Below are 144,179 nucleotides of genomic sequence, written 5' to 3' on the forward strand. Positions count from 1 at the left end.
TAAAATACTTATTTAAAACAATATGTCTTGATTGTATTCATGCATCTCCCTAAACTGTGAAACATTTTCTTCCTTGCCTCCTATGTTGTCTATGGCTTACTTCTTTTTCCTCTCAGAAGTATGCTAAATTTAGTGCAAATATTTGTACTTTTATACAAATTATATCAAATAACATAATTAAGATAATCATAAGAAACAAAAGTCAAAACTTTTATCTTGAACACCCTTTATTTTAACTCATAACCACATGTTCATTTCCATTTTCTTGATTGGGATAGAAGAAGGAAGAGAAGGGGACAGTAGAGGTTAAGACAGTTGGATGGCATTACCGACTCAATGGACATGAATTTGAGCAATCTTGGGGAGTTGGTGATGGACAGGGAAGCCTGGAGTGATGCAGTTCATGGGGTCACAAAGAGTTGGACATGACTAAGAGACTGAACTGAACTGACTAGGACAATCTTATATAAATAATTAAAGACATTGACTTGAGTTAACTTATTTAAATTAGTGTGTAAGTCACTGAGAATTTACTTGTCCTTTAAAAAATTATTTTTCTGAGATATAAGTGGCATAAGGTATTGTATAAGTTGAAAATATATGACATGTATTACTAAAACTCCAGGATTTATTTATCTATTTGTTCCACGTTCATACTCTTACACAACATTAACCCAAATCCCCCATACCCCAAACTCTGGTAACCACCATTCTACTATCAGTTTTCATGAATCTGGCTTTTTCCACTGTCACATGTAAGTGATACCAAACAGTAATTATCTTTCTGTCTCTGACTAATCTCATGTAGCATAATGCCTTCAAGATTCATCCATCTTGTCACAAGTGACAAGATTTCTTTCTTTCTCATGGCATAAAAATATTCTGTTTTGAGTATATATAAATTGAAACAATAAACGAAAAATACCTGTGATCCTGATATATTTTTTAAATTACATATACACGAAGGTAAAGAGACACAAAATCCTAATAGCCATCATTTTCTTACTGTTGGTAGTATGTGCTATTTAAAAGTGATTTTATTGCTGCGTTTTTCTCTTTTTAAATTGAGTATAATATTTTAGAATTCAGAATAAAAGCAACTAAGCACATTATAAAATCACACACATATATATTTTTATTTATTTTAAATTGCCTTAGGTAAGAATTTCCAACTTGTAATCCTAAACGCTGGATATTGGTACCATAGGAATTACTTTCTGGACTTCTCTCATTCTGGAACCAGCTGGTTGGGGTTTATTTTTTCCAAATATCTGAAGCTTTGTATCATGCCCTCCCTTAGGGCTCTATAGTCTTTGGGGATTTAAGCCCTGTTTCACATTGAGACTTGGGAGTCCTAAGGATGTGAGATTAAACCTGTTTCCCGTGAGAAGTCTGCTAGACTAAGCACTTCAGATCTGTGTGTTATAAGGTGAAACCAGGGTGCTACCATCATGTACATTCCTGAGCCCTTTCCCTTGCATGAGCACCTTTCACATTCCTCTTAGTCTGGATCTACTGTGTGGGTAAGGTAATGTCTTTCAGATTCTAGGCTTATGACAAAACATTGTCTTGTTTCATTCTACTGTGTCATCACAGGCATAGAGGGCTTTGCTCTACAGAGTAGGTTATTTGGTTATTTCTTGGTCAGGGAAAATTTAGGAAGAACATAATCCACCTTCAAAAGAGAGATAGTATTAACAAGGAATGTGTGCTTTTTTGTGGGCAGGAGTAAGACTGCTGCTGCTGCTGCTGCTAAGTCACTTCAGTCGTGTCCGACTCTGTGTGATCCCATAGACGGCAGCCCATCAAGCTTCTCAGTCCTGGGATTCTCCAGGCAAGAATGCTGGAGTGGGTCACCATTTCCTTCTCCAATTCATGAAAGTGAAAAGTGAAAGAGAAGTCGCTCAGTCATGTCCGACTCTTAGCGACCCCATGGACTGCAGCCTACCAGGCTCCTCTGTACATGGGATTTTCCAGGCAAGAGTACTAGAGTGGGTTGCCATTTCCTTCTCTCTCAAAACCTTTAGAGTATAGAGAGAATTATTATTATTTTTTTTTAATATTCACATTTATAAAGTATGGCATAATGGCAGAGACAGAGAATTAGACACTAATAAGTTTAAGATGACTTATATCAGGAAAGATAAATAGGTACATACCTTTCCCTTGAAGTCACTAGCTCAAGCTTCCCCATCACCTTTCCTTTCTTCAGTTCAGTCATACAACTTGCAGTCATCCAATCGCTTCAGTTGTGTCTGACTCTGTGTGACCCCATAGTCAGCAGCCCACCAGGCTCTCCTGTCCCTGGGATTCTCCAGGCAAGAACACTGGAGTGGGTTGCCATTTCCTTCTCCAATGCATGAAAGTGAAAAGTGAAAGTGAAGTCGCTCAGTTGTGTCCGACTCTTAGCGACACCATGGACTGCAGCCCACCAGGCTCCTCTGTCCATGGGACTCTCCAGGCAAAAATACTGAAGTGGGGTGCCATTGCCTTCTCCAATCTGATTTCAATTTGCTTATTTTTTAAAATCCAGGTACTATCTTCATTCATGGGTAACATAGCACACAGGTCAGTAAAGGTATATAATAAACATGCAAGACCTTCTGGTACAGGTCTGCAAGTTATCATCATCTTGAAAAAAGGGGGGAAATGTGAGGGTAGCAGAGAGAAAGAAGGGTGACTTTCAAGTAAAGAGTCTGTTCTGAATAAAGAAAGAAGGAGCTGTACTTCATCAGCATTTAGGATAGAGAGCACAAAATTCTGTATCTTTTGGGCAAATTTTAAACATATTGTATCTCAGTTAGATAGAGTGGCTATCATTGCACTCATTCAGTTCAGTTAATTTCAGTCGCTCAGTCGTGTCCGACTTTTTGTGACCCCATGAATCACAGCACGCCAGGCCTCCCTGTCTATCACCAACTCCCGGAGTTCACTCAGACTCACACTCATTAAAGGAATCTAATTGAATTCAAAGATGAATTTAAATAATAAATAAGTAAATATATTTAAATAGGTAACTAGCACTGCTGCTTCTTGTTTCTGTAGACGTAGATAAATACTTGAGCTGGTATGCAAACTGGCTGTTTATGCACAAGGTAAACCTAAAATAGCCTGAGGAGGCACAGAAGACCCTTATGCTAAATGCTGAAGGTGCGTTGCCTAGCACGTGGTGGATGCTTAATGAAATTTCTAAAAAATTTAACAAATGGAAGTGCTTAATTTAGATTCCATATGCTTGAAATATTCAGTGTCAATGATAGCATTGTGTATCACTAAAAAAGTAAATTTGATATTTCAAGAAAAACATTTAGAATAACAATAACAAAAAGTGAAACTATCTCAGAGAACTTAGAACTTTCTTTTCAGGATTCAGCGTTTTCTCTCACATTCCTCTCCAAAGGATCATGGAAAGGATTATTCATATGCCTGACAGAATTTTAGTCTGTGTCTCAGAGTCTAAATTCCTAAAAATCGCTGTCCTGGGCCATCTCTAGAGAAACAGCATAAAGGTTTTTTAAAAACTGAGAAGCATGCTTTCTTAGGGCCTAAGCAGTACCTGATTCATTCTGATTTTGAGGGAATGGATGCTGAGGTCAAACAATAATCTAAATATGCCTGTTTTCCATTATAAACAGCCACAGGCAGCAATGGGTGCTGCATACTATTTTCAACAAATAATGGCTGCCTAGTGCGGGATGAGGGAACAGGAGAAGAAGCAGCAATAGCATTAGTCCCTGTACTTCCCATTAGGTCCTTCAGGCTTAGACTCTGGATCAGGTAATGGCATGTATTATCACCAAGGAGAGAACGTGAGCTGGTAGTGTATAGCACAGCACAATGTGGGATGCTTTTTGTAGTACTGTGTGCTGCCTTGCCTCTTTCATTGAAAAAAGCTCAGTGCAAGATCAAAAATACACTTTGAGGTGGATCTCTCTTCCTGTGATTTAGTTATTGTACTTCCAATACTTTTCTCTATTCTGTCTCCTTAATACTTTCCTAGAATCACAGGCAAAAATAAGGAAGTGGGAAAGATTCCAAGTAAGTCTGAATAGTATTTACCTTCACCTTTGAAAGAGAAAGTATGGATCATCCCACAATCATCCCACAACACAATCCTCTTGTTCTTTGCGTAGAAGATGACTGGGAAACTGGGCAAGGAGAAATTTTAAGAAGCAGGAGACATAGAGATCCCTAGTTTGAAACACGGAGGCTCATATTCCTCCAGAGATAACAAGCCAGTAAACAAACACAAAAACAAATAAATGAGATTGATTCACAACCTGTTAGTTTTTGTAAAGGATTTAGTTTAGTGAAACAGATGTGAAGTCTGAGATAGAAAAACCTAGATTTCACTTTGAATTAATCACTATTATCTTTCAGTTCAGTTCAGTTGCTCAGTCGTGTCTGACTCTTTGCAACCCCATGGACTGCAGCATGCCAGGTCTCCCTGTCCATCACCAACTCGCGGAGTTCACCCAAACTCATGTCCATTGAGTCAGTGATGCCATCCAATCATCCCATCCTCTGTTGTCCCCTTCTTCTCCTGCCTTCAATCTTTCCCAGCATCAGGGTCTTTTCAAATGAGTCAGTTCTTCGCATGAGGTGGCCAAAGTAATGGAGTTTCAGCTTCAGCATCAGTCCTTCCAGTGAACACTCAGGACTGATCTCCTTTAGGATGGACTGGTTGGATCTCCTTGCAGTCCACGGGACTCTCCTGAGTCTTCTCCAACACCACAGTTCAAAAGCATAAATTCTTTCGTGCTCAGCTTTCTTTATAGTCCAACTCTTGCACCCGTACACGACTACTGGAAAAACCATAACCTTGACTAGATGGACCTTTGTCGGCAAAGTAATGTCTCTGCTTTTTAATATGCTGTCTAGGTTGATCATAACTTTCCTTCCAAGGAGTAAGCATCTTCTAATTTCATGGCTGAAGTCACCATCTGCAATGTTTTGGAGCCCTTCAAAATATAGTCAGCCACTGTTTCCACTGTTTCCCCATTTATTTGCCATGATGTGATGGGACCAGATGTCATGGTCTTAGTTTTCTGAATGTTGAACTTTAAGCCAACTTTTTCACTCTCCTCTTTCACTTTCATCAACAGGCCCTTTAGTTCTTCTTCACTTTCTGCCATAAGGGTGGTATCATCTGCGTATCTGAGGTATTTGATATTTCCCCCGGCAATCTTAATTCCAGCTTGTGCTTCATGCAGACCAGCCTTTCTCATGAGGCAGGGAAATTAAACATCCTGGCCCTGTCCCTGGGTCAGGGAACTTAATGACAGTAACTTACCCTGGAGTCTGGGATGCCTGGTCCTTTTTGAAGGAAGTGACATTCTGTCTCAGTATTCAAAGAAGACATATCAAGAAAGCTATATGGTGGATAGGTCTTCAAATAAGGGAAGTAAATTGAACAAAGTCAACATAGGCTAGAGGTATATGCTGTAGCTGAAATTTGCAAGTGGTCACCAAAGTTTAAGCATGAAATGCTAAGTTATGGGATACTGTGATCATATATTACATCATCCAAACGAGGATACTCTTGGGTGCTTAAGGAATGGAAAGAAATAACATGGGAGTCTTTAGGGTTTTCTATGTAGAGGATCATGTAATCTGCAAACAGTGAGAGTTTTACTTCTTCTTTTCCAATTTGGATTCCTTTTATTTCTTTTTCTGCTCTGATTGCTGTGGCCAAAACTTCCAAAACTGTGTTGAATAGTAATGGTGAAAGTGGGCACCCTTGTCTTGTTCCTGACTTTAGAGGAAATGCTTTCAATTTTTCACCATTGAGGATAATGTTTGCTGTGGGTTTGTCATATGTAGCTTTTATTATGTTGAGGTATGTTCCTTCTATTCCTGCTTTCTGGAGAGTTTTGTCATAAATGGATGTTGAATTTTGTCAAAGGCTATCTCTGCATCTATTGAGATAATCATATGGTTTTTATTTTTCAATTTGTTAATGTGGTGTATTACATTGATTGATTTGCAGATATTGAAGGAGGGAGGAGTGTTCAGGATGGGGAACACAGGTATACCTGTGGCAGATTCATTTTGATATTTGGCAAAACTAATACAATATTGTAAAGTTTAAAAATAAAATAAAATTTAAATTAAAAAAATAAATAAACAGGTTGACAATAAAAAAAAGAAATAACATGGGAAAGAGAAGATAAAAACTAAAGTTTACTTTATTTAATGACATGCCAAGAAATTTGAGCTCTATATTCAAATTGTTAAGGAGACTTTGAAGATTACCAAGTAGGATTAAAATGTCTTCAAAAGTATCTACAGAACGTGGATTTGAAAAATACAAAAGATTATACAAATAAATGAGTGGATGTAGCTGGTGGTCTTTAAAAGACAGCTAAGAGTGGTAATAGGAAGGAAGGACTGATATTAAAATTATTTCTGGATTACAAATACAGCTTTTCCCCTGACTAAGGATAGAATACAGATAGTAAAAGTGCTGAGATGACCTGGACAAAATAAGAACTAAGATACTTTGAGTTATAAGGAAATATATGTATCCAAGATAAGCTAGAGGCACACCTGAGAAGGTCACAAAGATGTTGGTAGATCGTGTGTTAGACATCATTATCTAAAAAGCAGAACTCAGCAATGGAGCTTATTTTGCCATGGGATAGAGGCTGAAATGATTTAGTCTTGGACATGAAGAACGTAAACTGTCTGTGGAAATTTAAGATAGAAATATCTAGTATGCATTTAGAAGGGATACTCATGAATTGTGACATAGATTGCTTATACATTACTTGTCTGAAAATTATCTTTATGTTGGTTACACCTGAGGTTATGAATCTAGTTTTGCTTGATATTCAACATTATTCTGGAGAAGGCAATTGCAACACACTCCAGTACTCTTGCCTGGACAATCCCAGGAATGGAGGAGCCTGGTAGGCTGCAGTCCATGGAGTCTGTGAGAGTCGGATGCGACTGAGCTTCACTTTCACTTTTCACTTTCATGCATTGGAGAAGGAAATAACAACCCACTCCAGGGTTCTTGCCTGGAGAATCCCACAGACAGGGGAGCCTGGTGGGCTGCTGTCTATGGGGTTGCACAGAGCTGGACGCTACTGAAGCGACTGAGCAGCAGCATCAGCAGCAACATTATTCAATCTTTCTCTACCTCAGTATCTTCTTTTATTTGGTGACAAAACAAAAACTACAATTTTGCAATTGTGGCTCTAAAATTACATTTATATTGTTTACAAAGCTTTAAAAATATTCTTTAATATTTATTTATTCAATAAACTGTGCATTTTCATAATCACTATTATTCAAAGTTGTTGGTACTGTTATAAATGTAATTTTATGCCAAACTGAAGTCTACGTTCTCAAGGATGATCTAAATTTCTTTTTTTTTTTTTTTTATTTCTTCTCCTAGGGTACAAACTTATGGGTGGAAAAAATAGAGTCTCTTTATTGAATCAGTTATGCTGGTTTCCAACAATTCATATGTGCCCCCAAAATATTTTATTCTTAATGGAATTCCTGGTCTGGAAAGAGTACATGTGTGGATCTCCCTCCCATTCTGCACAATGTATATCATCTCCCTTCTGGGAAACCTTGGCCTTGTGTATCTCATTCATCATGAGGAGTCCTTACACCATCCAATGTATTTTTTTCTGGCAATGCTCTCCCTTGTTGATCTCTTTACCTGTACCACTACCCTACCCAATGCACTCTGCATCTTCTGGTTCAATCTCAAGGAAATTAACTTCAATGCTTGTCTAGTCCAGATGTTCTTTGTCCATGGGTTCACAGGTGTGGAGTCTGGAGTGCTCATGCTCATGGCTCTGGACCGCTATGTGGCCATTTGCTACCCACTGCACTATGCTACCATACTCACTAACCCTATCATTGCCAAAGCTGGACTTGTCACCTTCCTGAGGGGTGCATTGCTGATGATTCCTTTTCCATTCTTGGTTAAGCGTTTGCCCTTCTGCCAAAGCAATATTATCTCCCATACATATTGTGACCACATGTCAGTGGTGAAATTATCCTGCGCCAGTATCAAGGTCAATGTCTTCTATGGTCTGGTGGTTGCCCTCCTGATTGGAGTGTTTGATATCTGCTGCATATCTGTATCATACACTATGATCCTTCGGGCGGTGGTCAGTCTCTCCTCAGCAGACGCTCGGCAGAAAGCCTTCAGCACCTGCACTGCCCATATATCTGCCATTATTGTCACTTATGTTCCAGCATTCTTCACTTTCTTTACCCACCGTTTTGGAGGACACGCTATTCCCTCTTCTCTTCACATCATTGTGGCTAATCTTTATCTTCTTCTTCCTCCAGCTCTCAACCCCATTGTTTATGGGGTAAAGACAAAACAGATTCGAGACAATGTCATAAAGCTCTTGCAGGGTGAGAAAGGTGCAAGTACTCAGGACAAGTGAAATGAGATAGAATAAAGATGAATGAAAAACAACAAAGGAGAAATTTATGTGTGATATTGTGTCTTTTCTATGAACTGTTTTATGCAACTACAGTGGGAAAAGTTACAGATAATTCTGGATTTATATTCCAGTGACTCCCCATATTTTTTTCCTCTATCACTAGTTTGAACCAAGTCATTGATATTGGTTCATTACAACTTTCCTCTTAATGTATTCATGTAGGATATTTTCTTAACCTTTTGAGAGTTAAGTGTCTTGTCTGTGATTATAATCTTCCTTTGTTGTTCAACTGTTAAGTCCTGTCCAACTGTCTTGCCACCGCATGGACTGTAGCCTGCCAGACTCTTCTGTCCATGGGATTTCCCAGGCAAGCATACTGGAGTGGGTTGCCATTTCCTTCTCTATGTAATCGTCCTTATGGATAAGAAATTAAATGGCTTTTCAGGACATTTTCCAGGCTAGGCAGTCATTGAAGTTAAAATTCAGTTTATGAATTACACTAATAATATACAGGCAAAATGTCAGTCGCTGCTTTTTTAAAAAATGGCACTTAGTAAACATCATATTGTAAAAAGCAAGCAGACCAATTTACTGAAGAAATAAATATGCAATCTATAGCTTAGCTTTAAAAAACAATACATGCAATATACATCTCAAAACAGCTATGTTGTTTCAGAATATGGATTTATTTTTCCTTTATTGATATTGAGGCTTTCTCTGTATTAAATAAAATGACATCTATAATGCCAATGGAAACTACATAAGTAATTCTCACAACTACCAATTTTATAAAAACATCTTGGATATAACCTCTCCACTGTAATTCCCAATTAAAAATTTATTTTTCTTTGTTCACTGATAATCAATAATCTACCTTACTTCTCCCCTTCTATCTCAGGAGTTTCTAATGCAACACGCATTAAGGTGTTGTCCATGGAGCCCTAAGAACCTCAAGACCATTTGATAAAAGATGTGTGAAGTGACAATAATTTTCATAGAAATATTAAGGCATTTTTGGCCTTTTTTCAGTTTCATTCTCTTACTAATGTACAAAGGGATTTTCTAGAGTCCATATGATGTGAGATTATCACTGTAAAAATTAAGTATGTTGACATTTGGGAGATCTGCATAGCACAGTGAGCCAATATTTCCAAATGACAAATTTTGATCCCAACCAGGGAATTGAATCCACATCTTCTGCATTGGTAGACACATTCTTTACTGCTGAGCAATCAGGGAAGCCCTATCTCTTAATTTATTTGTGCTCTATTCATAAGAATTCAGCTCTCAAATATGAGATAAAAATCCTATTTATGTCCTTCATCTTTTCTTTTCATAGTTCTAGTGCTTATTATTAAAACTGATTTTATTGTTACATAAGAACAACTTTATGCTCCAATTGCAATTCATTTGCAGAATTCTCAATGATCCAAGCTTATACCAAATATTTTAGTATTGACCATAATTACATTAGACTTTTTCCAAAGTGAATTTTAAATGATTTCAATACATTAGAGTTTAAATTTTGTGGAAACTGGGCTCATATTATTCTGTGGGAGACTTATATTAACACAAGAACATGGTCACTTATTTATAAGTACAGTTATCATACTACATGTTGCCTATTCCCATTTCTAAACTATAAAAAATGCTTCTTCCTCACTAATCAGTTCTCAATTTTACACCTCATTTCTTTTCCTAATATGATGGTTTGTTTCTCCAAGTAGATTTTCTTATCTAAAATGGATAAATGCAGTCACAAGTAAATGCCTCTAGAAATGAAGCAATTATATTAGATTCTCATCCTGAGAACAATGGGAAGGTAGGTGAAAAGCAACCACTGTGATCATGAAGAACTATTTTCTTGTATTTCCCCAACTTCTAGTTACAGGGGTTGATTCATACCTGACAACCAGCATGGAAGAACCAAAGGATCCTATTTGCTTTTAGAAAAATCACTACATAGTCATTATGGGAAGTCACACTGAATTGCAGTCTGAGAAATGGGCAAAAACATTTTCAGAAAATTTAGTCTTTTACAGCACTTCTGCCCTTAAATGTGGGGTGGAATCAAGCCAGGGTTTCTGAGGATACAATAATGAATTCATGTACACTCAAAGTCTCTCTCTGCTTTATCCTATCACAACCAACAGCAGCAAATACCCTACTCTTAATCCCACGTTCATATGTCCTTTAATACCTTAGTTTCTGGATAGCAAAATAGCTGAATGCAATTGGGTCCAGGTGTTCAGGACATCAGTAAAAAAACAAAACAAAACAAAAAACACTACTCCATAATAGCTGTACATTACTGTCCTCAACTTTTAAATCCCTTGATATTTGTACTATTGAATTGAATATTTAGAGATTAGGATGAGTGTTATATATCCCAGAGGATAAGTGCAAAACACTCGAGATGCAAGTACTGGTATGGGAATTAAGCTAATTTTAATTAAAGAAGGAAAAATGTGGAAATTTTCCATTCTTACTATGAAGTATTACATAAGTAAGAGTATTTTTTATCTGCATGTTTCTATATTTGTGTGCTTTTGTCTGAGATATATAAATACAGAAATGAAAATGATCATAATTTAACGAGCATTAGACATTTTAATATGTATTTTTAGTTCTTTTTGTGTCAAAATGTAAGCACACAGTTGAAAACATTTACAATGTTTTTGAAAGTTTCAATCACTCACATGTACATTTGTTTATGTGTTCCTTTGTATATCTATCTTACTTTCAAGTGAGGATAATGATAAATATTATGACACTTTAGAAGTTCATCAAAATTTCAGGCTTAGTCTGCTTAGATATTCAGTTAGGAAAATTTAGATGCCCAAGTTTGAGATAATAATGATGATGGCATTAATATCAAAAACAATAATAAAGCACAACTGATTCTAAATTTATATTCTTTAATTAGACAATAAAAGTAGTGGGTCTAAAAAAGATTTCAGAATTAGATAAATCTAAACCTTAAATTCTATAATGTAAAGAACCCCTGTGCCAATGCAGGAGTCCTGAGTTCGATCCCTGGGTCAGGAAGATCCCCTGAAGGAAGAAAACTTCAAGAAGGAAGTGCAGCCAACTCCACTTTTCTTGCCTGGAAAATTCCATGGACAGAGGAGCCTGACAGGCTACAGTCCATGGGATCAGAAGGAGTCGGAAATGATGGACATGCATGCACACATACCACATCTTTATCCATTCATCTGTTGATTGATGCTTATGTTGGTTCCATGTCTTGTTATTGTAAATAGTGCTACTATGAACAGTGGAGGGGCATGTGCTGATACATTTTTAGTATATTTTCTACATATGAGTTTGAAAATAATGCTTGAAAAATATCATATTAAAACATAATTATGGCATTTTCAATTGACATTATAGAATAAGCAAATTTAAAACACAATTATTCATCAGTATTATAATTAAATAAAAGTGTGATCTTGTTTTTACATAATATATTTGACATTTTTCTATTCTTGGACATGTATGTTCCTTTAACTTATAGGAAATAATGCAATAAATACATACGTTGAAAATAAATTTTGTACTATGTTTTCATTTTATTATTTCTTATAGAAGTGAAAATTACATACAATCAAACTACCCATTTATATGATTTAAGAGTGCACAGCACTATATTGACAGCGCTGTGCAAACTTCAGCACAGTGTAATCCAAGAACAGTTTCAATTCCTCAAAAAGAAATCCATAACTATTCCTCAGTCACTCCAAATTAAACAGTGTCCCCAGTCCCTGGAAACAGTCAATTTACTTTCTGATTCAATAGATATACCTATTCTGGACACTGATATAATGAAGTTATACAAGTTGTAGCATTTTTGGTATGTTTGCTTGTTTTTTAATTTTTTTCACTTAGCAGAATTCTTTCATCAATGCAACAACATGTACCCATACTTTGTCCTTGTGAGGAATGATAATGATCTCTTGTGGTTATGCTCATAAACTCAGCAGGTGATGGATATTTGGATGCTTCCTATTGTTTTGGCAGATAATGTTGCTATGAACATTAGTGTACATAGTTTTGCTTTAACTTCTGTTTTGAATATTTTAGGTATAGACTAAGAATTGAATTTCTGAATAAGTTTGGAATTGTGCTCAACTTTTTGGTTAGTTGTCAAGCTATTTTCCTCATTTATGATGTGACTTGATATTTCCACCATTAATATACAAGGGCTCCAATGTATCCACAAAGGTGCCATAACTTGTTAATATCATTAAAAAAGAATATATCCATTTAAGAATATATAGGGTATTTTATTGTGGTTTTGACCTGTGTTCATCAAATGACTAAGGATGTTGGGGATCTCTTCCTGTGCTTGTTGGCCTTTGCATGTCTTCTTTAGAGAAATGTACATTCAAGTATTTGGTCTTATATTATATCTATTATTATAAAAAAGATAATAATACACATCATAAAATCAATACACAGATGGCAGGAGTGAGTGTTAACCTGTCAGCAATTATATGAGAAGTACATGGATAAATACTTCCATTAAAGAGAAGAAAATGGCAGGTGTCTGTGCTAACGAATGCGATTAAATGCTGTCCAGTGTTTAACCAGGACAACTAGGTAAGAAAGTGAAGTGTTTATTCAACTTATCTTTCTCTTGGATTTCTTGAGGCGGTCATCACTGTGTTATTCTTGATGAAGATTTTCTTTGAAAAACATGGTTAAATTATCGGTTTTACTATTTTTTATAAAGTTTCATTAGCTGTAACCAATTACTTATACTAACTGGAAATGTCAGTGTTTCTTAGTTATTCTGTCATCTGCAATCCTTGGAGGATCTAATATATGTGTGTGTGTGTGTGTGTGTGTTTTATATAAACCCTGTCTGAGCTCTTTGTTTTTGAGTACCTAGACCATGGGGTTCAGGGCAGAGGGAAAAACATTTTTGATACATTGAGTAGAACTGGGATGAAGAGAAATGTCATTGCTGCACTGTGGGTAACGGAAATGATAATGATGGTTGTGTAGAAGAAACTGATTAGAATGAGGTGGCAAGTGCAGGTACTTAAGGCCTTGTATACAGCTGCTGCTGAATTCAGAGAAGGCGATGGCACCCCACTCCAGTACTCTTGCCTGGAAAATCCCATGGACAGAGGAGCCTTTTAGACTTCAGTCCATGGGGTCGCTAGCAGTCGGACACGATTGAGCGACTTCACTTTCACTTTTCACTTTCATGCATTGGAGGAGGAAATGGCAACCCACTCCAGTGTTCTTGCCTGGGAAATCCCAGGGACGGGCGAGGCTAGCGGGCTGCTGTCTATGGGGTCGCACAGAGTGGGACACGACTGAAGCGACTTAGCAGCAGCAGCAGGTGCTAAATTCAGCTTTAACACAGAATTAAGAATCAAAGCATACATAGGATATAAAAATCAAACTCAAGTCATTACCCGTGAATGTCCACGGGAGAAATAGCTGGTAGATACTGTTGATTGTCCTGTAATCACAGGATGGACTAGTGACGCCAAGATTAGAGCACAGGCAGTGCTCAAGTTGTTTTTTTGAGCAATAGTCTCTCTGAGCAGCCAACACAGGCACTGGAATTGTAAGAAGGATGTTTCTGAGTGTCATGAGCACAGTGGCTTTGACCACAAAAGAGTCAGTAATTATGGATGAATAGTGTAGTGGTCAACAAATGGCTATGTATCTATCTACAGCCATGAGGACAAAGATTCCTGATTCCATGCCCATAACACAATGTATGACATACATCTGCACAAAGCATTCAGGGAGACGGATGGTGTTAGCACTGAACCACAAGATGATCAAAATCTTGGGCATACTGTTGGTAGCCAGGCCTGTGTCAACCACAGCCAGGATGCCCAGGAAATAATACATAGGCCGGTGCAGTGTTGCCTTCTGATTGGCGATGATCAGGATAAGGATGTTGGCACTGAGAGCTAAGAGGTACAGCAGGGGCAGGGGCAGGGAAAGCCAGTGCTGCCAGCTGTGAATGCCTGAGAATCCCAACAGAATGAACTCATAGACCTGGATCTTTGAGCTGTTGGAGTGTCTGAGATCCTGGAACATCTTCACTAAGAGGAAAACTATTCAACATGACAATCTTAATAATTTCTCTGACAATGTTTGAATAGGAATTACCCAGATCCATGATATTGTAGGTGGTGATGGCATGGAGTTACTGTAACTTTAAAATTCTGGTAAAGAATCTGCTTATGGTGCAGGAGACCTGGTTTCAACCCCTGGGTCAGGAAGATTCCCTGGAGAAGGAAATGGCCACCCACTCCAATATTCTTAACTGGAGAATTCCATGGACAGAGGAGCCTGTTAGGCTACAGTCCATGGAGCTGCAAAGAGTCAGACACTGACTGAGCACCTAACAGTATTCACACTAATTCTCATCCCAGCACTAAAATTTATTGTATATTTCCAGTGAAACAGGAACTGTGGCAGTTTATTATATGTTAATTCAGCTAATCAAAACCCTAACATCAAACCATTAGGCAGTTCACATTACTTTCAACTTCTCATGATTGAGGAATAGAACTTTAGAGAAAATCAGGAACTTGGTTGTTATCTTCAGCCTGGAAGTCATGGAAACTGGACAAGAGGAAAGTCCTCTGATATGATAGCTTGGACTCTTGAATTTGGTTTTGCTAAAGTGTTGGATTATGCTGTTTAGTTGCTAAGTCAAGTCCAACTCTTTTGAGACCCCACATACTGTAGCATGGCAAACTCAACCCATGGGATTTCCCTGGGCTGTAGTGGATTGCTATTTCCTTCTCCAAGGGAATCTTTCTGACTTGGGGATTGAATCCATGTTTCCTGCTTCACAGGCAGATTCTTTACCACTGAGCCATCAGGGAAGTGTTTGATTATCAGAGACACAATGAATGCAATGAATGTAGAGATTTTTATGCATGAAGACATTCAAGTAGCAGATTAGAATGTATGACATTGAAAATAACTTTTCAAACACTCGAGATTTTGTGAAATAATCACGTGAATTATTTAATTTTAATTGAAATGTATGAATTAATTTAGTATACATATAAATTCTAGTTAGGAAACTGATGTTAAAAATTGCTCATACTTGTCCAAAATTGATTAACAGTAAAAGAAATGTGATTTAGGGCTCTCACTTATACACAATTGATTCTATTCTGTTTTTTAATAACTTTCCCCTGCTGCTGCTGCTAAGTCACTTCAGTCGTGTCCAACTCTGTGCAACCACATAGACGGCAGCCCACCAGGCTCCGCCATCCCTGGGATTCTCCAGGCAAGAAACACTGGAGTGGGTTGCTATTTCCTCCTCCAATGCATGAAAGTAAAAAGTGAAAGTGAAGTCACTCAGTCGTGTCTGACTCTTCACGACCCCATGGACAGCAGCCTACAAAGCTCCTCTGTCCATGGTATTTTCCAGGCAAGAGTACTGGAGTGGGTTGCCATTGCCTTCTCTGAACTTTTCCCTACTTGACTAATTTTGATTCTTGGAGCATTCTAGATAGTCATAAAGCAAAGAATGGAGCATCAGACCTTCAAAAATTTGTATGAGATAAATATTTTGAAAACTACATGACTAAATCAAGTTAGTGTATATCTACATTAATTTATTAATTTAATCGTTTAATCTAAAAATGGAAACAAATTTTTACATCAATTTTTCCTAAATATTTGCTGTTTATTACTTTTTCCTTTCAATAATTTACATCTTAAGAATGCATTTCAAGATATCAAATATTTGAAAAATGTTATGGTTTTAAATTATGGTATCTACAGTACAACAGTGTGGATATACACCTGCTGAGTATATTCATCTTAATCCAAGTGATGACATTCTATCATATTGATAACAAAGAATAGTAGATTAAAGAAGTTATATATTTATACATATTGTTCTTTTCTACTTCATATGTGTTATTTTAATAACTTCTAAATGTCAATAGTTTATTTGTGTAGTCTGCATTGTCTTTATCTTTAATACTGGAATTATTTCTCAAATGTCATACTGTTTTGACTACTAACTGACTATTAACCCACACATTTCAGAAAGCTGATTTCAGAAAAATACCTACCCATCTGCATCCAGGAAAAATATGTAACTGGTTTTCAGTGTTCCTGATATTGAGTAGTAGAAGGACACTGTCTGACTTACACCTAAATATGAGTATTGGATTCACCTTCTCATTTTTTAAATTTATTTTTTAATTGAAGGATAATTGCTTTACAGAATTTTGAGGTTTTTAGTCAAATCTCAACATGAATCAGCCATAGGGATACATATATCCCCTTCCTTTCGAAACTGCCTCCCATCTGCCCCTGCTTCCCACCCCTCTAGGTTGATACAGAACCCCTGTTTGAGTTTCCTAAGCCATACAGAAAACTCCCATTGGCCATCTATTTTACATATGGCAATGCAAGTTTCCATGTTACTCTTTCCATACATCTCACCCTCTCCTCCCCTCTCCCAATGTTCATAAGTCTGTTCTCTATGTCTGTTTCTCCATTTTGCCCTATAAATAAATTCTTCAGTACCATTTTTCTAGATTCCCTATATATGCATTAGAATATGGCATTTATCTTTCTCTTTCTGACTCACTTCACTGTATAATAGGTTCTAGGTTCATCTACTTCATTAGAACTGACTCAAATGTGTTCCTTTTTATGGCTGAGTAATATTCCATTGTATATATATACCACAACTTCTTTATCCATTCATCTGTCAAAGGACATCTAGGTTGCTTCCATGTTCTAGCTATTGTAAATAGTGCTGCAATGAACAACAGGATACATGTGTCTCTTTCAGTTCTGGTTTCCTCAGGGTATATGCCTAGGATTGGAATTGCTGGGTCACATGGTGGTTTTATTCCTAGTTTTTTAGGAATTTTTTTTTTGATGTCTCATCCCCAGGCTTCATCACACCTGATATATTTGCATTCATAGCACATATTAATGTTCTCTCCCCAAGAATAAATTTTCAGTCATCATAAGAGGGTTGATAACATTATTTAAAATAGTGAGGGAATCAAGATATAAAGTTGTCATATATTAATTTTTCTACCTGCTTCCCTGTTTTATCTTCAGGTATTCACAATGAAAGATGAAAGTTTAGATACTGCAAAAAGTAACTTGTTTGAAAGTAGCAAAGTAACATAGAATGAACTACTTGATGAGTTCTCTTCAAAGACTTTCCTTGTGCCATGACAAATTCTTTTTTGTTTGTTTGTTTTTTATTTTTTTATTTTATTTTTTAACTTTACAATATTGTATTGGTTTTGACATATACCAATTTTTAGAGTCATAAAGAAGTAGAGGGCAATAAAAGTAAGCAAAATTTTGGAGGAGATTCTGAGAATTTTCAAAGACAAAAGAGAAATGGTCTTAACTGAGTCATGGTGGGGATTTGGCTAGATCAGTTTTTTCTTCCTTTTTTCCTTTCTTCCATTCTTTCTTTTTTCTTACTCTTTATTCTGGTTATATTTGCTATTTCTTACTGATATTATTGTTTTCACTGATATTATGACATATCATATAATATTATATGATATGTTCACCAATATTATTATCTTTGTGATTTTGAAATATTCTGTTATATTTTGGCCCCTCCTACCACCAAATCTAACTTTAAGCATGAACTTCCTTAGAAATATTCAGCTCTCTCTCAGAAAGGACAGGAGGCAACATTTGAATTTTCTAATATTGAGTTTGCCAAAAAATATCATTCAGGTTTTCCTTAGGATATTATAAATAAACCCAAACAAACATTTGGCCAACTCAATATGATGTAGTTGCAAAAAAAGATAGGCTTTCTAGGTAAGAAATAAATCTATCTGTGGATCAATATATCTTTCTATTTTAAAATCATGATATTAAAAAATATAGATATCTTGAATTCTCCAGAATGTAACCAAAATGTTAATATTTGGAAACAACATTCAGTTCAGTCACTCAGTAGTGTCTGACTCTTTGTGACCCCATGGAGTGCAGCATGCCAGGCTTCCCAGTCCATCGCCAACTCCTGGAGTTTACTCAAACTCACGTCCATTGAGTTGGTGATTTCATCCAACCACCTCACCCTCTGTAATCCCCTTCTCCTGCCTTCAATCTTTCCAAGCATCAGGATGTTTTCAAATGAGCCAGTTCTTCGCATCATTGGCCAAAGTATTGCAGTTTCAGCTTTAGCATCAGTCCTTCCAATGAATATTCAGAACTGATTTCCTTTAGGATGGACTGGTTGGATCTCCTTACTGTCCAAACGACTCTCAAGAGTCTGCTCCAACACCACAGTTCAAAAGCATCAATTCTTTTTTATTTATAGTCTAACTCTCACATCCATACGTGACTACTAGAAAAACCATAGCTTTGACTAGATGGACCTTTGTTGGCAATGTAATGTCTCTGCTTTTTACTATGCTCTCTAGGCTGATCATAGTTTTTCTTTCAAGGAGCAAGGGTATTTTGATTTCATGTCTGCAGTCACCTTCTACAGTGATTTTGGATCCCCCCCAAATAATGTGTCACTGTTTCCATTGTTTCCCCATATATTTCCCATGAAGTGATGGGACCAGATGCCACGATCTTCTTTTTCTGAATGTTGAGCTTTAAGCCAACTTTTTCACTTTCTTCTTTCAGTTTCATCAAGAGGATCTTTAGTTCCTCTTCACTTTCTGCCATAAGGGTGGTGTCATCTGCATATCTGAGGTTATTGATATTTCTCCCAGCAATCTTGATTCCAGCTTGTGCTTCATCCAGTCTGATATTTCATATGATATACTCTGCATATAAGTTAAATAAGCAGGGTGACAATATACAGTCTTGAAATACTCTTTTTCCTATTTAGAATCAATCTGTTGTTCCACGTCCAGTTCTAACTGTTGCTTCTTGACCTGCATACAGATTTCTCAAGAGGAAGATCAGGTATTTCCAACCCTTTAAGAATTTTCCACAGTTTGTTGTGATTCACACAGTCAAAGGCTTTGGCATAGTCAATAAAGCAGAAGTAGATGTTTTTCTGGAACTCTCGCTTTTTCAATGATGCAACATGTGTTGGCAATTTGATCACAAAGTATTTATGTTAATATTTGCATTGTTAGCAAGCTGGCATGCATGTATTTGATATCAAAAAATATTTTTAAGTGGATGAACAGGTTAATAAATAAATCAAATTTTGTAAGACTTTAAGAATCATTACACTGGTTTTTAAATATTTTTTTGAAGTATAAGAAGAACCACCAAGAAAACACCTCAGAATGGGAGAAAATAATAGCAAATGAAAAAATAGACAAAGGGTAAATTTCTAAAATATACAAGCAGCTCAAGCAACTCTCTACCAGATAAACAAGCAATCCAATCAAAAAGTGAGCAGAAGACTTAGATATTTCTCCAAAGAAGACATACTGATGGCTAATAAACACATGAAGAGATGCTAAATGTAGCTCATTATTAGAGAAATGTAACTCAAAACTGCAATGAGATATCTCCTTACACCTGTCAGAGTGGCCATCATCAAAAGATCTCCAAACAGTAAGAGGGTATGAAGAAAAGGAAACCCACTTGCACTGCTGGTGGGGATATAAACTGATAAAGTCACTATGGAAGACAGTATAGAGATTTCTTAAAAAACTAGGACTAAAATTACCATGCGTGCCTGTGTGCATGCTGTTACTTCAGTCGTGTCTGACTCTTTGTGACCCAATGGACTCTAGCCCACCAGGCTAGAATCCCACTATGGGATTCTCCAGGCAAGAACACTGGAGTGGGTTGCCATGCCCCTCTCCAGGGATCTTCTTGACCCAGGGATCATTTCTGTGTCTCTTATTTCTCCTTCATTGGCAGGTGGGTTCTTTACCATTAGTGATATCTGGGAAACCCATAAAATTAACCCATAAAACCCATAAAATTAACATATGACCCAACAAACCCACTATTGGGCATATATCTTGAGGAAACCTCAATTGAAAAAGACACATGAGAACACTTTCTAACACCATACACAAAAATAAACTCAAAATGGATTAAAGATCTAAACATAAGGCCAGAAACTATAAAACTCTTAGAGGAGACCATAGGCAAAACACTCTTTGACATACATCACAGCAGGATCCTCTATGACCCACATCTCAGAATATTGGAAATAAAAGCAAAAATAAACAAATGGGATCTAATTAAAATTAAAAGCTTCTGCATAACAAAAGAAACTATAAGCAAGGTGAAAAGACAGCCCTCAGAATGGTAGAAAATAATAGCAAATGAAGCAACTGACAAACAACTAATCTCAAAAATATACAAGCAACTCCTACAGCTCAATTCCAGAAAAATAAATGACCCAACCAAAAAATGGGCCAAAGAACTAAATAGACATTTCTCCAAAGAAGACATACAGATGGCTAACGAACACATGAAAAGATGCTCAACATCACTCATTATCAGAGAAATGCAAATCAAAACCACAATGAGGTACCATTTCACGCCAGTCAGAATGGCTGTGATCCAAAAGTCTACAAGCAATAAATGCTGAAGAGAAATGATGTGGAGAAAAGGGAACCTTCTTACACTGTTGGTGGGAATGCAAACTAATACAGCCACTATGGAGAACAGTGTGGAGATTCCTTAAAGTACTGGAAATAGAACTGCCTTATGATCCAGCAATCCCACTGCTGGGCATACACACCGAGGAAACCAGAATTGCAATGTTCATCGCAGCACTGTTTATAATAGCCAGGGCATGGAAGCAACCTAGATGTCCATCAGCAGATGAATGGATAAGAAAGCCGTGGTACATATACACAATGAAGTATTACTCAGCCGTTAAAAAAACACATTTGAATCAGTTCTAATGAGGTGGATGAAACTGGAGCCTATTATACAGAGTGAAGTAATCCAGAAAGAAAAACACCAATACAGTATACTAACGCATATATATGGAATTTAGAAAGATGGTAACAACCTGTATGCGAGATAGCAAAAGACACAGATGTACAGAACAGTCTTTTGGACTCTGTGGGAGAGGGAGAGGGTGGGATGATTTGGGAGAATGGCATTGAAACATGTATATATCATATAAGAAACAAATCGCCAGTCCAGGTTCGATGCAGGATACAAGAAGCTTGGGGCTGCTGCACTGGGATGACCCAGAGGGATGGTATGGGGAGGGATGTGGGAGGGGGGTTCAGGATGAGGAACATGTGTACACCCGTGGTGGATGCATGTTGATGTATGCAAAACCAATACAATGTTGTAAATTAAAAAAAAATTTTTTTAATAATTAATCTAAAAAAATTAATAATACTGGATTCCTCAGTGTGTATGCCCAGTAGTGGGATTGCTGGGTCATAAACAGTTCTATTTCCAGTTTTTTAAGGAATCTCCACACTGTTCTCCATAGTGGCTGGACTAGTTTGCATTCCCACTAACAATGTAAGGTTCCCTTTTCTCCACACCCTTTCCAGCATTTATTGCTTGTAGGCTTTTGGATCGCAGCCATTCTGACTGGCGTGAAATGGTACCTCATTGTGGTTTTGATTTGCATTTCTCTGATAATGAGTGATGTTGAGCCTCTTTTCATGTGTTTGTTAGCCATCTGTATGTCTTCTTTGGAGAAATGTCTATTTAGTTCTTTGGCCCCTTTTTTGATTGGGTCACTTATTTTTCTGGAATTGATCTATAGGAGTTGCTTGTATATTTTGAGATTAGTTGTTTGTCAGTTACTTCATTTGTTATTATTTTATCCCATTCTGAAGGCTGTCTTTTCACCTTTTTGTTACAATTAAATAGAACATTGCATGCATATCTCATCAGAATGAACTCAGAGACCTGGAACTTTGAGCGTTTGGAGTCTCTAAGATCCTGAAACTTCTTTCACCAAAAGGAAAAATATTCAAAATTATTATTATTAATAATTCCTCTGACAGTGTTTGAAAATTAGCAACCTACATTCACCCTATTGTAGGTGATAGTGGTGAGTAGTCATTGTATTAATATTTTCTTATTCTCACTACCATATTAGCACATATTGGATATTTCTAATGAAACAGGAACTCTTATACCATATTATGTGCTAATTTAGTTAATCTAAACTAAAATTTCTTAGTTTTAGCATACCATTTCACATTTTCCCCATATTCTTCTAACCAGGAAGTAAAACATTAGAGAAAATCAGGAGCTTGGTCACTATCTTCAGCTGGAAATGATGGAAAGTGGACAAGATGAAAGCCCTGATATCACAATTTGGACTCTTGAATTTTGTTTTTATAAAGTGTTGGATTCTTATAAACAACATATGGAATGAGTGTAGATATTTTTATCTATCAGATTAATTAGGGAACAGATTAGAATATATGATATTGTTTGAAAATAACTGTTTTCAAGGACTTCAGATTCTGATAAATAAATATGAGTGTTTTTTAATTTTAATTGAAATGTTTGAGGTAATTTTGTATACATAGGTTTAGTGAGGAATCTTTTGTCAAAAATTGCTAATGACCTGTCCAAAACCAAGTAATAAAGAGAGAGCGATGTTATTTCTCAACATTCAGAAAACTAAGATCATGGCATTTGGTCCCATCACTTCATGGGAAATATATGGGAAAACAGTGGAAACAGTGTCAGACTTTATTTTCTGGGGCTCCAAAATCACTGCAGATGGTGACTGCAGCCATGAAATTAAAAGATGCTTACTCCTTGGAAGGAAAGTTATGACTTACCTAGAGAGCATATTCAAAAGCAGAGACATTACTTTGCCAACAAAGGTCCATCTAGTCAAGGCTATGGTTTTACCAGTAGTCATGTATGATGTGAGAGTTGGACTGCGAAGAAAGCTGAGTGCCGAAGATTGATGCTTTTGAACTGTGATGTTGGAGGACTCTTGAGAGTCCCTTGTACTGCAAGGAGATCCAACCAGTCCATCCTAAAGGAGATCACTCCTGGGTGTTCATTGGAAGGACTGACTCTGAAGCTGAAACTCCAATACATTGGCCACCTGATGAGAAGAGCTGACTCATTTGAAAAGACCCTAATGCTGGAAAAGATTGAGGGCAGGAGGAGAAGCGGACGACAGAGGATGAGATAGTTGGATGGCATCACCGACTCAACGGACATGGGTTTGGGTGAACTGAAGGAGCTGGTAATGGGGCAGGGAGGCCTGGTGTGCTGTGGTTCATGGGGTCGCAGAGTCGTACACAAGTGAGCGACTGAACTGAACTGAGACAGGGAAGCCTTGAGCTTCCCAGGTGGCATTATTGGTAAAGAACCCAGCTGCCAATACATGAGGCACAAGAGACACAGTTCCATCCCTGGGTCAGGAAAATCCCCTGGAAAAGGAGATGGCAACCCACTCCAGTATTCTAGCTTGGAGAATCTCATGAACAGAGGAGCCTGGTGGGCTACGGTCCATAGGGTCAAAAAGTTGGACAGGACTGAAATGACTTAGTACCCGCTGCAAGCAAACTGTAGCTGACTAGGTTCCTCTGTGCATGGGATTTCGCAGGCAAGAATGCTAGACTGGGTTGCTGTTTCCTTCTCTAGGGGATCTTCCCCACCCATGTCTCCTGCATTGGCAGGAGGATTCTTTCCCACTGAAACACCAAGGAAATCCAAGAGAGTAGTTAAGTGTTTAAAATACTGTATGAGTCAGAGTTATAAAGTTGTTACTTATTTTTTTACCTACATCCTGTTTTATCTTTATGTATTCACAATGAAAGAGGACAGTTTAGATACTGCAAGAAACAACTTCTTTGGAAGTAGCTAGGCAACATAATATGAACTACTTAATAAGAGCCTCTTCAAAGACCTTTCTTGTGCTATAACAAATTCTTGGACTCATAAAGGAGCAGGTAGAAATGAAATCAAGCAAAACTTTGCAGGCAATCAGGGGATTTTTCAAATAGCGAAAGACCAATAGTCATAAGACCAATGATCTTACAACTGAATCATGGTTAAAATTCTGTTAAATCAGTTTCTTTTTTTTTTTCTTTCTTTCTTTTAAAAATTTTTTTTCTGTTGTTAGATATTTCTTTTTTTTTTTATTATTATTATTTTAAAATCTCCAATTTATTTATTTTAAAACTTTACATAATTGTATTAGTTTTGCCAAAATATCAAAATGAATCCGCCACAGGTATCATGTGTCCCCATCCCGAACCCTCCCCCTCCCTCTCCTCCCCATACCATCCCTCTGGGCCGCCCAGTTGCACATGCTCCTTAGCATCCAGCATCATGCATCGAACCTGGACTGGCAACTCCTTTCCTACATGATATTTACAATTTTCCTTGCCATTCTCCACAATCTTCCCCCCTCTCCCTCTCCCACAGAGTCCATAAGACTGTTCTATACATCAGTGTCTCTTTTGTTGTCTCGTACACTGGGTTATTGTTACCATCTTTCTAAATTCCATATATATGCGTTAGAATACTGTATTTATGTTTTTCCTTCTGGCTTACTTCACTCTGTATAATAGGCTCCAGTTTCATCCACCTCATTAGAACTGATTCAAAAGTATTCTTTTTAATGGCTGAGTAATACTCCATTGTGTATATGTACCACAGCTTGCTTATCCATTCATCTGCTGATGGACATCTAGGTTGCTTCCATGTCTTGGCTATTATAAACAGTGCTGCGATGAACATTGGGGTACACGTGTCTCTTTCCCTTCTGGTTTCCTCAGTGTGTATGCCCAGCAGTGGGGTTGCTGGATCATAAGGCAGTTCTATTTCCAGTTTTTTAAGGAATCTCCACACTGTTCTCCATAGTGGCTGTACTAGTTTGCATTCCCACCAACAGTGTAAGAGGGTTCCCTTTTCTCCACACCCTCTCCAGCATTTATTATTTGTAGACTTTTGGATCGCAGTCTTATTCAAAATCTCCAATAGTTTTAGCTTTGTGGTTCTTCAGTTTTCTATTCTATTTTGTACCCTCCCACCTCCACTCCAGCTTCAAGCATCACCTGCTTTAGCAATATCAACTTTGTCTGAGAGAGGACAAGGAACCATCCTTTGAATCTTTGTCTGCCTGCCAATGTAGGAGATATCAGGGACATGGGTTGATCCCTGGGTCAGGAGGAACCCCTGGAATAGTAAATGAAAACCCACTCTAGTATTCTTGCCTGGAAAATTCCAAGGACAGATGAGCCTGACAGGCTACAGTCTGTGGGGTCACAAGGAATCAGACATGACTGAGTACTGAACACACAAACACACAAACGAGGAGGACTTTGTAGGTAAGGAATATGTTTGCCAGTGGATCTATATCTCTTTCTATTTTAACATCATGATATTATAAAACACATTGATAACTTGAATCCACCAGAATTTAACAAAAAATTATTATTTGTGCATAATATTTTTATATTTGCATTGTTTATTAAGACATAATGCATATATTTGATATCAATAAATTTTTTAGAGTTAATGAACAGGTTGCTAAATAAATTATTCACATTTTATGACTTTAAGAATTATTATTCTGTATTTTAATTGCTGCCTTTTCAAAAGTATAAAAGGAACCATCAGGAAAAATAGAACTATAATATCTCTTTCAAATCAACAGAAAAATTTAAATTCTCAAAGCAATTCCCTAATATAAAGTATATATAATAAAAACACTTTCAAAAATGCAAGGAAAATATGCAGCAGCAATCAAAACAAATTGTTTAGGTTTGGAAATAAATTTCAATCAGTAAAACAATACTGCTAGTTGGAGTTATTTCACACTGATTATTTGCAAATGCTTACACAATAAAATACATATCAGTAAGTAACTATATATATAAATGACAAAAAGAGTGTAAACTAAAAATACACAAAGTTTTTTGGAAATAAAAATTATATAAACCAAACACATACTCCCCCCAAAAGGGAGGAAATAGACACACAAACAAAATAGACACTCAAACAAGTAAATGTTGGGTAAGATCACCTTGGTAAAGCAATAGATGATATGTTTACACACAGCAGTTAATCCTCAGTATATCACATTGTTCCATTTCCATGTTCATATGATTGTCCACAAGCAAAATAATAAAATATATTGAAATTATCTAGTTTATTAGTATGTGGAATAAATTTCAAAATTGTGGAATTCACTTAAAGCAGCCAAAATGTATTAACTAATCCTCAAATTCCTGTTTAATAACACTGGTGTGGACTCTAACAATGGCATTGTGGAAGCTAACAATGGCAAGGCTAACAGAAGCCTTGCAATTTGTGTTTTTGACAAATAATATGAGTTTACAATATACTAAGAATGTGTTTCTTACAAACCAAAACTGTCATCAGGTTTCTTTCTTTTCAGGCTTGTAAATATTTTTCTAATGTTTGCATGCCATTACACTTTTCACATTTCTTTTACATTTTCAGTAAGAGACAAAACTGTAGCAATTCATATATGTGTGTAGGTATATTTGCACACATATATAATGATTACTGTTGAATAAGAAAGAATTTGAAGTGTATTATTGACTAGTGTAGACAGATTTTCAAAGTTGTTGAAAAACTAGGATCTTACTTGTTTCTTCCTCTCAATACCTTTGAACTGTGAACTCTTATCTCTTTGTCCATGAAATACAGGTAGAGAAAGCCAGCCTTGGAATTCTCCAGACAAGAATACTGGAGTGAGTAGCCATTCCCTTCTCCAGGGGATCTTCTGAACCCAGGGATTGAACCCTGGTCTCCTGTATTGTAGGTGGATTCTTTACTGTCTGAGCCACCAGGGAAGCCCAGAAAAAGCACTGATTTAAAAAAAAAAAATCACTGAGAATAGCAAATATATCTCTGCAGTCATTTGTGCTCTATTTCTAAGGATATAGTTCCTAAAGATGAGATAAATATCCTATTTATGTCCTTCTTGTTTCCTTTTAAAAGTTCTAGTGTCGATTATTAAAGCTGATTTTCTTGTTACATGAGAAATCTATGTTCATTTGGAATACATTTACAATACTCTAAGTTAACAAGCCAAGCTTAAACCAAATATTGTAGTACTGATCATAATTACATGGTCATAAGTTGTTCAGTCGTGTCCAACTCTTTGCGACCCCATGGACTGTAGCCCACCAGGCTTCTCCGTCCATGGGATTTTCCAGGCAAGAATACTGGACTGGGTTGCCATTTCCTTCTCCAGGAGATCTTCCCAACCCAGGGATTGAACCGGGGTCTCCCGCATTATAGGCAGACGCTTTACCATCTGAGCCACCAGGGAAGTCCATTAATTACATAAGACTTTCCAAAACAAATTTAAAATGATTGCAATACATTATAACTTAAGTTTTCTGCAAGGAAAATGGGCTCATGTTGTTCTGTGGGAGACAAGTGTGTTGAAGTTATGACATTAACACAAGAACATGGTCACTTATTTATAAGTACAATTATTGTACCACCTGTTGCCTCTTCCTGTTTCTAAAATCCTTAGAAATGTTTGTTTCCTCACTAATCAGTTCTCAATTTTACATTCCATGTTCTTTTTCTAATATGGTTGTTTATTCCTCCTCCCAGTAGATTTTCCTACATAAATTTAATAAAATTCAGTCACAAATAAGTATCTCTAAAAATAAACTATGTAAATTAGATTCTTAATCTGAGATCAGTTGGAGGGTAGGTAAATTACAAGAGTCCTGTGACTATGATCAAGAGCTATTCTCTTGCTGTTTTCCCATTCTTCATTAAACGGCTGTGCTTCTTTCTTGATATTACCACAACAGAGCCAAAAAAGATTACCATTTGCTTAGAAAAATAACTAGATATTCATAATAAACATGGAAAAATGTACTGTATTGTAATCTGAGAAGAGAAGTAAATATTTTCCCATGAAAATCCAGTCTTTCTGAACATTTCAGCCTTCAAATTGGTAGATGGAATCGTACCTGAAGTTGTGTGGATATGATAATCAGTTATTATAAATCCCAAAACTCCTCACATTTTTTACTGCCTCCTGCTGCTGCTGCTAAGTCGCTTCAATCGTGTCCGACTCTGTGCAACCCCATAGACAGCAGCTCACCAGGCTCTGGCGTCCCTGGGATTCTCCAGGCAAGAACGCTGGAGTGGGTTGCCATTTCCTTCTCCAATAGGGAATTTAAAAAGTTTCTGCCTCTACTCTCACCTTTGTAAGTCCTTTAATACCTTAGTTTCTGGAAAGCCAAACGGTGAGTTGAATGCAATCTGCTCCAGGTGTTCAGGATATTGATTTAAAAAAATCAAGAATGTACAATATATATACATTCAAGTCCTCAACTACTAAATCTTTTGACATTTGCACTATAGGACTGAATATTTTTAAGATGTGTTATGTATCCTAGGGAATATTGTAAAACACTTGAGATACAGGTACTGATTTGGGAATTAAGCTAACTCCTATTGAAAAAGGAGCAGTGGAAGTTTCTATTCTCACTGCCTAGAAGATAACACATGGAGAATAAATTAATCTGTATGTATCTACTCCAGTACTCTTGCCTGGAAAATACCATGGATGGGGCAGCCTGGTAGGCTGCAGTCCATGGGGTCCCTAAGAGTCGGACACGACTGAGTGATTTCACTTTCACTTTTTGCTTTCATGCATTGGAGAAGGAAATGGCAACCCACTCCAGTGTTCTTGCCTTGAGAATCCCAGGAACGGGGGAGCCTGATTTCTATGGGGTCGCACAGAGTTGGACACGACTGAGGCGACTTAGCAGCAGCAGCAGCAGAGATTTTAATGTTTATTAAAGAATTCTCTTCCTTCCCTTGTAAGGATGTTCAGAGGTTTTAATCTCACACACATTCCTATTTCTTTTTACATTCACTTTTTTTTCTTGCATGTGAGGATGATCATGAATATTATGGAAATGTATAACTCCATCAATAGTTCAGGCTTATTATGTTAGTAATATTTTGATGCCTAAGTTTTGAGATAATAATGATGTTGATGATAACATAAAAAATAATAAAACACAAATGATTCTAGTTACGTATCCATTAATTAGACATTGAAAGCAACACTTGTATTTTTTACTATTTGGAAAAATCATTTTAGAAGTAGATAAATCAGATACTTTAAATTTTATAATGTAGAATTAACTGTTGGCACATTTTTAAATATATATTTTCTATGTGTATGTTAGTCAGTCGCATCTGACTGTGACCCCATAGATTGTAGCCTGCCAGGGTCCTCTGCCCATGGAATTCTCCAGGCAAGAACACTGGAGTGGGTTGCCATGGCTTCCTCCAGAGGATCTTCCTGACATAGTGATTGAATTCGGATCTCCTACATTGCAGGCAGATTCTTTACCATCTGAACTCCCAGGGAAGCCCATATGTTTGCTATATATATATATTGGAAAAGGAAATGGCAACCCACTCCAGTATTCTTTCCCAGTGAATCCCATGGACAGAGGAGCCTGGCAGGCTACTATCCATGAGGTTGCAAGAATCAGACACGCCTTAACAACTAAAGAGAAAGAGAGAGATGTATATACATGGGCTTCCATATTGACAAAAGTTCTGGTAATAACTACTAAAAAATAAATTGTACCATTTTAAATTGATGTTAAATGATAAGTAAATTATTTTAACCATTTTCCATATATAGAGAGACATATATGCATACATAGAGAGAGACATATATACATACATAGGGAGAGACACAGAGAGAACAGTCATTTTTCTTTTTTGCATTTTATCATTTTTTTTTATTGAAGTGAAATTCACATGCCACATAAAATAGCACTCAAAAATGCACAACTGAGTACCTTTTGGTACATTCAAAGTGCTGCACAACCGTCAGCACAATACTATTTCAAAACATTTCCATTACCACAAAAGAAATATCTGTAGCATTAATCAGTAACTGCTTATTAATTTGTCACTTCTCTTCTTACCAAGGACTATTTTTTGTTGTTGTTGTTCAATGGATTCCCTCTTCTGGAGATTTGATGTAATTGAAAGCATGCAACTTGTAGCCTTTAGTGTCTGTCTTTTTTATTTGGCATGCTTTTTTTCAAATTTTATTTACACAAGAACATGTATCAGAACTTCATCCTTTTTATGGATGAATAATAATTCCTGAAATGGATATGCTTAATATTGTTTATCTATTAAACAACTGATATTCAACAGCATTTGACTTCTTTCAACTTTTTGATTAACAATGATACTATGAATGTTTCTACATAAAATTTTTGCTGCAGCTGTGTTAAGTTGTCTGATTATATGCTTAGGAGTTAAATTTCTGAGTCATATGGTGACTACTTTTGAATTGAGTAATTACTAAACATTTTTCCACAGTGCCTGTGTGATTTTTACATAGTCTCCATCAATGTATAATAATGCCATGTTTCAAAATATTGCCAATATCTGCTAAATTTAAAACAAAATAGTAATCATTTAGGGTTTTTTATTATTTATTATATATATATATAATATATATATAATAATATAATTATTACATTAATTATCCTAAACTTATTGTGATTATTGTTGTTTTGATTTTAATTTAATGATGTTGAAATCTTTTCATATATTTGCTGGCACCTCATATCTTCTTTAGAGAAGTGTCTCCTCAAGTTCTTTGATCATTTAAAAATGGTAAAACACCTCAGAAAGAGACACAAATATCTGGAGCAGTTGTTGTTGCTCAGTTGCTAAATCATGTCTGGCTCTTTGAGACCCTTGAACTGCAGATGCCAGGCTTCCCGGTACTTCACTGTATCCCAGAGTTTGCCTAGACCCCTGTCTATTGAGTCAGGGATGCCATTTAATCATTCTTCCTCTGTCATCCCCTTCTCCTCCAGTGCTCATTCTTTCCCAGCATCAGGGTCTTTTAGAATTAGTCAGCTGTAGGCAACAAAGATCATGGCATCCGGTCCCATAACTTCATGGGAAATAGATGGGGAAACAGTGGAAACAGTGTCAGACTTTATTTTTCTGGGCTCCAAAATCACTGCAGATGGTGATTGCAGCCATGAAATTAAAAGACACTCACTCCTTGGAAGGAAGTTATGATCAATCTAGATAGAATATTCAAAAGCAGAGACATTACTTTTCCAATAAAGGTCCGTCTAGTCAAGGCTATGGTTTTTCCTGTGGTCATGTATGGATGTGAGAGTTGGACTCTGAAGAAAGCAGAGCGCCGAAGAATTGATGCTTTTGAACTATGGTGTTGGAGAAGACTCTTGAGAGTCCCTTGGACTGCAAGGAGATCCAACCAGTCCATTCTAAAGGAGATGAGCCCTAGGATTTCTTTGGAAGGAATGATTCTAAAGCTGAAGCTCCAGTACTTTGGCCACCTCATGCGAAGAGTTGATTCATTGGAAAAGACTCTGATGCTGGGAGGGATTGGGTGCAGGAGGAGAAGGGGATGACAGAGGATGAGATGGCTGGATGGCATCACTTACTCAATGGACGTGAGTCTGGGTGAACTCCGGGAGTTGGTGATGGACAGGGAGGCCTGGCGTGCTGCGATTCATGGGGGCGCAAAGAGTTGGACACGACTGGGTGACTGAACTGAACTGAGGCAGCAGGTGGCCAAAGGATGGGAGCTTCAGCTTTAGCACCAGCCTTCTTTATGGTCCAACTCTCTTGTCCATAAGTGACTACCAGAGAAACCATAACTTTGACTCTAAGTGCCTTTGTCATCAAAGTGATGTCTTTGCTTTTTAATATGCTGTCTAGTTTTGTCATGGAGCAGTTATATGCTATCAGTAATTAAATAAAATACATATGGATTAAATACTTTAATTAAAAAAAAAGAAAATGGCAGATATCTCTTTTAACCATCTCTATTAAACATTGTTTGGAAGTTCTATTTAGAGAAACTGGAGACAAAAATGGAATATATATATTCCTGAATATATATCTGTTGTTTTTTTGTGGATTCCTTGAGACAATCAACATCATTGCGTTACTCATTTGATGAAGACATTTATTGAAAAGCAAGATTATTTCATTCTCATTTTGAAGGTTTCATTAATTTCCACTTATTCCATAAAGTAACTGAAAAATGTTAGTGTTTCTTAGTTCTTCTTTGAAGAATATAATGAATATATACATAGGGAAATTACAAAGTTGAGCATCCTCCCCAAGTTATCTACCTTTTAAGTCCAGCTTAAGGAGCTTACGCAAGCCCTGTCTGAGCTCCTTGTTCTTGAGTGCATAGACCATAGGATTGAGGGCAGGAGGAATGACGTTGTGGAGTACATTGAGTAGAACTGGGATGAGGGGAAACATCATTGTTGCACTATGGGTGATAGAAATGACAATAACGACTGTGTAGAAAAACAGGATTAGGATGAGGTGGGAAGTGCAGGTACTCAGGGCCTTGGATATAGCTTCCATTGAGTTCAGTTTCAGTACAGAGTGAAGTATCAAAGCATAGGATACAAGAATAAAACCCAAATCACTCCCCATGAGTATCCAGGCCAAAAGTAGCTGGTAAACACTGTTGATCGTTCTGTCATCACAGGATAGACTAGTGACACCAAGATTAGAGCACAGACAGTGCTCAATTTGGTTTTTTGAGCAATAGTGTCTCTGAGCCGCCAACACAGGAATTGGGATGGTAGTCAGGCTGTTTCTGAGTGCCATGAGCACAGTAGCTTTGAGCACAAAAGATTTGGTGATGATTGATGAATAACACAGTGGTTGACAAATTGCCACATATCTATCTATAGCCATGCAGACAAAAATGCCTGATTCCATTCCTACAAAGCTATGTATGGCATACATCTGTACAAAGCACTCAGGGAGACCAATGGTCTTCGCATTGAACCACAAGATGGTCAAAATCTTGGGCATGATGGTGGTAGCAAGGCCCATGTCAACCACAGCCAGGATGCCCAGGAAATAATACATAGGCTGGTGCAGTGTTGCCTCTTGATTGATGATGATCAAGATAAGGATGTTTGCACTGAGAGCTAAGAGGTAGAGCAGAACCAGGGGCAGGGATAGCCAGTGCTGCCAGCTGTGAATGCCTGGGAATCCCAAAAGAATGAACTCAGAGACCTGAAACTTTGAGCTGTTGAAATTTCCGAGATCCTGGAACATAATTCACTAAGAAGAAAAACATTCAAGGTTACTATTCTTAATAATCTCTCTGACAGTGTTTGAAGAAGTTACATTCATGGTTTTGTAGGTGTTGTAGGGGAATCCTCTTTTTAAACTCTAATTCCAGCACTAACGTTCCTTGAAAGGGAAAGGTTTTTGAGAGTGTTAGTCACTCAGTCATGTCCAACTCTTTGAGACCCCATGGACTGCAGCCCACCAGGCTCCTCTGTCCATAGAATTCTCCAGGCAAGAATACTGGAGTGGGTAGCCATTCGCTTCTCCAGGGAATTTTCATGACTGGAAGGATTAAACCTGGGGCTCTGGCTTTGCAGGCAGATTAGAAGTATCCAACATTCTTTGGGTATTTCTAATTAAACAGGAGCTATTTTAACACATTGAGTGTTAAATTATTTATCAAAACACAAACTTCATACCATAAGTCAGTTTGTATTTTTTTCATCTTCTCGTAACTGAGGAACAGAACTTTAGAGAAAATCATGACTCTGCACATTATCTTCAGCCTACAACTCATGAAAGCTGGAGAAGATGTAGCCTTCTGATATCACAGCCTGCACTCTTGAATTTGTTTTGCTGAATTATTAGAAACTTAATATATGCAAGGAGTATAGAAATTTCTGTGCATGGAGATATTTAAGTAATAGACCAGAATATATGATACTGAAAATAACTCTTATTTCAAGGATTTGAGATTTTGTTAAATAATACTGTGTCCCATTTAATTTTAATTGAAATATATGAAATAATTTAGTGCACATTTTAAGTGAGGAAGCTTTTATCAAAATTTGCTAATGACTCGCCCAAAACTGTAATAATAAAAGAGAAATGTGATTTAGGAATATCATTGTTATTCAAAACCAATTAATTCTGGTTTTCAGTAACTTTCTCCTACTTGATGTAGTTTTGATTCTTGGAGCACTCCAGATAGCCAGGGTATAAAGAATAAAGCAGGCATTAAAATATTAGTTTGAGTTTAAAAATAAAATAAAATTAAAAAAAATATTAGTTTGAGGTAAAGATTTTGAAAATCAAATTACTTGAATCATGTTAGTGCTTATCTGTCAAAATTTATTAATCACTTAAACATTTTAATGCAAAAGGGGAAACATATTTCATGATCTGTTTCTCCTAAATGTCTATTATATATTTATTTATATGCTTTCAATAAATTAAATATTAAGGATGTATTATCAGGACATAAAATTTTGAAAAATGTGGTTCAAAACAATAGTATGTACAGAACAATAGTATGAATATAGTCCTGGAAAATATATTCATTCTAATCCAAGTGATACCATTCCATTATACTTATAATAAGATAATGAAGAAGGTAGGTTTAAAAAGATACATATTTAGACAAAAATAAGAATTCTTTTATACATATTATTTTTATTGACCTCTAATTTTAATAGTCTATTTTATAGCTTGTATTGTTTTTAATCTTAATATTTGAACTATTTTTCAAATGTCATATGTTCTTTTTTTAATATCATTAATGTATTTTATTTTATTATTATTTTTTTTTTACTTTAAAATATTGTATTGGTTTTGCCATACATCAACATGAATCCACCACGGGTATACATGTGTTCGCCATCTTGAACACCTCTCCCACCTCCCTCCCTGTACCATACCTCTGGATCATCCCAGTGCACCAGCCCCAAGCATCCTATATCCTGCATTGAACCTGGACTGGCGATTCGTTTCTTATATGATATTATCATGTTTCAATGCCATTCTCCCAAATCATCCCACCCTCTCCCTCTCCCACAGAGTCCAAAAGACTGTTCTGTACATCTGTATCTCTTTTGCTGTCTCGCATACAGGGTTATCGTTACCATCTTTCTAAATTCCATATATATGCATTAGTATATGGTATTGGTGTTTTTCTTTCTGGCTTACTTCACTCTGTATAATAGACTCCAGTTTCATCCACCTCATTAGAACTGATTCAAATGTATTCTTTTTAATGGCTGAGTAATACTCCATTGTGTATATGTACCACTGCTTTCTTATCCATTCATCTGCTGATGGACATCTAGGTTGTTTCCATATCCTGGCTATTATAAACAGTGCTGCAATGAACATTGGGGTACATATGTCTCTTTCAATTCTGGTTTCCTCAGTGTGTATGCCCAGTAGTGGGATTGTTGGGTCATAAGGCAGTTCTATTTCCAGTTTTTTAAGGAATCTCCACACTGTTCTCCATAGTGGCTTTACTAGTTTGCATTCCCACCAACAGTGTAAGAGGGTTCCCTTTTCTCCACACCCTCTCCAGCATTTATTGCTTGTAGATGTTTGGATCGCAGCTATTCTGACTGGTGTGAAATGGTACCTTATTGTGGTTTTGATTTGCATTTCTCTGATAATGAGTGATGTTGAGCATCTTTTCTTGTGTTTGTTAGCCATCTGTATGTCTTCTTTGGAGAAATATCTATTTAGTTCTTTGGCTCCTTGTTTGATTGGGTCATTTATTTTTCTGGAATTGAGCTTCAGGAGTTGCTTGTATATTTTTGAGATTAGTTGTTTGTCAGTTATTTCATTTGCTATTATTTTCTCCCATTCTGAAGGCTGTCTTTTCACCTTACTTATAGTTTCCATTGTTGTGCAGAAGCTTTTAAGGTTAATTAGGTCCCATTTGTTTATTTTTGCTTTTATTTGCAGTATTCTGGGAGGTGGGTCATAGAGGATCCTGCTGTGATTTATGTCGGAGAGTGTTTTGCCTATGTTCTCCTCTAGGAGTTTTATAGTTTCTGGTCTTACATTTAGATCTTTAATCCATTTTGAGTTTATTTTTGTGTATGGTGTTAGAAAGTGTTCTAGTTTCATTCTTTTACAAGTGGTTGATCAGTTTTCCCAGCACCACTTGTTAAAGAGATTTCTTTAATCCATTGTACATTCTTGCCTCCTTTGTCAAAGATAAGGTGTCCATAGGTGTGTGGATTTATCTCTGGGCTTTCTATTTTGTTCCACTGATCTATATTTCTGTCTTTGTGCCAGTACCATACTGTCTTGATGACTGTAGCTTTGTAGTAGAGCCTGAAGTCAGGTAGGTTGATTCCTCCAGTTCCATTCTTCTTTCTCAAGATTGCTTTGCCTATTCGAGTTTTTTTTGTATTTCCATTCAAATTGTGAAATTATTTGTTCTAGCTCTATGAAAAATACCGTTGGTAGCTTGATAGGGATTCTATTGAATTTATAGGTTGCTTTGGGTAGTATACTCATTTTCACTATATTGATTCTTCCAATCCATGTACATGGTATATTTCTCCATCTATTAGTGTCCTCTTTGATTCCTTTCACCAGTGTTTTATAGCTTTCTATATATAGGTCTTTAGTTTCTTTAGGCAGATATATTCCTAAGTATTTTATTCTTTTTGTTGTAATGGTGAATGGAATTGTTCCCTTAATTTCTCTATTTTCTCATTATTAGTATTCTTTGATGATTAATTCACAAAGAGTCCTTAGTAAGCTGATTTGAAACTCCAGGTGATGAGCGAGTCTCATTAATTGGTTGGATTTACTTTGTGTGCTCCTGTAAGGTCTCCTTTGTAGCACTGTTGACATTCTTATTTCCCAGTGGATTTTTTCCCTGAGGGATTTGCATTTTTCCCAGAAAATAATCGACCAATATGCATCCTAGAGAAATATGTGATTGGCTTCTAGTGTTCTTGATATTGAGTAGTAGAGGGACACAATCTCACAGTTAAATATAAAAATTAGATTCACCTTGTCAATTTTAATGATGCCTCGTCCTTGGACTTTATCACATCTGATATATTTGCATCCATAGTATATGTTAAATTTTTTCCCTATGTTAAATTAATTAAACCTATACTATGTTAAATAACATAACATAAATTAATTTAACATAGTATATATTAAATTAAACTTTTCCCATCATTTTACTATATATACTTATAGTACAGTCCAATGATACACTAAGAGTATAGTTAGCATTATTTAAAATAGTGGATGAATCAGGGATATAAAGTTGTTACTTGTTAATTTTTCTACCTACAACCCTGTTTTATCTTTATGTATTCACAACAAAGGAGGACAGTTTAGATATTGCAAAAAGCACCTTTTTTGGAAATAGTAAAGTAACATGGTATGAACTGCTTAATAAGAGTGCCCTTCAAAGGCCTTTCTTGTGCTATAATAAATTCTTGGAGTCATATACGAGTAGGTAGAAATGAAACTAAGCAAAATTTTGGAGGATATCTGGAGAATTTAAAGAGGAAAATGAAAATGGTCTTAGAGCATGCTAGAACAGTTTCTTTCATCTGTTACTGTGCTCTGCTTTCTTCTCAAGTTCACTGCTATTTTTTGCTTTGTTAATTGCAATTTTCTATCTTATTTTGTACCCTCCTACAACCACTGCAACTTCAAGCACCACTTTATTTTGGAATATCAACTTTATCTCAGAGAGGACAGGGAGTCATCCATTAAACTACTTAACATGATGTAAATAAAAAAGAGGCAGGCATCATAGGTAAGGAATATATTTGTCAATGGATCAATATCTCTTTCTATTTTAGCATCATAGTAATATAAAAAGAACTCACAACTTGGATCCACCAGAATTTAAGCAAAATCTTAATATTTGAACTTATTGTATTTATATTTATATTTGCATAGTGTGGGGACTTCCCTGGTGGCTCAGACAGTAAAGAATCTGCCTGCAGTGCAAGAGACCCAGGTTTGATTCCTGGGTGGGGAAGATCCCCTGGAGAAGGGTATGGCAACCCACTCCAGTATTCTTGCCTGGAGAATCCCATGGACAGAGGATCCTGTCAGTCTACAGTCTATGGGGTCACAAAGAGTCAGACATGACTGAGTGACTAACTCACTTGCATTGTATAGCAACATATTACACTTTAAATATCAATAAATTTTGAGTGAATGAATAGATTCCTGAACTAATGATTCAAATTTCATAAAACTTTAAGAACTATTTCACTCCACTCTAAATATTTATTTATTTGAACTTAAAATTATGCTTTTATTAATCAATGTTTTAGAATTCAATAAAAAAAACTAGTTACCAAATGATTAATCAGTAATTAATTTAAATTATCTCAGGGTTTTAAGGATTTTTAATTACATTTAAACTTACATAGTAGAAAACATAATTTCTTTTTTTTCTATTTTTTTACTTTTTAACATTTATTTATTTATTTATTTTTTGGAGGCTAATTACTTTACAATATTGTATTGGTTTTGCCATACATTGACATGAATCCACCATGGGTGTACATGTGTTCCCCATACTGAACCCCCCTCCCACCTCCCTCCCCATCCCATCCTTCTGGATCATCCCAGCACACGAGCCCCGAGCACCCTGTATCATGCATAGAATCTGGACTGGCGATCCATTTCACATATGGTAATACACATGTTTCAAGGACATTTAACATGTTTAAACATGTTAACATGTTAACATGTTTAAACATGTTAACATGTTAAACATTTAAACATGTATTTAAATATTATTTTTTCAAAGTATAAAAGGAAGAAACAGAAGTATAAATTCTACTTCATAAGACAAGAGAACACTTAAATCTAAAAAAATTCTTCATTACAAAATAGATAACAAAAGAATTTCAAAAAGAAGGTAACAAATAAGGCACCAGTCAAAACAGATGTTTGGATTTAGAAATAAAGTTCCATTGGTAAAACAGTACTACAAATTGGTGGCACTTTACATTGCATGCATACAAGCCAAGTCGCTTCAGTCATGTCAACTCTGCGACCCTGTGAACTGTGCTTCCTCTGTCCATGGGATTCTCCATGTAGGAATACTGGAGTGAGTTGCTGAGCCCTTTTCTCCAGATCTTTCTGACTCAGGGATCAAAACTGCATCTCAAGTCTCCTGCAGTGGCAGGCAGGTTCTTTACCACTAGTGACACCTGGGAAGCCCTTCATTATATGAAAATATTTATGCAATAAAATGTATATGTATATATAAATCATAAGGAGAGTGCAAAGAAAATAATAAACTGAAAATGCACAAAAGTTTTGGAAACAAAATTTATACTAATTAAACAAAAATTACACAAATACACTAAAAACATACCCACAAGTTAAGGAAGAAATATTACAAAACACAAAATAGAAATCCAAACTAGTATTGAGTTGGCCAAAGAATTCAGTTGGTTTTAAGTAAAAATAAAAGACACATTTTTCATTTTCATCCAGAGCTGTATTGAATAATATATTCACTACCTGAACCAACTTTTTGGCCAACTCAATAAATAGTGGACCAAAATCACCTTCATGAAACAATAGATGAGATACTTTACATGTAGCAGTTTAACCTCATTGTATCAAGTTGCTAAATTTCTCTGTTTCATATTGCTGTCCACAAACAAAATAAAAGAATAAATTGAAATTATCTTGTTCACTTTATTAGTACATGGTAGAAAATTTAAAGGTGGCAAGTGAGTTAAGGTGTTAGTCGCTCAGTCGTGTCTGACTCTTTGTGACCCCACGGACTGTAGCCGGACAGGCTCCTCTGTCCATGGGATTCTCCAGGCAAGAATACTGGAGTAGGTTGCCATGCCCTTCTCCAGGGGATCTTCCCGACCCAGAAATCAAACCTGGGTCTCCTGCACTGCAAGCAGATTCTTTACTGTCTGAGCCACCAGGGAAGTCCCCATACAATGCAAATATTAAAGGTGGGGAACTCACTTAATGCAATCATAGCATTAATTGAACCTCATTCCTATTTGGAGAAGGAAATGGTAGCCCACTCCAGGGTTCTTGCCTGGAGAATCCTGTGGACCGAGGAGCCTGGTGGGGTGCTGTCCGTAGGGTTGCACAGAGTCGGACACGACTGAAGCGACTTAGCATGCATGCATGCCTTGGAGAAGGAAATGGCAACCCGCTCCAGTATTCTTGCCTAGAGAATCCAGTGGACAAAGGAGCCTGGTGGGCTGTTGTCCGTAGGGTCGCACAGAGTCAGACACGACTGAAGCGACTTAGCAACAGAAGCAGCATTCCTATCTAGCAACACTGATTCTGACTGAAACTAATAATCTCGAAGCTTAACAAAGGCCTTGCAACTAGCATTTTTGACAAAAAATCATATGAGTTTATAAGAATGCGTTTCCTTATGTATAAAAATTGTTATCAGATTTATTTCTTGTCAGGTTTGTAAATTTGCTCCTAATGTATGTATGCAATTATATTTTCCATATTTCTTTGAAAATTGTCATTAAAAAACAAAACTGTAACAATTCATATATATATACACGCAGTTACACATATATTTTCACACATTATAACTGATCATTATGGAATAGAATAGACTGGAAATGTATTATTGATACCTATTTGACTAGTGTATACAGATTTTAATAGTTGTTGAAAAATAGTATTGTTACTCATTTCTTCCTCTCAATATATTTGAATAGTCAACTCTTTTCCTTTAATTGGAGGAAAATTGCTTTACAATATTGTGAATAGTCAACTCTTAACTATGTATGTCCAAGCAAAAGAAGTAAGTAGCGAAATCATAGATACCCACAAAGCAAGAATAGTAAACATAACTGAGTTCATTCTGCTCTACTCCTAGGGATATAGCTCCTAATATGAGCTAAATATCTATCTTTTCATCCATATTTCCTTTTGATAGTTCTAGTGTTGATTATTGACACTGGATTTATTGTTACAAGAGAAGTATAGGTCCCATTTGCAAAAACACTCAGTTAAAGATCCCAACTTACACCAAATATTGTAGTACTGACCATAATTATGTTAGGTTTTTTCCCAAAACAAATATAAAGTGATTTCAATACATTATAGCTTAATTTTTCTACAAGGAAAATGGGCTCATACTATTCTGTTAGAGTGTATTGAAATTTTTACATCAACACAAGAACATGGCTATTTATTTATAAGTACAATTACTGTCACCTGTTGACTATTCCCATTTCTAAATTCCACAGAAAATGTTTGCTTCCTCACTAGTCAGTCCTCAATTTTACATCCCATGTTCTTTTTCGATCATGAAGTTTATTCCTCCAAGCTGGTTTCCCTGTCTAAAACGGATTAAATACAGTCACAAATATGTATCTCTAGAAATAAAGTAAGTGAGCGAGATTCTTTTCTGGGGAGCAATGGGAGGTAGGTGAATGGCAAGTGTTGTGATCATGCTCAAGAGCTATTCTCCTGCCGTAGTCCCATTGCTCTGGTCATGAGGGTGATTCCGGCTTGATATTTACCACTACAGATGTGGATTCCTATTTACTTTGAAAAATAATCATGGAAAATTACACTATATTGCAATCTGTGAATTGGAGAAATAAACATTTTTCTATTTAAATCCAATCTTTACTTCTGCCTTCTAATAGGTAGATGGAATAAAACCTTCAGTCATGTGAAGTTAATAATCAATTAATGTACATCCAAAAATTATCTCCATGTGTTTTTTGCCTACATATTAAACAAAAACCCTGTTTCTATTCCTGCTTTTGCATGTGCTTTAATACCTTAGTTTCTGAAGCAAAACAGTGAGCTGAATGCAATCTGGTCCAGGTGTTCAGGATATAAGTAAAAAAAACGTCATGATTCTACACTATATGTACTTTCACAGTCCTCAGCTACTAAATCTCTTGATATTTGTACCTTTGAACTAAATATATCTTAAAATGTATTATGTATCCCAATGGAATACATACACTTGTGATACAGGTGCTGGCATTGGATTTAAGCTAACACCTATTGGAGAAGGAAAAGAAGTGAAAGCTTTCCATTCTTACTGTTTATAAAGTGACACACAAATTAGAGAATAAATTTATCTGTATGTATTTATATCTACGTGCTGGCATACGAGCCTTATATACAGGGGAGTGAGAATGAACACAATTTAGCTTTAATGAATATTAGATACTTTAATATTTATTGAAGTGTTTTTTCTTTCCTTGTAAGGATGTGTAGGACAGAAGTTAAAAGCACTAATGATGTTTCAGAAGGTTTTATTGACACTCATTCACAGTCAAATTATATAACATACAGGCAACTTCTGATATATTTCTTTTTAATTTTTTTTAACATCAAAAACATTTTGTTTTGGGGTATAGGTGATTAACAATGTTGTGGTAGTTTTAGGTGGACAGTGAAGGAACTCAGTTATACATGTATACCTATATTCATTCTCTCCTCATTTCTTAATATGCAATTACTATATAGGTTGAGACAATGTTTGGATAAAATGATATTGAAACATAAAGTCTTCTATTTTAATTTACAAATATGATAATTAATTTAAATGATGATTATTCAGTAATTTTATGATTAAATAAAAGTGCATCATATGTATTTACACAATTTAATTAACAATTTAATTGTGTGTATATATATAGAGACAGAAACAAAAGAAAAATTTCAACACAGATTTTGTTACACTATCATTTTTTATTGAAGTGGAATACACAAGCCATAAATGGCTATCATTTAAACCTCTGAAATGTAATATTAAGTGACTTTTAGTACTTCTTTTTTTGGATTTTATTTATTTATTTTAATTTTATTTTATTTTTAAACTTTACAATATTGTATAAGTTTTGCCAAATATCGAAATGAATCCGCCACAGGTGTAACCACGTTCCCCATCGTGAACCCTCCTCCCACCTCCCTCCCCTACCCTCCCTCTGGGTCGGCCCAGTGCACCAGCCCCAAGCATCCAGTACCGTGCATCCAACCTGGACTGGCGACTCGTTTCATACATGATATTATACATGTTTCAATGGTATTCTCCCAAATCTCCCCACCCTCTCTCTCTCTCACAGAGTCCATAAGACTGATCTATACATCGGTGTCTCTTTTGCTGTCTCGTACACAGGGTTATTGTTACCATCTTTCTAAATTCCATATATATGCATTAGTATACTGTATTGGTATTTTTCTTTCTGGCTTACTTCACTCTGTATAATAGGTTCCAGTTTCATCCATCTCATTAGAACTGATTCAAATGTATTCTTTTTAATGGCTGAGTAATACTCCATTGTGTATATGTACCACTGCTTTCTTATCCATTCATCTGCTGATGGACATCTAGGTTGCTTCCATGTCCTGGCTATTATAAACAGTGCTGCGATGAACATTGGGATACACGTGTCTCTTTCCCTTCTGGTTTCCTCAGTGTGTATACCCAGCAGTGGGATTGTTGGGTCATAAGGCAGTTCTATTTCCAGTTTTTTAAGGAATCTCCACACTGTTCTCCATAGTGGCTGTATTAGTTTGCATTCCCACCAACAGTGTAAGAGGGTTCCCTTTTCTCCACACCCTCTCCAGCATTTATTGCTTGTAGACATTTGGATTGCAGCCATTCTGACTGGCGTGAAATGGTACCTCATTGTGGTTTTGATTTGCATTTCTCTGATAATGAGTGATGTAGAGCATCTTTTCATGTGTTTGTTAGCCATCTGTATGTCTTCTTTGGAGAAATGTCTATTTAGTTCTTTGGCTCATTTTTTGATTGGATCATTTATTTTTCTGGAGTTGAGCTGTAGGAGTTGCTTGTATATTTTTGAGATTAGTTGTTTGTCAGTTGCTTCATTTGTTATTATTTTCTCCCATTCTGAAGGCTGTCTTTTCACCTTGCTAATAGTTTCCTGTGTTGTGCAGAAGCTTGTAAGTTTAATTAGGTCCCATTTGTTTATTTTTGCTTTTATTTCCAATATTCTGGGATGTGGGTCATAGAGGATCCTGCTGTGATGTATGTCGGAGAGTGTTTTGCCTATGTTCTCCTCTAGGAGTTTTATAGTTTCTGGTCTTACGTTGAGATCTTTAATCCATTTTGAGTTTATTTTTGTGTAAGGTATTAGAAAGTGTTCTAGTTTCATTCTTTTACAAGTGGTTGACCAGTTTTCCCAGCACCACTTGTTAAAGAGATTGTCTTTAATCCATTGTACATTCTTGCCTCCTTTGTCAAAGATAAGGTGTCCATATGTGCGTGGATTTATCTCTGGGCTTTCTATTTTGTTCCGTTGATCAATATTTCTGTCTTTGTGCCAGTACCATACTGTCTTGATAACTGTGGCTTTGTAATAGAGCCTGAAGTCAGGTAGGTTGATTCCTCCAGTTCCATTCTTCTTTCTCAAGATTGCTTTGGTTATTCGAGGTTTTTTGTATTTCCATACAAATTGTGAAATTATTTGTTCTAGCTCTGTGAAGAATACCGTTGGTAGCTTGATAGGGATTGCATTGAATCTATAAATTGCTTTGGGTAATGTACTCATTTTCACTATATTGATTCTTCCAATCCATGAACATGGTATATTTCTCCATCTGTTAGTGTCCTCTTTGATTCCTTTCGCCAGTGTTTTATAGTTTTCTATATATAGGTCTTTAGTTTCTTTAGGTAGATATATTCCTAAGTATTTTATTCTTTCCGTTGCAATGGTGAATGGAATTGTTTCCTTAATTTCTCTTTCAGTTTTCTCATTATTAGTGTATAGGAATGCAAGGGATTTCTGTGTGTTGATTTTATATCCTGCAACTTTACTATAATCATTGATTAGTTCTAGTAATTTTCTGGTGGAGTCTTTAGGGTTCTCTATGTAGAGGATCCTGTCATCTGCAAACAGCGAGAGTTTTACTTCTTCTTTTCCAATTTGGATTCCTTTTATTTCTTTTTCTGCTCTGATTGCTGTGGCCAAAACTTCCAAAACTATGTTGAATAGTAATGGTGAAAGTGGGCACCCTTGTCTTGTTCCTGACTTTAGAGGAAATGCTTTCAATTTTTCACCATTGAGGATAATGTTTGCTTGGTCATATACAGCTTTTATTATGTTGAGGTATGTTCCTTCTATTCCTGCTTTCTGGAGAGTTTTTATCATAAATGGATGTTGAATTTTGTCAAAGGTTTTCTCTGCATCTATTGAGATAATCATATGGTTTTTGTTTTTCAATTTGTTAATGTGGTGTATTACATTGATTGATTTGCGGATATTGAAGAATCCTTGCATCCCTGCGATAAAGCCCACTTGGTCATGGTGTATGATCTTTTTAACGTATTGTTGGATTCTGATTGCTAGAATTTTGTTAAGGATTTTTGCATCTATGTTCATCAGTGATATTGGCCTGTAGTTTTCTTTTTTTGTGGGGTCTTTGTCAGGTTTTGGTATTAGGGTGATGGTGGCCTCATAGAATGAGTTTGGAAGTTTACCTTCCTCTGCAATTTTCTGGAAGAGTTTGAGCAGGATAGGTGTTAGCTCTTCTCTAAATTTTTGGTAGAATTCAGCTGTGAAGCCGTCTGGACCTGGGCTTTTGTTTGCTGGAAGATTTTTGATTACAGTTTCAATTTCCATGCTTGTGATGGGTCTGTTAAGATTTTCTATTTCTTCCTGTTCCAGTTTTGGAAAGTTGTACTTTTCTAAGAATTTGTCCATTTCTTCCACGTTGTCCATTTTATTGGCATATAATTGTTGATAGTAGTCTCTTATGATCCTTTGTATTTCTGTGTTGTCTGTTGTGATCTCTGCATTTTCATTTCTAATTTTATTGATTTGATTTTTCTCCCTTTGTTTCTTGATGAGTCTGGCTAATGGTTTGTCAATTTTATTTATCCTTTCAAAGAATCAGCTTTTGGCTTTGTTGATTTTTGCTATGGTCTCTTTTGTTTCTTTTGCATTTATTTCTGCCCTAATTTTTAAGATTTCTTTCCTTCTACTAACCCTGGGGTTCTTCATTTCTTCCTTTTCTAGTTGCTTTAGGTGTAGAGTTAGGTTATTTATTGGACTTTTTTCTTGTTTCTTTAGGTATGCCTGTATTGCTATGAACCTTCCCCTTAGGACTGCTTTTAAAGTGTCCCACAGGTTTTGAGTTGTTGTGTTTTCATTTTCATTCGTTTCTATGCAAATTTTGATTTCTTTTTTGATTTCTTCTGTGATTTGTTGGTTATTCACCAGCGTGTTGTTCAGCCTCCATATGTTGGGAATTTTTAATAGTTTTTCTCCTGTAATTGAGATCTAATCTTACTGCATTGTGGTCAGAAAAGATGCTTGGAATGTTTTCTATTTTTTTGAATTTACCAAGGCTAGATTTATGGCCCAGGATGTGATCTATCCTGGAGAAGGTTCCATGTGCACTTGAGAAAAAGGTGAACTTCATTGTTTTGGGATGAAATGTCCTATAGATATCAATTAGGTCTAACTGGTCTATTGTATCGTTTAACGTTTGTGTTTCCTTGTTAATTTTCTGTTTAGTTGATCTATCCATAGGTGTGAGTGGGGTATTAAAGTCTCCCACTATTATTGTGTTATTGTTAATTTCTCCTTTCATACTTGTTAGCATTTGTCTTACATACTGCGGTGCTCCCGTGTTGGGTGCATATATATTTATAATTGTTATATCTTCTTCTTGGATTGATCCTTTGATCATTAGGTAGTGACCATCTTTGTGTCTTTTCACAGCCTTTGTTTTAAAGTCTATTTTATCTGATATAAGTATTGCTACTCCTGCTTTCTTTTGGTCCCTATTTGCATGAAAAATCTTTTTCCAGCCCTTCACTTTCAGTCTGTATGTGTCCCCTGTTTTGAGGTGGGTCTCTTGTAGGCAACATATGTAGGGGTCTTGTTTTTGTATCCATTCAGCCAGTCTTTGTCTTTTGGTTGGGGCATTCAACCCATTTACATTTAAGGTAATTACTGATAAGTATGATCCCGTTGCCATTTACTTTATTGTTTTGGGTTCGAGTTTATACACTGTTTTTGTGTTTCCTGTCTAGAGAATATCCTTTAGTATTTGTTGGAGAGCTGGTTTGGTGGTGCTGAATTCTCTCAGCTTTTGCTTGTCTGAGAAGCTTTTGATTTCTCCTTCATATTTGAATGAGATCCTTGCTGGGTACAATAATCTGGGCTGTAGGTTATTTTCTTTCATCACTTTAAGTATGTCTTGCCATTCCCTCCTGGCTTGAAGAGTTTCTATTGAAAGATCAGCTGTTATCCTAATGGGAATTCCCTTGTGTGTTATTTGTTGTTTTTCCCTTGCTGCTTTTAATATTTGTTCTTTGTGTTTGATCTTTGTTAATTTGATTAATATGTATCTTGGGGTGTTTCGCCTTGGGTTTATCCTGTTTGGGACTCTCTGGGTTTCTTGGACTTGGGTGATTATTTCCTTCCCCATTTTAGGGAAGTTTTCAACTATTATCTCCTCAAGTATTTTCTCATGGTCTTTCTTTTTGTCTTCTTCTTCTGGGACCCCTATGATTTGAATGTTGTAGCATTTAATATTGTCCTGGAGGTCTCTGAGTTTGTCCTCATTTCTTTTAATTCGTTTTTCTTTTATCCTCTCTGATTCATTTATTTCTACCATTCTATCTTCTAATTCACTAATCCTATCTTCTGCCTCTGTTATTCTACTATTTGTTGCCTCCAGAGTGTTTTTAATTTCATTTATTGCATTATTTATTTTATATTGACTCTCTTTTATTTCTTCTAGGTCCTTGTTAAACTTTTCTTGCATCTTCTCAATCTTTGTCTCCAAGCTATTTATCTGTGATTCCATTTTGATTTCAAGATTTTGGATCAATTTCACTATCATTATTCGGAATTCTTTATCAGGTAGATTCCCTATCTCTTCGTCTTTTGTTTGGTTTGGTGGGCTTTTATCCTGTTCCTTTGTCTGCTGGGTATTCCTCTGTCTCTTCATCTTGTTTAAATTGCTGAGTTTGGGGTGTCCTTTCTGTATTCTGGCAGTTTGTGGAGTTCTCTTTATTGTGGCGTTTCCTCACTGTGTGTGGGTTTGTACAGGTGGCTTGTCAAGGTTTCTTGGTTAGGGAAGCTTGTGTTGGTGTTCTGGTGAGTGGAGCTGTATTTCTTCTCTCTGGAGTGCAATGAAATGTCCAGTAATGAGTTATGGGATGTCTATGGTTTTGGGATGACTTTGGGCTGCCGGTATCTTGGAGCTCAGGGCTGTGTTCCTTGCTGCTGGAGAATTTGCTTGGTATGTCTTGCCCTGAAACTTGTTTCACTCAGAGAGGTTTACAGCATTATATGAAGAAGAGAAGAGTGAGGAGGGAGTTAGAGGTGACCCGAATGAGATGAGGTGGAGTCAATAGAGGAGAGAGTGGGCTATTCAGTAATCTCTTCCTTATGTGCACTCTACAACTGGACCGCTCAGAGTTGTTCACAGAGTTATACAGAAAAGAGAAGAAGGAAGAAGGTGGCAGAGGTGGCCAGGAGGATAAATGGGGGGAATGAAAAGGAGGGAGACAGATCCAGCCAGTAATCAGTTCCCTAAGTGTTCTCCACCGTCTGGAACACACAGAAATTCACAGAGTTGGGTAGAGTAGAGAGGGGTTAGGGAGGAGACACAAGCGACCTAGTGGAGAAAAAGGAGAGTCCAAAGGGAGAGGGAGCAGTTAAGTCGGTAATCTTGCTCCCTAGTGAAAAATGGGTACTGAAGATTGGGTTCTTAAAGGTACAAAATTGGTAACAAATACATAAAAGCAAAAATTTAAAATCTAGAGTAGAGTTTGGAATTTCAAAAATACGATGTTAAAGAAAAGAAGAAGGAAAAGAAAGAGAGAAAAAACGAACAAACAAAAACAAACAAGGTCGCAAAAATTATTCAGAAAATTTAGGTACAAAATTGATAACTAATACCAAAAAGCAAAAGTTAAAAATCTAGAGTAGAGTTTGGAATTTCAAAAATACAATGTTAAAAAAAGAAGAAGAAAAAGAAAGAGAGAGAGAAAAAACAAACAAACAAGAACAAGGTCGCATACATTATATGAAAAAAAAAAATACAGGTACAAAATTGATAACAAATACCAAAAAGCATAAATTAAAAATCTAGAATAGTTTGGAATTTCAGATATACAATGTTATTTAAAAGAAGAAGAGAAAGAAACAGAGAAAAAGAAAAAATAAAAAAGGGTCACAGAAATTATATAAAAACAAAAACAAACAAAAAAAAACCTATAGGTACAAAATTGATAACAAATACTAAAAAGCTAAAATTAAGAATCTAGAGTAGAGTTTGGAATTTCAAAAATACAATGTTAAAGAAAAGAAGGAAAAAGAAAAAAAAAGGTCAAAAAATTATTAAAAAAATATATATGAAGTTTGCTTTAAAAAAATAGGGTCTTTTTTTTTTTTTTTTTTTGCAAAGTGGTTATAAAAGTGCAAATTAAAGGAATAATAGAGGACTTAAATTTTTTTTTTTTTAATAGGCTCACTTGTTCAGTCGCACTGAGGGGAGGTAGGGAGGGATGCTGCAACCAAATAACACTGGCGTGTGCTCGCAGTGCCTCAGCCTCACTGGGTCTGCCCCCAGTTCACGGCGCGTGTAGCCTCTCTGCCCACGCTGCTCAGGCTCTAGGTTGCTCCGCCACTAACTATCCGCGGCCCGCCCTGGGCTGCCTGTACTTCCCAGGTCCAAGCCGCTCAGGTTCAGGCACTCGGGTAGTCCTCAGAGGCACAGACTCTCAGTTGGGCCTGCGTTTTGTGCCCTTCCCAGATCCGAGCAGCTCAGGTGATGAGGTGTTTTGCGCGCGCGATTGCTGCGACTTATCGCCTCCCCACCGCTCGGTTATCTAGTTGTGCACCAGCACACCTTCTCAGGCAGATGTTGACCGTCCAGACCCCCAAGAAGTTTTAGTTAGCAAAGAAGCCTGCTTACAGTTTTATAGATAATGTCTCTCTGGGGCTGCGATTGTCCCCTTCCGGCTCTGGCTGCCTATCACCGGAGGGGGATGGTCTGCCGCCGGCTATCTCTGTTCAGTCCTTTATTCCGTGCGTGGGCCTGGTGGTGTCATAGGTTAGGGCTGGCTTTTCGCGTGGTAGATATCCCACAGTCTGCTTTGCTAGCCCAAATTATTTCGCTCAGATAGTGCTCGGGGTATTCAGGCCAGATTCTTGCGATGCAGGCCGCGCCGCGCCTCCCTGCCCAGCCCCTGCTTGCTAATGGCGTATGCAGGCGTCTGCGCTGCATCTCCGCTGGGGGAGTTACCGTAGGGCTCGCAATGTGGGGGTTTTAATTATTTATTTTTCCTCCCTGTTATGTTGACCTCTGTGCGTCCAAAGCTCGGCACAGATTCAGCAGTGAGAAGGTTTCCTGGTGTTTGGAAACTTCTTTCTTTTTAAGACTCCCTTCCCGAGTCGGAACTCCGTCCCTCCCTCTTTTGTCCCTTTTTTTGTCTTTTATATTTTTCCCTACCTCCTTTCGAAGACTTGGGTTGCTTTTCTGGGTGCCTGATGTCCTCTGCTGGCTTTCAGAAGTTGTTTTGTGGAATTTACTCGGCGTTTAAATGTTCTTTTGATGAATTTGTGGGGGAGAAAATGTTCTCCCTGTCCTACTCCTCTGCCATCTTAGCTCCTCCTCCCACTTTTAGTACTTTTAAAATGTTGTGCAACCATCACCAATATCTGATTTCAGGACATTTCAATTGCATAAAAAGAAAACTCCATAACCATTAATCAGTCACCACCTATGGATCTATTCCTCTGATCCCTTCCAACATCTAGTATGTTTTTTGATTCACTGGATTATCTATGCCAGTAATTGATTTGATGGAACTGAAATCATATTGCAGTGATCTTTAGTGTTTGCTTTTTAAAATTAGCATAGTGTTTGCAAAGTTCATCTGTGAAAGGGCATACATCTGTACTTCATCCTTTCATGAATGAATAATAATCCTTATTATGGGTATGCTTCACTTTGTTTATCCATTAAAGAAATGATGGATATTTGAATTCTTTCCAATTTTTCACTAATAATGATGCTATGAATATTTGTGTATAAATGTTGTTGCTACTCTTGTATTAAGTTATTCTGCTTATATACTTAGGAGTTTAATTTCTGTCATATGGTAATTGTGTTTCAAACTTTGTGTAATTGTCTAACAGTTTCTCACACCTCAATGTGATTTTTACATACCCTCTAGTATATATAAGAAGTTTAATGTTTCCAGAAAATTGCCAATCTCTGTTAAATTAAAATATACAGCCATTTTATTGTATATAGTGGTATCTTGTGGTTTTGATTTGAATTCAGTGATGCTCAGCATCTTTTCATATGTGTGTTGGATGTTGCACATCTTTATAGAAACGTCTATTGGAGTCCGTTTTCCATTTAAAGAATAGAAGACACATTAGAAAGCAAGGATGCAAATATCTAGAATAAGTTGTACTCTATTAGTAATTGCATGAAATGTACATGCGTTCAGTTCAGTTCAGTTCAGTCACTCTGTGGTGTCCGACTCTTTGCGACCCCATGAATCGCAGCATGCCAGGCCTCCCTGTCCATGAGTTAGACACTCTCATTAAAAAGAAAAGATTGTCAGATATCTACTCTAACCATCCCTATACAACATTGTCCAGAATTTCTAGCCAGGGCAGCGAGATACAAAAATGAAATGTATATTCCATTTGTCTCACCCTGGCTTCCTTGATTCAGTCTGCATAATTGTGCTATTGTTCTTTTTTTTTTTTTTTCTTTTGGATGAAGGTCTTTCTTGACAAACATGATAAAGTATTAGTTTCACTCCTTTTTTTGAAATTTCATTAATTGCGTGTGATTCCTTATATTAATTAAAAATGGTTTGTATTCCTTAGAACTTCTGTCATCTGGAGTCCTTGAGAATGTAATGAACACAGATGAAGGAAAATTTGAAAGATGTGCATCCTCTCCAAGTTAGTTGTCTTTGAAGTCCAGTTTAAGAAGTTTATATAAGCCCTGTCTGAGCTCCTTGTTCTTGAGTGCATAGACCATGGGATTGAGGGCAGGAGGAATAACATTATGGAGTACATTGAGTAGAACTGGGATGAGGGGAACTGTCATTGCTGCACTGTGGGTGATAGAAATGACAATAATGACTGTGTAGAAGAAAAGAATTAGGATGAGGTGGGAAGTGCAGGTACTTAAGGCCTTGGATGCAGATTCTGCTGAGTTCAACTTCAAAACAGATTGAAGTATCAAGGCATATGATAAAATAATCAAACCCAAATCACTTCCCATGAGTGTCCATGCCAGAAGTAGCTGGTAGATACTCTTGACTGTCTTGTCATCATCACAAGATAGGCTAGTGACTCCAAGATTTGAGCAAAGACAGTGCTCAATCTGGTTCTTTGAGCAGTACTGTCTCTGAGCTGCAAACACAGGAATTGGGATAGTAGTTAGGCTATTCCTGAGCGCCATGAACACAGTTGCTTTGACCACAAAGGAGCCAGTAATTATCGATGGATAGCATAGTGGTCAACAAATGGCTACATATCTATCTATAGCCATGCAAACAAAGATGCCTGATTCCATGGCCACAAAACAGTGTATAGCATACATCTGTATAAAGCACTGAGGGAAACTGATGGCTTTTGAATTAAACCACAAGATTGCCAAAATCTTGGGCATGATGGTGGTAGCCAGACCCATGTCTACTACAGCCAGGATGCCCAGGAAATAATACCTAGGCTGGTGCAATGTTGCCTCCTTATTGATAATGATCAAGATAAGGATGTTGGCGCTGAGAGCTAAGAGGTAGAGCAGAGCCAGGGGCAGGGTAGCCAGTGTTGCCAGCTGTGAATGCCTGGGAATCCCAAAAGAATGAACTCAGAGACCTGGAACTTTGGGCTGTTGAAGTTGCTGAGATCCTGGGACTTCACTAAGTGAAGAAGTAGAGAGTTATTTTCTTAATAATTTCTCTGACTGACAATATTTGAAAAGGCATTATCCAGGTTCATAATATCAAAGATATCATAATATCAAAGAACATCAAAGGAGAATTCATTATCTTTATTATTCTCATTGTAGCACTAACATTTCTTGGACAAACAGGAACTGTGGTAACACATTCTTTATTGTCAACTTGGCTAATGATCAGAAAAATGATATATATAGGCAAGTCATATTTTTCCACCTCTCATAGCAGAGGACTAGAACATTAAAGGAAATCAGGACCTTGTCATGATCTTCAGTCTTGTAAGTCATGGAAGTTGGACAAGATGAAAGTCCTCTGAAAGTAGTCTATTTCCTGACTGACTTTGCTAATGGGTTGTTTTCTGTAGAGACCAAATAAATAGTCTCAGAGTAGTGGATTTTATGCATGTAGTCATTTTAGATAAAATATTAGTCTATATTTAATAAATTAAAAAAAACCTACTTTTCAAGGATTTGAGAATGAATACATTTGAATCAGTTCTAATGAGGTGGATGAAACTGGAGCCTATTATACAGAGTGAATTAAGCCAGAAAGAAAAACACCAATACAGTATATTAACACATATATATGGAATTTAGAAAGATGGTAGTGATAACCCTGTATGCGAGACAGCAAAAGAGACACAGATGTATAGAACAGTCTTTTGGACTCTGTGGGAGAGGGAGAGGGTGGGATGATTTGGGAGAATGGCATTGAAACATTTATAATATCATATAAGAAATGAATCGCCAGTCCAGGTTCGATGCTGGATACAGGATGCTTGGGGCTGGTGCACTGGGACGACCCAGAGGGATGGTATGGGGAGGGAGGAGGGAGGGGGGTTCAAGATGGGGAACACGTTACACCCATGGTGGATTCATGTTGATGTATGGCAAAACCAATACAATATTGTAAAGTAATTAACCTCCAATTAAAATAAATAAATTTATATAAAAAATAAAATAAATAAATAAAATGATTTTTCTACTCTAAAAATAAAATAAAGTACTCAGAAATGTCATTACTTTGAATTAAAATATATGAGTTCACGTAGCATATCTGTTTTATAGCAAGAAAAATGATGTCTAAAATGTTAACAATCTGTGTAAAACCAAGCAACAATGAAAGAGAGAAAAATGGCTTGGAAATCTCAGTATGTTTAAGCCCAGTTGTCTCTTCTTTTGAGTAATTTTTCCCTATTCCAACATCTATTTGCTTCTTAGAGTAGTGTAGACATTCACATTATAACTATTAAAGCAGACAAAAAAACAAATAAAAGAAACTAACCAAACTGGTGAGTTTGAGGTAAATATTTTTTCAGAAGTTCTGCTAAAATCAAGTAACCCTATATCTAATACCCTTCCTACATATGATATTTGTTAGTGTTTTATTGTAAAATGGAAACGATACTGTTTATATGTATTTATACCAGATGTGTTAATTATTATTTACTTTCCTTTAAGAATTTCATATATTAAAGATATAAGTACAGAATATTTTTAAAATTTTGTTGAGAGTTATAGTTTAAACAGAGGAACAGTGTTGATGTAAACTTTGTGGGTATATTTAGCTTAACCCAGATAATGGCATTCTATTCTATTCAAAACATAACAGACTCTGGAAATTAATGAAGAAGATGGAACTATAAATTTTTATCTTAATGAAATACAGCAAACAGTATTTTACCAAATATTCTAAACATCAAATTAAAAATATTTGAGTTTGAAATGAAGGGATAAATTTAATACATCTTTCTAAAACTGTCAAGATCCTATAGTAATCTAGAGAGATACTCTATAGGCAATTGTTACAGTGACTTCAATCTGGCATTTTAACACCCAAATCTGAACAGAAAAATGATCTTAAGCATGATATATGGGTTCTTAATAGTGAGATTGCTTCATCAACTTAGAGCAACGAAATAGCTTTCACTTTACTAAAATGAGCAATTAGAAAGCCTGTTTTTATTGTCTAAAGAAGGAAAAAAAGACGTGTTAAAGCCTAGATCATTAAGTTAGTATATATATCTCCTGAAGAAACCAAGGCATGATGTATTTGCTATTTATATTACTGGTTTATTCTGAGAGACTGACACTGAACAGGCACTCAGTATATATTAGTTATGTAAATAAATATTGAAGGAGGATTATACAGGTTACATGTTCATGATTTTTTGTATTATTGATGAGGAGGTTAGAGCCATTGACAGATGAGTATGTTAAATATGTAAAGGAACAATAGTAGGGTGGGCGGAGCAGAAATAATCATGTCAAACAATAAAGGGTTAGAAGAAATAATGACTATTTTATCAGAGCCAAATGAAGCAAAAAATAAAACCATGAATATTAGAAAAAAAACATGAAAAAGACAACTCACACATATCTCTAAACACAATAATTGCTGTGGAGTATGCTTGTTGATTAAAATAGGCTTTCTGAGGTTAAATTTTAAAAAGTTATATAGTATTTATTTTAAAAATCACTTAAAATACAAAGTTTGAAAACAAATATATAGAATGAAAAAAATTCTTAAATAAAACTAAATAAAACTTAAATAAACTTAAATAAAACTAGTGATATCAACATTGGATATTTTAGAGAAAATAATTCAGTTAAAATGATAATTACACAATGATGAGAGGAATGGTTCAACAAAACAATATAGTATTTGTGCCTTGCCTGAATCTAAACACATAACTTCAACCTGAAAGAAATACAAGTAGAGAATTAAAAGTCAAAATTAAGGTAAAAAATTTAAAAATACTATTTCTTAAAATGAATGGGTAATCCTAAAATGGCAATGATATAGATTTGACAGCACTAACAGCAATTTTGTACTAAAAAGTTTATGTATAAACCTACACAAAAAAATATGAGATTACAGAGGATTTTAAGCATAAAAGTAAGCCATGCTCTGATTATAAGTGAGAAGTAAAAAAGAATGAATTATATATTTACAAGACAGAGACCGACTCAAAGATCTTGAAATCAAGCTTTATAGGTACTTAAAGGGAAAAGGAGAAGTCAATGGCACCCCACTCCAGTACTCTTGCCTGGAAAATCAAATGGATGGAGAAGCCTGGTGGGCTGCAGTCCATGGGGTCGCTAAGAGTCGGACATGACTGAAGCGACTTAGCAGCAAAGGAGGAATGTGGGAGGAAGGGATAAATGGAGAGATTGGAATTAAAATACACATATTATTATATACAAAAGGGCTTCCCTGGTGGCTCAGCTGGTAAAGAATCTGCCTGCAATGCAGGAGACCCTGGTTCAATTCCTTGGTCAGGAAGATATCCCAGAGAAAGGATATACCCACTCCAGTATTTTTGGGCTTCCCTGGTGGCTCAGATGGTAAAAAATCTTCCTGCAATGTGGGAGACCAGGGTTCGATCCCTGGGTTGCGAGGATCCTCTGGAAGAGGACACGGTAACCCACTCCAGTATTCTTGCCTGGAGATTCCGCACACACTTGAGAGCCTGGTGGGCTACAGTCCATAGCGTCGCAGAGTCGGACATGACTGAATGACTAAGCACAGTACTGCACTATATATAAAACAGACAACTAACAAGTACCTATTTATAGCACAGAGAACTCTACTCAATAATCTCTAATAACCTATATGGGAAAAAAATCTGAAAAAGAATATATATATAGTATTGTCCCATGTGGGGCTAATGGTAAAGAACCCACCTGCCAATGCAGGAGACTCAGGAAAGATGCAGTTTTGATACCTGGGTTGGGAAGATCGCCTGGAGGAGGAATGGCAAACTACTCCAGTATTCTTGCCTGTAAAATTCCATGCACAGAGGAGCCTGGTAGGCCCCAATCCGTGGGGTCGCAAAGAGTCAGACGCCACTGTGCGCCAACACTTTTATATATATGTGTAATTGATTCAGTTTGCTGTACACCTGAAGCTAACAGACATTGTAAATCAACTATACTTCAATAAAAATATGAAAAAACCATCTGATTTGAAAAAACAAGAATTAACATAATAAAGATCACAAATCAAAACTTTAAAAAAAATCGATATCAAAGAGACAAAATATTATAAATGCATATATATGAAAAGCTTTAGTAACAATATGAAATAATAAATGGATCAAATGTAAATAATAATGAAAATCACAAAAGGTAATGAATAGTAAAACGATGAGAAACAAAACTTGAGAGATATAGTTAAACTGATATCTCATGCATCTATAACCTAAAAGAGTATATTACAAACAAAAATGTTTATGCTTTAGAATAATTACTTCATACAGGAATTCAAATAACTATCTTCAGTATGGGCTTCCTTGGTGGCTCTGTGGTAAAGAATCGCCTACCAATACAGGAGATGCGGGTTTCATCCCGAATCAGGAAGATTCCCCTGAAAATTATATGGCAACTCACTCCAAAATTCTTGCCTGGGATATCCCATAGATATAGAAGCCTGGCGGGCTACAGTCCATGGAGTCACAAAAGAGTCAGACACGACTTGGTGACTAAACAATAGCAACAAACTTAAATATAAAGAGAGAAAACAGAATAAAAATAAAACGTTAAACTACTGGAATTTTTAAAAATTTAACAAGAAATCTAAAGAATGAAAGATTTTATTAAAGAGAGTCATAAACTACTAAGAAAGTATTCAATTGAAAACAAAGGTAAAAAATTGGGACATGGCATGTAAAAATTGTTTTATAATGCTGTACAATGAAATGAATCATTTTATGACTCAAGATTGAACATTTAGGGTTTGTAAAATATTTTAAAGTTGTAATATTTTAAAAACTTATTTTATAACTAACAAAAATATTTTATTAGTTGTAATTCATTACATTAAAAAAATTAAGGGAAAATGTATGTAGGGTACTGTAAAAGGTATATTGGATATTTTTATGTCTTCCACTCATTTTTGGGGGGGAGGGGGTAAAATAGACACAGACGTGAGAGTGTTAGTTGATCAGTCATGTCCTACTCTTGAGTCCGACCCTTTGCAACCCCTGGGACTGCAGCTCCTTTGTCCATGGGTTTCCCAGGCAATAAAACTGGAGTGAGTAGACATTCCCTTCTCCAGGGCATCTTCTAGACCCAGGGTTGCATTGCAGGCAGAATCTTTACCATCTGAGCCACCAGAGAAGCCCCCAAATAGGCATAAAACAAGATTTATTATCTTAACTATTTTTAAGGGTACAGTTCAGTGCCGATAGATATATTTCCCTTCTATAACCATTACCATCATTCATCTCCTGACTCTTTCCATCTTGTAAAACTGAAATCCTGTACTATCAAAAAATAACTCTACATTCTCTCGTCCTCAAATCCCCTAGAAACTATCATTACATTTTTTATCTTTATGATTTTGACCCTTCAAAATATCAGAGTGGAATCACAGAGCATTTGTCTTTTCCTTACTGGCGTTATATCCTCAAGTTTTATCCTTTGTGTAGCACATTACAGAATTCCCTCCCTTTTTAAAGATAAATAACATTCCACCGTGTGTGTGTGTGTGTGTGTGTGTGTGTGTGTGTTTATTTTGTGTGTATAACACATTTCTATTATCCATTTATTGATTGCTGGACAGGGGATTCTTCCATGCTTTAGCTATTGTGAATAATGCTGCTATAAACATGGGTGTACAAATATGTATTCAAGACCTTGTTTTCAATTATTTTGGATATATAGTCAAAGGTGGAATTGCTGGATTATATGGTAAACTTATTTTAAAATTTTTGAGAAACTGCTTTCTGCTAAATTTTTCTGTGAACTAAATTTCTCTAAAATATAAAGTATATTAAAAAACTTTTTAAATTTTAAAGGAAAAATCAATATGGCAAGATATATCAGTGAGATGTTTGATTTTATCTATTTATTCTTACAAATTAAATTTAAACCAGGCAAAAAGGGAACTTTTGTAATATTCATTATACAGCAAAATTTAAAAATTACCTATTTAAGGAACAAGGCCTCCCTGATAACTCATTTGGTCAAGAATCTGCCTGTAATGCAAGAGATTCTGGTTCAATTCCTGGGTCAAGAAGATCTGCTGGAGATGGATAGGCAACTCACTCCAAGTATTCTTGGGCTTCCCTTGTGGCTCAGCTGGTAAGAAATCCACCTGCAATGCAGGGGACCTTGGTTCTATCCTTGGATTGGGAAGGTCCCCTGGAGAAGACTACCCATTCCAGTATTCTGGCCTGGAGAATTCCATGGGGTGCCCATCATCTCAATTCCTATTCAATATAATTGAGATCTAAAAGTAATGGATTTGTAAGAACATACGCACACACTCCCAGCTTGCAGCTTAGAAAATGTAATGACCTAGAAAAAATACCAAAAAATTTTAGGACAAAGCTTTTTATTTATTTTTTTTTTAAATTTTATTTTATTTTTAAACTTTACATAATTGTATTAGTTTTGCCAAATATCAAAATGAATCCGCCACAGGTATATATGTGTTCCCCATCCTGAACCCTCCTCCCTCCTCCCTCCCCATACCATCCCTCTGGGTCATCCCAGTGCACTAGCCCCAAGCATCCAGTATCGTGCATCAAACCTGGACTGGCAACTCGTTTCTTACATGATATTTTACATGTTTCAATGCCATGTATAGAACAGTCTTATGGACTCTGTTGGAGAGGGAGAGGACAAAGCTTTTTAAACATGAAAAATGGTTTGGAAAACTGGATTATGTTTATTTATCCACTGATATGTGCTAAATATTAATATTCCATCTTGCCTGGAGAGTAGGAGAAATTATGTCCTTTCAATTATACACTTGAATGTGTTATTCTTTCAGTTCAGCAAAAATTCAAATATTTTTGATGAAAATGTAGCTCTATGTGGTCCTATGAATGGAAAATTTGATTAAGCCTCTAGGATCCTCTGTTCTAATCTATAAAATAATATTCATTTCTAGCTACAGGGGTTGGGAGAAGAATTAAGTTATATTCAAATCCTTAGTTACAGTACTTGTAAGGCAGAATGACAATTAAATATTTATATAGTCAATTTAAATGGGGTCCTAAATATCTGTTTCCTCAGTCAAGACAGTACCCATCAAGATCTGATACCATGATATTTCATAGAAGTCAAAAAGGTAAGAAAAAAAAGTGCGTGATTATCCACAGAAACTCAGTGGAATTGGAGCATGATGGCTTCAGATACAGCCAGCTAAAATGTGGGCTTGGAAAATTTCATGAAAAATTTTACAGATAAAAAGTAATAAAATTAAGAAAACACTGGATATGACTCTAAAGAATATTGATATTAATATACTTTACCATAATTTTTTTATATATCAGGACATAGTGATTATGGAAAATTCTAATATTTTGACATGTCAAGGTCAAAAACATATTTCAATATTTAGGTTAATTTCACACAGAGTGCACTTCATAATTTCTATAGCGACACTGAAGGATTATTACACAGATACTCCCATCACAAATGAATCCTTCTACAAGACAACCCCAAATTGCTGCAAAAGATGAAAAGACTGGCTCTGGCCCCAACAATGTACTTACAGTGGGGGTACTGTACTTGACTCATCTTAAGTAGGAAGTATTGTACTCAACTTGTATAGTCAAATTTCAGTATACTAGCAACTGGCTTACAACTAATGCAGATGGATTCTAGATTGTAAGACAGATGGGTTCAGGATGGGGAACACATGTATACCTGTGGTGGATTCATTTTGATATTTGGCAAAACTAATAAACTAATGTAAAGTTTAAAAATAAAATAAAATAAAAAAAACAGCAAAAAAAAAAAAAAAAAGACAGATGGAGATAAACTCAAGGGGCCTACTGTAATGGAAAGAAAGCCAATTCCCTGGAGTTGTAAACGCTAAGTCAGACTGACATAGTCAAATCCAGGTGAATGTGGTAATTAGGGATAAGTATTAATGTCTTGCCATTTAGCTAACTTCCTAATTTGAGTTTGATGCACTTTTATTAAAACAAGCACAAATGTGTTGAAATATCTATGTTTTAGAATAGCTTTGTCTTTATAGAAAGCCTTTTGGAAAAAAATTTTGAAGGAAAAGTGGAATGTGATATCTCTTCCTCCTTGCATATGTACTTTAAGTTTTATATATACAGAAATTGCAGAGGGATTCTCTCTCAATTTGTCTCTCTAGAACTGGTCCAATTTTAAATGGAAGAAGAGCATCCAAAAGTAATTGGCTTGGTGAGCTCTCAGTATAAGTAAATGAGAAACTACCTGAAAACAGACTTGACATTCTTGCACCATGTTGCACGTAACTCAGAAAAATAACTACCGAAAAATAAATAATGGAATAAAATAGAAAGCTCAGAGATAAATCCATGCACATATGGACACCTTATCTTTGACAAAGGAGGCAAGAATGTACAATGGATTAAAGACAATCTCTTTAACAAGTGGTGCTGGGAAAACTGGTCACCACTTGTAAAAGAATGAAACTAGAACACTTTCTAACACCACACACAAAAGTAAACTCAAAATGGATTAAAGATCTCAACGTAAGACCAGAAACTATAAAACTCCTAGAGGAGAACATAGGCAAAACTCTCCGACATACATCACAGCAGGATCCTCTATGACCCACCTCCCAGAATATTGGAAATAAAAGCAAAAATAAACAAATGGGACCTAATTAAACTTAAAAGCTTCTGTTGGCACATTTTTAAATGTATATTTTCTATGTGTGTTTTAGTCAGTCATGTCTGACTCTTTGTGACCCCACATAGTGTATCTGCCAGGGTCCTCTGCCCATGGAATTCTCCAGGCAAGAATACTGGAGTGGTTTGCCATGACTTCCTCCAGGGGATCTTCCAGTGATTGAACTCAGATCTCCTACATTGCAGTTGCTTCTTACCATCTGAGCTACCAGGGAAGCCCATGTATTTGCTATATGTATATACTGGAAAAGGAAATGGCAACCCACCCCAGTATTCTTTTCCGGAGAATCCCATGGACAGAGGAGCCTGGCAGGCTACTATCCATGAGGTCACAAGAGTCAGATACGACTTAGCGACTAAAGAGAAAGAGACAGAGTTGCTGTTGGGTTTACTTTTCGTGAAACCATGTCTGGACGCGGCAAAGGCGGCAAAGGTCTGGGGAAAGGCGGCGCTAAGCGCCACCGTAAGGTTCTGCGCGACAACATCCAGGGCATCACTAAACCTGCTATCCGCCGCCTGGCTCGTCGTGGTGGTGTGAAGCGCATCTCTGGGCTCATCTACGAAGAGACCCGCGGGGTCCTAAAAGTGTTTCTGGAGAACGTGATCCGGGACGTGGTCACCTACACCGAGCATGCCAAGCGGAAGACAGTCACCGCTATGGACGTGGTCTACGCTCTCAAGCGCCAGGGCCGTACTCTCTACGGCTTTGGCGGTTAAGCTTTCCAGTTTGCTCTCAGGAGCTTGATTTCAACCAAAGGCCCTTTTCAGGGCCAAAAAAAAAAAAAAAAGAGAAAGAGACAAATGTATATACATGGGCTTCTGTATTGACAAAAGTTCTGGTAATACCTACCGAAAAATAAATTGTACCATTTTAAATTGATGTTAAATGATAAGTAAATTATTTTAACCACTTTCCATATATAGAGAGAGACATATATACATACATAAAGACACAGAACAGTCTTTTTTTTTGCATTTTATCATTTTTTTATTGAGGTGAAATTCACATGCCACATAAAATAGCACTCAAAAATGCAAAACTGAGTACCCTTTGGTACATTCAAAGTGCTGCACAACCGTCAGCACAATACTGTTTCAAAACATTTCCATTACCTCTGTGGCATTAATCAGTAACTGCTTATTAATTTGTCACTTCTCTTCTTACCAAGGACTATTTTTGTTGTTGTTGTTGTTCAATGGATTCCCTCTTCTGGAGATTTGATGTAATTGAAAGCATGCAACTTGTAGCCTTTAGTGTCTGTCTTTTTTATTTAGCATGCTTTTTTCAAATTTTATTTATGCAAGAATATGTATCAGAACTTCATCCTTTTTATGGATGAATAATAATTCCTGAAATGGATATGCTTAATATTGTTTATCTATTAAACAACTGATATTCAACATTTGACTTCTTTCCACTTTTTGATTAACAGTGATACTATGAACATTTCTACTTAAAATTTTTGCTGCAGCTGTGTTAAGTTGTCTGATTATATGCTTATGAGTTAAATTTCTGAGTCATATGGTAACTACCTTTAAATTGAGTAATTAGTAAAGTTTTTTCCAGAGCACCTGTGTGATTTTTACATACTCTCTATCAATGTATAATAATGCCATGTTTCAAAATATTGTCACAATATTGTCAACATCTGCTAAATTTAAAACAAAATAGTAATCATTTAGAGTGTATATTAATTATCCTAAACTTATTGTGATTATTGTTGTTTTGATTTTAATTTATAAAAATCTTTTCATATATTTGCTGGCATCTCATATTTTCTTTAGAGAAGTGTCTACTCAAGTTTTTTGACCATTTAAAAATGGCAAAACTCCTCAGAAAGAAGCACAAATATCTGGAGCAGTTTGTGTTGCTCAGTTGTTAAATCATGTCTGGCTCTTTGAGACCCTTGAACTGCAGATGCCAGGCTTCCCTGTACTTCACTGTATGCCTGAGTTTGCCCAGACCCATGTCTATTGAGTCGGGGATGCCATTTAATCATTCTTCCTCTGTCACCCCCTCCTCTTCCTGCGCTCGTTCTTTCCCAGCATCAGGGTCTTTTCGAATTAGTCAGTACTAGGCAGCAGGTGGCCAAAGGACTGGAGCTTCAGCTTTAGCACCAGCCTTCTTTACAAGCCAACTCTCCTGTCCATAAGTGACTACCAGAGAAACCATAACTTTGACTATAAGGGCCTAAGTCATCAAAGTGATGTCTTTGCTTTTTAATATGCTGTCTAGTTTTGTCATGGAGCAGGTATATGCTGCTACTGCTAAGTCACTTCAGTCATGTCCGACTCTGTGTGACCCCTTAGACAGCAGCCCACCAGACTCCTCCATCCCTGGGATTCTCTGGGTAAGAGCACTGGAGTGGGTTGCCATTTCCTTCTCCAATGCATGAAAGTGAAAAGTGAAAGTAAAGTCGCTCAGTCATGTCCGACTCTTAGCGACCCCATGGACTGCAGCCTACCAGACTCCTCCATCCATGGGATTTTCCAGGCAGGAGTACTGGATTGGGGTGCCACTGCCTTCTCCGAGGTATATGCTATCAGTAATCAAATAAAATATATATGGATTAAATACTCTCATTAAAAAAGAATAAAATGGCAGATATCTCTTTCAACCATCTCTATTAAACATTGTTGGAGAAGGCAATGGCAACCCAGTCCAGTACTCTTGCCTGGGAAATCCCATGGATGGAGGAGCCTGGTAGGCTACAGTCCATGGAGTCGCGAAGAGTCGGACTCGACTGAGTGATTTCACTTTCACTTTCACTTTTCACTTTCATGAACTGGAGAAGAAAATGGAAACCCACTCCAGTATTGTTGCCTGGAGAATCCCAGGGCTGGGAACCTGGTGGGCTGCCATCTATGGGGTCCCACAGAGTCGGACACGACTGAGGTGACTTAGCAGCAGCATTAAACTTTGTTAGGAAGGTCTATTTAGAGGAACTGGAGACAGAAATGGAGTATATATTCTGTTGTCTTTCTGTGGATTCCTTGAGACAATCAACATCATTGCATTACTCATTTGATGAAGAAATTTATTGAAAAGCAAGATTACTTCATTCTCATTTTGAAGGTTTCATTAATCGCCACTGATTCCTTAAACTAACTGAAAAATGTAGTGTTTCTTAGTTCTTCTTTATCTATAATCTTTGAAGAATGTAATGATTATACACATAGGGAAATTACAAAGTTGAGCATCCTCCCCAAGTTAATTGCCTTTGAAGTCCAGCTTAAGGAGCTTGCATAAGCCCTGTCTGAGCTCCTTGTTCTTGAGTGCATAGACCATAGGATTGAGGGCAGGAGGAATGACGTTGTGGAGTACATTGAGTAGAACTGGGATGAGGGGAAACATCATTGTTGCACTATGGGTGATAGAAATGACAATAACGACTGTGTAGAAAAACAGGATTAGGATGAGGTGGGAAGTGCAGGTACTCAGGGCCTTGGATGTAGCTTCCATTGAGTTCAGTTTCAGTACAGAGTGAAGTATCAAAGCATAGGATACAAGAATCAAACCCAAGTCACTCCCCATGAGTATCCAGGCCAAAAGTAGCTGGTAAACACTGTTGACTGTTCTGTCATCACAGGATAGACTAGTGACACCAAGATTAGAGCACAGACAGTGCTCAATTTGGTTTTTTGAGCAATAGTGTCTCTGAGCCGCCAACACAGGAATTGGGATGGTAGTCAGGCTGTTTCTGAGTGCCATGAGCACAGTAGCTTTGAGCACAAAAGATTTGGTGATGATTGATGAATAACACAGTGGTTGACAAATTGCCACATATCTATCTATAGCCATGCAGACAAAAATGCCTGATTCCATTCCTACAAAGCTATGTATGGCATACATCTGTACAAAGCACTCAGGGAGACCAATGGTCTTCGCATTGAACCACAAGATGGTCAAAATCTTGGGCATGATGGTGGTAGCAAGGCCCATGTCAACCACAGCCAGGATGCCCAGGAAATAATACATAGGCTGGTGCAGTGTTGCCTCTTGATTGATGATGATCAAGATAAGGATGTTTGCACTGAGAGCTAAGAGGTAGAGCAGAACCAGGGGCAGGGATAGCCAGTGCTGCCAGCTGTGAATGCCTGGGAATCCCAAAAGAATGAACTCAGAGACCTGAAACTTTGAGCTGTTGAAATTTCCGAGATCCTGGAACATAATTCACTAAGAAGAAAAACATTCAAGGTTACTATTCTTAATAATCTCTCTGACAGTGTTTGAAGAAGTTACATTCATGGTTTTGTAGGTGTTGTAGGGGAATCCTCTTTTTAAACTCTAATTCCATTACTAACATTCTTTGAAAATGAAGTTTTTGAGAGTGTTAGTCACTCAGTTGTGTCCAACTCTTTGCGAACCCATGGACTGCAGCCCACCAGGCTCTTCTGTCCATAGAATTCTCCAGGCAAGAATACTGGAGTGGGTAGCCATTCACTTCTCCAGGGGATTTTCATGACTGGGGGATTAAACCTGGGGCTCTGGCTTTGCAGGCAGATTAGAAGTATCCAACATTCCTTCGATATTTCTAATTAAACAGGAGCTATTTTAACACATTGAGTATTAAATTATTTATCAAAACACAAACTTCATACCATAAGTTAGTTTGTATTGTTTCATCTTCTCATAACTGAGGAACAGAACTTTAGAGAAAATCATGACTCTGCACATTATCTTCAGCCTACAACTCATGAAAGCTGGAGAAGATGTAGCCTTCTGATATCACAGCCTGCACTCTTGAATTTGTTTTGCTGAATTATTAGAAACTTAATATATGCAAGGAGTATAGAAATTTCTGTGCATGGAGATATTTAAGTAATAGACCAGAATATATGATACTGAAAATAACTCTTATTTCAAGGATTTGAGATTTTGTTAAATAATACTGTGTCCCATTTAATTTTAATTGAAATATATGAAATAATTTAGTGCACATTTTAAGTGAGGAAGCTTTTATCAAAATTTGCTAATGACTCGCCCAAAACTGTAAAAATAAAAGAGAAATGTGATTTAGGAATATCATTGTTATTCAAAACCAATTAATTCTGGTTTTCAGTAACTTTCTCCTACTTGATGTAGTTTTGATTCTTGGAGCACTCCAGATAGCCAAAGTATAAAGAATAAAGCAGGCATTAAAATATTAGTTTGAGGTAAAGATTTTGAAAATCAAATTACTTGAATCACGTTAGTGCTTATCTGTCAAAGTTTATTAATCACTTATACATTTTAATGCAAAAGGGGAAACATATTTCATGATCTGTTTCTCCTGTCTATTATATATTTATTTATATGCTTTCAATAAATTAAATATTAGGGATATATTATCAGGACATAAAATGTTGAAAAATGTGGTTCGAAATAATAGTATGTACAGAACAATAGTGTGAATATAGTCCTGGAAAATATATTCATTCTAATCCAAGTGATACCATTCCATTATACTTATAATAAGATAATGAAGAAGGTCGATTTAAAAAGATATATATTTAGACAAAAATAACAATTCTTTTATATATACTATTTTAATGACCTCTAATTTTAATATTTATTTTTATAGCTTGTATTGTTTTTAATCTTAATATTTGAACTATTTTTCAAATGTCATATGTTCTTTTTTTTAAAAACATTAATGTATTTATTTTATTTTTTTTACTTTACAATATTGTATTGGTTTTGCCATACATCAACATGAATCTGCCATGGGTGTACATGTATTTGCCATCTTGAACACCTCTCCCACCTCCCTCCCTGTACCATACCTCTGGATCATCCCAGTGCACCAGCCCCAAGCATCCTATATCCTGCATTGAACCTGGACTGGCGATTTGTTTCTTATATGATATTATACATGTTTCAATGCCTTTCTCCCAAATCATCCCACCCTCTCCCTCTCCCACAGAGTCCAAAAGACTGTTCTGTACATCTGTGTCTCTTTTGCTGTCTCGCATACAGGGTTATCGTTACCATCTTTCTAAATTCCATATATATGCGTTAGTGTACTGTATTGGTGTTTTTCTTTCTGGCTTACTTCAGTCTGTATAATAGGCTCCAGTTTCATCCACCTCATTGGAACTGATTAAAATATATTCTTTTTAATGGCCGAGGAATACTCCATTGTATATATGTACTATGGCTTTCTTATCCATTTGTCTGCTGATGGACATCTAGGTTGCTTCCATGCCCTGGCTATTATAAACAGTGCTGCGATGAACATTGGGGTACACGTGTGTCTTTCAATTCTCAGTGTGTTTCCTCGGTGTGTATGCCCAGCAGTGGGATTGTTGGGTCATAAGGCAGTTCTATTTCCAGTTTTTTAAGGAATCTCCACACTGTTCTCCATAGTGGCTGTACTAGTTTGCATTCCCACCAACAGTGTAAGAGGGTTCCCTTTTCTCCACACCCTTTCCAGCATTTATTGCTTGTAGACTTTTGGATCGCAGCCATTCTGACTGGTGTGAAATGGGACCTCATTGTGGTTTTGATTTGCATTTCTCTGATAATGAGTGATGTTGAGCATCTTTTCATGTGTTTGTTAGCCATCTGTATGTCTTCTTTGGAAAAATGTCTGTTTAGTTCTTTGGCCCATTTTTCAATTGGGTCGTTTATTTTTCTGGAATTGAGCTGCAGGAGTTGCTTGTATATTTTGAGATTAGTTTGTTTGTCAGTTGCTTCATTTGCTATTATTTTCTCTCATTCTGAAGGCTGTCTTTTCACCTTGCTTTTGTTGTGCAGAAGCTTTTAATTTTAATTAGGTCCCATTTGTATATTTTTGCTTTTATTTGCAGTATTCTGGGAGGTGGGTCATAGAGGATCCTGCTGTGATGTATGTCGGAGAGTGTTTTGCCTATGTTCTCCTCTAGGAGTTTTATAGTTTCTGGTCTTATGTTTAGATCTTTAATCCATTTTGAGTTTATTTTTGTGTATGGTGTTAGAAAGTGTTCTAGTTTCATTCTTTTACAAGTGGTTGACCAGTTTTCCCAGCACCACTTGTTAAAGAGATTGTCTTTAATCCACTGTATATTCTTGCCTCCTTTGTCAAAGATAAGGTGTCCATATGTGCATGGATTTATCTCTGGGCTTTCTATTTTGTTCCATTGATCTATATTTCTGTCTTTGTGCCAGTACCATACTGTCTTGATGACTGTGGCTTTGTAGTAGAGCCTGAAGTCAGGCAGGTTGATTCCTCCAGTTCCATTCTTCTTTCTCAAGATTGCTTTGGTTATTCGAGGTTTTTTGTATTTCCATACAAATTATGAAATTATTTGTTCTAGCTCTATGAAAAGTACCGTTGGTAGCTTGATAAGGATTGCATTGAATCTATAGATTGCTTTGGGTAGTATATTCATTTTCACTATATTGATTCTTCTCATCCATGAACATTGGTATATTTCTCCATCTATTAGTGTCCTCTTTGATTTCTTTCACCAGTGTTTTATAGTTTTCTATATATAGGTCTTTAGTTTCTTTAGGTAGATATATTCCTAAGTATTTTATTCTTTTCATTGTAATGGTGAATGGAATTGTTCCCTTAATTTCTCTTTCTATTTTCTCATTATTAGTGTTCTTTGATTATTAATTCACAAAAAGTCCTTAGTAAGCTGATTTGAAACTCCAGGTGATGAGTGAGTCTCATTAATTGGTTGGATTTATTTTGTGTGCTCCTGTAAAGTCTCCTTTGTAGCACTGTTGACATTCTTATTTCCCAGTGAATTTTTACCCTGAGGCATTTGCATTTTTCCCAGAAAATAATTGACCAATATGCATCCTAGAGAAATATGTGATTGGCTTCTAGTGTTCTTGATATTGAGTAATAGAGGGACACAATCTCACAGTTAAATATAAAAATTTGATTCACCTTGTCAATTTTAATGATGCCTCATCCTTGGACTTTATCACATCTGATATATTTGCATCCATAGTATATGTTAAATTTTTTCCCTATGTTAAATTAATTAAACCTATATTATGTTAAATAACATAACATAAATTAATTTCACATAGTATATGTTAAATTAAACTTTGGCCATCATTTTACTATATATACTTATATTACAGTCCAATGATACACTAGGAGTATAGTTAGCATTGTTTAAAATAGTGGATGAATCAGGGATATAAAGTTGTTACTTGTTAATTTTTCTACCTACAACCCTGTTTTATCTTTATATATTCACAACAAAAGAGGACAGTTTAGATATCGCAAAGCAACTTTTTTAGAAATAGTAAAGTAACATGGTATGAACTGCTTTATAAGAGTGCCCTTCAAAGACCTTTCTTGTGCTATAATAAATTCTTGGAGTCATATAAGAGTAGGTAGAAATGAAACTAAGCAAAATTTTGGAGGATATCTGGAGAATTTAAAGAGGAAAATGAAAATGGTCTTAGAGCATGCTAGAACAGTTTCTTTCTTCTGTTACTGTGCTCTGCTTTCTTCTCAAGTTCACTGCTATTTTTTGCTTTGTTAATTGAAATTTTCTATCTTATTTTGTATCTTTCTACAACCACTGCAACTTCAAGCACCATTTTATTTTGGAATATCAACTTTATCTCAGAGAGGACAGGGAGTCATCTGTTAAACTACTTAACATGATGTAAATAAAAAAGAGGCAGGCATCATAGGTAAGGAATATATTTGTCAATGGATCAATATCTCTTTCTATTTTAGCATCATAGTAATATAAAAAGAAATCACAACTTGGATCCACCAGAATTTAAGCAAAATCTTAATATTTGAACTTATTGTATTTATATTTATATTTGCATAGTGTGGGGACTTCCCTGGTGGCTAAGACAGTAAAGAATCTGCCTGCAATGCAAGAGACCTGGGTTTGATTCCTGGGTGGGGAAGATCCCCTGGAGAAGGGTATGGCAACCCACTCCAGTATTCTTGCCTGGAGAATCCCATGGAAAGAGGATCCTGTCGGGCTACAGTCTATGGGGTCACAAAGAGTCGGACATGACTGAGTGACTAACTCACTTGCATTGTATAGCAACACATTACACTTTAAATATCAATAAATTTTGAGTGAATGAATAGATTCCTGAACTAATGATTCAAATTTCATAAAACTTTAAGAACTATTACACTCCATTCTAAGTATTTATTTATTTGAACTTAAAATTATGCTTCTATTAATCAATATTGTAGAATTCAATTTAAAAAAATCTAGTTAAAAAATGATTAATCAGTAATTAATTTAAATCATCTCAGGGTTTAAGGATTTTTAATTATATTTAAACTTACATAGTACAAAACATAATTTCTTTTTTTTTCTTTTTTTACTTTTTAACATTTATTTATTTATTTACTTTTTGGAGGCTAATTACTTTACAATATTGTATTGGTTTTGACATACAGTGACATGAATCCGCCATGGGTGTACATGTGTTCCCCATCCTGAACCACCCTCCCACCTCTCTCCGCATCCCATCCCTCTGGGTCATCCCAGCACACCAGCCCCAAGCACCCTGTATCATGCATAGAATCTGGACTGGCGATCCATTTCACATATGATGATACACGTTTCAAGGACATTCTAAGTATTTAAACATGTATTTAAATATTATTTTTTCAAAGTATAAAAGGAAGAAACAGAAGTATAAATTCTACTTCATAAGACAAGAGAACACTTAAATCTAAAAAAATTCCTCATTACAAAATAGATAACAAAAGAATTTCAAAAAGAAGGTAACAAATAAGGCAGCAGTCAAAACAGATATTTGGATTTAGAAATAAATTTAAGTTGGTAAAACAATACTCCAAATTGGTGGCGTTTTACATCGCATGCATACAAGCCAAGTCGCTTCAGTCATGTCAACTCTGCGACCCTGTGAACTGTGCTTCCTCTGTCCATGGATTCTCCATGTAGGAATACTGGAGCGGGTTGCCGTGCCCTTTTCTCCAGATCTTTCTGACTCAGGGATCAAAACTGCATCTCAGGTCTCCTGCAGTGGCAGGCAGGTTCTTTACCACTAGTGCCACCTGGGAAGCCCTTGATTATATGAAAATATTTATGCAATAAAATGTATATGTATATATGAATCATAAGGAGAGTGCAAAGAAAATAATAAACTGAAAATGCACAAAATTTTTGGAAACAAAATTTATACAAATTAAACAAAAATTACACAAATACACTAAAAACATACCCACAAGTTAAGGAAGAAATATTACAAAATAGAAATCCAAACTAGTATTGAGTTGGCCAAAGAATTCATTTGGTTTTCAATAAAAATAAAAGACACATTTTTCATTTTCATCCAGAACTGTATTGAATAATATATTCACTACCTGAACCAACTTTTTGGCCAACTCAATAAATAGTGGACCAAGATCACCTTCATGAAACAATAGATGAGATACTTTACATGTAGCAGTTTAACCTCATTGTATCAAGTTGCTTAATTTCTCTGTTTCATATTGCTGCCCACAAGCAAAATAAAATAATAAATTGAAATTATCTTGTTCACTTTATTAGTACATGGTAGAAAATTTAAAGGTGGCAAATGAGTTAGTGCATTAGTCTCTTAGTCGTGTCTGACTCTGTGACCCCACGGACTGTAGCTGGACAGACTCCTCTGTCCATGGGATTCTCCAGGTAAGAATACTGGACTAGGTTGCCATGCCCTTCTCCAGGGGATCTTCCTGACCCAGAAATCAAACCTGGGTCTCCTGCACTGCAAGCAGATTTTTTACTGTCTGAGCCACCAGGGAAGTCCCCATACAATGCAAATATTAAAGGTAGGGAACTCACTTAATGCAATCATAACATTAATTGAACCTCATTCCTATTTGGAGAAGGAAATGGCAGCCCACTCCAGGGTTCTTGCCTGGAGAATCCTGTGGACCGAGGAGCCTGGTGGGGTGCTGTCCGTAGGGTTGCACAGAGTCGGACATGACTGAAGCAACTTAGCATGCATGCATGCCTTGGAGAAGGAAATGGCAACCCACTCCAGTATTCTTGCCTAGAGAATCCAGTGGACAAAGGAGCCTGGTGGGCTGCTGTCCGTAGGGTCGCACAGAGTCAGACAGGACTGAAGCGACTTAGCAGCAGCAGCAGCATTCCTATCTAGCAACACTGATTTTGACTGAAACTAATAATCTCGAAGCTTAACAAAGGCCTTGCAATTAGCATTTTTGACAAAGAATCATATGAGTGTATAAGAATGGGTTTCCTTACATAACAAAATTGTTATCAGATTTATTTCTTGTCAGGTTTGTAAATTTGCTCCTAATGTTTGTATGCAGTTATATTTTCCACATTTCTTTGAAAATTGTCATTAACGAACAAAACTGTAACAATTCATATATATATATACACATGCAGTTACACATATATTTTCACACATTATAACTGATTATTATGGAATAGAATAGACTGTGAAATGTATTATTGATACCTATTTGACCAGTGTATACAGATTTTAATAGTTGTTGAAAAAATAGTATTGTTACTCATTTCTTCCTCTCAATATATTTGAATAGTCAACTCTTTTCCTTTAATTGGAGGAGAATTGCTTTACAATATTGTGAATAGTCAACTCTTAACTATGTATGTCCAAGCAAAAGAAGTAGGGAAATCATAGATACCCACAAAGCGAGAATAGTAAACATAACTGAGTTCATTCTGCTCTACTCCTAGGGATATAGCTCCTAATATGAGCTACATATCTATTTGGTCATTCATATTTCCTTTTGATAGCTCTAGTGTTGATTATTGAAACTGGATTTATTGTTACAAGAGAAGTATAGGTCCCATTTGCAAAAACACTCAGTTAAAGATCCCAACTTACACCAAATATTGTAGTACTGACCATAATTAGGTTTTTTCCAAAACAAATTTAAAATGATTTCAATACATTATAGCTTAATTTTTCTACAAGGAAAATGGGCTCATACTATTCTGTAGGAGACAAGTGTATTGAAGTGTTTACATCAACACAAGAACATGGCTACTTATTTATAAGTACAATTATTGTCACCTGTTGACTATTCTCATTTCTAAATTCCATAGAAAATGTTTGCTTCCTCACTAGTCAGTCCTCAATTTTACATCCCATGTTCTTTTTCAAACACGAAGTTTATTCCTCCAAGCTGGTTTCCCTGTCTAAAACGGATTAAATACAGTCACAAATATGTATCTCTAGAAATAAAGTAAGTGAGTGAGATTCTTTTCTGGGGAGCAATGGGAGGTAGGTGAATGGCAAGTGTTGTGATCATGCTCAAGAGCTATTCTCCTGCCGTAGTCCCATTGCTCTGGTCATGAGGGTGATTCCGGCTTGATATTTACCACTACAGATGTGGATTCCTATTTACTTTGAAAAATAATCATGGAAATTACACTATATTTCAATCTGTGAATTGGAGAAATAAACATTTTTCTTTTTAAATCCAATCTTTACTTCTGCCTTCTAATAGGTAGATGGAATAAAACCTTCAGTCATGTGAAGTTAATAATCAATTAATGTACATCCAAAAATTATCTCCATGTGTTTTCTGCCTGCATATTAAACAAAAACCCTGTTTCTATTCCTGCTTTTGAATGTGCTTTAATACCTTAATTTCTGAAGCAAAACAGTGAGCTGAATGCAATCTGGTCCAGGTGTTCAGGATACTACTTAAAAAAAAATGTCATGATTCTACACTATATGTACTTTCACAGTCCTCAGCTACTAAATCTCTTGATATTTGTACCTTTGAACTAAATATATCTTAAAACGTATTATGTATCCCAATGGAATACATACACTTGTGATACAGGTGCTGGCATTGGATTTAAGCTAACACCTATTGGAGAAGGAAAAGAAGTGAAAGCTTTCCATTCTTACTGTTTATAAAGTGACACACAAATTAGAGAATAAATTTATCTGTATGTATTTATATCTACATGCTGGCATAAGAGCCTTATATATGGGGGAGTGAGAATGAACACAATTTAGCTTCAATGAATATTAGATACTTTAATATTTATTGAAGTGTTTTTTCTTTCCTTGTAAGGACGTGTGGGACAGAAGTTAAAAGCACTAATGATGTTTCAGAAGGTTTTATTGACACTCATTCACGTTCAAATTATATAACATACAGGCAACTTCTGATATATTTCTTTTTAAATTTTTTTAAAACATCAAAAACATTTTGTATTGAGGTATAGCTGATTAACAATGTTGTGGTAATTTTAGGTGGACAGTGAAGGCACTCAGTTATACATGTATACCTGTATTCATTCTCCCTTCATTTCTTAATATGCATTTACTATATATGTTGAGACAATATTTGGATAAAACAATATTGAAAAATAAAGTCTTCTATTTTAATTTACAGAATATGATAATTAATTTAAATAATGATTATTCAGGAATTTTATGATTAAATAAAAGTGCATCATATGTATTTACACAATTTAGTTAATTTAACTGTGTGTTTATATATAGAGAGAGAAACAGGAGAAAAATTTTAACACAGAGTTTGTTACACTTTATCTTTTTTTATTGAAGTGGAATACACAAGCCATAAATGGTTATCATTTAAACCTCTGAAATGCAATATTAAGTGTCTTTTAGTACTTTTAAAATGTTGTGCAACCATCACCAATATCTGATTTCAGGACATTTCAATTGCATAAAAAGAAAACTCCATAACCATTAATCAGTCACCACCTATGGATCTATTCCTCTGATCCCTTCCAACATCTAGTATGTTTTTTGATTATCTATTCTAGTAATTGATTTGATGTAATTGAAATCATATTGCAGTAGCCTTTAGTGTTTGCTTTTTTAAAATTAGCATAGTGTTTGCAAAGTTCATCTGTGAAAGGGCATACGTTTGTACTTCATCCTTTCATAAATGAATAATAATCCTTGCTATGGGTATGCTCCACTTGGTTTATCCACTAAACAAATGGTGGATATTTGAATTCTTTCCAATTTTTCACTAATAATGATGCTATGAACATTTGTGTATAAGTTTTGTTGCTACTCTTGTATTAAGTTATTCTGCTTATATACTTAGGTGTTGAACTTCTGTCATATGGTAATTGTGTTTCAAATTTTGTCTAATTGTCTAACAGTTTCTCACAGCTCAATGTGATTTTTACATACCCTCTAGTATATATAAAAAGTCTAATGTTTTGTCTAATTGTCTAACAGTTTCTCACAGCTCAATGTGATTTTTACATACCCTCTAGTATATATAAAAAGTCTAATGTTTCCAATCTCTGTTAAATTAAAAAAATACAGCCATTTTATTGTATATAGTGGTATCTTGTGGATTTGATTTGAATTCAGTGATGCATCTTTTCATATGTTTGTTGGACGTTGCACATGTTTATAGAAACGTCTACTGGAGTCCGTTTTCCATTTAAAGAATAGAAGACACATTAGAAAGCAAAGATGCAAATATCTAGAAGTAAGTTGTACTCTATTAGTAATTGCATGAAATGTACATGGGTTCAGTTCAGTTCAGTTCAGTCACTCAGTCGTGTCTGACTCTTTGTGACCCCATGAATCGCAGCACGCCAGGCCTCCCTGTCCATGGGTTAGACACTCTAATTAAAAAAAAAAAAACATGGTCAGATATCTACTCTAACCATCGCTGTACAACATTGTCCAGAATTTCTAGCCAGGGCAGCGAGATACAAAAATGAAATGTATATTCCATTTGTCTCACCCTGGCTTCCTTGATTCAGTCTCCATAATTGTGCTATTGTTCATTTTTTTTTTTCTTTTGGATGAAGGTCTTTCTTGATAAACATGATAAAGTATTAGTTTCACCCCCTTTTTGAAATTTCATTAATTGTGTGTGATTCCTTATATTAATTAAAAATGGTTTGTATTCTTTAGAACTTCTGTCATCTGCAGTCCTTGAGAATGTAATGAACACAGATGTAGGAAAATTTGAAAGATGCGCATCCTCTCCAAGTTAGTTGCCTTTGAAGTCCAGTTTAAGAAGGTTATATAAGCCCTGTCTGAGCTCCTTGTTCTTGAGTGCATAGACCATGGGATTGAGGGCAGGAGGAATAACATTATGGAGTACATTGAGTAGAACTGGGATGAGGGGAACTGTCATTGCTGCACTGTGGGTGATAGAAATGACAATAATGACTGTGTAGAAGAAAAGAATTAGGATGAGGTGGGAAGTGCAGGTACTTAAGGCCTTGGATGCAGCTTCTGCTGAGTTCAACTTCAATACAGATTGAAGTATCAAGGCATATGATAAAATAATCAAACCCAAATCACTTCCCATGAGTGTCCATGCCAGAAGTAGCTGGTAGATACTCTTGACTGTCTTGTCATCATCACAAGATAGGCTAGTGACTCCAAGATTTGAGCAAAGACAGTGCTCAATCTGGTTCTTTGAGCAGTACTGTCTCTGAGCTGCAAACACAGGAATTGGGATAGTAGTCAGGCTATTCCTGAGCGCCATGAACACAGTTGCTTTGACCACAAAGGAGCCAGTAATTATCGATGGATAGCGTAGAGGTCGACAAATGGCTACATATCTATCTATAGCCATGCAAACAAAGATGCCTGATTCCATGGCCACAAAACAGTGTATAGCATACATCTGTATAAAGCACTGAGGGAAACTGATGGCTTTTGAATTAAACCACAAGATTGCCAAAATCTTGGGCATGATGGTAGTAGGCAGACCCATGTCTACTACAGCCAGGATGCCCAGGAAATAATACATGGGCTGGTGCAATGTTGCCTCCTTATTGATAATGATCAAGATAAGGATGTTGGCACTGAGAGCTAAGAGGTAGAGCAGAGCCAGGGGCAGGGATAGCCAGTGTTGCCAGCTGTGAATGCCTGGGAATCCCAAAAGAATGAACTCAGAGACCTGGAACTCTGAGCTGTTGGAGTTGCTGAGATCCTGGGACTTCACTAAGTGAAAAAGTAGAGAGTTATTTTCTTAATAATTTCTCTGACTGACAATATTTGAAAAGGCATTATCCAGGTTCATAATATCAAAGATACCATAATATCAAAGAACATCAAAGGAGAATTCATTATCTTTATTATTCTCATTGTTGCACTAACATTTCTTGGACAAATAGGAACTGTGGTAACACATTCTTTATTGTCAATTTGGCTAATGATCAGAAAACCGATACAAAGGCAAGTCATGTTTTTCCACCTCTCATAGCAGAGGAACAGAACATTAAAGGAAATCAGGACCTTGTCATGATCTTCAGTAAGTCATGGAAGTTGGACAAGATGAAAGTCCTCTGAAATTAGCCTGTTTCTTGACTGACTTTGCTAATGGGTTGTCTTCTTTAGAGACCAAATACATAGCTTCAGAGTAGTGGATTTTATGCATGTAGTCATTTTAGATAAAATATTAGGCTATATTTAATAAATTTTAAAAAAAAACCCTACTTTTCAAGGATTTGAGGATGAATACATTTGAATCAGTTCTAATGAGGTGGGTGAAACTGGAGCCTATTATACAGACTGAGGTAAGTCAGAAAGATAAATACCAATACAGTATACTAACGCATATATATGGAATTTAGAAAGATGGTAATGATAACCCTGTATGCGAGACAGCAAAGGAGAAACAGATGTATAGAACAGTCTTTTGGAATCTGTGGGATAGGGAGAGGGTGGGATGATTTGGGAGAATGGCATTGAAACATCTATAATATCATATAAGAAACAAATCGCCAGTCCAGGTTCGATGCATGATACTGGATGCTTGGGGCTGGTGCACTGGGATGACCCTGAGGGATGATACGGTGAGGGAAGTGGGAGGGGGGTTCAGGATGGGGAACACATGTATACCTTTGGCAGATTCATGTTGATGTATGGCAAAACCAATACAATATTGTAAAGTAATTAACCTCCAATGAAAATAAATAAATTTATATAAAAAATAAAAATAAAATAAATAAATAAAATGATTTTTTACTCTGAAAAAAAAAATAAAGTACTCAGAAATGTCATTACTTTGAATTAAAATATATGGGTTCACATAGCGTATCTGTTTTATAGCAAGGAAAATGATGTCTAAAATGTTAACAATCTGTGTAAAACCAAGCAACTATGAAGAAAAATGGCTTGGAAATCTCAGTATGTTTAAACCCAGTTGTCTCTTCTTTTGAGTAATTTTTCCCTATTCCAACATCTATTTGCTTCTTAGAGTACTGTAGACATTCACATTATAACTATTAAAGCAGACATAAAAACAAATAAAAGAAACTAACCAAACTGGTGAGTTTGAGGTAAATATTTTTCCAGAAGTTCTGCTAAAATCAAGTAACTCTATATCTAATACCCTTCCTACATATGATATTTAATTAGTGTTTTATTTTAAAATGGAAACAATACTGTTACTATGTATTTATACCAGATATGTTAATTATTATTCACTTTCTTTTAGGAATTTCATATATTAAAGATATAAATATAGGATATTTTAAAAATTTTATTGAAAGTAACAGTTTAAACAGAGGAACAGTGTTGATGTAAACTTTGTGGGTATATTTAGCTTAACCCAGATAATGGCATTCTGTTCTATTCAAAACATAACAGACTCTGGAAATTAATGAAGAAGATGGAACTATAAATTTTTAATTCTTAATGAAATACAACAAACAGTATTTTACTAAATATTCTAAACAGCAAATTAAAAGTATTTGAGTTTGAAATGAAGGGATACATTTAATACATCTTTCTAAAACTGTCAAGATCCCATAGTAATCTAGAGAGATACTCTATAGGCAAATGTTACAGTGACTTTGATCTGTCATTTTAACACCCAAATCTGAAAAGGAAAATGATCTTAAGCATGATATATGGGTTCTTAATAGTGAGATTGCTTCATCAATTTAGAGCAATGGACTAGCTTTCACTTTATTAAAATGAGCAATTAGAAAGCCTGTTTTTATTGTCTAAAGAAGGAAAAAAAGATGTGTATTAAAGCCTAGATCATTAAGTTAGTATACATATCTCCTGAAGAAACCAAGGCATGATGTATTTGCCATTTATATTACTGGTTTATTCTGAGAGACTGGCACTGAACAGGCACTCAGTGTATATTAGTTATGTTAATAAATATTGAAGGAGGGTTATACAGTTTACATGTCCATGGTTTTTTGTATTATTGATGAGGAGGTTAGAGCCATTGACAGATGAATATGTTAAATATGTAAAGGAACAATAGTAGGGTGGGTGGAGCAGAAATAATCATGTCAAACAAAAGGGTTAGAAGAAATAATGACTATTTTATCAAAGCCAAATGAAGTAAAAAATAAAACCATGAATATTAGAAAAAAACATGAAAAAGACAACTCACACATATCTCTAAACACAATAATTGCTATGGAGTATGCTTATTGATTTGGAGAAGGAAATGGCAACCCACTCCAGCGTTCTTGCCTGGAGAATCCCAGGGACGGTGGAGCCTGGTGGGCTGCCATCTATGGGGTCGCACAGAGTCGGACACGACTGAAGCGACTTAGCAGCAGCACAGCAGCATGCTTGTTGATTAAAATAGGCTTTCTGAGATTAAATTTTAAAAAGTTATATAGTATTTATTTTAAAAATCACTTAAAATACAAAGTTTGAAAACAAATATATAGAATGAAAAAATATTCTTACTTAAATAAAACTAGTGATATCAACATTGGATATTTTAGAGAAAATAATTCAGTTAAAATGATAATTACACAATGATGAGAGGCATGGCTCAACAAAACAATATAATATTTGTGCCTTGCCTGAATCTAAACACATAGCTTTAACCTGAAAGAAATACAAGTAGAGAATTAAAAAGTCAAAATTATGGTAAGAAATTTAAAAATATTACTATTTCTTAAAATGAATGGGTAATCCTAAATTGGTAATGACATAGATTTGACGGCACTAACAGCAATTTTGTACCAAAAATTTTATGTATAAACCTATATAAAAAATATGAGATTACAGAGCATTTTAAACATAAAAGTAAGCCATGTTCTAATTATAAGTGAGAAGTAAAAAAGAATGAATTATATATTCACGAGACAGAGACAGACTCAAAGATCTTGAAATCAAGCTTTATAGGGGAATGTTGGGGGGAAGGGATAAATGGAGAGATTGGAATTAAAATACACACATTATCATATATAAAAGGGCTTCCCTGGTGGCTCAGCTGGTAAAGAATCTGCCTGCAATGCAGGAGACCCTGGTTCAATTCTTGGGTCAGGAAGATATCCCGGAGAAAGGATATACCCACTCCAGTATTTTGGGGCTTCCCTGGTGGCTAGATGGTAAAGAATCCTCCTGCAATGTGGGAGACCTGGGTTTGATCCCTGGGTTTCGAAGATCCCCTGGAAGGGGACACGGTAACCCACTCCAGTATTCTTGCCTGGAGATTCCGCACAGACTTGGGAGCCTGGTGGGCTACAGTCCATAGCGTCGCAGAGTTGGACATGACTGAACGACTAAGCACAGTACTGCACTATATATAAAACAGACAACTAACAAGTACCTACTTATAGCACAGAGAACTCTACTCAATAATCTCTAATAACCTATATGGGAAAAAAATCTGAAAAGGAATGTATATATATATCTAGTATTGTCCCATGTGGGGCTAATGGTAAAGAACCCACCTGCCAATGCAGGAGACTCAGGAAAGATGTAGTTTTGATACCTGGGTTGGGAAGATCCCCTGGAGGAGGAAATGGCAAACTACTCCAGTATTCTTGCCTGTAAAATTCCATGCACAGAGGAGCCTGGTAGGCCCCAATCCGTGGGGTCGCAAAGAGTCAGACGCCACTGTGCGCCAACACTTTTATATATATGTGTAACTGATTCAGTTTGCTGTACACCTGAAGCTAACAGACATTGTAAATCAACTATACTTCAATAAAAATATGAAAAAACCATCTGATTTGAAAAAAAAAGAATTAACATAATAAAGATCACAAATCAAAACTTTAAAAAAAACATTGATACCATAAAAGAGACAAAATATTATAAATGCATATACATGAAAATATTAGGTAACAATATGAAATAATAAATGGATCAAGTGTAAATAATAATGAAAATCACAAAATGTAATGAATAGTAAAACGATGAGAAACAAAACTTGAGAGATATAGTTAAACTGATATCTAATACATCTATAACCTAAAAGAGTATATTACAAACAAAAATGTTTATGCTTTAGAATAATTACTTCATACAGGAATTCAAATAACTAACTTCAGTATGGGCTTCCTTGGTGGCTCTGTGGTAAAGAATTGCCTACCAATACAGGAGAAGCGGGTTTCATCCCTGGATCGGGAAGATTCCCTGAAAACGATATGGCAACTCACTCCAAAATTCTTGCCTGGGAAATCCCATAGACATAGGACCCTGGCGGGCTACAGTCCATGGGGTCACAAAAGAATCAGATACAACTTGGTGACTAAACAATAGCAACAAACTTAAATATAAAGAGAGAAAACAGAATAAAAATAAACTACTGGAATTTTTTTAAAAATTTAACAACAAATCTCTAAGAATGAAAGATTTTATTTAAAGAGAATTATAAAATACTAAGAAAGTATTCAATTGAAAACAAAGATAAAAATTGGGACATGGCAGGTAAAAATTATTTTATAATGCTATACAATGAAATGAATCATTTTATGACGCAAGATTGAACATTTAGGGTTTGTAAAATATTTTAAAGTTGTAATATTTTAAAAAATTATTTTATAACTAACAAAAATATTTTATTAGTTGTAATTTATTACATTAAAAAATTAAGGGAAAATATATGTAGGGTGTAAAAGGTATATTGGATATTTTTATGTCTTCCACTCATTTTTTTGGGGGAGGGGGTAAAATAGACACAGACGTGAGAGTGTTAGTTGATCAGTCATGTCCTACTCTTGAGTCCGACCCTTTGCAACCCCTGGGACTGCAGCTCCTTTGTCCATGGGTTTCCCAGGCAAGAAAACTGGAGTGAACAGACATTCCCTTCTCCAGGGCATCTTCTAGACCCAGGGTTGCATCGCAGGCAGAATCTTTACCATCTGAGCCACCAGAGAAGCCCCCAAATAGGCAAAAAAAAAAAAAGATTTACTATCTTAACTATTTTTAAGGGTACAGTTCAGTGTCATTAGATATATTTCCTTTCTATAACCGTTACCATCATTCATCTCCTGACTCTTCTCATCTTGTAAAACTGAAATTCTGTACCTATCAAAAAATGACTCTACATTCTATCCTCCTCAAATCCCCTAGAAACTACCATTACATTTTTTATCTTTAATATTGACCCTTCAAAATATCAGAGTGGACTCACAGAGCATTTGTCTTTTTCTTACTGGCATTATGTCCTCAAGTTTTATCCTTTTTGTAGCACATTACAGAATTCCCTCCCTTTTTAAAGATAAATAACATTCCATCGTGTGTGTGTGTGTTTATTTTGTGTGTATAACACATTTCTATTATCCACTTATTGATTGATGGACAGGGGATTCTTCCATGCTTTAGCTATTGTGAATAATGCTGCTATAAACATGGGTGTACAAATATGTATTCAAGACCTTGTTTTCAATTATTTTGCATATATATTCAAAGGTGGAATTGCTGGATTATATGGTAAACTTATTTTTAATTTTTTGAAAAACTGCTTTTTGCTAATTTTTTCTGTGAACTAAATTGCTCTAAAATATAAAATGTATTAAAAAGTGTTTTAAATTTTAAACGAAAAATCATTGTGGCAAGATATACCAATGAGATGTTTGATTTTATCTATTTATTCTTACAAAATAAATTTAAACCAGGCAAAAAGGGAACTTTTATAATATGCATTATACAGCGAAATTTAAAAATTACCTATTTAAGGAACAGGGCTTCCCTGATAACTCAGTTGGTCAAGAATCCACCTGCAATGCAAGAGATTCTGGTTCAATTCCTGGGTCAAGAAGATCTGCTGGAGATGGATAGGCAACTCACTCCAAGTACTCTTGGGCTTCCCTTGTGGCTCAGCTGGTAAGAAATCCACCTGCAATGCAGGGGACCTTGGTTTGACCCTTGGATTGGGAAGGTCCCCTGGAGAAGACTACCCACTCCAGTATTCTGGCCTGGAGAATTCCATGGGGTGCCCATTATCTCAATTCCTATTCAATATAATTGAGATATAAAAGTAATGGATTTGTAAGAACATACGCACACATTCCCAGTTTACAGCTAAGAAAATGTAATGACCTAGATGAAAATGTAATGACCTAGATGAAAATACCAAAGAATTTTAGGACAAAACTTTTTAAACATGAAAAATGGTTTGGAACAACAGTGTAAGGTATTCTTAAACTGGATAATGTTTATTTATCCACTGATATGTGCTAAATATTAATATTCCATCTTGCCTGGAGAGTAGGAGAAATTATGTCCTTTCAATTATACAGTTGAATATGTTATTCTTTCGGTTTAGCAAAAATTCAAATATTTTGGATGAAAATGTAGCTCTATGTGGTCCTATGAAACTGAAAAATTGATTACGCCTCTAGGATCCTCTGTTCTAATCTATAAAATAATATTCATTTCTAGCTACAGGGGTTGGGAGAAGAATTAAGTTATATTCAAATCCTTAGTTAAAATACTTGTAAGGCAGAATGACAATTAAATATTTATATAGTCAATTTCAATGGGATCCTAAATATCTGTTTCCTCAGTCAAGACAGTACCCATCAAGGTCTGATACCATGATATTTCTTAGAAGTCAAAAAGGTAAGAAAAACAAGTGCATGATTATCCACAGAAACTCAGTGGAATTGGAGCATGATGACTTCAGATACAGCCAGCTAAAATGTGGGCTTGGAAATTTCATGAAATATTTTACAGATAAAAAGTAATAAAATTAAGAAAACACCAGATATGACTCTAAAGAATATTGATATTAATACACTTTACCATAATTTTTTTATATATCAGGACATAGTGATTATGGAAAATTCTAATATTTTGATATGTCAAGGTCAATAACATATTTCAATATTTAGGTTAATTTCACACAGAGTGCACTTCATAATTTCTATAGAGACATTGAAGGATTATTATGCAGCTACTCCCATCACAAATGAATCCTTCTATAAGACAACCCCAAATTGCTGCAAAAGATGAAAAGACTGGCTCTGGCCCCAACAATGTACTTACAGTGGGGGTACTGTACTTGACTCATCTTAAGTAGAGAGTATTGTACTCAACTTGTATTGGGTATAGTCGAATTTCAGTATACTAGCAACTGGCTTACAACTAATGCAGATGGATTCTAGATTTTAAGACAGATGGAGATAAACTCAAGGGGCCTACTGTGATGGAAAGAAAGCCAATTCCCTGGAGTTGTAAATGCCAAGTCAGACTGACATAGTCAAATCCAGGTGAATGTGGTAATTAGGGATAAGTATTAATGTCTTGCCGTTTAGCTAACTTCCTAATTTGAGTTTGATGCACTTTTATTAAAACAAGCACAAATGTGTTGAAATATCTATGTTTTAGAATAGCTTTGTCTTTATAGAAAGCCTTTTGGAAAAAAATTTTGAAGGAAAAGTGGAATGTGACATCTCTTCCTCCTTGTGTATGTACTTTAAGTTTTATATATACAGAAATTGCAGAGGGATTCTCTCTCAATTTGTCTCTCTAGAACTGGTCCAATTTTAAATGGAAGAAGAGCATTCAAAAGTAATTGGCTTGGTGAGCTCTCAGTATAAGTAAATGAGAAACTACCTGAAAACAGACTTGACATTCTTGCACCATGTTGCACATAACTCAGATTGTCTGATCTCCATTGAGTAATGAGAAAAAAGAGTGTACCCTAACTCTCTGATAGGCTGCAGAGTAGCTTGTTTCTCTCTGGGTAACTCTAGGAATAGTCTTCAAGAAGAGTTCAATCATTCACCTCAGTCCTACCCCAACCAGCCCTACACAAACATACACAAATCAGCAAAGCCTGACGTCACTCAGTATGTGGTAGAACTGAACTTGGAATTCATGTGCTTATCATTTTCCATTCATCTTATCTCTGCAAAGGACAATGCCAAGACTAGATCAGAATCACTATTAATCAAACATAATCCTATTTTGAGGCCTATTCCAAATTCCTACATAAACTGACCCAGTAGTTACTCTGAACAAGAAGGAAACATTTTCTGCTCTGAAGAACACTCATTACATTTTGCTCACACTTTGTCCGAGAAAAGAGTCAGACATGTCTGACTCTTGCTACGCCATGGACTGTAGCCCACCAGGCTCCTCAATCCATGGTATTTCCCAAGCAAGAATTCTGGAATGGATTGCCATTTTCTTCTTCAGGGTATCTTCCCAATCCAGGAATTAAACCCAGGTCTCCTACATTGCAAGTGGCCTCCTGCACTACAGGCAGATTCTTTACCAACTGAGTCACCAGGGAAGCCCTACATGTTAGTTGGAGAGAAAAACATATAATTAAAAATGCTTAAAGAAATAATGATTTTAATGATATAGTAATTGGAGAAACTTTTTACAGAATTTAGAACTTAGACTTGAAAGATTCAAATAAAAAAAAGCCACGAATAACATGATTAGCAAGTATAAACAGTGAACAGATATGAAATCCCACAGCAAGCAAAGAGAAAACATACATCTATTAACAAGATCGGAAGATGTGTCATAAATGTGTAATTTACAGGTAAATGTATATTGGGTTCCAAATAACATCTGAATCCCTCAAAAAACCTTCCCAATAAGATATATTATCTAACTATAATAAAGCTGAAACTTAATAACAAAGGAAGAATTAGAGGAGAGTCTAAAATATAATGCAACTAACTAACTTTTGAGAAAAAAATTTATAAAAATTACTAATATTTAAAGAACTTCATGATAAAATATCATGATATGTCTAAAGCATATATCCAAAGAAGTTTTCTCTATTTTTAGCTTTATAACTTCTATCAAAAGAGAAGACAAATTAGCAATAATAAAGAAAATATTTGATTCAAAAGTCCAGACAAAGAGCAAGTGAGTAAATTCAAAACAAGAAAATAAACAAGAGCAGAAATTCATGCAATTAAAATAAGAAAAACTATGAAATATACATTAAGGAAAACAAAAAATTACTTAAAATATGCAAATAGATATATTTCTTGTAAAAAAATCGATCAAGGGAAATTAGAAATGAGATACAATTAAACCAAATTCAGACCTTCAAAGATTATTAGAAATGAGTAGCATGCACTCAACCTAAAATAATGTTTACATTACAAATACTATATGCTAATGAATTTGAAAACAAAAAATAACGCAAAAGGATTAAAACATAAGCAAGGAAAACTTATTAAAGAAATCAACCTCCTATTCAAATCTCTCCAATCCACTGCATTCCCCTAACAAGCAAGTATGCTGTCAAAGACAGTGGATCTATATTGTTTCTCTTTACTGAAGAAGAACAAGTTTCTTTATTCTTGAATTATACAAAGTATGACCAGATATATTAAAATAGGAAAGACATACAATTTATTTGCAAGGCACTTATAAGGTCAAAAGTGCAGACTGTACAAGTAACATATATCAATAGAAACAAGTTATAGATGTAGTTTCTTCATAAATTTATATTAAAATTTATAAATAAAAGTTAACCAGTAACAGTGCTCTAAAACCAAATAAATAATCAAAGAATGTTTATTCCAATGATATACTTTTGATTTAATTTAGCAAAGTTAAATATTTCTTTACAGTATTTAAAAAGGATCAAAATCATATAATTATCCAATATTTATAGAAATTATGGAAAATCATTTTATAAATTTCTGTCAATTTATAATAAAAACAAATTTAAAGAGAGGAAAACCTTTTGATTAAATAAAAGTTATGTACTGAAAAGCCCAAGTTGTATCATACTTAACAAGGAGTTTCAGACTTCAGCTTATTAACATCAAAAGCAAGGCAAAGAGGGACTTCCCTGACAGCCAGTGGTTAAGACTTTACCTTCCAGCATGGAGGGGGGTGGGGGAGGCGGTGCAGATTCGATCCCTAATCAGGAAGCTATGATTCCACATACATTGGAGACAAGAAAAAAAAAAAAAAAGATAAATAAATAGTGTAACACATTCAATGAAGACTTTAAAATGGTCCACATTAAAAAACAAACAAACAAAAAAAGACCCATGAGAAAAAAGAGCAAGGCCAAGATATCCAAAGCTACTCTGTATACTGGTGACTGTGAAAGTTGAAGAAAACAATAAATTTGTAATGTTTCTGAAGTAAAAAAATGTATTTGTAGGCATCAGGAATGAATGAATTATGTTCAATATTTCTGAGAGGTAATATTGGATGAGAATGGAGAATAACCTATTCAATTGAAGCTGGAAGGCAATGGTGAAGTCACTAAAGTAATTCCAGGTGATGGGTAGGAAAGAAGATACCTAAGCTGGCTTTGTTTTGAAAGAGGAAAAAGTGAATGTTGACAATTCATTACAGAAGTCTTATTCTTAAAAGTGGAAAAGATTCTATTTTAGGACTTGGGGTGGTTTTTTGGCATAATTTTAAAATGGAAGTAGCAGGGGAAAACTGGGCAAAATTAAATAAAATGTAATGAGTTCACATAAATTGAATCAAAGGAAGAAATGTGTTTTCTTGTTAGTTGGTTAGAGAGGGATCAGAGTAAAAATTGAATTTCTCTTTATTCTATTTAATTTATATTACTTCTGTAACATTAATGTAAATTAATATTTTATTTTGTCTCTCCTCTAATTATTAATTTGTGAAAAATTTAAAGTGAATGTAGATTTCATTCTCAGATGGAAATAAGACTCTAAATAAGTACTTTTCCCCTCTTTTATCCTGTGCTTATAAAATAACATTTATCATTGCTGCTGCTGCTAAGTCTCTTCAGTCGTATCTGACTCTGTGCCACCCCATAGACGGCAGCCCACCAGGCTCCCCCGTCCCTGGGATTCTCAAGGCAAGAACACTGGAGTGGGCTGCCATTTCCTTCTCCAATGCATGAAAGTGAAAAGTCAAAGTGAAGTCGCTCAGTCGTGTCCGACTCATAGCGACCCCATGGACTGCAGCCTACCAGACTCCTCCGTCCATAGGATTTTCCAGGCAAGAGTACTGGAGTGGGGTGTCATTGCCTTCTCCGACATTTATCATTATGTTTCTTAATTTGCTTAACAGATTATATTGTCTCTCCAGACTATGTAGTTTTGAAGGCCATCTTGAATAGACCTGCAGATCCCACCAGTCTGTGGGGAAGCAGTTTTATTTGAGATCCACAGAAGAAGAATGCTGTCAGGTGAATAATGTATTTCTAAATTAGAAATCCAGAGACTTTGACCTCATTAAATTAACGACCTCATGTATACTTCCTAGTTCTTCCTCAGAAAGACAACTTTGAAAATAGAGGAATTTTGATAATGATGAGCAAAATACAGAATTTATTTTCCAGAGGAAAATAACAATAGCCTTCAAACTGGAAATTCCAGTCCCTATTTGGATATAGGATAAAGTGGCTTCTGGCTGCAGATGATCTCTTTCCATCAGACAATCACTGATGTTGATTTTCTATCCCTCAATTGTCTCAACATTCTTTGATGTTTTTGTTCATGGAGATATTGGTTAATGATGAGACGAGCCCTTCCCAGGGTGAGGAGATGAAAACATTTAGAAAGTATGGTGGCCATGCCAGTAATGTTGAGATTCTGGAGACATTGGGAATGCAGTAGTCAACACTCTTCTATGTCATGGCCAAAATGGTGCTCTCAGGAAGGGATTATTAGACCCTGACTATATTGCCAACAGAAGTATCCCTTTCCTTCTATCTTCTCCCCTGCATTCTCTTCCCTCTCCTCCTCCTTTCTCTTTCCCTTGCTCCTCTTTCCCTTCATTTTTCTTCCCTTAGCTGATATATATAGCCCTTTCATATGCTGTGGGATTTAGTATCCTTAGAACCTAAAAGGATCCTTATGACACAGTCTCGTATCTGCTTGGTTTTCACTCCATAGATGATAGGGTTCATAGTGGGAGGCAAGAGCAAATAAATATTGGCCACAATGATGTGGCATGATGGAGGAATTCTGTGACCCCGAAAGCGGTGGGAAAAGAAACAAAAGAAGGGTGGGCTGTAGGAGAAAACTATAGCACAGATGTGGGCAGTGCAGGTACTGAAGGCCTTCCACCGAGCTTCTGCTGAGGAGAGGCTGACCACCGCCCAGAGGATCATTGTGTAGGAGACTGAGATGCACAAGATGTCAAAACCCCCAATCAGGAGGGCAACCATCTGACCATAGTTGACATTGATCTTGATATTTCCACAAGATAACTTGGCTACAGCCATGTGGTCACAGTAGGTATGGTGTATTATATTGCCTCTGCAATAGGGTAGTCTTTTGATGATGAAAGTCAAGGGAATGACAAGCAACACACCTCTCAGGAAAGTGATGAGCCCTGCCTTTGCAATAATAGTATTGGTGAGGATAGTTGAGTAACGCAGAGGGTAGCAGATGGCCACACAGCGGTCTAAGGCCATAAGCATAAGCACCCCAGACTCCATCCCTGTGAAGGCATAGATGAAGAACATCTGGACCAGGCATTCATCAAAGCTGATTTCCTTCAGGTGGAACCAGAAGATGCAGAGGGCTTTAGGAATTGTAGTAGTGCACATGACAAGGTCAGTTAGAGAAAGCATGGCCAAAATGTAATACATGGACCTGTGCAAGGAATCCTCATATCGAATGAGGTAGAGGAGTCCACAATTACCAACCACAGCCACAACATACATTGTGCAGAATGGCAAAGAAATCCAGAAATGCCTGTCCTCCAGTCCTGGGGTTCCAGTAAGAATGAATGAAGCTGGTGTCAAGTCTGTTTGGTTCAGAATTATCATGATCAAGTTGGTATAATCATTAAGCAGCTAGTAGGATTTTCGTGTGTTTCTTTGTTTTCCGTTTTCCATCCTTCAGGGTTAGAGGTGGAAAAGGAGAAAAATCTTAGTTGTACTCTCTCTTTCACTCTCGACTTCTTTCAGCGAAATGTGCATTTTAATATCAAATGATCAAATTTTTAAATGCAGTAGAATACTTAAATAAGTTAAAACCAAGTATGTGTTCTATGTTAGTTCAGTTTATCAATTCATCCAACAAACAGTTATTTAGCAGTCACTATGTCCCAAGTTCTGTCACATATATTGTTTGCACATTATTTTGAAACAAAAAATGACATAGATTAAATCCTCATAAATTTATAATTAAAAGCAATTGGATTGAGATCTTTCTAATGATCTTTTGTTAGAATATCTTATTTAAATGTTAATTGCGATACACATATTCTGATGAGTGTTTTCTTAAGGCAAACTTTGTTGATCACTTCTCGCATGACCTGACACAAGATAAGGTTGTTTTTATTGTTATTGATTCTAAAGGGTTATATTTCTGCTGTACTAAACTTTACAAATAGTAACTCAATCCTCACAAGTCCAGGAAGTATTTTTAAATTAATCTGCACTTTATAATTGATTAAGTGGAGGCACTATGTAGATGAGACTCCTACATGTCTGAGTTGCTGTATGTTCAATTCCAAAACTGAGCCCTCTCTGACCTTGACAGAGAAAAGTGTGTTAGAAAAAATAGTGCCATATAATAATAATGAAAATAAAAATATTCAGCTCCATCATTTTGATTGCTGAAGTTCACTTTCCTATATTTCAAACCTCCACAGAATTGACTTTTGCATTTCTAAATAGTTTGTTCAGCTTGCTTTTTCTTCCTTTTTCCTTTATGATTGTTGCTGTTGAAATTATTCATTTTTATAGGATTATTGTTAATTAAGTCTCCTCATATGATAATTATATTTTCTTCCTCTGTTCAACATTTTTCCTTTTGATGACAATTTTCTTTATTGGGCTTAGTATTTGGTATAGATATCTCAGACATTTTAACTCGTTTTTAGAACTGTAGAACATTTTTACTGTTATTGTTGACAATTAAACACAATCTATCAGAGATAATCCTTTATAATTTGTCTATTTCTAGAAAGTCTCTGTACTTCTGCTTCTCTGAAATACAGCCTTTGCTAGTTTTGACGCATGATTCTCATCCAGAAATCCCCCTTCATCTCCTGTTTGTGTCATATCATTATTTGTGGACCTCATTATTCTTATTTCTATATTTCTGACTGCATGGAAAACATGTTTCTGAGAATATCCATGTCTGAATATGGCTTTTTATATTTATAATTTTGCTGGATTAAAAATTCTAGCTTTATTTTCCTTCAAGACATTTCTCTATTGTCTCCTAGCTTCCAATGTTGATTTTAAAGGAACATTCTGATTCTTGATCCTTTATATGTTAATTATTTTTCCTTTGTATTTCTTCATATGTTTTTTGGCCCTACATTAATTGAAAACATTTTACATTTTTTGAGCTTTGTAGCTTAATGGTGATAATAAGGGTGTAAGTGTGCTTGTGTATGTCTTATTGCAAAGGCACTTAATGAGTTTTTGAGAGTAGAACTCTATGACCTATTCTTTTGGAAATTTTTTTTCACTGAATTTTATTAATTTCTTCTTAACTTATTGTTTGTTTGTATCTTTTTACAACTTCTGTTAGATATTGGTTCTTCTGAATGTATTCTCACTTTTTGCTAATTTTTTTTTTAGGTTCTATGTATTTGCTACAGTTTCCATAAAAGCTCCTTCATTATATCTTCCAAATATCTTCACATATTTTGTTGTCTAATATTACGAATTTCTATGATCTTACTTTTATCTCCTTATTGTCAATATACTATACATATGTATTTATATTTATGTGTTCGTGTGTGTGTGCGTGCACGGCTCAGTCGCTCAGTCATGTCTGATTCTTTGCAGCCCCATAGACTGTAGCCCACCAGGCTTTTCTGTTTGGGGATTTTCCAGACAAGAACACTGGAGTGGGTTGCCGTTTTCTCCTCCAGGGGATCTTCCTAACCCAGAGATCAAACTCATGCCCCTTGTGTCCCTCGCGTTGCCACAACTGGCAGGCAGATTCTTTACCATAAGCACTACGCATTTATGATTTGTATTTATATGCCTGCATGCTAAGTCACTTCAGTCATGTCCGACTCATAGACATATATACAACCCTGGGTCGGGAAGATCCCCTGGAGAAGGAAATGGCAACCCACTCCAGTACTCCTGCCTAGAAAATTCTACAGATGGAGGAGCCTGGTGGGCTACAGTCCATGGGGTCACGAAGAGTCGGTAGGACTGAGCGACTTCACTTTCTATGTATGAGTCTTCCCTGATAATTCGGTAAAGAATCTGCCTGCAATGCAGCAGACCCCAGTTCAAGTCCTAGGGTGGGAAAATCTACTGGGAAGGGATAGTCTACCTACTACAGTACTCTTGGGCTTCCCCTGTGGTTCAGCTGGTAAAGAATCCGCCCACAATGGGAGGAAACATGAGTTCAATCCCTGGGTTGGGAAGGTTCTATATTGCTCCCTGAATGTTATTTCAAACTTCACAGTTTTAATGATTTATTTTTATAGCTTGCTTTGTTTTTTTTATCTTATATTTTGGAAATGTTTCTTAATCATCAATTTTAACTACCAATTCACATTTAATAAAGAATCTTTAGAAAGGTGATTTGAAACTCCAGGTTATGAGTGAGTCTCATCAATTGATAGCACTTACTGAGTATTCTTCTAGAGACCTCTTCATTGCATCCTTAGTTATCAGTGTGTACCATATCTCAGCTTATTAGTTGATTCTTCATCTCCTAGGTATCATCACTGGTGTTGACATAAGCTAATAACTGCAAAGCTAACAGATACCTTGTAATCTGCGTTATAGACAAAAGAACAATGTATGTTGATAATAAAAGAATATGTTTCCTTGATTACCAATATTGTCAGCAAGTTTTTTTTTTTTTTCTGTCAGGTGTGTGAAATTCTACTTTATATTTTTCTGTCAGGTGTGTGAAATTCTACATTATATTTTTCAGATAACTTTTACAGGCATTATTAAAAGTGGCAAAACTAACAATTCACATATACATGTACATATACATTTATATGCATAAAACACATGCCCACAAACACCATAGATATATGCATGTTTGTATGAGTGGAAAAAATTTAGACTTTGAAATACATTTTTGAAAAATATTTAGCCAGCAAAAATGAAATTGTCATAAGTGATGAAAAACAAGATTGCTGCTCATTTGTCCCTTTCAATATATTCGATCAACCAACTCAATTCTAGGAATTCATATAATATTGATAGAAGTAGAAAAGCTAGGGAAAACATAGATACACAGAAATTGAGGATATAAATATTCCAAAATTACCTGTGCCCTATTTTTAAGAATATAATTCTTAAATATGAGATGGAATATTCTATTTATGTCTCTTGTGTTTTTCTTTTTATGCTTCTAGTGTCCATTAATGAAACTAACTTTATTGTTACATGAGAATATCTTATTTTCTATAAATTTATCAAACTCTTAAAGATGGAAGCTTATATCAAGTAATAAAATATTAACCACAAATTAGACCTTTTCCGGGATGGGGGAGCCTGGTGGGCTGCTGTCTCTGGGATTGCACAGAGTTGGACACGACTGAAATGACATGGCAGCAGACCTTTGCCAAATTAAATTCACATTGATTTTGAATGTAAGCTAAATTGTTCTCCAAGGAAAATGGATTCATACTGTGCTGTCAGTGGGCAAGTATAATCAATATACAAGAATTAATAAATAGTAACATCAATACATGAATACCAGAACTTATCAAATATAATATTTTATAGTCTGTCAGTTATTTCACTCTCAATTTCCATAGATAATCAATTTATTTCCTTACTAGACTGTCCTCAATTTTATAACTGTTTGTTCTCTCAATATGACAGTGGATTCCTCCAACTAAATTTGCCATCTAAAATAGATTAAAAAAAAACAGTCACAAATAGTGTCTCTAGAATGTAAATCAGATTCTCATTTGAGAAGAATAGGAGGGCAGTTAAAAGAGTTTTGTGACCATGATGAAGAATGTGACCACTGTGTAGCTATTCTCCCATTCTTCTTGTTATGGCAGTGATTTAGACTTGACTTTCACTACAACAGAACCAAAGATGCCGATTTGTTTAGGAAAATAACTAGATATTCATAGTTACGATGGAAAGTTACACTGGATTGCAGTCTGTGAGGAAATAAACATTTCCAGGAAAGCTCAGTCTTTTACAACACTTCTGCCTTCAACTGGGTAGATGGAATCAAACCCCAAGTTGTGAGAATCTAACAGTCAATTCATATACATCCCAAAACTCTCCACTTCTTTATACTGCCTACTAAGTAAAAGAATCCTGTCTGCACTCTCACTTTTATATGCCCTTTAATACCTTGTTTTCTGGTGAGGAAACAATAAGCTGAATGCAATCTGTTTCAGATGGTCAGGAGTCTGGTCAAAAAACATCACAATTCTACAAATATACATACACATGTATGCACTCAATTCTCAACTTTTTAATCCTTTGTTATCTGTACTATGGAAATGAGCATTTAAGAAAAATATGTGTTGCAAATCCCAAGGGAAGATTTCAAAATATTGGAGGCACAGGTGCTCTTGTGGGAATCAAGCTTGCTCCTATGGGAAAATTAAAAAGTAATCAAAGTTTTCGGTTCTTACTACCCATACAGTGGTATGTAAATAAGTGAATAGTTCCGTGTGTGTGTATTTGTGCATTGTGTGAGAGCATGTATAAATAGAAAGGAATGAAAATAAAGAAAATAAATGCAAAATTTTAAATTAAAAATTATGACTTTAATATTTATTGCAGAGTACAGTACTTTTGCCTGGAAAATCCCATGGACGGAGAAGCCTGGTAGGCTGCAGTCCATGGGGTCGCTAGAGTCGGACACGACTGAGCAACTTCACTTTCACTTTTCACTTTCATGCACTGGAGAAGGAAATGGCAACCCACTCCAGTGTTCTTGCCTGGAGAATCCCAGGGACGGCGGAGCCTGGTGGGCTGCCGTCTCTGGGTTCGCACAGATCGGACACGACTGAAGCGACTGAAGCGAAGTGATTGTTTCTTTCTGCGGAAGACATTATGGGAGACAAACTGAAAGCACTTGAGTTACAGAATGTTTCAATCATTCACACACCCATCTATTTTCCTTTTATTTGTTTATTTTTTCATCTCTCTAAATAACATCACTGAGGATTTGGTACTCCCAGAACCTTCACGTATAAGAAGAGGAAAATTGTGAACAAATTTTTAAATATATATTATGAACTTTTTCAATCATAGTAATGCTGAATAATCCTTGTTAGAACGGGTTAATTGCATGTCAATTGAAAATCAATCAAATCACAAAACAATGAGTGTAATATTTATTTATACTATATCTAAGATACACTTAATTTAATCATCTATCAGTATTCTAATTTGAAAACTTAAAGCATAGTTTTTATGATCTGTTTCTAACCAAAGTATGCTATTTGTTATCTTTTCTCCAAAATGTGTAGATGGAATCAAAGCTGAAGTTGTGCAAACATAATAATCAATTAATATGCATCCAAAAACCCTCTCCACCTTTTTTTATTGCTTAAAGAATAAATAAAAAATTCTGCTTCTACTCCCTCTTTTGTATGTCTTTAGTACCTTAGTTTCTGGATAGCAAAGCAGAGAACTGAATGCAACTGGTTCAGGTGTTCAGGGTATTAGTCATAAGATATCACGATTCTGCAATATATGTACATGCACAATCCTCAATTCCTTAGTCTTTTGTTATTTATCCTATTGAATGTGGGATTTAAAGAAAAACGTGTGCAATTTAGCCCAAGAACATATGCACAGCGTTAAAGATACACAGGCTGTTCATGGGAATTAAACTAACGTCTATCTGAGGAGGAAAATGGAAGGTTTACATTCTTATCACCTATGAAAAGTGAAAGTGAAGTCGCTCAGTCGCGTCCGACTCTCTGCGACCCCATGGACTGTAGCCTACGAGACTCCTCCATCCATGGGATTTTCCAGGCAAGAGCACTAGAGTGGGTTGCCATTTCCTTCTCCAGGGGATCTTCCTGATCCAGGGATCGAACCCCGGTCTCGCGTGTTGTAGGCAGCTGTTTTACCATCTGAGCCACCAGGGAAGTTCTTTTCTTTAAATTCCACATTCAATAGTATAAATAACAAAAGACTAAGGAATTGAAGATTGTGCATGTACATATATTGCCTAATCATGATATCTTTTGACTAATACCCTAAACACCTGAACCAGATTGCATTCAGCTCTCTGCTTATCATCTATAAGATAAGACATAAACAAGAGAACAATTTCATATACATGCATCTATATGCATCTGTTTGCTTTGTGTGAAGAAGTATATATAGGGGCTGTAGAATGAACACTGTAGTGTTTAATGAATATTACTAATTTTAACATTTACAGAATTATCTACTTTCTGTGTCACAAAGGACACAGCTGAAGATATTTACAATGTTTTGAAAGCTTTTAATTTACTCTCAAGCACATATATTCTCATGTCCCTTTATTTGTTTATTTTTCTTTCAAGTGACATTGAAGATGAATTTATGACATTGAGGAACTTCATTAGAAGATCAGACTTATTAAACATATATATTAAGTGAGGAATATTTAGATGCCCAAAGTTTGAGATTAATAATGATGATGATATAATGGCAATAACTAATAATAAAACATAACAACTGCTTCTAGTTTTATACCCTTTGCTAAGTCACTTCAGTTGTGTCCGACTCTGTGCGATCCCACAGACAGCAGCCCACCAGGCTCCCTCGTCCCTGGGATTCTCCAGGCAAGAACACTGGAGTGGGTTGCCATTTCCTTCTGCAGTGCAGGAAAGTGAAAAGTGAAAGTGAAGTCGCTCAGTTGTGTCCGATTTAGCGACTCCATGGACTGCAGCCTACCAGGCTCCTCCGTCCATGGGATTTTCCAAGCAAGAGTACTGGAGTGGGGTGCCATTTTAGTTGGATGATAAAATCAATGCTGCATATTTTTATTAACTGGAAAAATAAAACAAGTTTGGAAAGAGATAATTTCAACACTTAAATTTCAGAAATTACATTTACCAAATAAACTTTTTTTTCTTTTTTTTATTCAAGGATAATTGCTTTACAATGTTGTGGTTGTCTCTGGCATACACCAATGTGAATTAATTATTATTTTATATATATAAAACATTATATTTTAATATATTATTATATTATATAATTATATTATATATATTATTTATATATTCATTATTCTTTATATATATTATATATGTATTCTTAATATATATTTATTATCATATATATATATACACACTTCCTCTCAAGCCTCCCTCCCCTCTGTCCATTTCACCCCTGTTGGTTGTCACAGAGGGCAGGGCTGGGCTTCTTATGTTATATAGCAGTTTCCAGCTAGTTATCTATTTCACACATGATAAGGTATATATGTCAAAATTTTTAATAAACATTTGTTATATGTATTTTTGAAAAAAAGTTTTGACAATGTCATATTAAAACAAAAGTTCTTCAAGTTTAAATGGATATTCACAGCAGGGCTATTCAGAAAAATTATAACTAAATGAAAGTCCATCATACATATTTATACAATTTATTTAATGATTTCCCATTCTTAGATTTATATGTTATTTTGCAGAAATATGATACAAGTTTATATGTAGAAGAAAACTTTTAGCACAGTGTTTTTTTACTTAATAATTTTTTATTGAGGTGAAATTCACATACCATTAAATTAACTATTTTACTCTTTGAAAAGTAAATTCAGGGCTGTGCAAATATCAGCACTATATAGTTCCAAAACATTTTTGTTACCTCAAAAGGAAATCAGTCACTCATTGCCCTGGTTTTCTAGCTCCTGTCAATAAATAATTTGCATTCTGATTACCTATTCTGATTATCTTATATAAAAGAAATCATAGAATTCATAACCATTTATGTTGCGCTTTTTCACTTAAGATGATGCTTTCAAATTTCATCTCCATAACAGCATATAATTTTAATTTATTTTGATTGAAGTATAGTTGATTTATAAAGCTGTATTGATTACTGCTATATGGAAAAGGAATTCAGTTATATGTATGTATACATTTCAAAATATTCATTCCCATTATTATTTATCATAGGTACTTCATGTAATTCTCTGCGCTATACAGCAGGACCTTGTTGCTTATTCATTCCATGTATAACAGTTTACATCTGCTAAACCCAGCTAAACCCAATCTCCACTCCATCTTTTCCCCCATTTGCTCTCTCCAGAAAACCATACATTTGTATTCTGTATCTATGAATCTATTTCTCTTTTGTAAATAAGTTCATTTTAACCACTTTTTTAGATTCCACATGTAAGTGATATTGTATGATTTGTCTTTCTCTGTCTGACTGACTTCACTCGGTATGACCATCTCTGGGTCCACCTATGTTGCTGTAAGTGATATTGTTTTGCTCTTTTTATGGCTGAAGAATACTCCATTATATATATGTACCACATCTCCTTTATCCATACATCTGTTGATGGACATTTAGATTGGTTCTCTTTTGGGTGTTTCCCAGAAGTATGTAAAATAGTCTTGGCTATTGTGAATAGTGCTGCTAAGAACACATTGGTGCCTGTACCTTCTTGGATGTGAGTTTTATGTGGATATATGACCAGGCATTGGATTGCTGGATAATATGGTAATTTTATTTCTAGTTTTCTGAAGAGCATCCATACTGTTTCTCATGATGGCTGTACCAGTTTATATTCCCACCAACAATGCAGGGGAGTTCTCTTTTTCCACATCCTCTACAGCATTTACATAACCATATATATTAGTACTTCATTTTATATGAATGATTAATAACTCCTTGTATACATATATATATATATATAGTTTTAACATTCAATAGATGAAGTGTTCTTTCTAGCTTTTTTCTAGTAGTGCTGCTATAAATATGAATGTACAAGTTCTTTTTTCATACAAGCTTTCCAATATTTTACGTAGACACTTCAGTGTTGAATTCTTGAGTTACACAGCAAATGTGTCTTTCTAATTGCCAGAACTGTTTTCCATAGCTCTTGCATGATTTTATATTTCTAATGCAATGTACTAGGATCCCGATACATTAAAATCACCAACACTTGCTAATTTCATTTTACCAAAAAACAAAAAATCCTTTTAGGGGAAATAGTGGTCTCTTTTGCAGTTTTGATTTGAATTTGTTTAATGAAAAATAGTGTTGAGCATCTTTTCATATGCTTGTAGGCCTTGTACATCTTCTTTAGAGAAATACCTATTCAAGTTATTTGTCCACTGAAGAGGATATAAAATGCATTAGGATGCAAATGCACAGATGGCTGAAGTAAATCCTGTGCTATCAGAAGCTATATAAATTGTACCTGGATTCAATTCCCTAATTAAATAGAAAGGATTGTCAGATATTTGATTTAATTGTGTCTATTCATCTTTGTCTGGAAAAATAATGCATATTCCACTTGCACATCTCTTGAATTTCTTGAAGTAATGAGAATCAATGTGTTATTCTGCTTTAAATGAAGATATTTCTTGACAACTAAGATTACAAGTATTAGCTTTAGTACTTTTTTTTAAGTTTCATTTTTCACCACAAATTCCTTATGCTAACTGAAAAACTGCCAGTATCAGTGTCCTTATCTCTTTTGCCATTTCAGAATCTTAGAGAATAGGATGGATATATATTTGGAAAATGAGCACCTTTTCCATATTAATTGCTCTTGTTGTCCAGCTTAAGAAACTTATATAAGCCCTGACTGACCCTTGTTCTTAAGTGCATATACTGAGCACTTTTCACGTGCTTGTTGGCAATCGTACATCTTCTTGAGAGAAATGTCGTTTTAAGTCCTTGATCTTTTAAAAAAATATAATGACACATCATAAATCCAATAGACAAATGGTAGGAGGAAGTGCTACCTTATCAGTAATTATATGAAATGTACATGGTTTAAGGCTCTAATTAAAAAGAATAGAATGGCAGATATATGATTTAACCACATCGTCTGGAAGTTTTAGCCAGGGCAACTAGGTAAGAAAATAAAATATTTACTCTGCTTCTCTTTCCTTTGGATTTTTGAATCATCATCATTTTGGATAACAAAGAAATTTCTTGAAAAACATGGTTCTGAATATTAGTTTTACTGCTTTTTTGGAAGCATCATTAGTTGCAATAGACTACTTAAATCAACCAAAAATATCAATGTTTCTTAGTTCTTCTTACATCTACAACCCTAGGAGGATATAATGGATATATATGTGGGGATATTACAAAGGTGAGCATCCTCTCAGCTTAAGGAACTTATATAAGCCATGTCTCAGGTCCTTGTTCTTGAGTGCATAGACCATGGGGTTGAGGGCAGGAGGAATGACATTTTCAAGTACACTGAGTAGAACTGGGATGAGGGGAACTGTCTTTGTTGCACCATGGGTGACAGAAAGGACAATAAGAATTGTATAGAAAAAAAGGATTAGGATAAGGTGGGAAGTGTGAGTGCTTAAGGCCTTGGATGCAGCTTCTGCTGAGTTCAGTTTCAGCACAGAGTGAAGAATTAGAACATAGGATATAATAATCAAACCCAAGTCACTTCCCATGAATGTCCAGGCCAGAAGTAACTGATAGACACTGTTGATTCTCTTGTCATCACAGGATAGGCTAGCGACTCCAAGAGTAGAACACAGACAGTGCTTGATTTGGTTTTTTGAGCAGTAGTGTCTCTGAGCAGCCAACACAGGCACAGGGATAGAAGACAGACTGTTTCTGAGTGTCATGAACACAGTGGCTTTGACCACAAAAGATTCGTTGATTATTGATGGATAGCGTAGTGGTCGACAAATGGCTACATATCTATCTATAGCCATGCAGACAAAGATGCCTGATTCCATGAGCATAAATGTATGTATGACATACATTTGCAGAAAGCACTCAGGGAGACTGATAGACTTAGCATTGAACCACAAGATCGCCAAAATCTTGGGCATGGTGTTGGTAGCCATGCCCATATCTACCACGGCCAGGATGCCTAGGAAATGGTACATGGGCTGGTGCAGTGTTGCCTCCTTACTGATGATGATCAGGATAAGGATGTTGGAGCTGAGAGCTAAGAGGTAGAGCAGAGCCAGGGGCAGGGATAGCCAGTGTTGCCAGCTGTGAATGCCTGGGAATCCCAACAGAATGAACTCAGAGACCTGGAACTTTGAGCTGTTGGAATCTCTGAGATCCTAGAACATCTTCACTAAGAGGAAAAATATGCAAGGTTACAATTCTTAATAATTTCCCTGACAGTGTTTAAAAAGAAGTTACTCAGGTTCATGATATTCTTGGTGGTGGTGGTACAGAGTCATTGTCTTTACTGTTCTCATCCCAGCACTAATATGTATTGGATATTTCTAGTTAAACAGGAACTTTTTAAACACTAGTTAATCAAAACACAAACTTCATACCATAAGGCAGTTCATATTGGTTTGTCCTTCTCAAGACTGAGGGGAAAAAATTAGTGAAAATTGGAACTTCGGTCACTATCTTCAGCCTGGAGACTATGGAATTTGGACAAAATGAAAGCCCTCTAATTTCACAGCCTGGCATCTTAAAGTTGGTTTTACTAAAGTGTTGGATTATTAGAGACTTAATATTAATATATAGTATGAGTATAAAGATTTTTGAGTACAGAGATATTTATATAACATTACATTATATGATACTGATAATAACTTTTTTCTAGGTCATGAGATTTTGTGAAATAATCATGCGTATTATTCACTTTAATTAAAATATATGAAGTAATTTATCATATACTTGTTTTAGTGAGTAAACTGATATCAAAATTGCTAATGACCTATATGAAATCATGTAACAAAAGGAGAGAAAAATAATTGAGGTATCTCAGCATAATGTAAAAGCAACTGTTTCTGGTTTTCAGTAATTTTCCTCTACTTGACATAGTTTCGGTTTTTGGAGCACTCCAGATAGTCATACTATAAACAATAAAACAGATAATTAAAACTTAGCTTCAGAAAAATTGTTTGAAATGAATTACTCGATTAAATTACTTTGTATCTATCAAATATTTTTAGTTTAATCATTTGTTCATTTTAATCTAAAAACTGAGATTTGCATAATCTGTTTCTCCTAAATATTTGCTACTTATTTGTTTCCTTTCAATAGTTTAAATATTTAGCATATATTATTAGGATATATAATTTTGAAAAACTCTGTGGTTGGTAATTGTAGTATCTACAGAAAAACAATAAGGATACACACACCTGATGAATATACTCATCTCAAAAGAAGTGATGATATTCAATTATACTTATAACAAAATAAAAAATGGTAGACTACAGAAGATACATATTTATGCAAATATACTTATTCTGCTTCATATATCTTATTTTAATAACCTCTAAATTTCAATATTTTATTTATAGTTTTCATTGTTTTTATTATTAACATTGGAACTATTTATCAAATGTCATACATTTTTTGACTATTAATTCACACTTAATAAAGAGTCTTTGGAAAACTGATTTGAAACTGCAGATGATGAGTGGATATCATTACATGGTAGGATCTACTTTGTGTGCTCCTGTACGGTTCTCTTTGCTTCACTGTTGACCTTCCTGGTTCATAGGTCCCCCTCATCCACCCAGGGACTTCCACATTTTTGAGAAAAGAGAGGTACAGATATAAGTAGAAATGAAACTAAGTAAAAGTTTGGAAGAGATCCAGAGAATTCTCAAAGAGGAATAGACAAATGATGTTACGTCTAATGCATGGTTAGAATTCTGCTAGATCAGTGTCTTTCTTTCTTCTGTAGTTGTTTGCTTTTCTACTCACTTTCACCAATATTTTTAGCTTTGTAATTTTGCAATATTATATTCTATTTTGTGCCCAACCACAACCAAATCCAACTTCAAACATCACATTCCTTAAGAATACTCAGCTGTGAACTTTCATGGTGGCTCAGTGGTAGGGAAACCACCTGCCAATGCAGGGGACACGGGTTCAATCCCTGATCAGGGAAGATCCCACATGCTGTGGAGCAGCTAAGCCTCTGTGCCACACTGCTGAGCCTGTGCTCTAGAGCCCGTGCTCTCAGAAAACAAGAGGCAATGAGAAACCGGAGCACTGCATCTAGAGAGCAGCCCTGCTCATCGCAACTAGAGAAAAACCCTTGTAGCAATGAAGATCCAGTAGACCCCCCCCAAAAATAAATAAAAATTAGAAAAAAGAATACTCAGCTCTCTGTCAGAGGAGACAGGGAGCCATCCTTTGAATTTTCTTAATATAACTGCAAAAGATGTAGGCATTGTAGGTATGGTGTATATCTGGCAGTAGATTGAAATACATTTCTCATTTCACATCATAATATTATAACTGTATCAATAACATGAATTCACCAGATTTTAGCCAAAATCTGAGTGCTTAGACATATGTATTTATGTTAATATTTGCATTGTCTGTGAAGACAATGTGCACATATTTGATATCAGTAACTATTTTTGAGTGAATGAAGACGTTAATGAATAAATGATTCAGATTTTTTAAGACTTTAAGAACTATTACACTGTATTTTAAACATTATTTTTGGAAGGTATAAGAGGAAACATGAGAAGAAAGAACTATACTATTTCATAATTCAACAGAAAACTTAAATTCCTAAAATAAAAAAATATTCCCCACTGCAAAAGTGAAAGTGAAGTCACTCAGTCATGCCCAACTCTTTGCAACCCCATGGACAGTAGCCTGCACCAAGCTCCTCCGTCCATGGGATTTTCAAGGCAAGAATACTGGAGTGGGTGGCCATTTCCTTCTCTAGGGAATCTTCCCAACCCAGGGATTGAACCCAGGTCTCTTGCAGTGTAGACAGACTCTTTACCTTCTGAACCACCAGGGAAGTCCCCACTGCAAAGTAGATTAAAAAAAAAAATCAAAGGAGCATGGAACAAAATAAGTCAACAGTCAAAACAAGTATGTTAGATTTGGAAATTAAGTTCAGTCAGTTAGACAATGCTACATGTTGACCATATTTTACATTGATTATATGCAAGTGTTTATGTAATAAAATATTTATATATAAATATATATATATATGTATATGTATGAACCTCCATGATTAGCCCCGGTGACTCAGTGATAAAGGGCCTGCCTGCTAATGCAGGAGATGTGGGTTCCATTCCTGAGTTGGGAAAAAACCTGGAGAAGGAAATGACAACCACTTCAGTATTCTGGGAGATCCTATGGGCAGAGGAGCCTGGAAGGCTAGGTCCATGAGGTCACCAAGAAGTTGGACATGACTTATGCAATAAAATATATAAATATGAATCACCAAAAGAGACTGCAAAGAAAACAGTAAATGAAAATGCACAAAATATTTGGAAGGAAAAGTTATACTAATACACCAAATGCATACTCCCAAATAAGGAAGATATAAAAGCCAAATTAGAAACTCAAACAAGTATATGGATTAAGATCACCTTCATAAAAGGAAATGGCAACCCATTGCAGTATCCTTGTCTTGAAAATTCCATGGACAGAGGAGCTTGGCAGGCTACAGTCCATGGAATCACAAAAGAGTCAGACATGATTGAGTGACTAACACTTTAACTTTCATAAAATAATAGATGACACATTTTACACACAGTAATTAAATCTTAGTGCACAAAATTGTTTCATTCCCATGTTCCTTGTGATTGGCCACAGGCAAAATAATAGAATATACTGAAATTATCATGTTCACTTGATCAATGTAAAAGTTGGGAATTTAAAGCAATCACAAATTATTAACTGATCATCAATATCCTGTTTAACAGCACTCGTCTGGACACTTAAGCTAACAGTTGCAAGGCTAACAAGTCTTGGAATTTTCATTATTGACAAAGATTAACATGAGTTTACCGTATAAGAATGTGTTTCCATACACACCGAAATTGTCATCAGGTTTCTTTCTCATAAGGCTTGTAAATCTGTTCCTAATTTTGTATACCATTATACTTTCCACATTTCTTTTAAATTTTCAATAAGAAACAAAACTAATAACTCATATGTGTATAATTACATATATTTAACTAATTACTTTATAACAAGATAAACTTTGAAATGTCTTATAAATAATTCACTTGTATATACAGATTTTCAAAATTGCTGAAAAAATAGGATCTTTATGCATTTCTTCCTCTCAAAACATTTAAACGATTACTGTTAACTCTATGTGTAAGTGTAACAAAAGCAGGTTGAGAAATTAGCATAGAAACTGATAAATTGAGAATAGCAACTATATCTCTGAGGTTGCTTATGATCTATTCTTAAGGATATAGGTTCTAAATATGAAATAAGTATCCTATTTATATCCTTCATGGTTTTTTGTTAGGTCTAAGGTTGATTACTAAAACTGGTTTTATTTTACATTAAAGTTTAGGTACCATTTGCGATACATTTGTAAAACTCCCTAGTTAATGATCCAAGCTCACATCAAATATTGTACATCAAATATTGTAATATCAACCATACTTATATTAGATGTTTTCCAAACAAAATTTGAATTATTTCCATACATTATAGCTTAATTTTCTGCAAGTAAAATGGGCTTATATTATTCTATGGGAGACCAGTGTATCAAAGTTGTTACATTAACACAAGAATATGACTACTTATTTATACGTACAATTATCATAATCCGCGTGCATGCTAAGTCACTTCAGTGGTGTCCAACTCCTTGCAGCCCCATTATAGCCTGCCAGGCTCCTTTGTCTATGGGATTCTCCAAGAATGCTGAAGTGGGTTGCCAGGCCCTCCTCCAGGGGATCCTCCCCACCCAGGGATCCCCACCCACTTCAGGGTCTCCTGTGGCTCCTGAATTGAAGGTGGATTCTTTACCACTGAGCCACCCAGGAAGCTCAATTATCATAGCACATGTTGAGAATTCCCATTTCTAAACTCCATAGAAAATGTTTGTTTCTTCACTGCTGCTGCTGCTGCTGCTGCTTCTGCTGCTGCTAAGTCGCTTCAGTCGTGTTCGACTCTGTGCGACCCCATAGACGGCAGCCCAACAGGCTCCCCCGTCCCTGGTATTCTTCAGGCAAGAACACTGGAATGGGTTGCCATTTCCTTCTCCAATGAATGAAAGTGAAAAGTGAAAGTGAAGTCGCTCTGTTGTGTTCGACTCTTTGTGACCCCATGGGCTGTAGCCTACTAGGCTCCTCAGTCCATGGAATTTTTCAGGCAAGAGTACTGGAGTGGGGTGCCATTTCTTTCTCCAGGGGATATTCCCAACACAAGGATCGAACCCTGGTCTCCTGCATTGCAGGCAGACGCTTTACTCTCTGAGCCACCAGGAAAGAGGATTGCCAGTTCCTTCTCCCCGGGATCTTCCTGACCCAGGGATCAAACTCATGTCTCTTGTTGTACTGTAGTCAGATTCTTTACCTACTGAGCTTTGGGGGAAGCCCCAGTCTGGACGAAATGCAGTCACAAATAAATGTCTCTAGAAATAAAGAAAATAAATCAGATACTTATTCTGAGAGCAGAGGGGGGATAGGTGAAGAGCAGATACGTTGTGACCATGATCAAGAACTATTCTCTTGCTATTTCCCTATCTCTTCTAGTCATGTGGATGATTAATATCTAACATCCACCACAATCGAATCAAAGGATACTATTTGCTTAGAATAAGTATTCATAATAATCATGGAAAGTTACACTGTATTGCAACCTGAGAATTGGAGAAATAAATATTTTGCCATGAAAATCCAGCATTTCATAATATTCTTCTCTTCAAATGAGTAGATGGAATCACACCTGAAGTTATGTAGATATGATAATCAATTCGTATACATTCAAAAGCTCTTTCCACATTTTTCACTGCCTCTGTGTGTGTGTGTGTGTGTGCTCTGTGTGTGTGTGTGTGTGTGTGCTGTGTGTGTGTGTGTGTGTGCTCAGTCATGTCTGACTCGTGGCAACCTGATGGACTGTAGCCCTCCAGGCTCCTGTGTCCATGGAATTTTCCAAGCAAGAAATACTGGAGTGGGTTGCCATTTCCTTCTCCAGGGGATCTTCCGTACCCAGGAGTCCAATCTGCAACTCTTGAGTCTCCTGCATTAGCAGGCAGATTCTTTACCACTTGTACCACCTGGGAAGACACTTTCACTACCTGCACAGTTTAAAAAAAAAAATCTGTCTCCACTCTCACTTTTCCATGTCCTTTATTACCTTAGCTTCTGGATAGCAAAACGATGAGCTGAATGCAATCTGGTCCAAGTGTTCAGGATTCTGCACCCCCCACCAAAAGAAATCATGGATCTACCATATATGTACATTCACAGTCCTCAAATTCTAAATCCCGTGATATTTGTACTGTTGAACTGAATATATTTAGAATGTGATATATATCCCAAGAGGGTATTGCAAAGCACTTGAAATACAGGTGCTGGTATGGGAATTCTATTGGAGAAGGAAGAGTGGGAGTTTCCACCCACAGTCTATGAGATAACGCATGAAGAACAAATTTATCTGAACATGTCTAATCCATGTGCTTGAATGTGAGGAATGTATACAGGAGAATGAGAATGAATGTAACCTAATTTTAATAAATATTAGAGATTTACTATTTATTAAAGAGTTCTGCTTGTTTCCTTGTGTGAATGTTCAGAAGGTTTTAATCACACACACACTCCTATGTCCTTTTATCCTTTCAGTTTTCTTTCAAGTGAGGAAGATGATGAATATTGAAGAACTTCAATCAATAGTTCAGACTAATTATACTAGTAATATTTTAATGCCCACGTTTTGGGATAATAATGATGATGGTGATACTATAAAAAATAATAATGATACACAACTGATTCTAGTTGTTTTCATTAATTAGATATTAAAATTGATTCTTATATTTCTTATTAATTGGAAAAAATGATTTTAGAAGTAGATAAATCAAACCCTTTAATTTCTATAATCTAGAGGTAACTGTTGATAGATTGTCTAATATACATTTTATATATACATATTTAATTAAAAATTTGAATAATACCATACTGAAACATAAATTCTACAATTTTAAATTGCTGCTATGTGATAAATAATTTAAATAATTTTAACTATATATATATAGAGAGAGATATATTTAGAGAGAAAGACAGAGATGGAGTAATGCTTTTATACTAAAATATAAAAATGTTAAATCATTTTTGATTGAAGTGAAATTCACATGCTATAAAATAACTACTTAAATCACTTAAAAATATGCAATTGATTGCCTTTTAGTACATTCAAAATGTTGATCAAACATCAGTACTATATAATTTCAGAACATTTCCATTGTTACAAAGGAACAATGTATATCTGTAGCCATTTATCAGTCACTTCTTGGCCTGTCCATCTAGTTCTTGCCAAAACAAATTTGCCTTTTGGTTTAATGATTACCTATTTTGGAGATTTCATGTAATTTAAGTCAGACAACATGTAGCCATTTTTGTCTTACTTTTTAAATTTAGCATAGTGTTTTCAAATTTCATATATGTAATAGCATGTACCAGCATTTCATCATTTTATGAATGCATAAAAATGCCTGATACAGATATGCTTAGTTCTGTTTATTCATTCTACTGATATTCATTGATACTTAGCTTCTTTCTACTTTTTAAATTTAATACCGATAGGATAAATGTTTGTGTATAAGTTGTTTTTACATTTGTGTCCGATTGTCTGGTTATAATCTTAAGGGTTGATTTTCTGAATCATATAGTAACTGTGTTCAAAACAAGTAACTGCTAAACTGTTTTCCACAGCTCCTGTGTGATTTTTTACATACCCTGCAGCAATGTACAATAACTCTAATGTTTAACTCTAATGTTTCCACGCTCCTATGGATGGAGGAGCCTGGTAGGCTGAGGTCCATGGGGTTGCAGGGAATCAGACACGACTGAGCGACTTCTTTCACGTTTTACTTTCATGCATTGGAGAAGGAAATGATAACCCACTCCAGTGTTCTTGTCTGGAGAATCCCAGGGACGGGGGAGCCTGGTGGGTTGCTGTCTATGGGGTCGCACAGAGTCGGACACAACTGAAGTGACTTAGCAGCAGCAGCAGCAGCAACCAGTATCTGCACTATTTATGAAAAGAGCTTTTTAGGTTATACATTATTATCTTTGTGGTTTTGATGTGAATTTAGTTATACTGAAATCTTTTCATGTATTTGTTGGCCATCCCACATCTTCTTTAGAGAAATCTCTGTTTGAGGTCTTTTTCTATTTATAAAGATATAAAACACATTATTAAACACACAAAGGCCTGGAATAACATTTTAAGTAACACGTACCTATATATTAAAAAAAAAAAACACCTTTTTTGTCAAATACATGAACATTTGTGAAATACTCATGAATATCATTTAATTTTTGTTAAAATATATGAGGTAGGTTAGTATATAATTTTTCTGTGAGAAAGCTGACTTCTGCAAATACTGATAAGCTATTTAATGCCAAGTGACAGCAGCAGCAGCAACTATGAAAGATACAAATATGGTTGGGAAATTTGTATTTTTGAATCCAGTTGATTCTGGTTTTAAGCAACTTTCCCTTATTTGGACAGAGTTTTTCTTTTTGGAGGAGCCCAGACAGTCACACTATATTCAATAAAGCAGACATCAAAATATAAAACAAGGAAGCTGAGATAAATGTTTTGACAGATGACTTGCTAAAATCACTGACACCATATCGAAGGCATACTTGATTTCATCTTTTATTAATATTTTAACTTAAAAACTGAACAAAGAATATTTTTTTATCTTTTTTCTAGCTGTTTGTTACCTTTTCTTTGAATTTTTAAAATATTAAATACAAAATAAACTCAAAATGGATTAAAGATCTAAACATAAGACCAGAAACTATAAAACTCCTAGAGGAGAACATAGGCAAAACACTCTCCGACATACATCACAGCAGGATCCTCTATGACCCACCTCCCAGAATATCGGAAATAAAAGCAAAAATAAACAAATAGGACCTAATTAACCTTAAAAGCTTCTGCACATCAAAGGAAACTATCAGCAAGGTGAAAAGACAGCCTTCAGAATGGGAGAAAATAATAGCAAATGAAGCAACTGACAAACAACTAATCTCAAAAATATACAAGCAACTCCTACAGCTCAACTCCAGAAAAATAAATGACCCAATCAAAAAATGGGCCAAAGAACTAAATAGACATTTCTCCAAAGAAGACATACAGATGGCTAACAAACACATGAAAAGATGCTCAACATCACTCATTATCAGAGAAATGCAAATCAAGACCACTATGAGGTCCCATTTCACACCAGTCAGAATGGCTGCGATCCAAAAGTCTACAAATAATAAATGTTGGAGAGGGTGTGGAGAAAAGAGAACCCTCTTACACTGTTGGTGGGAATGCAAACTAGTACAGCCACTATGGAGAACAGTGTGGAGATTCCTTAAAAAATTGGAAATAGAACTGCCTTATGATCCAGCAATCCCACTGCTGGGCATACACACTGAGGAAACCAGAAGGGAAAGAGACACGTGTACCCCAATGTTCATCGCAGCACTGTTTATAATAGCCAGGACATGGAAGCAACCTAGATGTCCATCAGCAGATGAATGGATAAGAAAGCAGTGGTACATATACACAATGGAGTATTACTCAGCCATTAAAAAGAATTCATTTGAATCAGTTCTAATGAGGTGGATGAAACTAGAGCCTATTATACAGAGTGAAGTAAGCCAGAAGGAAAAACACCAATACAGTATACTAACGCATATACATGGAATTTAGAAAGATGATAACAATAACCCTGTGTACGAGACAGCAAAAGAGACACTGATGTATGGAACAGTCTTATGGACTCTGTGGGAGAGGAAGAGGGTGGGAAGATTTGGGAGAATGGCATTGAAACATGTAAAATATCATGTATGAAACGAGATGCCAGTCCAGGTTCAATGCACGATACTGGATGCTTGGGGTTAGTGCGCTGGGACGACCCAGAAGGATGGTATGGGGAGGGAGGAGGGTTCAGGATGGGGAGCACATGTATACCTGTGATGGATTCATTTTGATATTTGGCAAAACTAATACAATTATATAAAGTTTAAAAATAAAATAAAATAAAAAAATATTAAATACATAATATAAAGGCATGCTATTTTAATACTAGGCGGTTCAAAATTATACTATCTACAAGAAAAAATATTAATATGGACTTGGTGGACTTAATCTTAAACCATGTAATAATATTTCATTTACTTTTAACATAACCAAGAAAGGTAAATAAAAGTTATATATTTATATACATATGTATGTTGCATCATATATTTTTATAACTTCTAAGTTTCAATCATTTATTTTAGTACCTTGCTTTGTTTTTTAAATTTGGAACTCTTTCTTAAATGTCTTGCAATAGTTTACTATTACCTAACACTAATCAAAAGCCTTTAGAAAGCGGATTTGAAGCTATGTAATTACTGAGACTCATCTACTGGTAGTATTGACTTGGAGTGCTCTTTTCTTTATTGTGGAAATCCTTAGTTAGAAGTGATCTCTCAGGGACTTTCAGTTTTTCCTGAATATAATCCACCAATTTATTCCTGTAAGAATATGTGACTGGTTGTCAGCATTCTTGACAGTGAATGGTAGAAGGACAGTGGAAATCATACCATAATGTAAATGATGGATTAAGCCTTCTCATTTTTATGATGGCTCATATTTGGCATTATATTTACACTCTTTTGTTAAATATTCTTCCCACAGTAAACTTGTAGTCGTCATAAGATTACATTAACATTTAGCATTGTTTAAAATGATGAATAAATCTAAGATTTCAACTGTTCCTTATTGTATTTTCTAACTACATCCCATTTTACCTTTATGTTTTCACATCAAATACATGGACAGAGGAGCATGGCAGGCTACAGTCCACAGGATCTTTAAGAATTGGACACAAGTGAAGCAACTTGGCATGCACACCTTCACATCAAAGGAAGACAGTTTAGATATTGTAAAAAGTGACTTGTTTTGAAAATAGCAAAGTAATACATGGCAAACTACTTCGTAAGAGTGCTTTTCAAAGACTTATATTGTGTTACTATAAACTCAGAGTAATAAAGAAGTAGTCAGGAAATGGCAACTAAGCAAAATTCTGGAGGAGATTAGGATATTTTACAAAAAGGAAAGATGAATGGTCTTTGACCTAAAGCTTGATTTGTTTGTTGCTGTTGTTTAGTTGCTAAGTTGTGTCTGACTGTTAGAGATCCCATGGACTATACCCCACCAGGCTCCTTCGTCCACAGGATTTCCCAGCCAAAAATATTGGAGCAGATGCACCTACGGACATCTTATCTTTGACAAAGGAGGCAAGTATATAAAATGGAGAAAAGACAACCTCTTCAATAAGTAGTGCTGGGGAAACTGGATAGCGACATGTAGTAGAATGAAAATAGAACACTTTCTAACATCATACACAAAAATAAACTCAAAATGCATTAAAGATTTAAACATAAGGCCAGAAACTATAAAAATCTTGGAAGAAAACATAGGCAGTGCACTCTTTAACATAATCACAGCAAGATACTCTATGACCCACATCCTAGAATAATGGAAATAAAAATGAAAATATACAAAAGGGTTTAATTAAACTTAAAAGCTTCTGCATAGCAATGGAAACAATAAACCAGATTAAAAGGCAACCCTCAGAAAGTGAGAAAATAATTGCAAGAGAAACAACGGGCAAATGATTACTCTCCAGAATATATAAGCATTCCATACAGTTCAACATCAGGAAAACAAATAGCCCAATCAAAAATAGGCAGAAGACCTAAACAGACCTTTCTCCAAAGGAGACATAGATGGCTATAAACATATGAAGAGATGCTAAATATCACTCATTATTAGAGAAATGCAAATCAAAACTACAATAAGGTATCACCTCACAACAGTCAGAATGGCCATCATAAAAAAATCTACAAATAATAAATGCTGGAGAGGGTTTAGAGAAAAGGGAACTCTCTTGCACTGTTGGTGGGAAAGTAAATTGGTACAGACACTATGGAGAATAGTATGACAATTCCTTAAAAAAAAAAAAAACTAGGAATAAAACTTTAGAGCTTAAAACTTAAGACCGTAAAACACTTTAAGACCATAAAACACCTTAAGACCCCAAATCCCACTGCTGGGCATATATCTTGAGGAAATGATAATTGAAATAAACACAGGCACTCCGATGTTCGTTGCAGCGCTATTTACAATATCTAGGACATGGAACCCTCCAGTGTTCTTGCCTGGAGAATCCCAGGGACAGGGGAGCCTGGTGGGCTGCTGTCTATGGGGTTGCACAGAGTCGGACACAACTGAAGCGACTTAGCAGCAGTAGCAGCAGCAGGACATGGAAGCAACTTAGATGTCCATTGACAGATGAATGGATAAAGTAGTTGTGACACATAGATACAATGGAATATTACTCAACCATAAAAAGAACACGTTTGAGTCAGTTCTAATGAAGTGGATAAACTTAGACCCTATTAAACAGAGTGAAGTAAGTCAGAAAGAGCAAAACAAATATACACTAAAGAATATATATGGAATCTGGAAAGATGGTAATGATGACATTTACTCAGGGCAGCAGGGGAGATGCAGACATAGTGAACAGACTTGTGGACACAGTTGTAGAAGAAGAGTGTGGGATGAATTGGGAGAGTGGTATTGAAAAATATATGTTACCATATGTAAAATAGTTAGCCAGTGGGAATTTGATCTGTGATGCAGGGAGCTCAAACCTGATGCTCTGTGACAACCTAGAGAGGTAGGATTGAGTGGACGGTGGGAGGAGGTTCAAGAGGCAGGGGACATATGTATACCTATGGCTGACTCATGTGGATGTATGGCAGAAACCAGCAAAATATTGTAAAGCAGTTATTCTCCAGTCAAAAATAAATTTAAAAAAGATGACTGAAGTGGGTTGACATTTCCTTCTCCAGGGGATCTTTCCAACCCAAGGATTGAACCAGCATCTTCTGCATTGGCAGGCAGATTCTTTACCACTGAGCCACCAGGGAAGTCCAAAGCTTGATTAGGAATGTGCTAGATTAGTGTTTCATTCTGATCTGTTTGCTCTTTCCAATTTATATCAGATTAATAGTTTTAACCTTGTGATTTACCAATCAACCCTCTATTCTGTCTTATGCCCTTCCACCAACAAATCTAACTTCCATCTGTGCTTCTTTAGAACAACTTATTTTCATAGAGGACAGAAACCCACTTCTTGAATCTTTTTAGCATGATATCATTGGAACTGTGGCAGGCTTTGTAGGGAGAGAATAAATTTATTGATGCCGCTTATATATATCTGTGTGTGTGTATTTTAGTTTTAATGTCATGGTAATATAAAAACCCTTTGTATTTTTTAATCAACCACAGTTTATCCAAACCCTTAATATTTGGACGTATTGTATTTATATTTACAATATCTAGCAAGACATCATGGATATATTAGAATACAGTCCTTGTAAGAGAATAAAGAGCATTCTTAAATTTTATAATATCAATGTAACAATACATTTCATATATATGTGCCTATATATTGTGTTTTGACAAAAACTTTAATCATATGATATTAAAACATAAATTTGGCTATTTTCAAATGACATATAATTAGCCCATTCTAGCAAGGATTATTTAGCATTCAGTTCAGTTCAGTTCAGTACCTCAGTCGTGTCTGACTCTTTGCGACCCCATGAATTGCAGCACGCCAGGCCTTCCTGTCCACCAACTCCCAGTGTTCACTCAAACTCATGTCCATCAAGTCAGTGATGCCATCCAGCCATCTCATCCTCAGTCATCCCCTTCTCCTCCTGCCCCAATCCCTCCCAGCATCAGAGTCTTTTCAAATGAGTCAGCTCTTTGCATCAGGTGGCCAAAGTATTGGAGTTTCAGCTTTAGCATCAGTCCCTCCAATGAACACCCAGGACTGATCTCCTTCAGGATGGACTGGTTGGACCTCCTGGTTGAATAAAAGTTCATAATATGTATTTAACAAGTTTTTCACAATTTTCTTCTTCTGTGAAGTTACTTTTATTTCACAGGAAATGAAAGAATAAATATATGTTTAAAGAATATTTTAGCAATCAACTTTTGAACGTCTTTTTAAAATTAAATTCACACAACATAAAATTAATAATTTTAACCATTTAAGTTGTACAACTGAGTGGTTTAAAGTACATTCACAATGCAATTCAAACATCATTGCTATATAATTTCAGAACATTTTCACTATCTCAGAAAGAAATACTACTAAACATTAAACAGTCGCTTATGATTGCCCCATTCCTCAGCTCCTAGCAACAGCTATTTTCTTTATATTTCTATGGATTCACCTATTATAGACATTTCATAGAAATGAAATGATGTAATACATATCCTTTGTGTCTGGATTTTTTCCCTAGCATAATTATTTCAAAATACATTTATGCTGCAGCATGTATAAGTATTTCTTTTCTTTTCCTGGCTGAATAATGATCCATCTTATGGATATGTTTCATTTTCTTTATCCATTCAGCAGCTGATGAACATGTAGTTTCTTTGTACTTTTGGGCAAATGATGCTACAAGTGATCCTATAAATTATCATATAAATGATTAAATATGTACCAAAACAATATTTGTTATAACACCTGTTTTCAATTATTCTGATTCAATACTTAAACACTAGGTGGCTACACCACTCAGTAATTTTATATGCAACTTCTGAAAAACTGCCACATTATTTTCCACACTGGTTGCAGCATTCTACATTCTCACCAGCAATGTATGAGAGTTTCAGTGTATCTACATCCTTGCTAACTCTTGCCATTTTATATTTTTTTAAGTTATTGTATCCATTCTAGCGGTGTATTGTTATCTTATTTTGGTTTTGGTTGACATTTGCTAAATGATTAACAATATTAGTCATTTTATGATTTATTGGCTATTTGTATTATTATTCTTTGAAGCATACCTACAAAAGTTATTTGCTCATTTAAAAAGATAAGAAACATACTAGCCAAGCAAACAGCAAAATGACAGAAGTCAGTCCTTCCAGAGAGTAATCACAACGTATGTAAATGGGGTAATGTTTATATGTTTATATGTAAAAGGGGTAATGTAATGGGGTAATGTCTTATATTAAGAAAGTATAAAATTTGTGCACTGATGACCAAAAAATTATGAAAAGAATTTTAAAAACCTAACTAAATGGAAAGACTTCCCATGTTTATGAATTATAAGACTTAATATTATTAAAATGACAATATTATCCAAAATATCTATAGATTCAATGCAATTCCTACAGTTTCAAGAAAATGTAAATTGCCAAAACAATCTGAATACAGAATAAAATTGGATGACTCAAACTTCCTAATTCTAAAACTTAGTACAAAGCCATGATAAGAGGGATGGTACGGGGAGAGAGGAGGGAGGAGGGTTCAGGATGGGGAACACATGTATACCTGTAGTGGATTCATGTTGATATATGGCAAAACCAATATAATATTGTAAAGTTAAATAATAAAACAAAATTTAAAAAAAGAAAAAAAAGATGCAATATTGGCATGAGGATAGGCACTTATGGTGTAGAATTAAAAGCATAGAAATAAACTCATACATCTAAGGTATATTTATTAGACTCTAGCCCCTAGACCTTTTGATGAGGCAAGTATTGTCTCCAACAGAAATGCTGGGGTGGCAGGATCCCCAAATGCAAAAGAATGAATTTGGACCTTGACTTCACACCACACACAAAAATTTACACTAGATCAAATACTTAAATACAAGCTAAAATTATAAACCAATTACACACAAAAAAGAGAGGTAAAATGTCATGACCTTAGATTTGGCAGTAGCTTATTAGATTCATATCATATTGCTTGAGGACCAAAAGAAAAAAAATAAATTGAACTTTATCAAAATTAAAAAGCAAACAATTTTTTTTATATCAAAGAATACTAGCAAGAAAAAGACAAATCACAGAATAGAAGAAAATACATGCAAATTACAGATCTGAAAAGGATCTAGCATTCAGAACATGTATGAGTTCAGTTCAGTTCAGTCACTCATTTATGTCTAACTCTTTGCGACTCCATGAATTGCAGCACGCCAGGCCTCCCTGTCCATCACCAACTCCTGGAGTTCACCCAGACTCATGTCCATCGAGTCATTGATGCCATCCAGCCATCTCATCCTCTGTCGTCCCCTTCTCCTCCTGCCCCCAATCCCTCCCAGCATCAGAATCTTTTCCAATGAATCAACTCTTCGCATGAGGTGGCCAAAGTACTGGAGTTTCAACTTTAGCATCAATCTTTCCAAAGAGCACCCAGGACTGATCTCCTTTAGAATGGACTGGTTGGCTCTCCTTGCAGTTCAAGGGACTCTCAAGAGTCTTCTCCAACACCACAGTTCAAAAGCATCAATTCTTCGGCACTCAGCCTTCTTCACAGTCCAACTCTCACATCCATACATGACCACAGGAAAAACCATAGCCTTGACTAGATGGACCTTTGTTGGCAAAGTAATGTCTCTGCTTTTGAATATGCTATCTAGGTTGGACATAACTGCATCTTTTAATTTCATGGCTGTAGTCACCATCTGCAGTGATTTTGGAGCCAAAAAAAGTAAAGTCTGACACTGTTTCCACTGTTTCCCCATCTATTTCCCATGAAAAGATAAGACCAGATGCCATGATCTTCGCTTTCTGAATGTTGAGCTTTAAGCCAACTTTTTCACTCTCCTCTTTCCCATTCATCGACAGGCTCTTTAGTTTTTCTTTGCTTTCTGCAATATGGGTGGTGTCATCTGCGTATCTGAGGTTATTGATATTTCTCCCAGCAATCTTGATTCCAGCTTGTGCTTCCTCCAGCCCAGTGTTTCTCATGATGTACTCTGCATATAAGTTAAATAAGCAGAGTGACAATATACAGCCTTGATGTACTCCTTTTCCTATTTGGAACCAGTCTGTTGTTCCATGTCCATTTCTAACTGTTGCTTCCTGACCTGCATATGATTTTCCAAGAGGCAGGTCGGGTGGTCTGGTATTCCCACCTCTTTCAGAATTTTCCACAGTTTATTGTGATCCACACAGTCAAAGTCTTTGGCATAGTCAATGAAGCAGAAATAGATGTTTTTCTGGAACTCTTTTGCTTTTTCCATGATCCAATGGATGTTGGCAATTTGATCTCTGGTTCCTCTGCCTTATCTAAAACCTGCTTGAACATCTGGAAGGTCAGAAGCCTGGCTTGGAGAATTTTGAGCATTACTTTACTAGAGTGTGAGAGGAATGCAACTGTGCAGTAGTTTGAGCATTCTTTGGCATCGCCTTTGTTTGGGATTGAAATGAAAACTGAGCATTTCCAGTCCCGTGGCCACTGCTGTGTTTTCCAAATTTGCTGGCATATTGAGTGCAGCACTTTCACAGCATCATCTTCTGGAATTTTAAATAGCTCAACTGGAATTCCATCACCTCCACTAGCTTTGCTGATAGTGATGCTTCCTAAGGCCCATTTGACTTCACATCCAAGATGTCTGGCTCTAGGTGAGTGATCACACCATCGTGGTTATCTGGGGTCGTGAAGATCTTTTTTGTATAGTTCTTCTGAGTATTCTTGCCACCTCTTCTTAATATCTTCTGCTTCTGTTAGGTCCATTCCATTTCTGTCCTTCATTGAGCCCATCTTTGCATGAAATGTTCCCTTGGTATCTCTAATTTTCTTGAAGAGATCTCTAGTCTTTCCCATTCTGTTGTTTTCCTCTATTTCTTTGCATTGATCGCTGAGGAAGGCTTTCTTATCTCTCCTTGCTATTCTTTCGAACTCTGCATTCAAATGGATTCTACTTTGTTTTTTGCTCCTCTTTTTTCTCAGCTATTTGTAAGGTTTCCTCAGACATCCATTTTTGCTTTTTTGCATTTTTTTCCCCTTGGGAATGTTCTTGCTCCCTGTCTCTTGTAAAATGTCAGGAACCTCCATCCATAGTTCTTCAGGCACTCTGTCTATCAGATCTAGTCCCTTAAATCTATTTATCATTTCCACTGTATAATTGTATGGGATTTGACTTATGTCATACCTGAATGGTCTGGTGGTTTTCCCTACTTTCTTCAATTTAAGTCTGACAGCTCCTGGTCTTGTTTTTGCTGACTGTATAGAGCTTCTCCACTTTTGGCTGCAAAGAATATAATCATTCTGATTTCGGTGTTGACCATCTAGTGATTTTCATGTGAAGAGTCCTCTTGTATTGTTGAGGGCAACATAACCAGGAGGGGAAGAAAAAAAAAAAACAAAAAACCATAGAATACTTGCCTAACTACACTCACAGCAGAGAAGTAGCCCAGATGCTCACATCCACCACTAGCTAGAGGGGGCTGGACAGGGAGGCTCGAGTTGCGTGTTTAGGGTAAGAACCGGGCCTGAATGCCCTTAGGACAATCTGAGGGAGCTAGCATGAGTTAGCAACCCAAACTGTGGGATAGCCAGAGATGGAAAAAATAAAATAAAAAAGAGAGACAGAGAACTTTCCCACGGAAAGTTCTAACTTAAGGTGCATCCTGGCATGCTCACAGAACAAAGGATTGAGTGAATAGCAAAGGAGAGCTAGCCAGCTGCGGACTGGACCCTCCCCCTACCGGATGCAGAGAAGCAGGCATGCGACAGCTCAGAAGGTAAGGGGCAATCCCGGCCCCAGAGACCAGCATCCTCCACCAAACTGTGAGCAGGCTCCCAGTTGCTAACCGTCTTTCTGGGATCCTGGATGGTTGACATCTGCCAGGAGGGTCACAGCCAGAGATCAGTTCCCCAGAGGAGACACACGGCACACCTGAGATGGCGCTCTCATGGTGCACCCTGAAAACAAAGCAGCTGGGACTAGCATGATAAATGCCCACCAAACCAAACAAAAGAGGGGGAGATAAGGAGTCTACCTGAAAAAAAATTCAGGATAATGGGATAATGATAGCAAAGATGATCCAAAATCTTGAAAACAAAATGGAGTTACAGGTAAGTAGACTAGAGACAAGGATTGAGAAGATGCAAAAAATGTTTAACAAGGACTTAGAGAAAATTAAAAAAAAGTCAATCAGTAATGAATAATGCAATAACTGAGTTTAAAAGCAGTCTGGAGGGAAGCAACAGTAGAGTAACTGAAGTAGAAGATAAGATAAGCAAGGTGGAAGATAGAACGATGCAAATAAATGAAGGAGAAAAGAAAAAAGAATTAAAAGAAATGCAGACAACCTCCAAGACCTCTGGGACAATGTTAAACTCCTCAACATTGGAATCATAGGAGTCCCAGAAGAAGAAGACAAAAAGAAAAGGCATGAGAAAACACTTGAGGAGATAATAGTTGAAAACTTCCCTAAAATGGGGAAGGAAATAGCCACCCAAATCCAAGAAACCCAGAGAGTCCCAAAAAGGATAAACCCAAGGCAAAACACCCCAAGACACATATTAATCAAGTTAATGAAGATCAAACTCAAAAAAGCATAGATTAAAAGCAGCAAGGGAAAGCAACAAAAAACCCACAAGGTGATCCCCACAAGGATAACAGCTGATCTTTCAATAGAAACCCTTTAAGCCAGAAGGGTACTGCAGGACATATTTAAAGTGATGAAAGAGAAGAACCTACAACCCAGATTACTATACCCAGCAAAGATCTCATTCAAATATGAAGAAGAAATCAAAATTTTTACAGACAACCAAAAGCTGAGAGAATTCATCACCACCAAACCAGCTCTTCAACAAATGCTAAAGGATCTTCTCTAGACAGGAAACACAGAAAAGGTTTATAAACTCGAACCTAAATCAACAAATTAAATGGCAATGGGATCACACTTATCAATAATTACTTTAAATGTAAATGGCTTGAATGCCCCAACCAAGAGACAAAGATTGGCTAGATTGAACAAATACAAGACCCCTATATATGCTGTGTATAAGTACCCACCTCAAGCCAAGGGACACATACAGACTGAAAGTGAAGGGCTGGAAAAAGATATTTCATGCAAATGCAACCCAAACGAAAGCAGGAGTAGCAATACTCATATCAGATAAAATAGACTTTGAAATAAAGGCCATGAAAAGAGACAAAGAAGGACACTACATAATGATCAAAGGCTCAACCCAAGAAGAACATAAAACAATTATAAATATATATGCACCCAACATAGGAACACCACAACATGTAAGGCAAATGCTGACAAGTATGAAAGGGGAAATTAACAGTAACACAATAATAGTGGGAGACTTTAATACCCCACTCACACCTCTGGATAGATCAACCAAAGAGAAAATTAGCAAGGAAACACAAACTTTAAATGATACAATAGACCAGTTAGGCCTATTGATATCTAGACATTTCACCTAAAAACAATGAATTTCAGCTTTTTCTCAAGTGCACACGGAACATTCTCCAGGATAGATCACATCCTGGGCCATAAATCTAGCTTGGGTAAATTTTAAAAAATTGAAACCATTTCAAGCATCTTTTCTGAGCACAATGCAGTAAGATTAGATGTCAGTTACAGGAAAAAAAGCTTTTAAAAATACAAACACATGCGGCCAAACAACATGCTTCTGAATAACCAACAAATCACAGAAGAAATCAAAAAAGAAATCAAAATATGCAAAGAAACAAAGGAAAATGAAAACACTACAACCCCAAACCTATGGGATTCAGTAAGAACAGAGCTAAGGGAAAAGTTCATAGCAATACAAGCCTACCTCAAGAAACAAGAGAAAAATCAAATAAATGGCAGAACTTTACACCTAAAGCAACTAGGGGGAAAAAAAAAAAAGAAATGAAGAACCCCAGGGTTAGTAGCAGGAAAGAAATCATAAAAATTAGGGCAGAAATAAATGAAGAAGAAAATAAATGAGACTATAGCAAAAATCAACAAAACTAAAAGCTGGTTCTTTGAGAAGATAAATGAAATAGACAAACCATTAGCTAGATTAGTCAAGGAAAACAAAGATGAGAATCAAATCTACAAAATTAGAAATGAAAATGGAGAAATCATAACAGACAACATGGTAATACAAAGGATCATAAGAGATTACTATCAGCAATTATATGACAATAAAATGGACAACTTGGAAGAAATTATTAGAAAAGTATAACCTTCCAAAACTGAACCAAGAAGAAATAGAAAATCTTAACAGACTTACCACAAGCACGGAAATCAAAACTGTAATCAAAAATATTTCAACAAACAAAAGCCCAGGACCAGATGGCTTCACAGCTGAATTCTACCAAAAATTTACAGAAGAGCTAATACCTATCCTACTCAAACTCTTCCAGAAAACTGCAGAGGGAAGGTAAACTGCCTAACTCATTCTCTGAGGCCACCATCACCCTAATACCAAAACCTGACAAAGATGCCACAAAAAAAGAAAACTATAGGCCAATATCACTGATGAACATAGATGTAAAATTCCTCAACAAAATTCTAGCAAACAGAATCCACAACATATTTAAAAGACCATACATCATGACTGAGTGGGCTTTATTCCAGGGATGCAAGATTCTTCAGTATTCACAAATCAATCAGTGTGATACACCCCATTAACAAATTGAAAGATGAAAACCATATGTTTATCTCAATAGATTCAGAGAAAGCCTTTGACAAAATTCAACATTCATTTATGATAAAAAAAAAAAAAACCCTCCAGAAAGCAGGCATAGAAGGAATATACCTCAACATAATAAAAGCCATATATGACAAACCCACAGCAAGCATTATCCTCAATGGTGAAAAATGGAAAGCATTTCCCCTAAAGTCAGGAACAAGACAAGGGTGCCCACTCTCACCACTACTATTCATCATAGTTTTGGAATTTTTAGCCACAGCAATCAGAGAAGAAAAAGAAATAAAAACAATCCAGATTGGAAAAGAAGAAGTAAAACTCTCATTGTTTGCAGATGGCATGATCCTCTACATAGATAACCCTAAAGACTCCACCAGAAAATTACTAGAGCTAATCAATGAATATAGTAAAGTTGCAGGATATAAAATTAACACACAGAAATCCCTTGCATTCCTATACACAAACAATGAGAAAACAGAAAGAGAAATTAAGAAAACAATTATATTTACCATTGTGATGAAAATAAAATCAGATCAGATCAGATCAGTCGTGTCCGACTCTGTGACCCCATGAATCAAAGCACCCCAGGCCTCCCTGTCCATCACCAGCTCCTGGAGTTCACTCAGACTCACGTCCATCGAGTCAGTGATGCCATCCAGCCATCTCATCCTCTGTCGTCCCCTTCTCCTCTTGCCCCCAATCCCTCCTAGCATCAGAGTCTTTTCCAATGAGTCAACTCTTCACATGAGGTGGCCAAAGTACTGGAGTTTCAGCTTTAACATCATTCCTTCCAAAGAAATCCCAGGGCTGATCTCCTTCAGAATGGACTCGTTGGATTTCCTTGAAAATAAAATACTTAGGAATAAATCTACCTAAAGAAACAAAAGACCTACATATAGAAAACTATAAAACACTGGTGAAAGAAAGCAAAGATGACACAAATAGATGGAGAAATATACCATGTTCATGGATTGGAAGAATCAGTATAGTGAAAATGAGTATACTACTCAAAGCAATGTATAGATTCAATGCATACCTATCAAGCTACCAACGGTATTTTTCACAGAGCTAGAACAAATAATCTCACAATTTGTATGAAAATACAAAAAACCTCAAACAGCCAAAGCAATCTTAAGAAAGAAGAATGGAACTGGAGGAATCAACCTGCCTGACTTCAGGCTATATTACAAAGCTACAGTAATCAATACAGTATGGTACTGGCACAAAGACAGAAATATAGATCAATGGAACAAAACAGAAAGCCCAGAGATAAATCCATGCACCTATGGACACCTCACCTTTGACAAAGGAGGCAAGAATATACAATGGAGAAAAGAAGATCTCTTTAACAAGTAGCGCTGAGAAAAGAGGTCAACCACTTGTAAAAGAATGAAACTAGAACACTTTCTAACACCATACACAAAAATAAACTCAAAATGGATTAAAGATCTAAATTTAAGACCAGAAACTATAAAACTCCTAGAGGAAAACATAGGCAAAACACTCTCTGACATAAATCACAGCAAGATCCTCTCTGACCCACCTCCCAGAGTAATGGAAACAAAAGCAAAAATAAACAAATGGGACCTAGTTAAACTTAAAAGCTTTTGCACAACTAAGAAAACTGTAAGCAAGGTGAAAAGACAGACTTCAGAATTGGGGAAAATAATAGCAAATGAAGCAACTGACAAAGTAATAGTGAAGTCACTCAGTCATGTCCAACTCTTTGCAACCCCATGGACTGTAGCCTATCATGCTCCTCCCTCCATGGGATTTTCAAGGCAAGAGTACTGGAGTTGGCTGCCATTACCTTTTCCAGAGTATCTTCCCAACCGAGGTGTTGAACCCAGGTCTCCTGCATTGTAGGCAGATGCTTTACCATTTGAGCCACCAGGGAAGTAAGTGACAAAGAATTAATCTCAAAAATATACAAGCAGCTCATGCAGCTCAATTCCAGAAAAATAAACCACCCAATTAAAAAATGGGCCAAAGAACTAAACAGACATTTCTCCAAAGAAGACATACAGATAGCTAACAAACACATGAAAAAATGCTCAACATCACTCATCATCAGAGAAATGAAAATCAAAACCACAATGAGGTACCATCCCACGCCGGTCAGAATGACTGCTATCAAAAGTCTACAAATAATAAATGCTGGAGAGGGTGTGGAGAAAAGGGAACCCTCTTACAGTGTTGGTGGGAATTCAAACTAGTACACCACTATGGAAAACAGTGTGGAAATTCCTTAAAAAAATGGAAATAGAACTGCCATACAACCCAGCAATCTCACTGCTGGGCATACACATGGAGGAAACCAGAACTGAAAGAGACAGGAGTATCCTAATGCTCATTGCAACATTGTTTACAATAGCTAGGACATGGGAGCAACCTAGATGTCCATTGGCAGATGGATGGATAAGGAAGTATTGGTACATATACACAATGGAATATTACTCAGCTATAAAAAAGAACACATTTGAGTCAGTTCTAATGAGATGGGTAAAACTGGAGCCTATTATACAGAGTGAAGTAAGTCAGAAAGAAAAACACTAATACAGTATATTAATGCATATATTTGGAATTTAGAAAGATGATAATGATGACCCTACATGCGAGACAGAAAAAGTGACACAGATGTAAAGAACAGAGTTTTGGACCCTGTGGGAAAAGGCAAGGGTGGGATGATTTGAGAGAATAGCATTGAAACATGTATATTACCATATGTGTAATAGATTGCCAGTCCAGGTTTGAAGCATGAGACAGGGAGCTCAGGGCCGGTGCACTGGATGACCCTGAGGGATGGGATATGGAAAGAGGTGGGAGGGAATTTCAGGATGGGAGACAAATGTACACCCAAGGCTGATTCATGTTAATGTATGGCAAAAACCACTACAATATTGTAAACTAATTCGACTATAATTAAATAAATTAATTAAAAAAATTTAAACACAGAATTACCATCAGTTCAGTTCAGTTCAGTCACTCAGTTGTGTCCGGCTCTTTGCAACACCATGAATCGCAGCACACTAGGCATCCCTGTCCATCACCAACTCCTGGAGTTCACTCAGACTCACGTCCATTGAGTCAGGGATGCCATCCAGCCATCCAATCCTCTGTCGTCCCCTTCTCCTCCTGTCCCCAATCCCTCCCACCATCAGAGTCTTTTCCAATGAGTCAACCCTTCCCATGAGGTGGTCAAAGTACTGCAGTTTCAGCTTTAGCATCATTCCTTCCCAAGAAAATCTAGGGCTGATCTCCTTCAGAATGGACTGGTTGGATCTCCTTGCAGTCCAAGGGACTCTCAAGAGTCTTCTCCAACACCACAGTTCAAAGGCAGCAGTTCTTCGGTGCTCAGCCTTCTTCACAGTCCAACTCTCACATCCATACATGACCACAGGAAAAACCATAGCCTTGACTAGATGGACCTTTGTTGGCAAAGTAATGTCTCTGCTTTTGAATATGCTATCTAGGTTGGACATAACTTTCCTTCCAAGGAGTAAGCGTCTTTTAATTTCATGGCTGCAGTCACCATCTGCAGTGATTTTGGAGCCCAGAAAAATAAAGTCTGACACTGTTTCCCCATCTATTTCCCATGAAGTGATGGGACCAGATGCCATGATCTTCATTTTCTGAATGTTGAGCTTTAAGCCAACTTTTTCATTCTCCACTTTCACTTTCATCAAGAGGCTTTTTAGTTCCTCCTCACTTTCTGCCATAAGGGTGGTGTCATCTGAATATATGTGGTTATTGATATTTCTCCCAGCAGTCTTGATTCCAGTTTGTGTTTCTTCCAGTCCAGCATTTCTCATGATGTACTCTGCATCTAAGTTAAATAAGCAGGGTGACAATATACAGCCTTGACGTAACTCCTTTTCCTATTTGGAACCAGTCTGTTGTTCCATGTCCAGTTCTAACTGTTGCTTCTTGACCTGCATACAGATTTCTCAAGAGGCAGGTCAGGTGGTCTGGTATTCCCATCTCTTTCAGAATTTTCCACAGTTGATTGTGATCCACACAGTCAAAGGCTTTGGCATAGTCAATAAAGCAGAAATAGATGTTTTTCCAGAACTCTTGCTTTTTCCATGATCCAGTGGATGTTGGCAATTTGATCTCTGGTTCCTCTGCCTTTTCTAAAACCAGCCTGAACATCAGGAAGTTCACAGTTCACATATTGCTGAAGCCTGGCTTGGAGAATTTTGAGCATTACTTTACTACCATGTGAGATGAGTACAATTGTGCAGTAGTTTGAGCATTCTTTGGCATTGCCTTTCTTTGGGATTGGAATGAAAACTGACTTTTCCAGTCCTGTGGCCACTGCTGAGTTTTCCAAATTTGCTGGCATATTGAGTGCAGCACTTTCACAGCATCATCTTTCAGGATTTGAAATAGCTCAACTGGAATTCCATCACCTCCTCTAGCTTTGTTCGTAGTGATGCTTTCTAAGGTCCACTTGACTTCACATTCCAGGATGTCTGGCTCTAGGTCAGTGATCATACCATCGTGATTATCTGGGTCGTGAAGATCTTTTTTGTACAGTTCTTCTGTGTATTCTTGCCACCTCTTCTTAATATCTTCTGCTTCTCTTAGGTCCATACCATTTTTGTCCTTTATCGAGCCCATCTTTGCATGAAATGTTCCCTTGGTATCTCTAATTTTCTTGAAGAGATCTCTAGTCTTTCCCATTCTGTTGTTTTCCTTTATTTCTTTGCATTGATTGCTGAGGAAGGCTTTCTTATCTCTTGCTATCCTTTGAAACTCTGCATTCAGATGCTTATATCTTTCCTTTTCTCCTTTGCTTTTCGCTTATCTTCTTTTCATAGCTATTTGTAAGGCCTCCCCAGAATTACCATATGATTTAACAATTCCGCTGTGAGATATTGTTTTATTGTTCAGTCGCTCAGTCATGTCTGACTCTTTGCAACATGATGGACTGTAGCATGCCAGGCTTTCCTGTCCTTCACCATCTCCTGGAGCTTGCTCAAACTCATGTCCATTGAGTCAGTGATACCATCCAATCATCTCATCTTCTGTTGTCACCTTCTCCTCCTGCTTGAAAACAAATATTCCCAAAAAATGTATATAAATTTTTATAGCAGAACTTCTCAAAGAGATGCAGTTTGTCTCTCACATCTAACCACTGTCCCCAGCTTCTGTGTCTGCTTCTACCCTATGGGATGACTCTTCAGGGCAGGCTGGACCCTTGTGGTTTTTCTGCCTATATGGGGGCACAGATGTGAGTTGTTGTAGAGTGGCTATTGTAGGAAGTCTTGGCTACTTCTGGGGTCCCACTTGGGTAAGTGTCAGCAATGGCCAACACCACCTCACCCAGACTCCGCCCCAGGAATGAGTTGCATCTGCAGCCTGGTCCAATCTTTTCTCTGGTTCTGGCCACCTCAGATTCAGCACCATGTTGCAGCTCAAAATGAGTCAGTCCAGACAGTTCACCAGGCCTGGGACTGGAGAACATGACAAGGCAGTTGCAAAAATCCCAATGGCTGCTAGGACAGACTTTTTCTGCCCTTCCTGGGGACAAACGTGTAGGCACATGCTTTTCAGGAGCAGAGTCCAGGCTTCTCCAGCCTTTCTACCTATTTCAGTCATTCTCTTATCCAGCCAAGAGGGTTTGTCTCCTCAGCATAGGACCCCAACAAATGACACTGGGAAAACTGGATATTCTCATTTACAAAAAATAAAATTGGACCATTACCTTATTCCATATACAAAAATTACTTTAAAATTAGTTAAATACTGAAACATAAGAACTGAAAAATAAGACATAGGGAACACTCTTCATGATAATTATGTTTGAAAATGGTTTCTTAAATATTACAACAAATAAAATTAAAAAAAAATTACAACAAAAACACAGACAACAAAGCAAAATCTAGAAAAATGGACTATATTAAATCTAAAAACTTGTCTGCAACAAAGAAAACAATAGAGTAAAAAGGAAATCCATGGAATGTGATAAGTTCTGTTATTTGCAAAGCATATATTGATAGGGGATTAATATCAGAATATATAAAGAACACTTTCATCTCAACAAAAAAAGACAATCTAATTTTAAAATTGTTAAAAAAAAACCTTGAAAAACGTTTCTCCAGAGAAGATACACAAATAAACAGCAAGCACACAAAAATATGCTCAACATCATTGATTGTTGTTGTTCAGTCGCCAAGTCACGTCCAACTCTCTGCAACCCCATGTACTGCAGCAGGCCAGGTTTCCCTGTCCTTCAATATCTCCCTGAGTTTTCTCAAACTCATGTCCATTGAGTCAGTGGTGCCATCCAACCATCTCATCTTCTGTCCCTTCCTTCTCCTCTTGCCCTCAATTTTCCCCAGCAACAGAGTCTTTTGGAGTAAATTGGCTCTTTGCATCAGGTGGCCAAAATATTGGAACTTCAGCTTCATTATCAATCCTTCCAATGAATATTTAAGGCTGATTTCCTTTAGAATTGACTGATTTGATCTCCTTTCTGTCCAAGGGACGCTCAAGAGTCTTCCCCAGCACTGGAGTTTGAAAGCATCAGTTCTTGATTAGGAAAATACAAATCCAAACCACAATATGATATCACTTCACACATGGTATAGTGGCCAATATAAAAAACTAACAAACGTAAAATAACTAGTGCTGGTGAAGATGTGGAGAAATTGATACCCTCATGTATTCTTGTTGAAATGTAAAAGGGTGTGGCATCCATGGCAAGAGAAGAGATTTCCTCCAAAAGTTAACAATAGGATTAATATGTAATTCAGTAATCACAGTTCTGGATGTATATCCAAAAGAAGTAAAAACAAGATCTTGAAGAGATATTTGCACAGCAATGTTCATTTCATCACTATTAACATTAGCCAAAAAGTGGAAGCAAGCTAAATGTGAGTAGACCACTGAAAGAATAAATAAAATATGGTATATACATACAATAGGATGTTATTCAATCTTAAAAAAGGAAGAAATCATATCATATGTCACAACATGAATGAACCATGAGGACATTATGCTGTGTGAAAAAAGATAGTCATAAAAAGACACACAAGAATTATACATATATGAGGCATCTATAATGATGAGACTCATAGAAACAGAAAGTAGAATGTTGGTACAAAGAGATGAGAAGAGAAAGAAATGGAAAAACTGCTGTTCACTCTGTAAAGAGTTTCTTCTTTGTAAGAAGAACAAGTACTAGAGTTCTGCTGTACAGCATTGTAAATACATTCAACTCTGCTTAAATGTACCCGTAAAAATGGTTTATACGGTAAATCTTATGTTGTGTGTATTTACTACCCTTAAAATAATTTGTTTAACAACCAAACTCTTAGAAAGGGAAAATAGAATGGTGGTTACCAGAGATGTGGAGAAGGAAAAAAAGGGAATAGTTCAATAGGTATATAGTGTTGGTGTTGCAAGATAAAAGAAAGTTCTAGAGATCTGTATACAGCAATGTGCATATAGTCAATACTACTGTGTGTGTACGTGTGTGTGTGTGATCAGTTGTGTCCAACTCTTTGCAACCTCATGGACTGTAGCCTGCCAGGCTCATCTATCTATGGAATTTTTCGGGCAAGAATAATGGAGTGGGTTGTCATTTCTTCCTCCAGTGGATTTTCCTGACCTAGGGTTCCAAACCACGTCTTCTGGGTCTGCAAATTTAAAAATCCTTTAAATGATCATTTTTATGTTATCTTTCTTTACCACATAAATATAAAAGAATGGGTTTAAATTTTGTCATCCTTTTCCCTTAACAATTGTATGATAACATGATGGTTATTATTTAACCTGTTAATGTGGTTGATTGTTGAATACTGAAACAATCTTGAATGCTGAGAATAAAATCCACTGGACTAATTATTTAATAATGGTATATAATTTTTGTGCATTTTTGAATTTTATTTGTTGGGTATTTTTTAGGAATTTTTCCATCTAGAGTCATGAGAGATATTGTTTTATAGATTTTGTTGCTGTTGTTCTGTCTTTCTCCAGTTTGGGTATCAGAATAACACTAACTTAATAGAAAGAATTGTGAAGTATTCCCTTCTTTTCTATTTTCTAGAAGATATTGCATAGAATTGGTGTTAATACTTCAAGAATTCTCCAATGAAAATACAAGGCTCTGGAGATTACTTTTTTAATAAAAATTCAATGGCATTAATGGTAACAGAGCTATTGAAATTGTATTTTTCATATTGAGTATATTTTGGTGTGTTTTCTGAGCAATTGTCAAGATTTTGTGTAGTGTAGTATTTCCACGTTACCCTTTCATTTTTTCAGAGTCCAACATGATATTCTGTTTCATTCCTGGCATTGTGTATTTGTTTCTTCTCTTTTTCTCCCTATTAATATTGATAGAAGTTAGTCAGTTTAATAGTCAAGTTAGTTAATGATATTTTCAAGTAGCAAACTATATGCTTCATTGATTTTAACTTTATTTTTCTGATTTTAATTTCATTATCTTCTCCTCTTTATCATTCCCTTTCTTCTACTAATGAAATAGTAGTCATTGTAGGAGTTATCAGTTCAGTTCAGTTCAGTTGCTCAGTCATGTCCAACTCTTTGCAACCCCATGGACTGCAATACACCTAGCTTCCCTGTCTATCACCAACTCCTGGAGCTTACTGTCATTCTTTTTCTAGATTTGGAATATTGCTTGGATATTTTTTCTCTTTTCTAATGTATGTATTGAGTGCTCTAAGTTACCCTTTCAACAATACTTCAGTGTGTTCCAGAAATTATGATACATTGAATTCTATTTTTAGTCAATGTATTTTTTTAATTTTCCTTTAGACTTCCTCTCTGACTCATGGATTATTTACAAGTGTCTTGCTTACTTTCCAAATGTTTGTAGGTTTTCCTGTCCTTTTAAAATTTTTTATTTATTGTCAGATTCTGTTGTAGTTGGAAAATACACAGTATATGCTTTGGATCTTTTTGAAATATTTAGGTTTTTTTTATGGCTCAGGATAATTCTTGTTATAGGTATATGTTTCATGTACACATGAAAAAAAGAATGAGTATTCTAGTATTGTTGGGGAAATTGTTTTATAAAGATCTATTAGATACTGTTGATTGAACTTCTGTTGGGTTTTATATTCTTGTTGGTTTTCTGTATAGTTGTTCTATCCATTGTTGAGAGAGGTATGTTAAGGTTTCCAACTGAAATTTTCAATCACTATTTGAAAAGAAGACCAGTATCTATGGCAGATATCTGTTCCTTATTCATTTTTTTAATAATTATTCTGATTTCCACTATTTTTTTTTTTTTTTTCATTGTAACTTGGGCTAATGTGGAGACTAGTCTTTCACAGAGGTGAGGAGATAAAAAATTCGTAAGACAGTGTGTGTGCGCATGGGGCAGGGGTGTGTCAAGGCTTTGGGCATTCTGAAAACATTGCCTCAATCAGCACCTTCACTTGTTGTGACCCAAATGTTACATTTAAAAAGATAGTTTTAGATCCTGACCAAACATCCAACAGAAGTATCACTTTGTTTCTTTCCCTTTGGCCTTTCATCTTTTCCCTGAAAGATATGGGATATAAGATTTTGTATTCTTAGAGCCTGAAAGGATCCTTAGGACACAATCTCGTATCTGCTTGGTTTTCACCCCGTAGACAATAGGGTTCATAGTGGGAGGTAGGAGCAGGTAAATATTGGCCACAATGATGTGACAAGATGAAGGAATTGTATGGCTCCCAAAGCGATTAAAAAAGAAACAGAAGAAGGCTGGGCTGTAGGAGAAAACTATAGCACAGATGTGGGCAGTGCAGGTGCTGAAGGCCTTCCGCCGAGCTTCTGTTGATGATAGACTGACCACTGCCCAGAGGATCATGGTGTAGGAAATGGCGATGCACAGAATGTCAAAGCCTCCAATTAGGAAGGCAGCCATCAGACCATAGACAACATTGATCTTGATATTTCCACAAGATAGCTTGGCCACAGATAGCTGGTCACAGTAGGTATGGTGTATTAGGTTGCCTCTGCAGTAGGGTAGTTGCTTGGTGAAGAAAACCAAGGGAATGATAAGAAATACTGCTCTCAGGAAAGTGGCGACCCCAACTCTTGCAATGACAGGATTGGTGAGGATAGTTGAATAGCGCAGGGGGTAGCAGATGGCCACATAGCGGTCCAGGGCCATAAGCATGAGCACCCCAGATTCCATCCCTGTGAAGGTGTGAATAAAGAACATCTGGACCAAACAGTCTTTAAAGCTGATTTCCTTGAGTTGAAACCAGAAGATGCAAAGAGCTTTAGGGGTGGTACTAGAGCACATGACAAGGTCAGTTAGGGAAAGCATGGCCAAGAAGTAATACATGGGTCTGTGTAGTGAGTCCTCATAGCGAATGAGGTAGAGGAGTCCACAGTTCCCTACCATAGCTACAACATACATGGAGCAGAATGGGAAGGAAATCCACATGTGCATGTCCTCCAGTCCTGGGATCCCATTAAGAATAAAACAGGATGGTGTCACATCTGTTTGGTTCAGCATTATCATGATCAGGCTGGTATAGTCACTAAGAAGCTTATATGGTTTCACTTTTATTTTTTGTTTTGCTTTGCTTTTTGACCCTCCTAGATTTGGAAAAAAGAAAAAGAAATCTCAGTTGCGGTTCCTCTATCTGTCTGTGTTAAGTTTGCATTTTAAATCAAAGAATCAAACATTTTAATGCCAGGAAATATTTATTTACACATAGCTTAAGCCAGGTATATAGTCTTTGTTAATTTATAAATGATCAATTCATTCAACAAATATATATGTATCGCCTATTATATGCCAGGCACTATCACATATATTGCAACAACATTATTTTAAACAAAAGAAAAAATTCCTATAATTGATAAATAAGAATCTCAAAATAGATAAATCTTCATAAATTTTTAATTAATTGGTTGCAGTCTTTCTAATTAATTTTTGTTTAATCCTACATAAATGTTAATTATTATACACATCTCCTTTTGGGTGTTTTCTTAAGGAAAATCTCATTAATTACTTATCAGTGACACAATAGATGTGGTTAGGATGCATTTAATATTGCTCTTATTTCTAATAGAGTTCATAAATATGCTTACTGTAAACCAGGCACAGTTCTAGGATTTTATAAAAATTAACTCATTTAGTCTTCACTACAAGCTCAGAAAGTAATCTTTTATTAATCTGTACTTTGCTGCTGCTGTTGTTCAGACTCTAAGTCATGTCGCTTTGTGACCTGATGAACTGCAGCACGCCAGGCTTCCCTGTCTGTCACTAAACCCTGAGTTTGATCAAACTCACATCCATTGAGTTGATGATACCATCCAATCATCTCATTCTCTGTCAACCCCTTCTCCTCCTGCCCTCAATCTTTCCTAGCATCAGGGTCTTTCCCAATGAGTGGGCTCTTTGCATCAGGTGGTCAAGGTTTTGGAGCTTCAACTTCAGCATCAGTCCTTCCTATGAATATTCAGGGTTGATTTCTTTTACGATTGACTGGTTTGATCCCCTTGCTGTCCAAGGGACACTCAAGAGTCTTCTCCAGCACCAAAATTCAAAAGCATCAATTCTTTGGCTCTTAGTCTTTTTAATGGTCTGCACTTTATAAATGAGTAAATGGAAACCCTTGGTAGAAATTTTCTTCATACATAAATGTCATAGGTTTTTCCAAATTCTAGCCTCAGGTATAGATATTAAGAAGATTTTGATCCTTTTGACACTACCTCTCCTTCCTTTGGTTTTCTTCATTTATTTGCTTTCTGGCTTTGAAATAGTTAAGAAAATTTTATAGTGTCTGTGCTTTCAAGTTTAATGCTGATAATGGTGATGATAGATGAATAAAGGGAATATTTCATGCAAAGATGAGCAGAATAAAGAAGAGAAATGGTATGGACCTAACAGAAGCAGAAGATATTAAGAACAGTTGGCAAGAATACAGAAGAATTATACAAAAGAGATCTTCATGACCCAGATAACCACGATGGTGTGATCTCTCAACTAGAGCCAGAAATCCTGGAATGCAAAGTCAAGGGGGCCTCAGAAAGCATCACTATGAACAAAGCTAGTGGAGGTGATGGAATTTCAGTTGAGCTATTTCAAATTCTAAAAGATGATGCTATTAAATTATGGCACTCAATATGCCAGCAAATTTGGAAAAATGCAGCAGTGGCCACAGGACTGGAAAAGGTCAGTTTTCTTTCCAATCCCAAAGAAAGGCAAGGCCAAAGAATGCTCAAACTACTGCACAGTTGCACTCATCTCACACACTAGCAAATTTATACTCAAAATTTTCCAAGCCAGGCTTCAGCAATACATGAACTGTGAACTTCCAGATGTTCAAGGTGGATTTAGAAAAAGCAGAGGAACCAGAAATCAAATTGCCAACATCCACTGGATCATCGAAAAAGTAAGAGAGTTCTAGAAAAACATCTACTTCTGCTTTATTGACTATGCCTAAGCCTTTGACAGTGTGAATCACAACAAACTGGAAAATTCTGAAAGAGATGGGAATACAAGACTACCTGAACTACCTCCTGAGAAACCTGTATGCAGGTCAGGAAGCAACAGTTAGAACTGGACATGGAACAACAGACTGGTTCCAAATTGGGAAAAAGTACGTCAAGGCTGTATATTGTCACCCTGCTTATTTAAATTCTATGTAGAGTACATCAGGCAAAATGCCAGGCTGGAAGAAGCACAAGCTGAAATCAAGATTGCCAGGAGAAATATCAATCACTTCAGATATGCAGATTACACCACCCTTATGGAAGAAAGCGAGGAAGAACTAAAGAGCCTCTTGATGAAAGTGAAAGTGGGGAGTGAAAAAGTTGGCTTAAAGCTCAACATTCAGAAAATGAAGATCATGGCAATCGGTCCCATCACTTCATGGCAAATAGATGGTGAAACAGATGAAACAGTGGCAGACTTTATTTTTGGGGGGGTCCAAAATCACTTCAGATGGTGACTGCAGCCATGAAATTAAAAGATGCTTGCTCCTTGGAAGAAAAGCTATGACCAACCTAGACAGCACATTAAAAAGCAAAGACATTACTTTACTGACAAAGGTCCATCTAGTCAAAGCTATGGTTTTTCCAGTAGTCATGTATGGATGTGAGAGTTGGACTATAAAGAAAGCTGAGCACCAAAGAGTTGATGTTTCTGAACTGTGGTGTTGGAGAAGACTCTTGAGAGTCCCTTAGACTTCAAGGAGATCCAACCAGTCCATCCTAAAGGAAAAGAATCCTGAATATTTATTGGAAGGACTGATGCTAAAGCTGAAACTCCAATACTTTGGCCACCTGATGGGAAGAACTGGCTCATTTGAAAATATCCTGATGCTGGAAAGATTGACGGCAGGAGGAGGAGGGGTTGACAGAGGATGAGATGGTTGGATGGCATCATCAACTCAATGGACATGAGTTTGAGTAGACTCCAGGAGTTGGTCATGGACAGGGAATCCTGGAATGCTATAATCCATGGGGTCCTAAAGGGTCAGACATGACTGAGCTACTGAACTGAACTGACTGATATCTTGTTTTGTGAAGTCATTTACTTGGCATTGTGAATATGGAAATCTATGGCCATGAACTTTCATTTTGGAAATTTTCTTCTATTAACTTTTGATCATTTCTTCCCATCCATGGTCCTTGTTATTTTACTACAATTACTTTTTGCCAGATATTGAATCTTCTGGGCTTTTTCTTCTCTTTGTGTTTAAAATTTTTCTCATCTTGAATCAATTCATTTTTTGGATTCATTTTCTAGAAAATTCAACTATGTTTTCCTAAATCACACTAACACTACACCCCTGTGTAGCACTGTTGTTGATGGATTTTACAAGATCTTACTTTCTCTGAATTTTGTGACTCTGAGAACAATATTTTTATATATACTTAATACACATATGTTATATATGTGTATATTATATATATATGCTTCAAATGTATTATTTCAATAATGCCTGTCTCAATTTTTATTTATTTTTATTTTTTAAATTTTATTTTATTTTTAAACTTTACAATATTGTGTTAGTTTTGCCAAATATCTAAATGAATCCAATTTTTATTTTTAAAGATTTTTTGCCTTTCATTTGAAAGTGTTACTGAAATATATGATAACCATTGACTATTAATTTATGCTTAAGAAAGAGGTTATAGAAAGTTTCTGATTCTAAATACCAGTGATTGGTGAGTCTCATCAACTGGTAGCATTTATTTTGAGTCCTCAGGTTGGAACCTCTGCTTCGTTGGAGACAGTTAGGTTCATAGCTTTTTTCTTGAGGAACTTTCATGTTTTGCTGAAAAAAATCCAGTAATCTACATCCTGGAGGGTTACATAACAGGCTGCCAGTGATCTTGGAGTGACACAGTGGAAAGACTGAGGCTCTCACACTTCAATGTGAATATGAGATTCAACCTTCCCATATTAAATGATGCTTCATTCTTGACCTTTGTCACACCTGAAATATATGCATTTATATTACCTGTTAAACTTTCTTCCCCGAATAAACTTCCAGTCACCATAAAATAAAAGTACCATTGTTTAAAATGGTAGATGTATTAGAGCTATCGGATTGTTCCTTAGTCAGTTTTTCTACCTATATTCTGTATCTTCATGTATTTATACCGAGGATGACAGGTTAAACCACTGCAAAAGGAAAGTTTTTGGAAATAGTAAAGCAATATAGGATAATCATGTTTCTTAAAGCACTCTTTAAATTACTCTTTCTATGCCATTGTGAAAACCTTCAGTTCAGTTCAGTCTCTCAGTTGTGTCCAAATCTTTGCAACCCCGAGGAGGACTGCAGCACGCCAGGCCTCCCTGTCCATTGCCAACTCCTGGAGTTCACTCAAACATGAAAACCTTACACTAATATAAGAACACATAGAAATGAAAACTAAGTGAACTTAGAGTTACATCAAGAAAACTTTCTAGGAGAAATGGACAATTCATCTCAGACCTGAAGCAAGCTTATATTTCTGGCAGATCAAACAGGTAGAGCAATATTTTCTCTTTTTTGCTTTTGCTTTTTCCTATTCAAATCATACTGACATTTTTAGCTTTGTGAATTTACAGTCTTCTCTCCTTTTTTCCACTCCCCCATCCTTTCCAAAATAACCTCTATATTACATTTTTCACGAAAATTCAACTCTTGGACAGGTTAGAGTGCCAATCTCTAAAGCTTCTTAATAAGATATAATAGCAAAATACTTGGCTTATAGTCACAAAATAAATTTGTAGATGAAATCATTTTTTCCACTAGCTTAATATCATGATATTATAAAATCTTATTATATTCTTGAATCATACACAATATAATAAAATCCTTAATACTAAGATTTTACTTCATACTTGCATTGTATAGCAAGACACTTAGTACATATTAGATGTCAATAAATATTTTTAATGAATTAACAGATTATGAATTATACTTTTATACTTGAGTTTAAACATTGTTAAACTAAATGCTGTAGTCGAAACATTATTATTTGGAAGATATAAAGCAACCACCAGAAGAAACAAAATATAATATGTATCTAATGTGAGTAAGGTCGATCAGTCGTGTCCGACTCTTTGTGATCCCATGGACTGTAGTCTATCAGGCTTCTCTGTCCATGGGATTTTCCAGACAAGAGTACTGGAGTGGGTTGCCATTTCCTTCTCCAATATGATCTAATAAATCACCAGAAATTGTACATGCCCCAAAAGTACATAATAAAGTGGAGAAAACAAAAGAAATCTCAAGAAAGCAAGAAAAATAATGTGATAGACAAAATAAACATATTTGTTTGCAAATAGGATCAATCGTTTAAACTAAAGCTTTATTTTTTAAGAGATATATATTAAAAAAGAGGTATGTCAGAAAGAAAATCATGCTGAAAGTATGCACAAAAGTTTTATGGGAAATAGAAAACACCAAAATAATATAAACATATCAAGAAATTTGGGAGGAAATACTGATTTCAGGCAATGCCAAAATGTAAGCAAGAAAATGTTGGATTAAGAGCACTTTTGAGGAAAATAGACAAAGGCTTGATACGCAGCAGTTAATGTATCAAACTGTTCCCTCTTTAGGTACTAAAATAAATTCTCCTGCTCAGTTTGTTGAGCCACAGGTGAAGTTTCAAACTTGGGCATCATTTAAATCATGTCACAGCTTATTAGCTGATCCTCCATTTCTTATTTTAGTGCCATTGGTGTTGCTTTAAATTATTAAGACCAAGAGTAGCAAAAGCTTTACATGTCACACTTTGGAAATAAAGAATACTGTGGATTTACAATATAAGAGTTGTGTTTCCATGAATACCAAAATTGCAATCAACTTTCTTTCTGTCAGGCTTGTAAAAGTACATTTTATGTTTGAATATGGTATTATATATTTTCAGATTACTTTCACAGATGTTACTAAAAGAAATAAAAATGCTATAAAAATCACAGGTATGTATATATGTCCATATGTTTATGCATATATATAATAAGCATTGAAATAAAATAGACATTGAAATTTGTTTTTGATAAATATTTAGCTGCTGCTGCTGCTGCTAAGTCGCTTGAGTCCTGTCCAACTCTGTGCGACCCCATAGACGGCAGCCCAACAGGCTCCCCCATCCCTGGGATTCTCCAGGCAAGAACACTGGAGTGAGTTGCCATTTCCTTCTCCAATGCATGAAAGTGAAAAGTGAAAGTGAAGTCGCTCAGTCGTGCCCCCGACTCTTAGCGACCTCATGGACTGTGGTCCACCAGGCACCTCCGTCCATGGGATTTTCCAGTGCTGGAGTGAGGTGCCATTGCTAGTGTGTACTAAATTGCCATAAATTGTTGGAAAAATAGTATCAACATTCATTTCTGTTTCTTAACACATTTGAACAGTAGAGACATCAGGAAAAGTATAAATATTCATAACTGAAAAATAAACAGTCTATTACTGATGCTGTATTCTGAAGAATATTTTTCCTAAATATCAGGTAAATATCCCATTTTAACTTTTGTGTGTTCTTTATAAAGATATGTGTTTTTAATTACTAAAACTTTCTTGTTACAATTAAAAATTGAATCCCGTCTTCAATACATTTGAAACACTGTCAGATTCATACTTATATCAAAGTAATATAATATTAGCCACAAACTAAATAAGACATTTTCCAAAACAAATATTAAATTATTTCAAGCATCATAATTTATTTTTCCTCACAAGGAAAATTAACTAATATTACGCTGTGAATGTAGACAGATTATTGATAGTAACTTAGCACATGAATACCTGTTGTTTCTTCTCTATCCCAAACCCTGTAGATAGTTAGATTGCTTTCTCACTAGCTAGTCCTCAATCTTTAAAACGCTTGTTTTCTCTCCCTATGACAGTGGACTCTTCCAGGCAAATGTTGTTATCCAAAATGGTTGAAATATAGTCATAACTAAGTCTTTCTAAAAATGAACCAAGAAAAATTAGATGTTCATTTGAGAACAAGGGAAGAGAAGATAAAAAGCTAGACTGTTCTGACCATGACTGAGTAATACTCTCAACCTATTTCCCTATTTCTTCTTGTTGTGAGGGTGATTTATACCTGATTTCTAGTGCAACTGAACACATCATTCCTATAGATTAGCTATTCATAAACATGATGGAAATTTACATTGAAGTGCAATCTGAGAATTGGAAAAATAAACATTTTCCAACCTCCCAACTTTCAATGTAATTCTGCCTTCAAATATTGTTATCTGCATTTCTAAAAGTATCATAAACATTCAAAACTCTCTCCACTTTATCTTATTATCCTAATAATATCCTATCACTACTCCCACTGTTTATTTCCTTAAATACCTTAGCTCTGGATAGCAGAACAGTGAACTGAATATGAACTAGTCCAGGTGTTCAGAATCCTGGTTAAAAAATATCATGACTGTACAATATATGTACATGCATAGTCTTCAACTTCTAAATCCCTTGATATCTATACTATTGAACTGGACGTTTAAGAAAAATATGTGTTATATGTCTCAAGGGGATATTTCAGAACATTGAAGGCACAGATGCTTGTACAGCAATCAAGCTAACCTAATGGGAGGAGGAAAAGAGTAAAAGTTTTCCACTCTTACAGCTACATGATAATAAATAAAAGATTTATTCCATAGATTTGTATCTATGCGTGTGTTTATGTATAAGAACGTATTCAATGGAGAGGAATTACAATGAACATAAATCAGTTTTAGTAAAAGTGAATGATTTCAGTATTGTTTCTTTCCCTGGAAGTCATTCTAAGACACAGGTCGAAAGCTCTTCAATACAGAATGTTTCAACCACTCACATATTCATTAATTTATTCTTTTATTTGTTTTATTTTGTCATGTCTAAACCATCATGAGCATCTAGTACTCCCCAAATCATACTGGGAACTCTGCAAAAATCAGAGAACATGCACCCTAATTTTCAAGAAGTTTACTTGCAACTGAATTTGTTGTCCAGTTGCTAAGTCATGTCTGATCCTCTGTGACCTCATGGACTACAGTATACCAGGCTTCCCTGTCATTCATCATCTCTCAGAGTTTGCTCAAACTCATGTCCATTGAGTTGGTGATACTGAAATTGATGAATATTATGGCTTTCTAAAATGACATCAAAAGTTCTGGCTTGTTATGCATATGTGTTAGGTTAGGAATAATTAAGTATAAAAATGATGATGATTTTGGACTCTGTGGGAGAGGGAGAGGGTGAGATGATTGGGAGAATGGCATTGAAATATGTATAATATTATATATGAAACGAGTCGCCAGTCCAGGTTCGATGCACGATGCTGGATGCTTGGGGCTGGTGCACTGGGACCACCCGGAGGGATGGTATGGGGAGGGAGGAGGGAGGAGGAGTCGGGATGGGGAACACATGTATGCCTGTGGTGGATTCATTTAGATATATGGCAGAACCAGTACAATATTGTAAAGTTTAAAAATAAAATAAAATTAAAAACAATGATGATTAAGATAGTAGCAATAATAAAATACAACAATTGATTCTAGATTTACATTCCTTCAGTTAGACAATAAAGGTAATATCCATACATTTTGATTAATATGTAAAAATAAAATGACTTTGGAAGGAGATTAAAAACACCATTAAATTCTGTAAAGTGAAGGTAACATATTACTCTTCTGATAAATATTTCTCTATGAAACTTCTTAATATACATTAGTCTATGTGTTTTTAACAAAAACTTGGATGACAGCATATTAAATATAAACACTGCTATTTTCTTGGGAAACTAAGATTTTTTTATACAAGAAATGATAATATTAAATATACATAGAAAAAATATTTTGCTTAATGTTTTTACTTTTATTTTTTGAGATGAAACACATAAAATGAATTATTTTGGCAATTTAAAAATGGACAATTCAGCATTTGTTAGTACGTTCACAATGATGTGTAACCGCTATCTCTCTACCTAATTGTAGAATATTTCCATTACATTAAAAGCAAGGCCTATACTCTTTAAGTATCATTTTCTATTGCCTCTTCCCTTCAGAATAGGACAAACACTAATAGGCATTCATTTCTATGACTTTTATTCTAGCCATTTCATGTACATGGAATGATAAAATATGAACTATTTTTATCTGACTTTTTTCACTTAGGATGTTTCAAAATTCATATTTTGCATGTGTTAATTCCTTTCATTGCGGCATTTCTTTTTATGTGTCAAAATGACTGCCATGGTGTGCCTAGATTAAACGTTGCTTCTGGGTGTGTTTGGAGATTGCACTAAGTGGTTAGCTAAGCTGCCTCATAGTATCTCTGCCTCTGCATCCATTTGTTTGGTTGTGGGGTCCTTACAGTAACACTACATCCCTGTGTGGTTGCATGCCCTAGATAACTGCTCACCAAGTCAAAAACAATTGTAAGTTTCTATTGTGATTTTTCCAAAAGCCCTGTGACCAAATCTCTCCCACTTCCCAGGACCTGCCACTGTTCACCCTTAGATAAGACCCCTGTAGAGCTACAAAACTTCTTCTTTATGGTAAAAATTGACTGATATATGCATCTGCATATTATTTTGGAAAGAATTGATATCTTCACATTCATGAGCACTGTATATTTTTTCATTTAAATATTTATAATTTATTTCATCAGTACCACATAGTTCTTTATATATTATAGTATACATATTACTATATGATAGCAATCATTGCAGATGGTGATTGCAGCTATGAAATTAAAAGACACTTGCTCCTTGGAAGAAAAACTATGACAAACCTAGTCCACTTAGTCCACCAGGCTCCTCTGTCCATGGGATTTCCCAGGCAAGAATACTGGAGTGGGTTGCCATTTCCTTCTCCAGGGGATCTTCCTGACCCAGGAATTGAACCAGGGTTTCCTGCATTGCCAAAGTAGATAGCATATTAAAAATCAGAGACATTACTTTGCCAACAAAGGTCTGTCTAGTCAAGGCTATGGTTTTTCCAGTAGTCATGTATGGATGTGAGAGTTGGACTGTGAAGAAAGCTGAGTGCAGAAGAATTGATGCTTTTGAACTGTGGTGTTGGAGAAGACTCTTGAGAGTCCCTTGGATTGCAAGGAGATTCAACCAGTACATTCTGAAGGAGATCAGTCCTGGATGTTCTTTGGAAGGAATGATGCTAAAGCTGAAACTCCAGTACTTTGGCCACCTAATGCAAAGAGTTGACTCACTGGAAAAGACTCTGATGCTGGGAGGGATTGGGGTCAGGAAGAGAAGGGGATGACAGAGGATGAGATGGCTGGATGGCATCACGGACTCGATGGACATGAGTTTGAATGGACAGGGAGGCCTGGTGTGCTGCAATTCATGGGGTCGCAAAGAGTTGGACACAACTGAGCGACTTAACTGAACTGAACTCCTGCATTGCAGGCAGATT

At 36.0% G+C, this 144,179-nt stretch overlaps 6 protein-coding genes and 4 pseudogenes across 6 annotated transcripts; 2 read left to right on the forward strand and 8 right to left on the reverse strand.

Annotated features, from left to right (window-relative positions):
* Positions 1 to 7,451: 7,451 nt before the first annotated feature.
* Positions 7,452 to 8,417, forward strand: OR52N5 (olfactory receptor family 52 subfamily N member 5). The gene has a single exon (NM_001390514.1). It carries the CDS (start codon positions 7,452 to 7,454, stop codon positions 8,415 to 8,417), a length of 966 nt encoding a protein of 321 aa, NP_001377443.1.
* On the reverse strand, positions 13,797 to 14,474 carry OR56B2NP (olfactory receptor family 56 subfamily B member 2N, pseudogene; annotated as a pseudogene).
* On the reverse strand, positions 32,460 to 33,419 carry OR56B2E (olfactory receptor family 56 subfamily B member 2E). The gene has a single exon (NM_001390517.1). The coding sequence runs from the start codon at positions 33,417 to 33,419 to the stop codon at positions 32,460 to 32,462; it is 960 nt and encodes a 319-aa protein (NP_001377446.1).
* On the reverse strand, positions 52,086 to 53,002 carry OR56B2FP (olfactory receptor family 56 subfamily B member 2F, pseudogene; annotated as a pseudogene).
* LOC525863 (histone H4) lies at positions 62,101 to 62,495 on the forward strand. Its single transcript, XM_002693197.6, has one exon. It carries the CDS (start codon positions 62,135 to 62,137, stop codon positions 62,444 to 62,446), a length of 312 nt encoding a protein of 103 aa, XP_002693243.1. The 5' UTR covers positions 62,101 to 62,134; the 3' UTR covers positions 62,447 to 62,495.
* A 2,445-nt stretch (positions 62,496 to 64,940) lies between these two features.
* Positions 64,941 to 65,900, reverse strand: OR56B2C (olfactory receptor family 56 subfamily B member 2C). The gene has a single exon (XM_002693198.1). The coding sequence runs from the start codon at positions 65,898 to 65,900 to the stop codon at positions 64,941 to 64,943; it is 960 nt and encodes a 319-aa protein (XP_002693244.1).
* OR56B2P (olfactory receptor family 56 subfamily B member 2, pseudogene) lies at positions 76,657 to 77,604 on the reverse strand (annotated as a pseudogene).
* Positions 89,617 to 90,582, reverse strand: OR52N4I (olfactory receptor family 52 subfamily N member 4I). Its single transcript, NM_001389960.1, has one exon. It carries the CDS (start codon positions 90,580 to 90,582, stop codon positions 89,617 to 89,619), a length of 966 nt encoding a protein of 321 aa, NP_001376889.1.
* Positions 101,019 to 101,948, reverse strand: OR56B2MP (olfactory receptor family 56 subfamily B member 2M, pseudogene; annotated as a pseudogene).
* Positions 132,834 to 133,817, reverse strand: OR52N4H (olfactory receptor family 52 subfamily N member 4H). The gene has a single exon (XM_002693248.4). The coding sequence runs from the start codon at positions 133,815 to 133,817 to the stop codon at positions 132,834 to 132,836; it is 984 nt and encodes a 327-aa protein (XP_002693294.1).
* Between the last annotated feature and the right edge of the window lie 10,362 nt (positions 133,818 to 144,179).

The sequence above is a fragment of the Bos taurus genome, chromosome 15, assembly GCF_002263795.3.
Source record: "Bos taurus isolate L1 Dominette 01449 registration number 42190680 breed Hereford chromosome 15, ARS-UCD2.0, whole genome shotgun sequence".
Classification (NCBI taxonomy): Eukaryota; Metazoa; Chordata; class Mammalia; order Artiodactyla; family Bovidae; genus Bos; species Bos taurus.

Coding starts and splice junctions, on each gene's coding strand:
- OR52N5 (NM_001390514.1), top strand. CDS start 7,452: ATGCTGGTTTCCAACAATTCATATGTGCCCCCAAAATATTTTATTCTT.
- OR56B2E (NM_001390517.1), bottom strand. CDS start 33,419: ATGTTCCAGGATCTCGGAAATTTCAACAGCTCAAAGTTTCAGGTCTCT.
- LOC525863 (XM_002693197.6), top strand. CDS start 62,135: ATGTCTGGACGCGGCAAAGGCGGCAAAGGTCTGGGGAAAGGCGGCGCT.
- OR56B2C (XM_002693198.1), bottom strand. CDS start 65,900: ATGTTCCAGGATCTCGGAAATTTCAACAGCTCAAAGTTTCAGGTCTCT.
- OR52N4I (NM_001389960.1), bottom strand. CDS start 90,582: ATGATAATTCTGAACCAAACAGACTTGACACCAGCTTCATTCATTCTT.
- OR52N4H (XM_002693248.4), bottom strand. CDS start 133,817: ATGATAATGCTGAACCAAACAGATGTGACACCATCCTGTTTTATTCTT.